General features: G+C 39.5%; 4 protein-coding genes and 1 pseudogene across 7 annotated transcripts; 2 read left to right on the top strand and 3 right to left on the bottom strand.

The window, feature by feature from the left end:
* Positions 1-5,018: 5,018 nt before the first annotated feature.
* LOC148046027 (uncharacterized) lies at positions 5,019-9,894 on the bottom strand (annotated as a pseudogene).
* Positions 9,895-41,859: 31,965 nt separating this feature from the next.
* On the top strand, positions 41,860-45,193 carry LOC106542522 (vomeronasal type-2 receptor 26-like). The gene is made up of 4 exons (XM_087714449.1): positions 41,860-42,171; positions 43,568-44,425; positions 44,709-44,936; positions 45,113-45,193. The coding sequence occupies exons 1-4, from the start codon at positions 41,860-41,862 to the stop codon at positions 45,191-45,193; spliced, it is 1,479 nt and encodes a 492-aa protein (XP_087570575.1).
* A 439-nt stretch (positions 45,194-45,632) lies between these two features.
* Positions 45,633-47,973, top strand: LOC148046026 (vomeronasal type-2 receptor 26-like). The gene is made up of 2 exons (XM_087714448.1): positions 45,633-45,696; positions 47,072-47,973. The coding sequence occupies exon 2, from the start codon at positions 47,074-47,076 to the stop codon at positions 47,971-47,973; it is 900 nt and encodes a 299-aa protein (XP_087570574.1). The 5' UTR covers positions 45,633-45,696; positions 47,072-47,073.
* A 14,772-nt stretch (positions 47,974-62,745) lies between these two features.
* Positions 62,746-94,748, bottom strand: LOC106542526 (RNA binding protein fox-1 homolog 1-like). Of its 2 annotated transcripts, none has more exons than XM_087713693.1 (12): positions 94,628-94,748; positions 83,233-83,448; positions 73,301-73,444; positions 72,815-72,868; positions 71,645-71,737; positions 71,298-71,358; positions 69,512-69,565; positions 68,451-68,586; positions 67,082-67,121; positions 65,072-65,148; positions 64,734-64,806; positions 62,746-63,334 (listed from the first exon to the last, which is right to left on the bottom strand). In XM_087713693.1, exons 1-12 carry the CDS (start codon positions 94,712-94,714, stop codon positions 63,290-63,292), a joined length of 1,080 nt encoding a protein of 359 aa, XP_087569819.1. In that variant the 5' UTR covers positions 94,715-94,748; the 3' UTR covers positions 62,746-63,289. The 2 variants fall into 2 exon arrangements, with proteins under 2 accessions (XP_087569819.1, XP_013913782.2); XM_014058307.2 differs by lacking the exon at positions 94,628-94,748 and adding an exon at positions 84,491-84,621.
* A 4,452-nt stretch (positions 94,749-99,200) lies between these two features.
* Positions 99,201-122,626, bottom strand: ASPDH (aspartate dehydrogenase domain containing). Of its 3 annotated transcripts, XR_015696458.1 has the most exons (8): positions 122,544-122,626; positions 121,020-121,164; positions 119,532-119,616; positions 118,073-118,222; positions 117,412-117,638; positions 116,020-116,159; positions 112,981-113,096; positions 99,201-100,529 (listed from the first exon to the last, which is right to left on the bottom strand). XR_015696458.1 is itself a non-coding variant. In XM_087713692.1 (7 exons), exons 1-7 carry the CDS (start codon positions 122,596-122,598, stop codon positions 100,498-100,500), a joined length of 834 nt encoding a protein of 277 aa, XP_087569818.1. In that variant the 5' UTR covers positions 122,599-122,603; the 3' UTR covers positions 99,201-100,497. The 3 variants fall into 3 exon arrangements, 2 of the variants coding, with proteins under 2 accessions (XP_087569818.1, XP_087569817.1); XM_087713692.1 differs by lacking the exon at positions 112,981-113,096 and having other exon boundaries at positions 122,544-122,603; XM_087713691.1 differs by lacking the exon at positions 99,201-100,529 and having other exon boundaries at positions 112,011-113,096.
* Between the last annotated feature and the right edge of the window lie 21,553 nt (positions 122,627-144,179).

The raw sequence follows: 144,179 nt of genomic DNA, 5'->3' as shown, positions 1-144,179 counted from the left end.
GGGCGGGGACCTATTGGAAGTCAGCCTTTCCAACTCCCTGTGCAAAATAAACCTTTAAATCGAGCACGATTTCGTCGACACAACCTCGCCATTTTCTTAGGAAAGAAATGTCCTAGCTTTATGACATTATGCAAGGTCGGAGAGTTGCTACCCCTGGCTTTCAGGTTAAGCGAGTTATGGAAAATGTTGCCAAACTGGTACTAGATGTAATTGAAGTACTGGGGCCCGTTAAAAAAGAAATAGACCGGACCAGATGTATTTTAAAAAGCTTTTCCTTTAAAAGGTCCTGAAATGGAGTCGCCCGGATAAGTTAATCAATCTTTGAGCTCTTACTTTGCTGAAAGGACTTCCATCACATTGCTCAATCCAGGCGCCCATATCTTGGGCTCTGCTACCCTCTTGTGGTCTGTTTTCACTCGGCATCATTCCCCCATCCCCAAATCATTCTTTCATTTTTTTTAAAATGTCCATGTTCTTCCCACCGCCTCACCCCACACAAGTAGTTTGAAAGACTTTAATACTCTCAAGAATTGCCATTTTTAAAAGCAATATTAATTCGAACAATTTTAATTTGAACATTTGTGTTTTTCCCATAACACATGGAACCAGGTCACTTCATCTGCATCCAGTTAGTTATTGGAAAGTTGAAATCATGTATAAAGCAGTGTCATGATGCAAGTTCAGGATTACACACCTGGTGCATGATTCAGGTAACCAATTAGCATTTATCTTGTATTCTGACATAATGAGACATGTTTTGTCACTTGTCCTTAGTAAATAATGATATCTAGTAGCCACATTTGAAGACATCTTAATTTTGTTTGTCTTGGTATGTTATGTGAATTGTACCTATTTGTTATTCTGCATTTAATGAATTATGCAAAAATACAGTAACTCATTTAAGTGTGTTGTGCATATTGGAAAATTAGTATGGGTAATTTACAGTTTAGTTTGCAACCATTACACTTCCAATTAATCTTTATATCCTTAGCAGAGCAATCACACAAACACACACACACACCTAAATTCAGCTAACAGAAATATATCTTGATGTTTATATAAATGAAAATATAAATATAAAAATATAAATGACAGTCAAAATGTTACATTATCTAGTTTATCATCCAAAGGGACAGAACTTTACAGAGTCACTGGAAATGATGTCTTCAACTTATGGCCATTCTTTTAAAGCTCATTCAAGGTTATGACATGATGAAAAAAGTGATATAAGTGATATATGACTGGTTTGCACACACCTGTAATATTCACACAATTAAAATTTGAAAACTGGCACATTTTTTAATGATTTTTGCAGTGTTCCAGAGTCACACGGCTAACAAGAAAAATCAAGGGAGAAATTAGATTCACTTAACAACTAATGCTAAAAGGTAATAAAATCAGGTGTAACCCACTTAATGATTACACTGCATGGCTGTACTCTGGCTATAAAAGAAAAGTCATAAAATGAGACAAACTCGTTTAACAAATGTTTACCTTAGCAACTCAATTGTGGTTGAAACTTGAGGACTACCTGTATGTTAAGCCACAGAAATGATTTTACTTATTACTATTGTAATCAAAGTCAATATAATAAAATTATATTAAAATGATTTTACTTAGAGCTGGAGATCACTCCCTTGATCCAGAAAGAGATTCTTGCATGCAAGTACCTTTCTAATTATAAAACAGAATGTGAATCCAAAACATCTGAGGAGCACATATAGAAAAGCTCTTACTTAAAACATAAAGGATTGACATAATTTTATCAAGCTTTTTTTATTTTTTTGTTATGAACAAAGTGTTGTCCAGTGTTTATTCCTTTCACATCTTCCCATATATATAATCCATTTTACATCATAATTCTGTTCCAATTTCAGCTTTATTATTCTCTGGGGGGTATTCTTTCTTATTTGTGGGTTGTTTTTGTTGTTTTGGTGCCACTGTAAATCCCAGTGAAATCATCTAGCTGTTTTTTTTTTAATTTTGAATCGCCTTTTCTTCCATGATCTCCTCTTGTTCTTCGTTTGAGCCTTCTTTTACCCTCTGCTCTCCTATTTGCAACCTTGTGCCTTCGTCTACATGCTCCATCTGCGTTTCTGATTCTTTCTTACTATTTACAGTTTCATACAATTTTTTTAGCAACTCAAATAATTCTTCATACATCCAGAGTTCCATAGTCTCAATTTAACTACTTTAAAAATTTAACAATTTTTGAAGTTTTCAGATTATATTACACAGTTAAAAATTTAAAGTCCATATTTTCTTTTTCCTTTTAGTTTCCAAATTCCAAAGTCCAATTTTAATTTTAATCCGGTCTAGTATTTTCTTCTGTGGCCATAGACAGTCGAACCAATCACTGTTGTGAAAACAAGCACTCCTTAAAAGTTCTCACTACTCCACAGTATCTTTTCTGTCACCAAGGTTCAAGGTTCAAGGTTCATTTTATTTATATGCCACCCTATTCCCGGAGGGACTCAGGGTGGCGCACAAACCCAAGGGAGGGGAAGGGAAACACAAAGAACTACAACAAAAAAGTACAAGGGAATTTAAAACAACCAACAGCCACACGATTCGAGAGGGGAAGGAAACTCATCGACCCCAGGCCTGCCAACACAGCCAGGTTTTAACGGCTTTTCGGAAGGCCTGGAGAGAGGTGAGGGTTCGAATCTCTGCAGGGAGCTCGTTCCAAAGGTCCGGAGCCGCCACAGAGAAGGCCCTCCCCCGGGTAGTAGCCAGACGACATTGGCCAGTAGACAGAACCCGGAGGAGGCCTAATCTGTGTGATCTAATGGGTCTTTGGGAGGTAATTGGCAGCAGGCGGTCTCTCAAGTACCCAGGTCCAATACCATGAAGGGCTTTATAAGTGACGACTAGCACCTTGAAGCGTATCCGGAGACCAATCGGTAACCAGTGCAGCTCGCGGAGGATAGGTGTAACGTGGGTGTACCGAGGTGCACCCACAATCCCTCGCGCAGCTGCATTCTGGACGAGCTGAAGTCTCCGAATGCTCTTCAAGGGCTGCCCCATGTAGAGCGCATTGCAGTAGTAAGATCAAATTCTCCAGCTGACCTTTCCCTTTCGCCCATCTCTTAAGTATTGTAGTATTGTAATATTCTGTTCTTGCCAGCAGATGCCTCTCTCTGCAATACACTCCGACCCGCTAGTTATTATCAACAACTGTCAAAAACCACTTATAATCCACAAAAAAGGAAAAGTAGTCCAGGTCCTTTATGTTTATTGTTTTTAATATCCTCAAATCCGAATATAAAAATACAAATCTTCTGAGGCTTTCATGCTTTAACATCCGCTTTATCTTTTCCCTCCGTAAAATTTCCCAAATTGCCAATAAGCCGCTAATTCAGCTCCAGGAACCTTTTTAAATCCAAATTTAAAGTTTCTTGTCAGCTGTGAGTTAGCCAATCACTCACCCAGTTCTAACACTCCGTTCCAACACCACTCCTGCTCACAAATGCTGGACCGGTGCCACAGCTTTAGAACGGTCATTGAATATGGCCGTCACCCCTGCTGTCAGTTCGGAGACCTTTTCTCCGACCTGCCAAGGAACTTGCCGGTTGCTCTTGATCGTCCGAGACACTTCTCCTTCTTCACCATCCCTCTAAGATGGTTCCGGTCCGAAGACCCCCTGATAGCGGTTTGTCTGGCTGCTTTTCACTGTGCTCATCGGAGCCTGCTATTTTCCAGCAAGTCTCACAGTGATACTTTCGGTTTCTCCAGGATTGACATAATTTGTGAACCAAAAGTTTCTCTTCATTATTAAAGCATTCTCCTGAAATTTCACATTTAGATTAGGCTTCTCTCAGCTCCAGCAAATTAGTTTTGCTTCAAGCTATGTCTATATTCGTGGCCTAGCAGCTTACATACTAAAACAGCTAAATGTCTTGTACAAAATTATCCCTCAGAGGATCAAGAATGAAGAGCCAATTTTTGTCTTTATGTAATTCAGATTTAAATCATTACCATATTTGTCTGGAAATATGATACATGCAAATGTATTGGTTTTGTTGACTTTTTGTTGGTGGGGAGTTTTTTTGTTTGTGTGATAAATAAGCAAACCCTGCACCTGCGGGAATATGCTAGGAAAAAGGTTTTTGTGATAATATAATACTTTGTAAGATTTTACAGGGAAGGAAGGAGGGAGGGAAGCAAGGAGGGAAGGAAGGAGAGAAGGAGAGAAGCAAGGAGGGAAGGAAGGAAGGAGAGAAGGAGAGAAGAAAGGAGGGAATGTAGGAGAGAAGGAAGGGGGGAAGGAAGGGGGAAAGGAAGGAGAGAAGAAAGGGAAGGAGGAGGGAAGGAGAGAAGGAGAGAAGAAAGGGGGAGGGAAGGTGGAAGGAAGAAGGGAAGGAAGGAGGGAAGGAAGGAGAGTAGGAGAGAAGGAAGGAAGGAAGGAGGGAAGGAAGGAAGAAGAAGTAGGATTGTTGTAAGATAAGATGGATTTATGGGATGGTAAGAAAGCAATTTCAAGTATATTGTCAACAGTAGGGGAAAAATGTTATAAATACATATTATTAACAACAGTTATGAGATCATACAATTGTGAATGTATATATGAAATTAATAAAAAATTTAAAAATTAAAAAAAAAGATTTTACATCATACATTCTTATAACTTAAAGAAAAGGATCAAAAATTTCTTCTATTGGGCAACCATGACAAGCTTTAAATTCAATATGTCAAGCAGCTTTTTAAAAAGAATTACTATGATCCTCTAGGGCAGCACCATAATGAAAGCCACAAAATAGCTGTCTTTCCTGACTCAGGCAATCAGGTAACTCTCAACTGAGCTGGGGCATCCATTTATTAAAAAATATATATTCATTTACAGATGTAAACATGAATGGTGAAGGGTAAACAGGGTTGCATGAAGTGGCTTCCAAGTTTGTAGAGCCCAAAGTTATGCTACAAGATACCTTGGAGATGAGAAATGCTACAACCCAAGTTTGCAAATTTGCCTCACAAAGCAAGATAAGTTTGGGCTGATTCAAGTCATTCAATGTCATTCAGTAGCTGTAATTTAAAGACCTGTTGGTGTACCTTAAACTGTTGATGTGCATCGGTGCTATGTGGCCGCCGTTCACACTGCGATTCACAGATGTGCAGATGGAGTCTCTCTTCATGCCGCCAGGAAACTTGAAGCTGTCGCTGTGCTTTTCCTACAGCAGGTGTGTCAAATTCAAGAACCGCGGTCCAAGCCCGGCCCGCAAGGTGCTTAAATCTGGAAACAGTAAAGGACCGACCCGCGGTGCCTCTAGCAGCCAAAACGGTGCAGAGGGGTGCGTGTTCCCCCTGTAGTTTGTTTTGTCTGGCAGCATGCCACAGGAGGCATCTATCCCATCTCCCTCCTCATCCTGGCAGCCCTTGGAGAACTACAATGCTGATCCGGCCAAACTGAAGAGCTGGAGATTGAGGGGACACTTCTTGGCCAGTGGCAGCTGGTAATTGTTCTGACAGAGAACAATTGTCTGACAGAGTGGCCAAATTCTCTGGTTCAAACCCTGGGAGATTGGGCTGGCTTCGAAGCTCACCAGTAAGTGGCAGCTCTTGCATGGGGAAGTAAAAGACATCCATACACAATAGCGTTGTCTCCTCTGTGGAACAGCAGCCACAGCTGTGAAAAAGAAATAGAATCGATGAGATTCAGGTGAGAAGTAACAGCTACCTACATAAGCTGCAACACAGAGTAACCAACACAGAAAAACATGGTTGCAGTTGCAGGATGCCCATACAGAACGTTTTCTTCCCATAGGCTATAAGGAGCCAATATGGAGTGAAGTTTCGGCATGGCAAACAACATTTTCTAGGCAGCCCTGAGTATCTCTGATAACATACTACCATAAGATGTGGATAGCAAAAAGAAGAAAAGGATGATTCAATTAAGCCACTAAATTATATTCCAAGACTGATGTTTTTCACATTTTTAATATTCTTAACTTAATTCATATTTTCCCCTTTATTTCCAATCTCAGATTCCACAATTCCATTCTGTGTTATACCAAAATTCATTTTACATTTAATAACATATTAATCTATTAATGGATGAATAGATTATTCTTTTTACTCTTTATCAAGAAGTAAGCAACCCTAAATGTACTGTGGCCTACTTCTAAATAAATATGCACAGGATTACAGAGAAAGGAGGTCAGAAGAGTGGGACTCATCTCTGCTTCTGTTGATACTTTGCAAGTTTGGAAGTGTTTGCTTTAGATTTCCAGTGGCTTTGCATGAGGCTCGAATATAGGAACAGCGCCTTCCTTGGGAGGATGATAGCCACTACAGAAAAAACAACCCCCCACATATTAAAGTTTTTACTGGCTCAGAAACCCTAGTATTTGTGCTGTGGATTGCTGGAGGAGAAGGCAGATCTTCTGATAGCTTTAGAATTGGCTAGTTACATTCTATTTTGAGTATTATTTGTCCAGCTTTTTCTATGTACAGACGTGTTAAATAAAGTAATTAATTTTGGCCACATATATTTGATCCTTTCCTTTCCTAATTCTGTTTGGTACCTATACCCCAGAAATCCTGTACTGAAATAATGTCAAGTTAAGATCAAGTTAAACATATGATCTGTTTTGGCAATATTATCTAGTATAACTAGCCAAGATCCTTTTAAGATTTCACTCACACTTTTTCAAATTGATTTACCAGGGTTTTATTGTTGTTGTTTTTTTGGGTGGGGAGGGCAAGAGAAGAGTTCAATTTTAGTGTTATATACAAGTCTGTAGCTTTTCACCCTAAGAATCTGACACGTTGAGAAAGAAAAATCCTCTTGATTTCTGTCAGGAAATCGGATTCTAAATTTTCAGAATTTAACTGAGATTGATGTGCTAATCTTTTCATCTCTGGAAAAATATATTAAACTGAAATCTGGTCATCTTTATAAACCAACTGGTTTCTGGGCTTTCAGCACTAGTGATTTTTTAAAATACCTTTCGAGTCACTTGGACTTCCCTTCCTTAGCCTTACTCTCTGCTATCTTAGCAGGTAGAAACATGCATCTCACCTTTTTTGGGTCTGGGAGCTCAGCAGGAGCAAGTCTGGTTAGTGCTAATGTGACACTAGCTGTCATACCTAAAGATAGGCATAGATAGGCATACCTAAAGCAGGCATAGAAGCAAACACAAAAAGCCAGGGATCTTGTTTTAAAAAAATTCATTTGGAAGATAGATAAGAAAAAGCCAAGTCCTTAATGAAATAAAGAAAAACATGTCACCTAAACAAAACATAACTTGGGGCCTGACAGCATGGGAAGTTTCTGAAATCCTATTAACAGCAACCAGATGTGAAAGACAAGAATTGCTGCCAATCTGGTGAGTCAATAAAGCAAGGACTTTTAGGCCCTGAATCCCACTATCTCTTTGAGTCACCTTTGGAAGCAGACTTGGCAACTTCTGCCCCTCTAGCTAGTGCCTGGCAGATCACAGTTAAGGACATGGGTAAGTGAATGAGAATGTGAGTGTGTGCAAGAAAGAAAGAAGTGAGTTCTAGTTCTGTTTTTGGTGCGAAAGCCGGCTCAGTGATTTGGATCAGTCACTCAGCCCAACCCATCTCACTCTGCTATTGTGAAGAAAATCGGAGCAGGAAGGTATAGGTATGTTTTCTACCTTGAATTATTTATAAAAATAATAAAGGTGGAATAAAAATAATATTTGCTGTCACTTTAAATTCACTTGGCGTGTAGGGCTGTGAATGTGTGAGCAAGAGATCATAAGCACTTAGGATAGGGAATTATGGAACAACACCAGCATTGTAGATTAGGTGGGAGAAATAAAAACAAATCCTACAAAGGACAATAGTAAACCACTTTTAAACCGCTTCCAAGAAAATTACACTGAGGTGCCTACAAAAATCACCAAAGGCTGAAGTTGACTTGAATGAGACTGTTAACTTCTCAACTTTAAAATGCATCTCAAGGTAATCATTTGGGTGTGTGGACATCTTTAGAATGGTCATATCATGCTGTACCTGTTTTCAGAAAGTTGATGAGGTTATAATACTCAGTGAATCTCCCACTCTGTCTTTTCTTCAGGCAGTTAGGGAAAGCCCTGGGGACGGCTACGCCCTCCAGTCTTTTTTTTTTTAAAAAAAAGGTTTGTGAATGAGTTGTTTCTCATATTCATAGTATTTTAAAAATGCATGAAATCAGATGGAACAGATATTCTGGAAGGACTATTCCTCTCCATAGAAAGGATATTGTCTATATCAGTGGTTCCCAAACTTGGCAGCTCTGCTGGCTGGAGAATTCTGGGAGTTGAAGTCCACAAGTCTTAAAATTGCCAAGTTTGGGAACCACTGGTCTATATTGATGTACGTTACTATCCTACTGCAAACTCTACTTTAATTCTGCATGCTCTTTCATGTTTTTCAAGTATTTTAATTGCCTACTGGGTGCCCACTAGATCAAAGCAATTCTTCTCAAAGTGGTTGGAGCAAAAGTAAACATATTTAGAGGCAGGTTCCCAGAGACCCCGTCCACTCACGCCTGTTCACTGCCAATTCTCCAACCATGAAGTTTGCTATGGATTGTCCTTTGGCAATCTCTGAGAGGAGATATTAAGTGATTAACACATTGGAGATAAGAGGCCAAATGCAAGATTATGCATATCTTTTCTCCAAACTCAAGTAAAATAGCCTTAATGGCAGTGTGGCTACATCTGAAGGCCGTCTACTGGGAGACTAGTGGTTTTCTTGTATAGCTGGTGGGCCTGGGTTCTGATCCAGCAGGGCACAGTGTATGTTCTTACGTTCTTTAAAATCACTGATCCTACAAAGCTTGATTTTATGATGGTGAGGTATCATATGATGCTGCAATTTTAACTGACTAATCCTACCAACTTTCAGTTTCATATGGGAATAGGAGTCTGCAAGGGCAAAGAATAAAATCATTTATCACCAATGGAAAGAAATGCCTTGACTGCGTGTTTCAGGTATATCACGAGAGCAACAGTAGAGAAGTGACAAGGCATCTGCAAGAGGTCTATGAACATGTCTATGAAACTAAGACTCACGTGGGGCTGTAAGGAACAAAGTGGTAATGATCAGGGCAGTGGCTGCCCTCATCGTTTCCACTGCCAGGAAAACGTACCAGGTGTGTCACATGGTCACCAGGTGTCAGGGTTCTGGTCCAAGTGTACGATCGCTCTTCTCAGACAAACTTTACGCAGAGGTTCAAGCAGATCAGATTTATTATCAGGCATTCTCAAATCAGTAACTTACAGTCATGAAGAGATTCTTCCGAATTGACCTTAATCTGTGCCATTTATGTAATATGAAAAAAATGGTAGAATTGCTCCTATGGGGAGAAAAGTACGCTGTTCTACATTGGCTAGAATTCATAATGACTGGGCTTTGAACTACACATATGCAGTAAGCTCCCAATGGCCAATAAGAAACACAGGTGTGACCATGTGACATAAAACTACATTTCCCAGAGGCAAAACTGTATTACCTGAGATGCAGTCCCTTAAAGAAACAGTAATTAATTCCTAATCTAACTTAAACAATGCACTCCCCATCCTTATGATCCCGGAATGGCCTTCATGTAGAGTCTCTAGCAGTGATTTCCTTAGCCTTGAGGGTATCACTAGCCGGTTCTCCCACAACAGGCAACCCTTTTGCATAGAAAGCTTGTACTGCCTTGCACGGAATGGCTTAAACTCTACACTTCCTGCCTTTTTCGGCTATTCCCTCCACACCCAATTTAACACTTGCATGATCATTTGATCTTTTCTTGACTGGTTTGCCACTTCCGCAGTTGTAATCAGTTTGGGCAGCATAGTCTCTATCAGCAATACCGATGCTGCTGGAGCTGGATCCTCCACTAGATTTGGTAGCGGACAACGGCTTTAATGCAAATGTTACCCTTCTTGGTTTCATTCTTATTGGTGCCACTTTAAGGTCCAAACTGAAGGATATTGGGGTACACCTTTATTCTCCCAACTTCCCATCAAACACGTCAACAAACTTTTTACTCAATTCTCTGATGGTCTCTCCAAGGATTTTGTGAACCCCAGTAATGCCTAACCCCAAGGCTGCAAACCAATCCAGTCTCAGGAGGTTAGGCAGTGAGCCTTCTACGACAACCAGTTTAAGTGGCCTGGAGAAATCTTTATATTCTACATGGAATGTTCCATTTCCTTTGATAGGGATGTCATTTCCCTGATAATCTCTCAAATGGATACGGCTTTGTGTAAGCTTCCGCTTGGATCTGTGTGGCAACAATCTTTGTAGGATCTGCCAGGATACAATTGTTGCTGACCCAGTATCCACTTCCATCTGGCAGGGTGATCCTGCAATACGGATGGTAATGTAAATTTTACTACTTCCCGGAATCCCGGTTTTTGCTTTTGCCTTTGTTGTGAGCCGCCCAGAGTCCCTTGGGAGTGGGTGGCATACAAATCTTATTAAAGTTGAAAGTTGAAAGGTTTGATTGCTCACCCTCTCTAAACAATGGGTGTCCATATTAATAGTAAAACACTCATCCTCTGGGGTTCTCAGTCTTGGTGGGCCCCACTTTCTCCCAACATTATGACTTGGAGTCTGTTGGGGTGGCAAGCAATGCGGCACAGAAAACTTGTACTAGATGACCCTTCTTCCCACACCATCTGCAAATGATACTTTTATGGCGACACGTAGCTCTCAGATGGTTTCCGCCACAACCTATGCACGAAGGGGACAGCTGCTGATCCTCAGTCACTCTGCAATCCTTGTTGGTTGCCCTCAACCGATGGATGTCAGTATGATTATCTTCCTCATCTTCAGTGTCCCCCTGCAATTCTCCCTAATGGACAGTTGCCCCCCTTCTGGCTGTCTGGGGGTTGCCTGACTTCTGTATCTCTTCAGTCAATCTATTTGATGATTCAGCAGCTTGCGCCTCCTCTACTGCTGTTTGTAGTGTTAATGTCAGTTTTGCCAGTAATCGTCTCTGTAACCAAACATCCCGAACCCCACAGACCAATCTGTCTCAAAGGGCTTCGTCTAAGTTGCTGAATTTACAGTAGATAACTGCCTTCCAGAGGGCCACCATGTAACAATTTATAAACTCACCCTCCACCTGTCCCTATAGTAAAAAAGCATGCGTTCTATCAATGCAAGATGGTCGGGGGGAGCATAATGTTCCTGCAGTTTATCAAATAATATATCCCAAGGAACTGCCAGAAGGGGTTGGGGTGCAATGAGGGCCCTTGCCATCTCAAATACTTCTTTTCCACAAATGCTAAAAAAAAAATGCTTGTCTGTGATATTATCTGTGATATTTGTATAGTCATTAGCTTCTAATATACAGTCAAAAAGGATTAAGTAAGAATCCCACGTCTGTGTTTCAGGATGAAATAGTGCAAACTGTGGTGGGTTAGCCATTATCTTTACCAAAACAAAAGAGCCACTCACGCGTGCCTCTTAATCTCTGTGGCCTCTCAATTAGCAGTTCTCAGTGTTGGCTCCGAGCCCAGGAATCCCTCTTTCGTCGCCAATGCAATGTATTGTGTGGGGAACAGATGAGGAGCCACATTCCAGCAATGCTGTTTATTCAAGATAAGAGCAAACAATAAACCAACTTCCAGTTTCCAGCCGACAGCTCTTTTTAAGGGAAGCTCTCAGCCAATTAACCAATAACTTTAAAATACATCCCACACTTGCATGGCATAGGAAAAGCCTCTGCTTGTGCCTGCATGGACATAACAAGCTGAATTTCAGGAGAGGCTTCTTAGCCTTTAGGCACTCAAATTCTACCAGGTACACATCTTGTTGCACACTCTGCAGAATGGCTCTCTCTACTTGGGTATAGCTGTCTGGGGAGCCCATCTTGTGATGCAGGAAACAGACAATAGCAATAGCAATAGCAGTTAGACTTGTATACCACTTCATAGGGCTTTCAGCCCTCTCTAAGCAGTTTACAGAGTCAGCATATTGCCCCCAACAACAATCCGGGTCCTCATTTTACCCACCTCGGAAGGATGGAAGGTTGAGTCAACTCTGAGCCAGTGAGATTTGAACTGCAGAACTGCAGTCAGCTGAAGTAGCCTGCAGTGCTGCATTTAACCACTGCGCCACCTCGATCACTGCCACCACGATACGAGAGATCTCCATCTGGAGAAGCGTTTGAAGTGACCTAGTTCAAGGGGACAGTAGCAGTTTTCCTGTCTCCTTGACCACTGATGACAAGCATGTGGCCTGGATGGTTGCCTTTTTGCCCTGTCGTACGTCAGTATCATGATCTGGGTCTTGAAGCTCATATTTTTCTGATCCCTGTGACATCAGGGTATCTGTGTGAGTTAGGAACTCTATGGCCCTGCAGAGCTCCAACTGTGGCACAGTGTGACCTTGTTGTGGTGCTAGTGTCGCCTTTCCAATTATGAAACCAACGGGAGTGTCAATCTCCCGGCCATAGATCCTGATGTATCCTATAGCTGCTTTTGCCTTCATTGATGCAACTGAGAAAGACATACAGTTCTTTCTTCAGTGTGGCAATGGGTGAGATGGGAATGTATGTGCACTGCACATGAACAATTTGAAGACAACTCAGGGAGGTTCACCACATCTCCCATTCTTCCTTCTGCTCTGGTGGAAGTGGCTTGTCCCAATCTTTGGTGTTTTGGAGAGCATGCGCAGAAGGAGCCTCCCCTGGATCGTTACAGGTGCAGCAAAACCTAGGGGGTTGAACAGGCTGTTCACCATTGACAGAACTCATCTCTTTGAAAAAGTGGTCTTCTGGACTGGGGCTCTGAAGGTGAAGACGTTCTTCAAGTCCCAACAAAGATCAAGACTGCATTGGATGAAAGGCGTATCTGTGTCAGTCGAGTTCTTGCAGTCCCTTAGCGTGGTCTTCAGAATTAAAGGCTTCTAGCACTTCCTCACTGTTGGATTTATGCAGCTTAAGGTTGGCTGCCTCTAGCATCTGGTGTGTTCTTTTTAATAGATCTATGGCCTCTGCCAGGGTGAGTATGGATTTTGGGCCATCATCAACATAGAAGTCCCATTCCATGAATCATTTTGCATCTGCATTGTATTTGGCTTCATCCACACAAGAATGATGTGTTGCCGGTCATAGTTGTCGATTTCCAGGGAAGAGCCATTTCCAAAGACGTGCACTTGCATTCATTTTGGGCTTCCTGTTCATGATTTGTCTGAGACTGATGAGGTGAGAGAACGCTTGCTCATGGTTGTTTGGCCAGTGCTGCCTGCATATGCGAAAGAGTAGTAGAGCTACCTAACTCCTGGTAGCATCTTGTTGAAGTTCCTTACCATCAGCCTCAGAAATTCTTTGTGCTCTCTCGGCAAGGCCAAGTCTTTGTTCCTAAAATGGAAGTTGAAGTTGTGAAGTGTTCTTGGCATGATTTCAAGTGGGATGCTCTCCCATTGCGGAGAGTGGAAATTGTGAAGACATTCGCCTACATTGGAGCCTGCAACTGATTGACACACACCGAGTCCTGTCTTGAGGGAGAATGGGGAGCCCATTAGGCCTTTGACCACTCCCTGGGAGACGAAAGTTTTGGAGGCATTTGCTCCCAGAAAGAGCATCGATTTCAGCTTTAAGATCTAGAGCAGTAAAATGATTAGCCATGTGCCTCAGGTGAGGTATGATTCTTGCTAACTCTGGTGTCAAAATCTGACTGTGAACATCTGGTAGGGTGTCCCATCCAGCACTGGCAGTAGTAGGAACTGTGCACTCCCATCCAATGATTCTATGCAGAGTCCATGAACTTTCCTCCCCACATGCACTGGGACCCAGTGATATTGTGAATTGTGTATCTGGAAGTCAAAGAGGTTGAAGAATGATGACCTGGCTAACAATTGATTGCTTTGTGAGTCTACATACATTTTCATTGCTTATTCTGGGCATGTAGTTGGGTAGACTTTAGTTAAACAGATCTGGTAGCATGCGCAAGGTAATGGAGAACCACCACATACTTAGGTGTAGCTGATACTTGTGGTAGCTTTTGGGTGTGCTTTGGAGTCATGTAGAGATTTATTATTTGGAAGAGGATCAGAAGTCAGACTTGTGTCATCTCAGAATTTGGATGTAGGGCGCCTGTGGGTCTGTCAGTTGCAGAGGTGACATTGCACCTTAGCTTCACAGGTTTTGGCCATGTATTCCATAGATTCACAACGCTCGTAGCAGGCTTTGTACTCCCTAATCAGAACTTTCCTTTCCTACAGAGACTTCTTTCCAAATTCTCTGCACTTGTTCAAAGCATGTGAGGACTTGTGGAGTGAACAGAATGGGTCTTTATTTGTTTTTGGAGGTTTAAGTGGAACTCTTCTTGACAGTTGCACATCTGAGTTGTGGAGTTAGTGACCAGGGTTTTATATACAGACACAAAGGCTTTTTCCCTTGCATTTTTCACTGGACTCTTGGTTGAACTAGAGTTTTGAATGGTCTTTTTGGCAGTTGGGAACCTTTTTTCTCTAAAGCCTGAGAGTCCTTGCATAGCTTTGTTTGGTAGGCAACAAATTCTGTGAGAGCAGCAAAGGGAGGGTCTCTATCTAGATTGTTCATCCTGTAAACATCAGATAGTTTGAGCCATTCTTCGATTAACTGTCCTGGTAGCTTTTAAATGATAGGGTTCTGCACTCTGTACTGGTTGAGATACGTCAGTCCCTTCAGGGTGGAATCCTGTTGAGCTATCCATAGCTGCTTAAGAAGAGTAGAGAATGACCATAACTGGTCAGGGTCATGTAGACTGATGTCAGGGAAATCATTGACCTGATTCAAGAGTGCGGCCTCCGTCAATGTAGATGTGCCATACCATTAATCGAGTTCTTCCCAAGCTTCTTTAAGAATGCTGACTGAATCACCTAGATAAGAGAAGTAGATTTATGTTATTATTTGTGCAGAATTCAGTCCTAGCCAAGCTATCATATCTCCTCAGAAGGCTATAACTTTTGGCATGGATGGTATGTGAGAAGATATGCTACCATACCAAATATTCTCTGCCTGTCCCTGTCAGAGAACTTCTGTGCCCCGCTAAGTGCCAAGACCACCTTCCTCCACCAAAGTTGCCATTCTGCATTGGCGTTATATGCAGGGGAAGGTAGTAAGGTATACCCCATGGATTTGGTGGGATCAGGACCAGTGGCTTCCCATTGGCTCCGACAGGTACAGCCTGGAAGAGTAGGGGTGGTTGCCGAGGATAGCTGGTATTTTTCTACAGAAAACTTCTCTACAATTTCATTTTGCCATGGCATAGATAAAAGTTGCTGTTAGGCCTGCAGTCATATTCCTTTTAGGATCTTTGGCCTGCCATATTCTCTCTCTTTCTTTACTATACTGTTTCATTAGTGGGGAATTTGGAGGGGGAATAGTAAGGAGTAGAATGTGTGCTGTCAAAATAAAACATTCCTTTCTAGAAGCCCAAGGTCATTCTTTGTCTCCGCACCTCTACATCTGACTGGAAACAGATGGGTGGAAATACCAGCGTGGCAGTGGAAAATTAGACCATGTGATGGACTTGGGGGTGTGGGAGCAAAATCATGAACTTTCAACTGGGTGGGAAACCCCGGAAGTTTTCAGATTCAGGTTTCCACAGATTGTAACATGTCTCTCTTATTAAATTGGAACTTTGATTAAAGCTATGCCTTGGACTCTGATTTAATTCTAGATGATATTTGGAACGCTGACAGTTGCTTTCATTCCTGCTCTGCAGGCTGGTTGAGTTCATTATTCTGGTCATTCATGTTTGACTTGCCTTGAAGACCTGGTGAGAATTATCTGGCCTTTGCATCAAGCTTGAAGGTTGTGGAATTTTGTGTGCCTTCCTGCTGAGAAACATTCGCTTCTGCTGATGGGCTGACTAGATCGCTCTTTGTGTCCTGGTTTATTGGGGTAGATTCTTTAGATTCGAGGAGGGGGTCTTGTGATGTGGGTCTGATGCTGTCAACCTTCTGATTAAATTGTACATCTGGCAGATGTGATTCTCTTCCTTGTCTCCTCTGTAGCAAACACTGGTAATCCACATAGGCTTCGACATGCTTGTCCGGCTTCTCTTCTTCCAACTTTATAGGATCGAAATTGAGGGAGGTGTAGTTAGCTTCCACCTGCAGAGCTTTGGCTCATACTATTTTTTCCATAGCTTCTTGTTTGTGCTGAAGAAAGTCAAGATTGGCCTGAGATTTGGCTAATTCTTCCTTTACTTTGACTTCCCTTGGGGTATTATCTGCTGCGGCAGCTGCCATCTTTTCCTTTAGCAGTTGCTCTTCCTTTGACACCTCTAGATCTACCTTAGCTATCTCAGCTTCGATTTGTGCTTCTGCAGCTTGAGCAGCTAGATATTTTGCTCTAGATGCCCATGATGTCTGACTGTGATGGGAAGATTGCCGTGAGATGCTGGATAAGGCTTTCTTAGAGAAGTGGGAGGAAGCTGTATGTGATCGTTGGAATTGTGCATGCGAACGTTGAGACACTTCAGATGTGGACTTCTCTCCCAATGTATCCTTGGGACTAGATGAGGATGCTTTCTTTGAAGCATGAGAGGAAGCCACATGCGACCACTGAGATGGTGCATGTGAATGATGGTACACTTCAGATTTGGCCTTCTCGTTGAGTGTAGTCTCCCGCTTAAGAATAGCTTGGATAAGGTCTTTGCTACTTCAAAATTGCTTATTACACTCTTTGCTTTTTTACATTTTTTATTGTAAACACTTATACACATTGACAAAAATGTACACAACACTTACAAATAACATTGGAACTTTCCATTCCTTCTTACAGCAGATAATCTATTGGTGCATCTTTACAAACATTTTCCCCCCTCAATCCATCTCTACAGTTTTACATTTATCATCCTATTATTTCTTACTCTTTTGCTTATCAGTCTATGTTTGGTTATTTGTATCAGACAGTCTTTATTGCTCTTCTACTAATGAATAACTTTTTCTACTTCTGTAAATCCTACTTTTCCTACCTTCTTATTATTAATTTCTATTTCTTCTAAAGTACAAACTATAGTTTTCAAATTCTTATTTCCTGTTTCTGTCATCTAGCTATTTATATCATTTTACCCAAATTAAATAGTACTCAGTTTCCTCCTTTCAATGAATTTCCTTGGTCAATTTATCCATCTCTGTGCATTCTAAGATCTTCCGTATTATCTCATTCTCATTTGGTATTGTGTTATTCTTCCATTTCTGTGCATGTGCTATTTTAGTCACTGTGATGATATGTAGAATTAGGTAAAAAGTCTCATTATTGTATTTTGTTAATTATACTCTTTGTTAATGCCCGGAGGTGCAGCATGTCCTTCTGGAGTTTTTTGTCATTTAGTTGTGGCTGGATGTTTTTTGAGGCGGCCTCCATAAACTGTCCATTGCATGAGGAGCTGATCCATGTCATCATCCATTGAACAGAGGTGTTTTGGGGATAATCAATCTTTTGGTTTGTTGCAGAGTTGCTGCAACTTCTTCCAGGAATTCTCATGCCATTCATAGAGCCTTTCCCAATCCTCCAACAGACTCAACTGCTTAGTCTGAGTAGGTTTTCTATGCTGCCTTAAGTCATAGGCTTTCTGAGGTTTCTCTGTCTTTTCTGAGAGTTGGACATCCTATTCTGAGTTTTGGATCACAGATTCCAAGCTTGTATCAAGGTTAGGCAAGGGGTTTGGCAATGCTAACCCATCTGCCATGGCTAGAGAAGATTCCATGACTAGATTAGCACAGGAAATTTCCTGAACGTATTATGAATTTTGAGTTCAATTCACCTTTTGGCCCTTAGGGTGCATTGCAAACTTTGGAAGATGTGAGCACAATTCACTTCTTGGCCACTAGGGTGCATTGCATATGTTTGGCTTGAAATACTGGATTGTAGTTTATAGAGGAGCCACCAGAGGGAGCTGTTTGTGACTAATGTTTAGAGTAACTGGCAGTGGCATTTTTCTTTGATCAGGGTTGCAAGCCGTCCGTCAGATTCTGAATTCCCTTGTATGGGATTTCAACAATTTCAAGACTGTAGATGCTCTGTAAATCTCCAAAGGATTCTGCTTCACCAGTTTATCAAATGAAAATCAAGATAACATTAGGCTGGTGGCTCTGCTTTAGATTGTTAACTCAGATTTGAAGGTGTTGCCTGTAAGGAATTCCGATGCAAAAGCTTCCTGTAGAAGCTTAGGCTATGCTGGAGGAGCTGCTTTTTCATGCAAATTATGTTTCCATGGAAACCTTGCCATGAGGTTTGAGGCTTTTACAGTTAAGCAGTAAGGCTTTCGCTTATTTGGGCAAAAATAGAAAATTGAATCCTTTGCTTTGATTTACTGAAACTGGTTTTTCTTTCTTTGCAAAGCTGATTCCTGTTTCCAAGCCATGTGCCTTCGGGCCTTTCCAACAGCAAATCGGACTGGATTGGTTGGGCATGGGGTGGGGGATGCTTTATCATGCGATTTCTGGGTCCCCTTCCCTGGAGCTCAACTGAATGCAAACAAAGCTTTTCTTGTTTTCGAACAGGGAGAGAGAGGAAGCATGCTTTTATCGCTGAAAGAATCTGTTCTTTGCAAAGAGAGGCTTTACGCTTCTCACACAAACACAGTCTTTCTTTAGCAAGGATAAGTTTAGTTTTCTTCTTACTCAAACGAAGTTTGGTTGTAGAAATAACATTTTTTCACTGTTCTGGTCCAAGCATATGATCGTTCTTCTCAGACAGATAAACTTTACGCAGAGGTTCAAGCAGATCAGATTTACTATCAGGCATTCTCAAATCAGTGACTTACAGTCATGAAATTCTTATGAATTGATCTTAATCTGTCCCATTTGTATAATATCGTGAAAAAAGGGTAGAATTACTCCCATGGTGAGAAAAGCATGTTGTTCTACATTGGCTGGAATTCACAGTGGCCAGGCTTTGAGCTGTACATAGGCAATAAGCTCCCAGTGGCCAATCAGAAACACAGGTGTGACTATGTGACATAAAACTACATTTCCCAGAAGGCAAGACTGTATTACCCGAGAGGCAGTCCCTTAAAGAAACAGTAATTAATTTCTTAACTAATTTAAACTGTACAGTCAGGCTCGCTCTTAAGAGCTGTTATTATAAAATAAAAGAGGGCTGGGAGCACCTGGGGAATCTCCTTCTGTCTTCTGTGGTGCATTGCAGGCGGTATGCCTGAGTACAGTGCTCTGGAGAGCCCATCAACCCGCCCGAGCTCCTTACCTATCCTTTAAAGCCTTCGGCACTTCCACCCACGCACCTGGTGCATACAGTGCCTGCACGAGGTTGCGCCGAGCAGTTGGAGCATCGCGGAGGCTTGTGGAGGCGTCGCTGGAAGGTACGACACATGTGCATGCTGCGCACATGTGTGTGCACACCGTGCACATTTATGTGGAGGACACCAGGCCCCTTTGTAACCGTACCAATGGGATCCAGAACCCACCACTGCCATGGACCAAACCAGCAGTAATGCTGGGAGCAGCCCACCCTGCTTCACATCCTCAGGCAATATCAAAGAGACATTCTAAACTTACCCCTGAGAACCTGGAACACCTCCATCTGCAGAGCTGGCTGGAGAATTCTGGAAGTTGAAGTCCACAAGTCTTAAAGTTGCCAAGTTTGGGAACAACTGCTCTACTGCTTGAGCTCTAACAATGTAGACTACCTTTTTCAGAAGCTGACCTCTGCCGTGCTTTTGAAAAATTAAAAGGAACTTCCTCTTCTAGCAGCCTGTCGTCACATTTTCATTTCCAGCTTTGATCTTCCAGCAGAAGATCTATACTTCGTTTTTCTCTTTGTTCTAAAATATAAATATGGGGGCCAGGGAAAGGAGAGAAGTAGTGTTTTTCTGGAGAGACAGTTTGTGCAGTGGTTTTAAAAATGCTGGAGTAGAACAAGGAGATGCTTATTCCTTCTTTAGGTTCAAAAAACAGGTAAAGTGGGTCAATTTCTTTTAGCCCTGGGAAGACGTTGCGGGCAAACTACTTTTGAATATTGCTAAGAAAACTGGGTGTCTCTTTTTCCTCCTGTAGTATTATGAGACACGTTTCCAACCAGCATTTTGGGCTGCAATAACAGATAAAACTCTTCTAGCTAGTTCAAATCCAGCTATTGATGGCTGTGAATGACTTTATTGATTTTGGAAGAATTGGAACAGCATCAGGCAGTTTCTTTGAGTACATTAACTTGTTTCTCTGCTTTTGTTATTACATTTTGCTGTGGAAATTTTGGTTTGCTTTCTTGGGAATTAATCGTTTTACATTTGTACAATCTTCAGAAAGGAGCTGACTCAAATCTTATTGGAGCAGTCCTTCAACTTGAGAAGGGTTTTAAAAATATATTTAGTCAGATTTAGGTTCTGCCTGGACTCCCCTGAAATCCAGAAGTTTGTTTTTGGCCTTTTGAGATAATAGATGGATTTAGTGCGTAGCTAAGACTGGGGCAAGGGTTTCTCCTTATCTTTGGCTCCAGCAAGCTGAGGGATTTCATCTGTAGATCTTAGTTCTGCCATAATGACCCATAATAAATGCTTAACATGTAAAATTTCATTTTATATCAGAGGAAGTTTTAATTAGTTTTGGATGTCACTGGATGAATTTGCTCAAGACACTTATGTCAGCTGCATTTCTAAAGCAGACTGCAAGACTTTAGATTTAGTCAAGAAGGACCTGACTATAATGCTCTGTCCACACTCTGCTCATGGGTCCTGGATTGGCCACAACCAACTGAATTGCAAATATATGAATAGGACTGAGATACTTGGTAGTATAGTAGTTATTTTGAAAATCAGGAGGAGACTTAAATGTACTGAGATATTAATCAAAGAATCCTTGCCTATAAGATGGACAAGCTTGCTGAAGCAGCCGAAAGAGAGATACAACAGAGTCCCAAAATATAAAGCTACCAGTAGGAAATATTCAAGGAATCCAACCCAAAAGTCAAAAGTGAACTGAAGTTAGTAGATTATATAATGGAAATGGCAAAATTTCCAACAAGGAGTAAGACTTGAAGTGATCCTGATATTGTTTGATTAATTAAATTGATGCCTTCTCGGTGAATTGCATAAATCTGTGCTGCTCAGTTATTTGTAACTGCCATCTTATTTAGAAGTGGGTGCTCAGCCAACATCTGAATATATCTCTCTTATTCACAAAAATTGACTCAGGTGTATGAAAACCCATTGGATCCCCAATTGTAGAGTGTTAATTCACCATGTTCTTCTCTCCAGTTTCAATCTGAGATGAAAATTTGGATTAATATCTTTGTTCTGGGAACAGGTAGAGTTGCAATGATCAGTTTACACATCCCTCCAACCTTGAGGGAAGAAATGTTGCCTTGACAGCTGCACAGCAGGGTATTTTGGACTATTTAAAGCTATCCAGAACCTCTCTGTGATTTTAATGGTCTTCTGTTTGAGTCAACATCAAGACGTGTTTCCTGATGCTCTGCCTGAAAGTCATATGAACCATTGTATCTCTTCACAGAGGCACAAGTTGAGGCTGGGATGATACATCATGAGACAATAATGTGTTTAAGCTGGATATAATAGTTTTTTTAAAAAAAAAATATTCAACAGGACAAAAGATTAGGCTTTATTGGAGGAAAATTCCTGTTTTTTCTCATTATCTTTTCCCCTTCTTGATCACCCACACCCAATATTTGATTTTCTACTCTTTGGAATGCAAATTTAAAAAGTCTTCAAATACTTTTATTAAGTATTAATGGTCAAGCAATAACTATATTTGGGCTTAGCAGTAATTCCTGGGCAAAACCCCAAGCATATGATCAAGCGAACCTGTATAGACAATGCAAGAAATATACAGAAAAGTCCCTGTATAAATTCACCCAAATCTCTAATCCAAATGAGTTAATTGCAGTTTAAAAAACCAGGATGAAAAAATAATGGAGAATATATTGATATTTGCAGAATATGATTAGCATACGTGTGCTAAGTTAATGGTAGTAATAGTATTAATTAAGCAAAAAGCACACATTTTTTCATTTAAATTTCCTGAATTACCATATTTTTGGGAGTATAAGATGCACTTCCCCTCCCAAAAGAGGGTGAAAATCTGGGTGTGTCACAGTGACATGCAGTGAGGTTTATGGCTGGTGAGGCACTGACGTCATCCCAATCTTTTTATTAAAATGCCTTTGTAAAACAGGAGGTTTTAATAAAAGGATCCGCGCCATTTTGTCCCATCCTTGTACGTTTCGAAGGGGTGGCGGGCAAGAGCGTATCGTCGAGGACCATATGCGGTGACCACCAGTGGCCAACAACAACACAAAATGAGATTTGGTGGGGGAGCAAGGAGCCGAGGAGTTCCTTGTGTTTTCCACAAGGAACAACAGTCCCTCCGAGGGGGGGGGAGGAGAGAGAGATGATGATGACAATTAAGTATCAAAAACCTTTGAGTTTGACAATATAATACGTTATCCAAAATTATAAATAATTTTATTTTCAGATGCATTTCTTTGCCACCTCTGTTATTTTCTTTTTAAAAAATGAAACTTGCTTCCAATTTGTGCCTTCTGGCGAACTACAGTTTTCTTGGCAAGAGATCTAGCTTGCCATTGCTTTCTTCATAGGTCCGAGAAAGTTTGTTTGTTTGTTTGTTTGTTTGTTTGTTTCTTTCTTTCTTTCTTTCTTTCTTTCTTTCTTTCTTTCTTTCTTTCTTTCTTTCTTTCTTTTCTCTTCTTTTCTTTCCCCCAATTTGTTTCCCTCTTTTTTCTCTCTCATTCTCTCCCTTCAGCTCTCTTTCATTTCTCTCTCCCTCTCCCCCTTCTGTCTCTAATTTGTTTCCCTCTCTTTTCCCTCTCTCCCATTCTCTCCTTCCAGCTCTCTTTCATTTCTCTCTATCTCTCTCTCTTTCTTCCCTTTTCTCTTTCATCTCTTTCTTGCACGTGCAAGCAAAATACCCCAGGATCACGGTGATGGGGACAGCAACTCCCTCTGCTATGCTGCGGAGAAGAGCCACACTGTGCAGGAGACTCCTCAACGCTAGACTCAGGTCAACACGAGCCACGGTCTCACTCCCATCCTTCCTGAGCCAACATGAAGGGCACCGCTGCTCATGCTACACTCACACACACACCAAACAAAAAAATAAAATAAAAAATGGCAGAAATCGAGAAAGAAGTGAGACCTCCAGAAAATAAAAGAAGCAGGAAGCTACCTCATCCTGTAAAAAGGAAATCAATGAAGAGATGAAAGTACATCTCTGTGTTCCCCCTTTATTGTCACTGTATTGCAAGTGAGAAGGGAATAAAAAGGGAAGAGGGATAGCTGTGATGCTGTTGAGTCACAGGAAAAACAAGCGCCCTCTACTATGAGGTAAGAGAACTGCATGCCTCACCTACCTCGGGACTTTTTAGGCTTTTAAACCTCGCTTAACTCTGCTTGAATGATCATAAAATGCCTGAAAAGTCAGACTAGATGAGGCATGCAGTTCTCCTGCCTCATAGTAGAGGGGGCTTTTTTAAACAGTTAGGCAGTCATTCACGGTGAAGCAGCAGCTAGCTAGCCTCACCTCAGCAATCACCTTTTCCCTTTTACATTTTTTTCTTTTCATGATGAGAGCAGTGAGGCTCTGCCTCACTTGCCTCACCTGACTGCACTTCACTGGTGCGACATATACTTCGAATGTAGGCCTGCCACCCATTCTTAGGGTGACCAGACGTCCCACATTTGGCGGGACAGGCACGACTTTTCATCATTTTTCCCGCGTCCCGCCCGCTTCTCAAAAAACCCCGCTTTATTTTGGCGCTTTCTGGCTCCCCCGCCCATCATCAGCTGCTGCTAGCTTGCTCGTTCCGTTCCCCCATCTATTCTATCTACATTAAAAATCTAAGCCAGCCCAGCCTGCCGCTCACTGATTGGCCTGGACTCCAGCCAATCAGTGAGGTGGCTGGGATGGAAAACGCGGCGTGCTTAAAGTTTTCCATCCCAGCCAGCTCACTGATTGGCTGGAGTCCGCTTAGCATGCCGCATGAGTCCATTTCATTTCGCCTTCGCGGCCGTTTGCTTTGTTTTGCTGCTTCACTGGTGAGTAAACCAGGAATTAGTAACCTGCGTGGGGTTAGTGAAACAGCTGCCGCCGCTCTCCTCCCCTTCCCTGTGTGTGAGAAAGGCGCCCACTCACCAAGCGCCGCCGCGCTGGTTCCTTCGCGCCCCTCCCACCCCTTTGCCTCCTCAGAAGAACGGCAGTAGACCTCCATAAAAGAGCGGCGGAGCGAACGAGCGGCTACGGCCGTCGTTTTAAATGAGGCTCCGCTCGCTGTTCATCCCGCTCCGAGCTGGGAAAGGGGTGCTTTGGCAGGGCTTCCGCAGCGCCCCGAAGGACCATCGCGCGAGGTCGTCGTCGTCATCGGCTGCTGCTGCTGCTGCTGCTGCTGCTGAGGGCCTTTAGTAACCTGCGCAGGGTTAGTGAAACAGCCACCGCCACCCTCCTTCCCTTCCCTGTGTGCGAGAAAGGCACCCGCTCGCCAGCCCGTGCCAGCCCGCTCACCCTTGGGCTCCAGGGGCAGCACCTTCCCAGCTCTGCCGCTGCCACGCTGCTTCCTTCGCGCCCTGTGGAGTTTTCCCTGTGTCTCCCAGGTCGCGCCTGTCCTGTGTGCGAGAAACTCCGCAAGGCGCGAAGGAAGGCGCTGGGGAGGTGCTGCCCCGGGATCCCAAGGGTGGGCGGGCGGACTGGCGAGCAGGCATCTTTCCCTGTGTCCCCCAGGTGTGGTTGGGAGGGAAAAGCGCTTGGCGCGAAGAAGGACTTTCTTCCAACCAGCGGAACCCCCAATCGCCGCTGATGAGGTGGGCAGTGCAGGGATGACCACCGATTGCAGCCCGGCTGCGCTGGCGGGGACGGGCGGGGTGGGATGGGACTCCCCACTCACCAAGATTGTAGGACTCCAAGTCCCATGCCCTCCGCCCGTCCCCGCCAGCGCAGCCCCTGCCACATCAGCCGGAATCTAATTCAAGAGATCTTAATCTTGACAGCGTTGTTGGGATATGCGGGTGAAATTACTTTAATCAGTGGGGTAAAGTTCTTTCTTTCGCTCGCCCGAGCTCTGATGAAAGGGAAAGAGAGGACTTTCCTTACGCCTGCATCAGAGCTGGGGGGGAGAGAAAGGACTTTACCCCATTGATTAAAGTAATTTCACCCGCAGATCCCAACAACACTGTCAAGATTGAGATCTCTTGAATTAGATTCCGCTGATGAGGCGGGTGGCACGGATTGTAGCAGGGATGACCTCCGATTGCAGCCCGGCTGCCCTGGTGGGGACGGGCGGGGTGGGATGGGACTCCCGACTCGCCAAGATTGTAGGACTCCAAGTCCCGTCCCCCCCTCCCCCCCCGGTCAAAGGTGTCCCTCTTTACCAATCTGAAAATCTGGTCACCTTACCCATTCCACACATCACATTTTTGGGTGGTTCCAGACAGGGGGGATCTTCACTTCCACTCGGATTTTGATAATGAGCAACATGTCCTTTTATCCATTTAAAACAAATCCTATCACCCTAAGTGCATTTAACTAGAGTGGGGTGGGGAATGATTTTCATGGGGAAGGAAGAGGGACTTGACACTGAAGGCTCCATTCCCGAGACATATCCATTTTCCTACCTGTAGCCATTGTCATTGAAAGCCTGGATTTCTTGCAGCAACGCCCTTTAGAGACACAGCACTTCAGTCCACCTGGACCTGCCATCTCGTAAACATGCTGCTGGGCTTCCTGGCAAGCCCCTGTGCCTTTGCTGCCTCAGTTGGAGCCTGATTCCTGAAGCAGCCCGGAGAAGTGCATTGAAAGCCTGTCTTTCTTGCAGCACAGCCCGATAGAGACACAGCACTTTAGTTCTGGACCGGTCATCTCATAAACACACTGCTGGACTTCCTGGCAAGCCTCTGTGCTTTTGCTGCCTTAGTCGGAGCCTGATTCTCCAGCCAGATGAATACCAATGGATGCTGGTAGATGGAGGCTGAATTTTCTCCCCTGTTTTCCTTCCCTCAAATTAAGGTGTGTCTTATACTCGGGTGCATCCAAAAAATATGGTAATACTCTGATATTTTTCCCAGCCAGCATAGAAACTTAGTGCTCCATGGATAAAATAGGGCTCCTATCTTAAACTTGTAAATTCTACTTGTATATCAGGGGTGTCAAACTCAATTTCATTGAGGATCGCATCAGAGTTGTGTTGGACCGTAGGGGAGAGGCATGGCCAGGGGGGCATGGCCAGCTCGATGTCACTCATGTCAGGGATGCCTATGGTGGCCCAAGTGCTCTGCCAGAAGAAATGGGCTCTTGAGCTCTGTTTTCGGCTGCAACAGCCTCTTGCAACTCTCTGCCAGTGAAAGCGGAGCTCTGGAAAAGGTCCGTTTTTGCTGGAAGAGGCACCATTGGCTGGTCCTTTGCTTTTTCCAGGGTGGCACTTCAGGCCAGATCTAAGCACCCTGTGGGCTGGATCTGGCCCCTGAGACTTGACTTTGACTGTTATAAATCAACAGAGGAAGGAGTGATAAGATAGAAAGATTTGAGTGTTGTAATCCATCATTTTATCCTAGAGAATGTCAACTACATCCCAAAGTCCACTCTAATTCCTTTAGTGTAGGTTTTAAACATCTAGCTTTCTTGTCCTAATAGCAGAGGGAATTTTGATTGAAACATATAACAAATACTATAGCAAACATGTTCTCTTTATTTGATGTACTTGATGAGCTACAAAGCTTATAATTATCTCCCCTGTAATTATTTCACTCAAGCTGCAGTATTTGTCTTCTGTTAAGTCATCTGGGGAAAAACAAACAGTAACCTCAAAAATGAAAATGCAGTTATAAAAAACAATGCAAACAATCTGTTTATTGTCCCAAACATGATTAAGAAAGAGTAAGCTAAGAATCTTACCAGTCTGACATCTAAATTACAAGGTTAATGGATAAAAAGAGGTTCATGCCTCATATAGTTTACTTTAGCGGAGAGCTCAGATGATTATCACTCATGGTTGATCCAGCTAGTACGATATATATATTCTTGGCATATAATCCCAAAGTTATTTTTATTCCTCCCGAGAAATTCTGACCACACTATGGTGAAGCCACATAATAGGACTTGGAAAGACTAGAAGCATTTGGAGCTTCAAACCAACCTCCCCTCTCCAATTTATATAGGATGGCTTTCTCCTGAATGGAAAGAATTTTGGGTGAAGAAACATGCTCAGATATTAAATAGTCCCCTGTTTCTTTTCTTCACATACATTTTATAGCACATTTTTTCCTAAGAGCATCTTGGAGAATCTTACTTAACAACAGCATTGGAGATAGCATGCATTTTTTGATGATGGTAGTGAATTAAAATTCAGATTTGATGTTGTAAAATTGGTTGGAGTCCCCCCCCCACAAATAATTCCCTCATGAATTCCCTCAATAACTGGAAAGGTGTACTTGGAGGCTCCTATTTACAAGGGAACTTCCACCAATGAAGAGTAAATAACTTGGTGTTCAATCTGACCTAAGCATAGTGCATAAAATTATCTGCTACAATGTCCTACCTTCAATGAATAATTCAGCTTCAATCACAACAACACATGAGCTCATAAAAGATACAAACTTATGGTAAACTATTTACGAGTTATATTAAGGAGATAAGATATTGTGCGTTTGTATGTGTTTGTGTGTGTGAATGATATAATGTATAATAGTTGTGTAAATACGGATATAATATATAATTAGATAATACATAGAATAGTGATGTATAGAATTGGATAAGAAGAATCATGAATCATTATGTAATTATGAGTGTTGCCAATATTGGAATACTATAAAGATTGAAAATGTGATGTAAATGATAAAATATGTTCAATGAAAACATCATTTTAAAAAAGAAATAGTTTTCCCTGTATCCTTCAGCTCATTATTATTTTTTCTTATTTTTTGCTGAACATATACTTGTTTCTTAGTTTGTTTGGGTATTTTGTTTCCAATTCTTTCCTGGTCTCTTGTAATACAATTTTGTATTTGTTAATAAATTCTTTGGCTTTTTGCACAGTATTTAATCTGAATCTCTTTTGTGGAAGGTGATTTAACTTTTCCCATTTTTTGTTTAATATTTCAATCAGGGAAAAAAATTCTTTTTCAAAAGATTTAATCAGAATTTCTTTCAAAATACATCTATATTATCAATCTTCAGTTTGGATTTGAAATGACATTGAAGAGTTTATTCTCTTTTACTTTCCTCATAAAATACACCCAGACATCTCTTGGAACTTTTCTTATTATAGCGTAATGAGACTTGATTCTATATATATTGTCAAACTCTGTTTGAAAATCTACTTGCCAATTAAGGAAATCTGGCAGGGCTTGGCTAATCTTTTCCTGAATGCTTTCATCTATATCCTCTGGGATAGTTCTAAGTTTTAAACAATCTAAATCTCTTTTGTTGGAAAGTAAAGTCTATGCCTTTTAACTTTTTCCACTTGTTTTCATTTTAATATTTCAGTCAGGAAAGAGTAATCTTTTCTTTTATATAGAATTCCAAATAAGAATTTCTTTCAAAATGATTACATCTATATTGTTGATCTGCAGACCTTCAGAAAACAGAAGTCAATCTTCGGCTGTGGATAATAATAATCTAAAAGTGGTTAGGAATATAGTTTGTCCCTAAAGGCTGTATCTTAGACTTGAGCATATTGTATTTTCTCAGCTCCCAGGCATTCCATTCACTTGCTACTAAAAGTCCTCAACAATTTGTATGTGAGAAGTATCTGGCAGGGAACTGGAAGAATCTTCAGCTCTCCACCATTGTTCTCCATTGGAACTAAGGGCTGAGGTGTCATCTGTTTAGGAGAGACTCAGGTCAGCTCCAAAATATGAACAATATTTCAATAGGCAAAGTATTTATTATGACTACTCAGATTTCACATCAATGTTCTATCAGAAGATCAGGAATATGGGAGTTGCTTCTGGTGAGGAATAGAATCCTGATGTTCTCCAAAACCTTTCAAAGTTTAGAGGGTTGCCACAGTTTTGGAAAGCAGAGCTACAAGGTGATTTCTGACTTTTATCTTCCTGGATCAAAAGTGATTTTTTTAAATGAAAGTGCTTTGAAAGAGTTCATTACCATTGGGAAAATATGTAGCTGAAAGAGTTGAAACTTATATTATGTTCTAATGTAGAAAGTTAGCATCTACCACTCTCCTAGAAGAATGAAATGTTTTGAGAAACATTAAAAAGGCAGAATATTATATTTCCCTCAATGAGAAATAGAGAAACATGCTCTTGGAAAGCAGCACCCAACTTTATTAATAGCCTCAGCAGATGTCAGCACTTAAGCAAAAAAGAGAGAGATAGCTCTATTCATAAGCAAATGCCCACACCCAAGATCTAACAAAGGTAGCCCTCATCTACAATAGGAATCCCCCAAAGTCCCTTCACTGCATTAGCCCCAAACCTCAACCAAACCTAGCTCAGACAAACTCCTAGGATTTGTACATGACACCATGGAAGTCTGACAACAGCCAATAGAACACATGTTCTTGCACAGGAACGGGAAACTCAAGTTCAAAGCCCAAGAGAAAGTATAAAAACCCCTCACTCTCAACTCCATGTGATCGGCTGCCCTAAACCCATGTGTTTCTGCTTCATCATTAAACCATCTTTCTAATCAGCCTACATGTTTCCAGTGTTTTCTCCCAGTTTGGAACTGAACCAGATGGATATTTCTTACCATACTAGCTTTAAAGACATTCGTTTATAAAATAATGTATCATTGGTATAGTGTCATCAGAGAAATTACCTAGACTGTACAAAAGTATTTTGAACCTTTGCTGGAAATGGAAACAATATGAAGGTCATTTGATCATGTTTGATGGGCATGTAAAAAAAAATTAAAACATTTTGTATACAAGTACAAGCATTAATTCAGAAGATTTTAAAAGTTAAAGTAAAACTAAAAGCCAATACCTTTCCTTTGGGACTATTGGACAAGATGTTATAAAAAGTCATGGAACTTTGTTTCTATATGACAATTGCAGTGAAATTATAATCTCAAAAGTGGAAAGGCTAGACACTACCAACAAAAAGTTCAAGGTTGATGATGGCAGTAATAGAATTTGAAGAAATTCAAATTCAGAGAATTTTTTCCTCTTATTAGTGTATGACATACAATATCAGAGAAATCTTCACATGCTAAATACAAAGCAGTCCTGACAGCCTGAATTGCTAGATCATTCTGTTCAGCACTTGGTGCATCACAGATGTGAGAAAAAATATCCCAGATATAATTTAGTCATACCAAAAAAATGGTCAAGGAGGCTATGCCAACAGAAAGCAGCTATTTATTACACCTGCACAGGTGGATTCACAAGCAAATGAGAATCCTACAGGTGCATAGGCACACCTTAAATACACAAAATGACGTATCATATGCACCATATCTTGGATACAAAAATACAGTTGCGTGCATAAAATACAATGTGAAAAGTACATGGAAATTCCCCAAATGTTCAGATAGCATACATGTTCAGAAGCCCCAAAGGACCTCACTTTCCCAGAACTTTAACTCCCTGTTATAAATCCCCCCCGATCAGGCTATTTCTGATATAGCTATAACTTTCTGATTATACTCCAACCTGTGATTTTCCAGAAAAGCTTACTTGCTGGTCAGACATTCAAGATGGAGTCTATCAGGTTCCTCAAATAACTTCAACTAATTTACCCAAATAATTCAAGGTTCTAGCCTTATTCTCTCACAGATGGTGAACTAGCTTTACACCAGTTAACTAGCAGTGCTTGGCTTGCTGGCTCTCCCGGATTCCTCCACCAGTCTTGCCTCACCTTGTGTCATGATGCCTCATGTCCAGCCAGGTTCAGTGCTGGCTTCCAGTCTCTGCACACATGAATGTAGCTAGGTTTTCCTCCCCACTAAAGTGGGAAACTCATTTATCTACTTGCAATATTGCATGCTTTCGAACTACTGGATGGGAGTTCACTCTATCTCACGGAGCGGAGCTCAAACCACCAGAATGAGGACTATTTCTGGCCAGCAGTTCCAGTGTCATTAAGTCTCTGCATCACCATGTTCTCCTCTCTTTGATTAGAGAAAAACAATATCTACATTTATGATTAACTTGACACCCCCTTATACACTTTTTCATGAAACAGAAAAAATAAAGTTATGATTTGTGGCTTTGATGATTAGAAAAAAAAATTGAATAGAAAATGTGGAATAGAAAATATTTTCTGCTAAAGAAATTGGAAGCTTCTTTCTATTTTTTCTTTTTCTTCCCTCCATCACTTAAATCATATATATACATATACATATACATATACATATACATATACATATACATATACATATACATATACATATACATATACATATACATATACATATACATATACATATACATATACATATACATATACATATACATATACATATACATATACATATACATATACATATACATATTCCAATTTCTTTAGCAGAAAATATTTTCTATTCCACATTTTCTATTCATGTGTGTGTGTGTGTGTGAGAGAGAGAGAGAGGGAGGGAGGGAGGGAGGGAGGGAGGGAGGGAGGAGAGAGAGAGAGAGAGAGAGAGAGAGAGAGAGAGAGAGAGAGAGAGAGAGAGAGAGAGAGAGAGAGAGAGAGAGAGAGAGAGAGAGAGAGTGTGTGTGTTCCAGCATAATTCCGGAACTCTTCGAGCAATTTTAACCAAATTTGGTACACAGTTGACTTACTTTCTGGAAACCAATTCTATGGGGATAAGACACCCCTAACACCCCTCAGAGTGTGTGTTCTGTTATGATACAGCCTGCTGTGCCTTAAAATGAATTCTACTATACTGCTGTAAAATGGATTCTACTGTACAGCGCAGTGGAGTTGCCATGGTAACGGCTTCACAGTACTCCACAAGGGGGCTCCCTCTGATAAGGGGGGAAATCCAACATTAGAAATTATGTTTGGTTCTGACATTTCCCCCCTATAAGTAAATACCCAGGCAATGCCGCGTTATCAGTTAGTTTTATATAAAAATGATCTGGGTGATGAACATATTCAATGGTTCCATAATTTTTAGAATTCAACCAAATGAGGTAAAAGGATTCCAAAAATGTATTCAGCTGAGAAATCTTTGTATCACATATTCACCTGTTTTTGGAATAAACATTCATATGTCATTTTCCAAATCCTGATATGCAGAATGAATCATGTATGGTGAGGAAGAGAACTGGACCTCTTGCCTTCATCAACTTTTGGAATACATCTTATTATCCACAGTTACAGTCTCTAAAATAAAGTTTATGGTATAACCCTTTCTTTATATGGTGTATTCTTATGTGGAATGTTCTTATCAAGATCTTGACATGGAACAGCTGTGGAGTGAATGATTCTGTATCTTCTAAAAAAGTTACTGGCAGATAATGCCGTTCTTGAAATAGCTTTTTTAGCATATATAAATTTTTGGTTTTATGTATAGAGTATAAGAGTTTTAAAACATAGTGAAATAAACAGGGCTGGCATTATGCCCAGAAAGGATGAAAGAAGGGTTGAAGCAGGGACGTCATACAGTTATGTCAAGATGGAAGGTAAATCTCAAGAGTTCCATTCTCAAGCAGAATTTGGCTGTGGAAAGACAATTCCTAGCCAGATAGACTTTCAAGTCTTTTATTGAAGACATCCTAAAGAACCATTAAATGCACTCCAGAATGTGATTCTATGAATTGGACATTTTTGAACAATTAAGCAATGGTTATATTAAGTCCATGGAGATACTGAAATTTCTGCTTTTGAAACATATGAGACTAATTGTATTCCTTTTTAATTTGGCATTTGTCTTTTCAATTAAATGTGCATGCATAAAATACAGTTGAAAAACTTTCAAGCATCATGTGGTGATCTTGGATCAACCACTGTAACCTGGATATGTTGGACAATAAGCATGATGAACCATGAGTGCTACCTTATATTGATTAAAGGAGCACATACAAAATATTTGACAGTCACATGTAAAAGAGTTTCCCATACATTTATGTGTGTATGTCAGGAGTGGGTTCCTGCCGGTTCTAACCGGTTCTGTAGAAGAGGTTCATCAAATCTTTGTACCGGTTAGAAGAGGTTCCACCGGTAGATCCGGAAATAAGTTCCAGAACGCCTGCCCCGGCCCTATCGCTAGCTCGCCCCACCTGTTCTGTCACAGCTCGCTCGCTCCCTTGCCCTTCTGTATTAAACTAGCCCAGCCCACCTCTCACTGAGCGGGTCAACTCTAGTGAGCGGACTAGAGTTGACCCGCCCACCTTTAACACTCATTTAAAAGTGCAGCACCAACGGCCAACATTCCTCTTTTGAAAAGAGTCTTTCTCGTTCTCGAGCAGCTGCCGCATCGGATTTGCTGATCAGGTCCTCCCTTCGCTTCACCTTCCAGTAGCTTGCTGCTTCCCTCAGTTAAGCAACTAAGTGCAAGGGGGGCAGCGATGGTGGTGGGTGGTTAGCATACACCAGCTCATGGCTTTCACGAAAGCCACCGGCTGGCGTATGCCACGTGGTCAAAAAGGGGTTTCCTGCTACCCCTGCCCCCGCCCAGTCCCCAGCCTTGCCTGACTGGCTAAGCCTGCCAGGCAGCGGGCCTAGCTGACCCGGTTGTCCCTTGTCCCTTCAGACCAGCTTACCTGCTGCCTCTTCGCCTGCCTGCTCCCTGTTGCATTCATCACATCGGAGAACTGCTGATTCTGCCTGCTGGTAAGTGACCCACTTTTTTTTCTTTTATGCTTTTAATGTTTTTTAAATAATATTTTATTTATTGTGTATAGAATTTTTTTTAATCGTTTTATTTAAAAGTATTGAGTATAGATTTTTTTAAAAATGTTTACTTTAATTTATTGTGGAATACTTTTAACTGGTTTTATTTTAAATTATTGTGTGTAGAATATTTTAAAATGGTTTTATTTTAAATTATTGTGTGTGGAATACTTTAAAATGGTTTTATTTTAAATTATTGTGTGTGGAATAATTTAAAATGGTTTTATTTTAAATTATTGTTTGTGGAATACTTTAAAATGATTTCATTTTAAATTATTGTGTGTGGAATACTTTAAAATGGTTTTATTTTAAATTATTTTTGGTAGAATCTTTTTAAAAATTGTTTTAGATTATTTTTTAAAAATATTCTATCAATAATAAATTAAAATAAACCATTTAAAAATATTGTATACTTAATACTTTTAAATAAAATGATTTAAAATATTCTATCCACAATACATTTAAAAGTATTATGGATAGAATATTTTTAAATGGTTTATTTTAATTATTTTGTATTGAATATTTTTAAATGGTTTTATTTTAATTTATTGTGTATAGAATATTTTTAAATGGTTTTTAAGAATTTTTATTATTATTTATAAAATATCTTTTAAAAAATAGTTTTAGGGAATTTTTATTTATTTATTGTTTATAGAATATGTTTATTACAAGAAATGTTATTCATTTTTGCAAATGTTTTATTTGTGATGCAATATGTTGCTTTTAAGTGTACAGGTTGGTGCATGGTTTATGTGTCTCAAAGTTAAGGTGACCAGATTTTCAGATTGGTAAAGAGGGACACCATTGACCGGGGGGGGGGGGAACGACTTGATTAAAAAATTTATATTTTGTCAAAAGCTCACAAAAGGCGATTAATGACCCCAGGACACTGAAACCATCATAAATACGAATCTGTTGCCAAACAAAATTTTGATCACGTGACCATGAGGATGCTGCAATGGTTGCTAAATGTGAAAAATGGTTGCAGCGGTCGCTAAGTGTGAAAAATGGTCATCAGTCACTTTTTTCATGCCATTGTAACTTTGGTCACTAAACGTTTTCCCCTTCCTCGAGACACCTCACTTCTTCTTTCCTTCATTCCTCTTGCTTATCTACCTTCACCTTATCCGTCTTCTGCTCTTTCCCTCTCTTCCTTCCTTTCTCCTTCCATCCTGTCTTCTTTCCTCACTCACTCCCTTCCTCCTTTTCTCTTCCTTCCTCCTTCCATTCTTTCAGCTTCCTTTCTTTTGCCTATCTACCTTTTCTGTCTTTTTGCTCTTTCCATCTCTCTTTTCCCCTTTGCTTCTGTTCCTTCCTCCTTCCATCCTTTCACCTTCCCTCCTTCCTATTTCTTCTTCCTTCCTTCTGCCTATCTACCTTCATCTTTTCTGTCTTTCTGCTCTTTCCCTGTCTTCCCCTTCCCTCACTCCCTTTTTTCTTCTCTAGTTCCATCTTTTCTTCTTTCCCCTCTCCCTCCCTTTTTTTCTTCCTTCCTTCCTCCTTCCTCTTGCCTATCAACTTCATTCTCTTTGTCTTTCTGCTTTTTCCCTCTCTTCCCCTTCTCTTCCTACCTCCTTCCCTCTTTTCTCCCTCCCTTCTTCTTTTTCTTCCTCCCTTCTTCCATCTTCCTCCTTCTCCTTCCTCCTTCTTCCTTCTATTCTTTCTCCTTCCTTCCACCTTTTCTCCTTCCATCTTCTCCCCCCCTCCCTTCTTCTTTTCCTTCCCCCCTCCCTCCTTCCTTCCTCTCCTTCCCACTGTCTCCTTGGGAGGGAACAAAACCCAAGGGCTAACAGGTTTGGGGGTGGGAGGGCAGCAGAGACCAAATAAAGTCAGAAGATCTTATTAAAACTTTCCTATTTGTTGGATTGCATTGCTGCGAACTTATAAACCAAATCAGGGGAACATTTTGCAACCAAGGGTGCTGCAAGGAAAGGGGGGATTGAGGCAGCCCTGCTGTTTCCCCAGTTTTGCAAGGAATGAGAAACAGTGCTTTAATCTGAAGCAAAGGATGACCGCAATTGGAACTGCAGACAGGGAAAGAAAGAAAGAAAGAAAGATCCTTGTAGCACAAAACCCACCTTTGCATGGTTGTGAGAATATAGGTAAAACAAAACAAAAAAGCACAGCGTTCCTCCTCCCTCTGAATGGGACTTAGTGTGATTCTGATTTGAATAGAAGCACACGGAGCCGGGCAAGGAGATAAGCACCTTCATTTGTATTCTCTGCGACCATGATGCTTTGCGAGGAACAATCCCAGGGACTCCCCATGACTTTTTGCAGATTTTTCCTTTTGTGCTTAAAAAAACCAGGACTTTTTAAAAACGCCACAGAATGAGCTCTCAGCCTGACAAAATGCAACCCCTTCCTTCGTCCTCCTCCTCCTCCGTCACTAACAGAAATTGGAGCGAAGAGCCAGTCCTCCATCTCTTCCCTCTTCCTGTGTGTCTGTGTGTCTGTCTCTCTGTCTCTCTCTCTCTCTGTCTCTCCTCCCTCCCTCTGTGTGTGTGTGTGTGTGTGTGTGTGTGTTTCTCACTCTGTCTGTATGTCTCTCTGTCTCTGTCTGTAAGCCACTGTCGTGAGAGTCGTCCTAGATCAGGCTGAGATGCCTGTCCTTCTTCAACACCTCCCGGGGGTGCACATACATCGTAAAATCCATCGGGTCATCCAAAGTAGCGGGGCTCAGCAGGACTTTGGCTGAATGTGTGCAAACGCTCAAGTCCACTGCTCGCTGCTCCTCAGCTAGTTGCTCTCCAGAGATTTTGGTAGGCGGAGGCAGTGCTTGCCTCTCGAGCTTCGGCGAAGGGGATTTTTTCTGCGGGACGGAGCCTGGGCGGCAGGGAATTTCCCCACCAAAGTAGAAGGTGAGGCTTTCAAATTAGTCTGATCCTGCTTGAAAAGGTTGCTGTGGCGCAAAGGGTACCCTGGCTGAGGATTCCCTCTTTCAGTCGATCTCTGGAATTCCCCCCCCCCCTTTTTTTTTCTATAGAAGGAAAAGGTTTTTTGACTGGGCAGCTCGACATGATTAAGGCCATTCTGCTCCTCCTTTGCATTGCCCTCCTCTATCTAAAGGCTGCCTGGTTAAAAAGGAGGAGGAGCCCATCGAGGAAGACAAGGAACATGAGGGGGATCCCTGCCCCTGCGGATGGGCTCCAGACTAGCGGAGCCTCCTCTTCCTGAGCCGAGGTGGCGCAGTGGTTAGGGTGCAGTACTGCAGGCCACTTCAGCTGACTGTTATCTGCAGTTCAGCGGTTCTAATCTCACCGGCTCAAGGTTGACTCAGCCTTCCATCCTTCCGAGGTGGGTGAAATGAGGACCTAGACTGTGGGGGGGCGATATGCTGACTCTGTAAACCGCTTAGAGAGGGCTGAAAGCCCTATGAAGCGGTATATAAGTCTAACTGCTATTGCTACTGCTATTGCTATTCCTCCTTTTTAATCAGGTGATCTTTTTAACCAGGTGATCTTCGGCTGCTGCATAAGCCCATGGGCACACGCTGCCCTCTTCTCTCTGGTTAAAAAGGAGGAGGAGGCTCCGCTGGTCTAGAGCCCATTTGTGGGGGCTGTGCATTCCTCGTCTTCCCGGATGGGCTCCGGACCAGCAGAGTCACCTCCTCCTTTTTAACCAGGCGGCTATCAGAGAGAAGAGGGTAGGCCGTGCCTGTGGGCTTGTGCAGCACCCGAATTCTCGCCTCCTGTTCTTCGGCTGTTGCACAATCCCAAGGGCACACGCTGCCTGATTTGCTGAATCCGGCTCAGCTTCAGAGAAAGAAGGTGTGCGAGAAAGCCCCTCCCATCCCCGCTGCCTGAACATTTGAATGAAAAAGGCTGCAGGCTCCTTTGTCCTCGGCTATGCAATTTTCTTTCGTTCTCTGCTGCCTGAATGAGTGAATGAGGCAGAGGGAGAATGAAAGGAGATTGTGCTCAGAAAAGCAACTCCGGGAAGGTCCTTTGGTGGCGGCAGGCATCCTAGAACCTGCCTGCTAGCAATGGACCTTCCCGAAGTTGCTTTTCTGAGCAACGGGGAGACAGAAGGGACAAAATACCAGCTGGCAGGGATGGGTATACAGGGCTGGGGGCGGGGCAGGCTTACTTCCGGGTCCGGTCACAAAAATCGGGACTTTTTAAGAACGCCCCAGGATATGGGACAAATTGTGCAAAATCGTGACTGTCCCGCCAAAATCGGGACATCTGGTCACCTTACTCAAAGTGGCTGCTTTTCTATGGGCAGGCCAGGTTGGTGCAAGGCAGCTTTGCCAGATTTTGTATGTTTCTGTGTGATACCTGATAGTTTAGGTAATTGTGGTTCCTGGTTCTGTGAGCTTCCTGGCACTCTCCTTTATAACTTCCCACAATGCCTTGATGATTTTTATTCCAGTGGCTTTGTCTTTCCTGTCCTTAGGGTTAGAGAAAAAACTGGTTTCATCTGCAGTCTTTTTGGGGGAAATTGTTATTTTTTGGTGTTTTCCTTGCACTGTCATAGTTTGTGTGTGGGGATGTGTATTGTCCTGCAGTTATCTACACATTAATAATGATCAAGTATAACCTTAACCCTAATAATATTTCCTTATACATTTTAGTGACCTTTCCTTACATAATTGGTGTTTTCTTTTATACTTTTAGATTTCTCATTTCTGTTTCTGTTAGTTAGCAATTGATAAAACAAATATCACGTGAAAAAGTATTTGAAGCCTTCTTGATTTTAATTGTCAATTTATTAATTCCTGCACATTCTAATATTTATTCATTTTCATATCTTTGTTTCCACTGTTGTACAAACACAATTCCAGCAGCTGTTAACATATGTAAAATTAAATATGTATTGTATTCCGTTTGAAATACCTAACCAAATATTACTGGTTTTAAATCCATATAACTTGCTTTACCATTGCTTCTAACTATGACACCACTAACTCTTGAATAGTTACTTGATCTGTCCTAAGTACTGAATCTAATTCATATATTCCTGTTTTTTGAACTGAGGAATAAATTTCAGAAATCTGTATTGCTCTGTGAATCTACCTATGACATTCATTCTTGATCTAACTTCTTAGATGAAAAATTATGTCTTTCCTGTTTGTTGGGGAACATCCTTCCTGAAAAGACTACATTGCTGGGTGAAAACAGAGGTACCTTCTGTTACCTATAGTATAGTCCTCAGCTTACAACCACTATCGAGTCCAATAATGTTTTATTTCTTCTGCAATTCGTATTATTTAACTAGATGAAGAGGCAACAGAGTATGACCACTAGGACAGTCATCTTTCCTATGTAAGTAGCTGTTTTATTGCTTTGTGTGCTTGTTTCATCCTTACTATAGTAGTGCAAGCAATTAAAGTCTTCCTTTCCATATCTCTTTGTGCAGGCCATTCATTGGAGCAAGATGATCAGTGGGTGACTTCAACACACAAAAGGACAGTAATCTTCCTTTTCTATTATTTTGTGTGCTGGTTTCATCCTAATGCAGTGCATGCAATGAAAGAGTTCATTTCTGTGCCTCTTCTTTGTGTAGGCCATTCATTGGAGTCAGTGATATTGAAGACTGGCAAGGACAGTCATCTTCCTTCTGTAAGTAGCTCTTTTATTGTTTTGTGTACTTATTTTAATCTTATTTTAGTAGTAAGTTCACAAAACAATACATTTCCTTTTTTATATCTTTTTGTAGATTATCCATTGGGGCAAAGAATTCAGTGACATCATCTTGGCCACTCCCACCCAGTCATATGACTGCCAAGCCACTCCCACCCAGTCACATGACTGCCAAGCCACTCTCACCCAGTCACATGACTGCCAAGCCACTCCCACCTGGTCACATGGCCAGCAAGCCACTCCCACAAAGCAGGCCACACCTACAGAAGAGGTTCCAAAAAATTTGGAAACCCACCACTGATGTATGTGTGCATGTGTACATATATCTATATAGACTATTCAAAATCAATAACCAATTCATTCATAAGTCACAAGATGTACCAAAATTCAGGACATAATAATTGAGGGGGGGGGGAGTGAGCATTCTACATAGGAAAGTAGCCCAGCAAAGCAGCTCTGTGAATGTGGCCTTGGTCAGCTGAGAGGTTCGGTGGAGAAAAGGAAACAAAAAGAAACCTTAGGTCAGTGTTCTTCCCTTTGTTGGAAAGGAATGATAAAATTTGCAATCTAACATATCTGGAATCACTTCATTTGGCTTATATTTCTTACGTTGCTATCATATGACCTATTCTTGCTCTTTCAGTCCAGCATTCAACATTGTCTCATTGCATTATTCTTTTTGCTTTCTCAAAAAAGTTAAGAAACTCATTTGAGGAAAAAGGTGGTAAACATATTTTCTTTCCACCCCCCAAGACATCTGCTGTTGAAGAGCCCTATTATTATCTTCTCTATAATCTTTCAATAAGGCCTCCATTGACTATTAATCCTCCATGTAGCTTCCAACAGCAAAAAGAGCAGAAAAGTTAGCAGAAACCTCCTGAGGCTGATCTTACATCTTCTCTTCAGTTGTAACTCAGATCCCAGGATTCAGTTAGTACAATACAACATTTAAGTGCCATCATAAAAGGCTAGTCAACCTAGCATGCCCATGTCTCTTGTGTAGGAGACTATTTGTCTTCTGAATGGCAAGGTTTATGGTGCTGATGTTCTTAGTGCTGCCTCATGTGGTGAGACAGGTCAATTTCTGCAGCATCAATGAACTGCTCCACATCCCTCACCAGTATAATCAACCAGGTGACTTAATCATTGGTGGGCTGACCTCTCATCTTCTATCTTCTCTAGATAGTGAAGTCTTCACAGAGCATCTACCCATCTCTCAAATTCTTAATCTCCTGTAAGATATTTTTAAAACATTGCTTGGTATAATTGACTAATTCCCATCCCTGTATATTTGATGTAAAATTCATTGTTTTGAATGCTAATTACTTCTAGATCAAAATGAAAATTCTCTTAGGAAATAAACTGCCAGCTATCCTAGAAACAGGAATAACTGCAGTGTAACTAAAATGATTGGCTGTTGATTTCTTATGTTGTAAAGGTTTAGGAAGCTGGCATATTTTCCAGGAACCCCCTAGGAACTAGATCCAAATGGAATAATTCCATTTGAAATTTGTTGTTTCATTTTAAAATTATTGCTCCTCTCCACATAAATATATAAAGTTGCACATGGGAGATTTTAAAAAAACAATTATTGCTGTTATTGTTGTTGTTGCTATTGTTGTTATTGTTGTTATTATCATTGTTGTTGTTGTTGTTGTTGTTATTAGGCTAAACATTGTGATGGAATAATTAACTATGGAAATTTACATCTTGCATTGAAAACATATTTCAATTAATTTTAGTTTTTTTACACCCACTGCAGTCAAAAGAGAATGCAAATGAATAGCATATCTTGATAGAAGAAAATAGTTCTGCAACAATTCCATTTTGAATGTTTATAAACTTTCTTTGAACCCATGGATTTTCTTCCTCTTCTGTATACTGTCATTTAAAAATAATAAAAAAATGTACTTTAACTACATATAAACAGTTTGCAAATTCAACAGTATAAGTAAACAGTTCACAAATTCAACAAACAAGGAAATTACTAATATTTTTGTAGTATGTATTTGTTAAAATGAAGTATATTCAACATGCAGTATTTCTAATTTCTACTATTTTTCCTGCGATGAAGGGAGGTTGATTACTGTTTTCATTACTAGAAGTTAATGCTGATTGCTACTTCAAAAATCTTTTCTATTAGTCACAGTATGCTAGGCAATCTGTTACTATAATTCCTTGCAGTTTTTAATTTATCAATTTCTAGTGCTCTGGTCTACCTTGGGCATAGACATAAATAAAACGTTTACTGTGTGATTATTGAATTGCCTGGGATGATATAATGAAATCAGAGGATGTACTTCGTGTGTAACAGGTCTCACTACTAAATGAACATGTACAAGTTATCAAAGGATGCTGTATATACTGTTTATATTTATTTAATATAAATAAATTCAGTTTGACCACAACTTTTGACATTTATTCATTTATTTTAAAATGTAAATTCTCTTAAATTTACTGCCTCTATATTGAGTGTTCCCTCTTAGAATATATCATATCAGCCTCCAGGCATTTTAGAATCAGATACCCCCAGTTTAAATAAAGAAATGATAACTGCTTGGATGCGCTATTCTCATTCCAGAGTTGTACCAAAGAATTATCAGCACATTCTGGCCTTGGTGTTTGCTGTCAAGGAGATCAATGGGAACCCCAGTATTTTACCAAATGTCACCTTGGGATTCCAAATCTGTGACAGTTACTTCAATGAAAGGATGACCCACCAGGCTACTCTTGGTCTTCTTTCTATTCGGGATAGATTTGTACCCAACTACAGATGCAACATGCAGAAAAATCTAATGGCAGTCATTGGAGGACTAGATTTTGATACATCCCTGCACATGTCATCAATCTTGATGATCTACAACATGCCCCAAGTATGAAATTAGCTTGGTGATTTATTTCTTCTTTTTAATCAAGTATTGTGTATCATTAAAGGAACTGTTGTGAACTTAGGCAACAGTTACAGACATTACTCCTTTTTTCATTCATGTTGGATCTACAACATTATACTCGGAATCAATGCACTTAAGAAAAAAAATGAGAAAACTTTGTCCCACCCGGTTTCTGCAAAATTAGATATAAGTTAGTTATAAATCATATATCTAATGGTGTGTAATGCAATTATTGTATGTACATCTACTGTAGGCTAATCAGATGAATAACCCACCAACAGTCTACTGGGGGGGGGGGGGATAAAATATTAAAATAAGAAAGTAATAATACTTTTTTCTTCTTCTTAAAAGACAGATCTTAAATTTACACAGTAATAACACAAATACGTAAAACTACCCAAATATATCTAAGAAAGGTATACAAAATGTATATATTTATTTATTCAATTTCTATAGCTGCTTATCTTAACCAAAATATACCATCATAAACAATGCATTGTTGATTTGTAACTCCTGTCTTTAAATTAACATTCACCTCTGCCCCATATATCCACAGCACTGTTGAAGATAAATACCTCTTTAAAAATTCTGAATGTTTATCATCCTGAATAAAATACTTCCACACTGGATTCAAAGGGATGTTATACATTTTAAATATTGCAAGTTTTTCCATTAGGATAATTTTTAATAATTTGGAGTACCAAATGTATAAAGCTGGAATGCTATTTCCTGAGATAGATACTTTTGTTTCTCCAATTTTAAATCTGATGAGGTCTATTTTTTATTTCTATATTTTTATTTCTCCATCCAACAATGATAGAAGAGATAATTCTAATTCTCTTCCAAAAGACTAATTTCCAGACTAATTGTTGGATCCTTGGAATATCCCAGCAAGTATACCCAGTGTTACTACATATATTTCAATAATGTTTAGATACATACCTCAATATTTTCACTAGATAATTTTAAGTATAATATCAGCAACATATTAGTTTTATTGAATTTCTTGTATTCCTTCCAGAGTCAAATCTTAAAGCTTTCTACTTCTATAAATTTTCCAATTTTTAATCACCAATATTTCCCTAAAACGTCTTGCTTCAGAAATGTTTTAATCTTTACTATTGCTTTCCAGAGATCTTTAATGAAACTTTAATGATTTTTCACCTGCTGTTTACATATTTCCTTTGTTCAATGTCAGAAAGTGGGTTATTGCAGTTATATCTTCATATTTCAATTAAGATGGAAATTTTGTGGATTTTAGCCAATTTAGTACATCTCTATATTAGCTATAATTTCTCTATTAATATAACAGTGTGCTAAATAAAGATCCTATTTCATCTATCATAATTGCCAGAAATCATTACTCTTTGCCTCGTAGCTCAGTTATGGTTCTTTCGCTCCAGATGATCAAATTCAAGCACCTTTTTTCTACCGAATGGTTTCAAATGAAGCTCACCAACATACTGGCATTGTTGAATTACTTCTTCATTTTGGATGGAAATGGGTTGGATTTCTTGCAGTGGATAATGAAAGCGGAGAGATATTTTTGCAGAAACTCCAGCTTCTGTTTGCTCAAAGACACATCTGCTATGATTTCTCAGAGAGAATCCCAAAAGTCACATATATAGAGGAATATATCAACATGCAGAAAAAGTGGATTCACATCCATCAAGTTATAATCAAAAGCAAAGCCAATGCTGTTGTTGTCTATGGAGAAATATTCTCCATGTTTTCTTTACAAACATTAATCGGATTAGGTGAAATGGAAAATATGACTCATTCATCCATGGGCAAGGTGTGGATTATGACTGCTCAGCTGGATTTTGCATCCACATCTTATCAAATGAGGGAGGATATTCATGTTTTCCACGGCTCCGTAAGTTTCACAGTTCCTCCGAGTGAAGTTCAAGGGTTCAAATCCTTTCTCCAACAAAGAAATATTTTTCAAGCAAATGAAGACAGTTTTCTGGAGCACTTCTGGACACAAACATTCAGATGTTTATTTCCAGATTCTAATATGGAGAAACGTAACAGTGAATCCTGCAGTGGACAAGAGAAACTGGAGAACCTTCCTTCCTTGGCCTTTGAAATGAGCATGACTGGCCACAGCTATAGTGTCTACAATGCTGTCTATGTTGTGGCACATGCTTTACATGCCTTGTATCAATCCAAGTCCAAACACAGAGCAGTAACGGAAAGAGAGAAACTGAAGTTTCAGGATCTGCATGCTTGGCAGGTGAGTCCTTTTCCTAGAGATTACCAGAGTTGCAAAATAAAGCTCTGGAGAGCAATGTGCACCATCTTCCTTCCACCAAGCAGATTTGCTTACAGTTTCATGTCCCTTCACCAGAACACAAGTATCACAACTGTTACTGGCATTGTCGCATTGAACGTACAATCATCTGTTAGTGACTATGGGTTATGGTAAAAATCCATGAATTTGAGAAAAAGATCCTTCAATCTTTGGATGGAAAAACTAACTAAATTATTTCTTTGTTTCTATGTCTTTTCCAATGTAGCTGCATCTTTTTCTTCAGTGGGTGGCGTTTAACAACAGTGCCGGAAAAACAGTGTTTTTGGGGAAGCACAAAGAGTTAAACACTGGATTTGATATCACCAACTTAGTCACTTTTCCAAATAATTCCTTTCTGAGAGTCAAGATTGGAACAGTTGATGTGATGGCTTCCCCAGGCATGAGAGTTACCATTGATGAGAACAAAGTGGTGTGGCACCACAGCTTTTTCCAGGTAAGATACAGAGTGGATGGAGATTGGACCCAAAACTGAAAGATGAATCGAAGTGCCATTTATTACTCTTTGCAAAGAATTGCAGTAAAGAACAAGTGTAGTATGTGGTAAATAAGTGAGTGCAAAAGTGAATATCTGAGACAACATGTAACTTGAGGGTAATTTCTTATATACAGCTATCTAGCCCCCTAAATGGGGCAATTGCTAAATCCCTGAATTTTGATCAGGTGACTATGAGGATGTTGCAACATTTGTAAGCATATTTATATGTTGTGTCTGTAACTTCAAATGATCACTGAATAAATGATATTGTTGAGGACTATATGTACTGCTGCTGATTGTATTCTGACATTCTTCTCCAAGAAAGTATCTCAATCTAAAACAATTCAGGAACAATGACAGTATTAAAGGAAAAGCGTTTTAAGAAATTTTATGTTCACACTCAGATATTTACTTAGGGTCTTGAAAGAAAACAATTCTTTCAATCTAAATTTCTTCATGTTTCATTAAAGTGTTGATGATCTAATAGCTTTGATATTGGAACATTAGAACCATGAGTATTTATTGTGTGGAATGTGATATCATTTGTGATTTATTTATGATTTACGTCCATGTTTTTCTTCCAATGGACAGGTACCACCTGTTTCTGTGTGTAACCCAAGCTGCCTTCCTGGTTCCAGCAAAAAGAAGAAGGAAGGGGAAAAATTCTGCTGCTATGATTGTTGTCCATGTCCTCCAGGCAAAGTTTCACCTGAGAAGGGTAAGAGACACCACAGAGGCTTGTCTGCAATGCATCCTTAAGCTGCTATCCTCTTATGTATAGGCTGGTTCTTTGGCCAGGATAACAAGTGATGTACTTCCCAGAGAATACTAATTTTAATTGCTGCATTGCTCTGATTGTGAACCTCTCCTGGCCAAGAAAGAAAGTATCAATTACATTCCTTTCTATAGTTGTTCTTTGAACAACATTTGCTGTCCATGGTTAGACATTTTGCATAAACTACCCTCCACTTTATAATATTTGCTGAATCAAGACAATTTTCCATAGCTCACTTGAATTCAGTGCCCAGAATCAGATAACCCAAATGATAAACGAGTCCCTTGGTTCATGGGAAGACTAGTAAGCAATAACAATAGCACTTATATACCACTTCACAGCGCTTTACATCTTATCTAAGTGGTTTACAGAGTTAGAATTTTGCCCCCAACAATCTGGGGCCTCATTTTACTGATCTTGGAAGGATGAAAGACTGAATAAACCTTGAGCCGGTGAGAATTGAACTACTGGCAGTCAGCAGAACTAGCCTATACTAAATGTATAGTACCCATATGTTACACACTGATTATTTTTTGCACTTGACATTTTCTTGTTGGTTGCATCTTCTGATGGAAAGCACGGAAAGGAGGAGGAGGGGGGAGGAGAATGAAAGAAAGAATGAACGAAGGGGAACTACCATTTTATCTTTCATCTAGTTAAAAATGTCAGTCATTACATTCCTCCTTCATAAAATTAAAGCTTTTCACTAATGCAGAAGTTGAGCTGAGCAAATCTTTATTTGGCCTTGGTGTCCTATTTTTTCCCCCTCAACTCAACTCTGGGGAATCAAGCACACCACAGGCAGACAACTATATGGTATAGAAGCAGGAGGAGAAGTGGGAGAGGCTGAAAGATTCACCACTTCATTGGTTCACCAGCTGAATTAAAATCAAAAAAAGAAAAATCCACATCAGCAGAGACCATTTCAGAAGTGACCAGAGAGCTCTTCGTCCAAATACCAAATAGCCATACAGCATTGCAACCAGTGACTAGAAAGAAAACATATCAGAGCTCAAGAGTAGATGGTTTGAAACAAAATGTCCCTTGAAATGAAGCCTAGACTTGCTTTTGCTAGAAGTCATTGCTTTTGATATGCAGCAAGAAAGGGTGTGTGTCTTTGGGGGGTGGGTGTCCTTCCCCAATGGTCCTTTCCCAATGGGTGGAAGGAGGTGTTGGATGGTGTTGCATATTCCTACCTCTGAGCAGTAGTAGCCTAATTTTCTGCTGGAAAACCTGGTTGTGTGGATAATTCCAGAATTATCCATAGATATATTGTAAATCAGCTTAGTCTATTTTGCTTTGTACCTCTTCATTCTAGACATGGATGTATGTACCATGTGTCCAGAAGATCATTATCCAAACAAGAATAAATCTCATTGTATTCCGAAGACAATCAACTACCTCTCATTGAAAGAACCTCTGGGGATAAGCTTAGCTATTTTTGCTGTTTTGTTTTCTCTGCTCACAGTCCAGGTCCTGGTCATCTTCATTAAGCATCAGGACACCCCAATTGTCCATGCCAACAACCGGGATCTCACCTACGGCCTCCTCTTCTCCCTCTTGCTCTGCTTTCTGTGCACCTTCCTTTTCCTCAGCCCACCCAGAAAAGTGACCTGTCTTCTCCGACAAGTGGCTTTTGGATCCATTTTCACCATAACCATTTCTTGCATCTTGGCCAAAACCATCACTGTGGTTCTTGCCTTCATGGCCACCAAACCAGGATCCAGAATGAGGAAATGGATGAGCAAGAGACTGGCCATTTCCATTGTGTTTTATTGTTCTCTATTCCAAATAGGCCTTTGTGCTTTGTGGTTGGGAATCTCCCCACCTTTCCTGAATCAAGATACACATTCCATTTTTGGAGAAATAATACTTGAATGTAATGAAGGATCAGCCACCATGTTTTACTGTGTGTTAGGTTACATGGGCTTTCTAGCTACAATCAGCTTTGTTGTAGCCTTTTTAGCCAGGAAACTGCCCGACACTTTTAATGAGGCCAAATTCATCACCTTCAGCATGTTGGTGTTTTGTAGTGTTTGGGTATCATTCGTTCCTGTCTATTTAAGCACAAAAGGAAAATACACAGTGGCTGTGGAGATCTTCTCCATCTTGGCCTCCAGTGCTGGTTTACTTGGCTCCATCTTTGGCTCCAAGTGTTACATTATATTATTCAGACCTAATCTAAACAATAAGGAGCAACTAATAAAGCGGAAATGCTGATCCCCCCCCCCCAAATGGCCTCCAGGTGCAGACCATGAATTGTGGTTTGTGAATGTGAGCTCTGTCTCATATCCAAAGCAGGATTTTTCACAGGGACTATATTATAGGCTCCACAAATTACTGAGTGTTAGTATTTTCACTGAATTCTGGTGAAGTTTGTGCTGATTTCTTCTGCCAAGATTCGGGGTTGAATTCATTTCAGAAGTTCAGATGTCATTGTATGACTATCCTTGAGAATGCAATATATACTGCATTGATTCTTTTAATTCCCAATACTAAGCTTTTCCCATGAAAATCCTACCTTGTATTGCTTGACCTGTGAAGCTGCTATAGCTGTTGAGTATGTATGGATCTGTAGGTATTATAGCATACTAATCTCACTGCGGTGTACTGTTAGTACACCAATGGCATCCAACAGTGCATCACTTCTGCCTACATTCTGACAGTATAGTTTACCAGCAGAATAGTTAGGAGTGCAGTGTCCTCCATAATCCTTATGCAGTTGGTTTAGCTAGTGACATAAAAGGTGATCTAACAGTGATCAATGAGAACTATAGCTCCACCCTAAATTTTCAGAGAACATTAGGATGGAGCTATAGTATCCAGCAAGAAGAACATGAGAGACTATCATATCCATGCTGTTCAGATCTTTTTAATCCCATTGTATAGCAGAATCTGAGATGGATGTGGCATAACAATAAATGAAACATTTCCAACACTACTACAGCACCCATAGCATAAACTATGCAATCATAGACAATGGCATATCCTTGCCTATCCTGAAATTTCCATTGTCCCACCACAGGATGCTTTTTAGATGAGACATTAGATGTTTCTCTGTTCATGATATTGAGCTGATACACAAAGGAGTCAAAAGCAATAGAGATCTTAGCAGCAAGAGTATTGTGCAAAGTGTGGTTAATGCTTAATACTGCAGATTTTCCTGGGAAATGGTCTGAAATTCCCAGCAGCATTATGCTTAAGAGCTTTCAGGATATTCTGTCCTTGATGTTTGCTGTCAAGCTGTTCTTTGAAAAACTCACAAACTGGCCTATCATCATTCCCGCTTTTTGAAGTGATTTTGCCAGAGATTTATGGCTGTAGCAAATCTAAACCTTATTTGTATTAATGAATGGTGTTTAAAAAAAAGGGAAAGGGGGGGAAGTGGATGCCTACATCTTGAGAAATCTCTTGCAAACATGACTTGTTAGCATGACTGAATTAAATATAATTTTAGTTTTTTTTAAAAAAATGAACTTAACCAAGAGTATTGCACCAAAGCTCCCCGCTCCTTATTGCAGTGATGGTTAACTAAGTGCTGAAAGTGGACCATGCATGCGCATGCCGAGCACCAGAACCTGGAAGAGAGCAACTGGCCCGTGCACATGTGCATCAGGTAACCCAGAAGAGCAGCTAGTGATGGTGCGCGGGCCCACAGAGAGAGCTCTGTGTGCCAATTCTGCCACGCATGCTGTAGGTTCACCATCACGCCCCTATTGCATTGTTACATATATTTATTTTGAAAGAATATAAGAAATAGATGTGACAAATGGAAGAATCAGTTATAAGTAGTGGATTCCAGTCTGAGTGTCTACTGATTATTGCAGGAAGTGAAGACCTAGAACTGGTTTTGCAATCCAGCAGAATGAAAAAGTTCATTATAAATATCCACCATTCTTCAGCTACGAATTTTATGGGGCTGAGAAGAGCAGGCTTTCACTACGTATCAGAGCAAATGCAGAGCAAATAAAATGCACATGGTCTGAATTTATAAATTATTGAGGGAGCATAATAAAATGTTGTTTCATCAGCCATACTGGAGAGTATGTTTGAATGTGTAGGTGATACAGGGCACCAACCTCATTGCCATATATAGTTTTACGCTCCTATGGCACTTGACAATGCCTCATTTTTGCCTACAATTGGCCAGTAGAGCCAACCAGTGGGACAGCTGAGAGTGCAGTCTCCTCCATCATCCTCATGCAGTTGACTGAGTTAATACCAGCCTAATATTAAAGAGAGAGAAAGCAAAGAAGCACAAGCCGAGAGAATCAACACATTTTCCTTTGATCCTTCTTTCTCATTAGCACCTGTCCTTCCACTCTTTTGATTTTAAAATGCATAAGCGATGATGCTTTTTAAATGAGACATAGAATCTGTTTCTGTTCATAATACCGAGCTGATGTTCAAAGGAGTCAAAAGCAAGGGAGTTCTCAGCAAGAAAAACGGTGCAAAGTGTGGTCAATGCCTACTGCAGATTTTCCTGGGAAATGACCTAAAATTTATAGCCTCAATATGCTAAAGACCTTTCAGCATCTTCTAGCATCTTGATATTGCTGTCAAGCTGATTTTTTAAAAGATCTGGCCAAATATCATTTAGGATTCCACATTTAGAAGAGTTATTCTAAACCATTTTACAATTTCCTACCAGAGGTTTGTGGCTGACTGTGCAGTGACGTGTGGCAAATATAGATCATACTTATGTTAATGAAGAGTGTCTTAAAAAGGAAAAAAAATGAAGTTCATGTCTAAAAATCTCATGGAAAAATGAATTTTCAGTGTGTTTGAATAAAATATAATTTATTTTTTAAAAATGAAAGGCACCAGAATTATTGCACAGAAGCTCAAGACCCCAAATTTTATTGTTACATGATTTTGAAAGAATATAAGAAATAGATGGCACAAATATAACAAACAGGTATATGTAGAGAAATACATTTGATAAGCAACAAATATGAATTGTCATATATTTTGCTGTATCACTAGAAGCTCATATATTTCATATCCATTAAATTAAATTCATTGTCCCTGTTTGAAACTAAAACTAAAACCTCAAACCATTCAAAAAATCTATTGATAGCAATAGTTTAAATTATACATTAAAGATTTGAACTCTAAAATTTTTCAGTGTGGTACAATACCATGAATAAGAGAATAGCCCAAGAATGTTTTCCAATTTGTATTAAATACTATATTGGATTTGTGAAATTATTCTAGACACCAGGTATATTCCCACGATTTAGAATATGAATATGAAAGAATAAGTCACTCTTCATAAAAACAAAATCCTAAATATTTTTCAATAAAAATATAGAGTTCTTGCTGCTGTTAAGGTCAACAGAGATAGTCGAGTGTATTTTGAAGGGCACATAGTTTAATGAAATTAGTAAGAATTTTTCAGATTGGAATTAAATTAAAACTTTCAGCATGTATCTCATTCTGTAATGAATACACAGCATATAACAGTGACACAGGTTACATTTCCTTTACAATTATTAGAAAACTCAGCTTTCATTCTGTTAAGGCTATATGGCTTTGAATTGTCCACATATATTTCAAATGTTTTAAACAGATGGGTAGATTTATTACTCCCTCCCCCATACCCAAGCTTTTCAACAAATAAGCTTTTTGCCTAGCCTTGACCCCTTATGATTCCTCAAGACCTTCCTAACTCCATTATTATTTTTGAATAATTTCTTGTTTTCCCTGGTTTTTATACTTATTCAGCAATTTCAGGTTCCATCTCCTACTAACTAGAACAAATGTGCAGGTCTGAAGAAAGGATCATTTGAACTTGTATAATAGGTGCAAACAGAACAAATGACTAAAATAACTATAACTGTAGCAAATAAATGTACTATGTTTTTGTTGTGCCTATTAAGAAAGAATTGTAATTTGGATATCTACAATTATCCCCACCCATAAAAATAGTTACCATGATCTTAACAGAGAGGACAATTGACTATGAAATTCCGCTTTGGGGCATTTGGGTCATCATGTTTTGGAGGAGAAAAGTTCAGACAAAGAGAATTTCTTCGCCCTCCCAATGGAAATGCAAACAAGAATTTTCCTCAATAACTATGATCATAACTTCATTTAGATTTGGAAGTCAGAATGGGAAGAGGATCAAGAAAGAAAAATTACAAACAATGCAGGAAGAAATAAACTGCAGGTATAAAATAATGAATCTCTAGTGTTGAAGAGAATATTGGTCAGTTTCAGCCTAGGAAGTGAGGCAAAACATACCTTTCCATCAAGGAGAAAACAAACCACCCATAGGGTCCACAAAACTTCAGTGATCAAAAGGAAAATCATTATTTTGTACAGTTTCAAATAAGCCAGACTCAAGTCATAAATAATCTTAACGTCTGTAAACTTTTAATAATGTAGGATCAGTCCTTAAACACGAATTCAAAAATGTACAATATCAAAAACCTGATTCTGAGTTGCCTAAGAGCACTGGGAATCCTGGTTTGTTTGAGGAGATTAAATTTCTTACAGGTTTCCTTTGAAATATTAATGGTGTTGAATCTTATGTTTACAATTAGTTTACTTGTTCACAAATGCAATTATTATACTCTTCTTCTGCCATGCCATTCCAACGAAATCAAACTCTCTGAAATAACTGAAATTCTATTTCCTGGAGAATTAGAATAAGCATTACATTACTCTGAGATTGGGGGGGGAGGGGGGAAAGCAAACATTAATGAAATGAAAATCCATTTTATTAAAAATACAAGACACACATTATTTGAAAATATTGAACAATAATTAGCATTGTAAATAAGAAGAGGAACAGTGAGTCACACTCTGGGACTTGCTATGTACACTGAATACACTGTGATGTGTGTATTGTGAATTTCTTACGATTTCCAATCCTTAGATGTTTTTCTCTCAGAAACATAGTGATGTAGAAACACAAAATCTGATGTAGAGAATTATTGAAATAAATAAATAAATATCCACCTTTTCTCTCATACATACCATGGGATTCAATTGTTTGGCAAATAACTATCTGAATTGCTATGTACAGAACCTTTTAAAAATGTTTGCAAATGTTTTATCTACTTATAAATTTCAGAGGGTGATTATAGTCTTTGCCTGTACATAAACAGATCTATGAATGGAAATGTGGATGAGGGAGCTTTGCTTTTCCTAACTTTTTCTGGCTCTTGCATACATATATACACACATATGGTTTGTGTGATTATATTCTTAGGTATTTTATTTTTGTTTGTTTCTAAAAATTGGAAAGAGAAGACTTTGTGACTGATAGAACAGCTAGCCAATTAATGTCCAATTTTAACCAATTGTTGCTGAAAAGTAATTTATCTAATAGTGAAGGCAGTACATGTGCACAGACAACAATAAGAATACCACTACAATATTCATAAATGTTATAATCTGGAGGTGTACTATTTCTCAGATGTTCCTGCCTTACTAAATTGAGGGTGGGGACAGAGAAAACAAAATGGGCACCTCCATTAATACCAGCCTGTATTGACAAATATTATCAATGCACCAAAAGCAGACCCATCTGACTATTTTCTCTCATGTAGATCAGAGTTTTATTGTATGGAAGAATAGTCAGAGAGTAGCTTATTGCACAAATCCCTGTTATTTATTAATTCATGATTGCTAAAGAAAAAAAAGTCTAACATCATCAAATTGAAACAGTGTAAATTGGAGAAGACATGGCAATACTGCAGTACAGATATCTTAAGGGGAAGGAATGAAAGAGGACATGAAGCAGGGAGAAGAATTAAAAAAAATAGGTGAGTATCAGAAAATTAACATTAGCATCCAAATACCTGAAGTATACTATGATCATACAAAAGCTCAACTAGACATAAGATCCACAAGTAGGATTATTATGAATAATTATGTCTTTAGAGCCCTTGGCCATTGGAGCAGTATCACCAAGAGAGGACTGTAGAGTAGCTAACTCAAACACAGAGTAGCTAACCGTTCATATGCTGCAGAAATTGAAATAATGCATATAATGGCCTCTACATCTGTAAAGCCCAGAAACCAAAATGATTTTCATTGCAGTACAGCTAGAGCTCTGGGATGAATAAAACCAAAAAAGTAGATGGATGTAGAAAAATTGAGAAATAGAATGGAATCAACAGAGGAGAGAGACAGAGGACAAAGAGAAGGAGGGTAAAGAGAGGGGAAAACACAGCCTCTATCTATGAAGCCACAAACAAAAACAGGTAAGCATGAAGAGTCAGTGCAAAGGAAAAGAAATATGAGAAATAAGAACAGGAAAGCATGCATGAACAGAGCAGAAGAAAGTGAATAAGCAAGAGTCAGAAATGTCATAGCAAAGGCCAGGAATTGGAAGTAAGCAAAATGGATAAATTAGAAAGTCCACAAGTACGTGTGGAGAAAAAGGAAAGATGAAAGATAAGAAAAGAGAAAGGAAGAGAAGTGGAAAAAAGGAGAAATGGAAGAATGGAAAAGAAAGTGAGTAAAAGCGAAGAGTAGGTATTGGGTTAGAGAAGGAGAAATGGCTTTGGATACATTCAAGAGAAGCAGAAAATAAAAACAAAAGCGTGAACAGAGAGTAAGTTGGTTTTATTGACTAAATTCAGATTCACTATTAAGTTGATGCTTATTCTAATCTCCACACCTAATTAAAATTTAATTCAAATCAATGGCATTGTCACTAGTACTGCCCCCCCCCCCCCCATTGTTGCCTTAATAAGGGAGATAATTTTAAAAATGGTAATAGACTAGGAGAACAAGAAAAAGGAAATAAAGGACAGGAAACCAAAGAGAGGGGAAAAAGAATCCTAAAAGTAGTTCTTATATTGCAGGGAAAAGTTGAGGACAACCCCTGACAAGAATGGAAAATAAGTGGACAGAGTGAAAAGAGAGAGTGCAGATGGTTGGGCAAATAAAGCTAGAGTAAAAAAGGAAAAAGCACAGTATTACACAATATTAAAAAGCATTTCGCAGCTGTTCAATATAAATGTACGAATGCAATTACTGAGAGAAAATGATCAAAAGATTTTTGAAAATATAGATTCCAGACAAAGTTTTATTAAGGAGATGGTTTAAAGCAGATGACTGGAGTATCATGCATAGAAGTCTTGTGGAGGAGGGATCAGTGCAGAGTTAAATTAGTGCGGGGTGCAGGGAGGATGGAGAGAAGGCAGGCAAGAGAAGAAAACACATGGGCTGTATATAGATTCTATATATAGGAATAGTCTAAATGCTAATAATTTTCTGCATATTAACAAAAATACTTAGGTCCTGATTCAGCAATGGTAGCTTGATAATAGCACAAAAGCTGCATAGCAACAAAGCAGAACAGAAATACCCACTTGCAGCTGCTTCTCAATGAAGTGACAAAATTGATTAGAACATTCTTAGAGAAATTGTGACAAGCAAATGGTGGAAAGGCTTTAAAGAGAGAAGAAAGAAGGACATATGGCAAGCAAGACAAGTGTGCAAAAGAAGGACGTATATACATAGTATTGCAGAGATAAAGAGAGCAAGCAATTAAGTTAAAAAGAGATAGGCAAAGACAACAGAAGAGTGAAAAAAAGTGATGGCCTCAGTAAAAACAAAGATAAATACCAGTACCAACTACAAGACCAAATTAAAATATTACAGCAGACAAGTAGAAGAGGAGGGACAAAATTATGTGAATGGAAAAAAAAGATTATGAAAAAGCAGAAAGCAAAATTAGGACAAATGATACTGGGCTACAAAATGTAACACATTTAAAATGAGTTGGGACTACAATTGCTACAGTTGTTCTCAGTTAGCAAAGGGAGGATGGCGTCTAGAAATGTGAGTTGTATTGCAAAGCAGACCCATTGTCTTGTGTTAGCTTCTGGATTGCATCCTTCAAGGGGGAGAGAAACATAAGATACATGTAAGAGTGCACATAGAAATAGAAAACAAGGATGGGGAAGGGGATATTCAGCAAAACTTTGAAGAGTGGGACTTGGAGATCTCCTAATGATTAATCAATATTGGTTTCCTTGAAATTTGTTATTGCTATTTCATAAAGATGATCAATCTTTTGTCTTGTACTGTCCAATCAGGAAATAATGTTCTCCCTTCTCAGTCCTACTATGAAAGTGTAAAGGAGAGAGGGAGAGGGAGGGGAAGAGAGAGAGGGAGGGAAGGAGGGAAGAAGAAAGGAAGGGCAAAAGAAAGAAAAGAAAGAAGAAAGAACAAAACAGACAGAAAGAAAGAAGGAAAGAGAGAGAGAGAGAGAGAAAGAAAAGGAAGGATCCTTCATTGCGTTTTTGGCTATGTATTATATTTCTTGGATTACTGATAAGTCTGGTAGATCCTCAAACCACAAAGAGAAAAAGAAAAACTGAGAACAAATACAACTCAGAGAAAGAGAAGAACAAAAGCATGCAAAAAATGTGAGGCAAGCAGGCTGGCCCAGCACAGCAACTACAGTCCAGACAAGATGGAAATTTCTTTGCTCAATCCACCCTCTCATTTGTGAGGAATGGTGGTCTCTACCTCCTACTAAACATAATGTAAAAGAGAAGCAAGTATGATAATTCACTTTGCTTCGCTGTCTTTCCCACATTCTGCTCTTTCAAGACTTCTCCCCACTGGCTTACTTTGATACGGGAACAGAACCAGAGGCAAGGGACAAGTTCAGCAGAAGAACATGAAGGTAAGATGGTGGATTAATTTTTATTATTATTATTTTTGCTCTTTCTGCTTGATAAAAAATGCTTCCCCCCTCTTTCTTTACATTACATGGATGAGTATATGTTTAGATAATGTAAAAAGGCTGGGTTTTTGGAGAAGACAAAAAGAAGCAGCAAGAAGAAAATTGCAAAAGGATAGCAAACATTCAATGAAACAGACCAGCCAAGAGGCTGGAGGGTGTAAAATAATGATTCAGCCTAAGCAAGAGTGAGAAAAGAAGAAAGATCAGTGCATCAGTTACCACACAACTCTTGGTAACATCTTTTTTTTGCCTCTGTGTATATCAGATCTCCATGACGCTGCCTCCATCTTGTCCCCAGGCTATGAGTGAGACTGGCTTAAACTGCTTTCAGCTGTCCTGGGAGTAGTTCTTTCCCCATTGTTGAGTTGTAATGCTATCCCTCAACCTGTGAAGCAGCAGAAAGCTATCTTGGCATAAAATGAGTTCTTCCCCTTGCCTGTCTCTATTCTGCCTGTTGTCTTTCTTCCTATTCATGCCAACCATCTAGCTTCCCTCCAAAAATAACAACATGACAGATTTCCCACAATTTGAGGCGGCACTTGATGGAGCACCAAAATGGGAGAAACAGAACTTGAATCCCTGTCTCATTCATGGTGATGAACAAGGGGAAGAGATGAAGGCAAAGTTACAGCTTCTGCAAGCATAATTGCTGTAGAGCAGTTCCACTGAGACATGCATAGCAGCACCTAAGGTTCTCCTAAATTTATGTAGTTTAAGATTACATAAACTTATACCATAAACTTAAGGTATAAGTTTAAAATGATTATACCAGAGTATAAGCATTTAGACAGGAAATGTCCTGTTTTGCAATCTCCACTTGTCTTCTATTTTAAACCATGTAAGGATTGCTATTTCTTACATAGACACACTGGACTCCTAGCATTAGATTATAAATACTCAAGTCAATAGCTTGAGTATTTATATAAAAAATAATTTATAATAAGTAACAGCTTGCTAGTTCTGCCTTGTTTTATCAAAAGCTTCAGAAATGGAATACCGGTATTACCAGGGCATATTGGGTATGTTTAGGTGCAAGTAGGGACAGGGCTTAAAAATACTAGAATCTGGCCAACGCATGCAAAATCCCCCCCACCCCCCGAGGGCATACATGGATGCCACCGTCAAAAGACCTTAAATAGATGCAAACAAAACATTAATGAGACTAATATATAAAGAGCATTCTACACTGGGTTTTTGCTAAATATGAGCAACAAAAGAAGCAAAAAGGGAATCAAGAAAAAGGGGAGGAAACAAAGAGAAAAGGCAAGAATGCAGAAGAAAAAAAAGCAAACAAGGAGAGGTTGAACAAGAAAGAAGAGGCAGTGAGAGTTCAGGAAGAAACAGGCTGGACAGCATATAGCAAAGCTAGAAAGAGAGAGAAAACGTGCCACAAGTACATTTTCAGAGTGATTTAAATTTGGTGCAATGCAAAATGACTTCTAGCCTTCATTTTTAGTTACTGATTATTCCTAAGGAGTATAGGAAGAACTTGCTACAAGTCCAGAAGCATTTTGGCAAGAAAAAAAGTTTTCAAAATGAGCTCTAAAATGGATTGGAGAATGTGTAGCCATTTGTTCTTGAATTACAACTCCCAATCCCATTCAACCAGCATCACAAATTATGAATGTTGAGAGCTGCAGGTTTAGGGTCGCAAGATGAACAGGTCTCATTCTTTCATACAGTAGTTAATATAGTTATAATTAAGTATATTGTAACATACCAAATCTAAGAATTCACCCAAAAATGCACGCAGAAATGAAGCTGTAGTGAGAAAAGTCAGCTAGCAAGCAAGAAAGCACATGTGAATGAGAAGAAAAAAGCAAAGAAAAGCAAAGAAGAAGAAAGCAGAGAGCCAAACCAGAAAGAATCTGCAAGCAGTCAAAGAACACACAGAGAGAAGAAAGAGTGCAATTAAACTCCAAGAAGCTGAGGAACAAACCAGAAAGCAACACAGAACCACAGCAGAGTGAGTTTGCCCCAATCTTCGTTATTGTGCAAAACAAATTGTAAGCCAAGTTTTGTTGTCCATGTGTACAACTGAGCCAATTGTAGTTAGTTAAAAAACCATGGCTAAGCAAACCAGGGTTTAATTTGATGGGTTAACACGGGAACTGTATGAGTCCTACGACTGGGGATTATAAGCAATAGATAAAATCTGAGAAGGAAAAAAACCCTGCTGCTACTGATATGATTTTCTTCTTTATCTCTATTGGTGGCAAAACACTAGACCATACTAAAATGGGATGGAAGGAGCCAGTCACATAGATCTTTCCACCCCTTTTTTAAAAACTTTATCTGGGGAGGCTGTGAGCCAAATAGATTAGTAAAAGAAGGAGTTTGAGGAAGAAAACTACCAAACTGCTGTTCCCATTCAGGAGCTGACTTGGTGAAAAATATGTCCTTTTAAAGAAGGGCTTTCATTCTGCAGGGGAAAGAAAATATCCTCCTGAGTTTGCAGCAAAAAAAAGGATGGAAAGGTTAGGCCATTTGCTTTCCTCCTTATAGCCAACCACCTGTGTCTATCCTGTACTATGTGTAATTTAAACCTCAGCTGGAAAAAAAAAAGTGGTAGTAATCTATGTACACAAATAGAAAGCATGAAAGCAAGGAGAGAGACAAAGCTATAAGAAAACAGTAAGAGGCAAAAGAGAAGAAAAAAGTAGAGAAACAAAGCTATCGGGCAAGGCAAAGAACAAAGTGAATGTGGCCTCAGAGTGAGCAAAGCTTAATGGAAAGCAAAGGCATGCAAAGGAGTTCAAACTATAATATTAGAGCAGAACCAGATTGCAAAAGGAAAAAGAAATCTACCATTTGTTCACTTGGACAGCCATGTCACAACAAAAATGTATTTCTAAATGCCTCCCTTTTCCAAATTATCCACTCATTGATGCTCATTTATGCAGAAATAAATGTCAGAGTGTGGTGTTTATGTTCCAGTAATGCCTTTAAAACATCCTAAATCTCATTTGCAAATCTGATCTGCACATATAGCAATGGGAGAGCAGGATCCAACAGACAGGACGGACTACTATGTCCTGTGCTCATTTCAGTGTGCCGATGGGAGGACCCCAGGTACCAAGAATCCCCTCCGAATTCAAAATGAGCCCAGGAGGAGAAAACCTAACGCAAAATATTTCTCATTCCTATGGATGTTTAGTTTTCCTTGCAGGGATTTAATTTTTATTTGAAATGCAGGGAAGTGTCCTGCAGCTGTAGCCTAGTCTGCACTAGGATAGCCGGGTACAAAAGAAAAAAGGGTTCCTGCATCTTTAATAGCTGTACCAGTGAGTTAAACTGCAGTAGATTCTTGTCCCAGTCATTTAACTCAAGATGGAAACTGTCTGGAACCCTGTTTCTTTAATAGGGATGACTATGCCAGAGAATTAGTTTTTTTAGAAACACGGGTTCTAAGAGAAAGATCAGCCTTTCAACAGCATTGAGGTAGAATAAATTCTAGGAAGACAAGAGATCTTAGTTCAGCCTGCAATTGTAGCAAGAAAGAGCCTTCTTAAACAGGATGGGGCAAAATATTAGTTTAGGAAAAGCAGCATGTTAGGAGGAAAAAATAGATCGTGGAATCAGAAACAACAGGACTTCATATCACACTTATAGCATTTCAGATCAAAGTCCCATACATTCCATTGCTTTTAGGGATAGTGAATTGGGTCAAATAGAAAAAAACCCAACTTTGATTCTTTTAATGTGTGTGTGTGTGTGTTTTGTATTTTGCTTATTTGAGTTGTTTGAGGTACACACAGTTGTTGGGAGTTGGCCAGAATATGAATTTGATTAATAATTACATCATTTCCTGTTATATTTATGCTTACTAAGATTTCAGCCAAAATTGCCAACTAATTCATACTAGAAATGTGATTCATCAAGGGACAACTTTCAAAGTCTCGGGGTGCTCAAGGCAATACAGATACAGTAAATTAAAAAAGAAAAATCCAGCATTACATAATGGCTTCATGAGAGAGTATTCTAAAAATGGCAACAGATTCACCCTATTTTATTACAACATTGTATTTCCTGTCTTCAAAGAGCAGTGGAAAAGCTTGTGTTAGCAGCCAAATCTTTTTAAACAGGGGTAGGCACAAAACCTTTAGGAGACACTTTGAAAATTGCATCACTTCTCACAGATTAGATATTTACTTTGTTCTATCACCATTGACTAAATTGTTTGGCAGTATGAAAAAAAATTAACCTTTTCTCTGTTTCATCCACATTTCCCCACATTAATGCCTATTTATAATCTTAGCCTGCCCATTTCAGAAAGCCCCCTGCCACGCTGTCATTCCCTCCTATCTCCCTGGTGGAAATGAAGAGAGCATCATTCTTAATAAGGGAAAGAGCAAGGGTGCAGCAATAGAAAAAAAGATGGAGGAAAAGAAAGAAGAGGAGGCAGAGTAACAGAAGTTAGCCAGAATCAGGATTTTATTACAGTAATGTGGAAACAGAAGAAAGGAGAACAAGCATCTATAGAGAAAAGTTTTTTCCCTGAGATATTGCATTGTGAACTTGAGAGGCACTGCAACAGAAATACAGAAATACAGTGAAGCAAAATTGTCAGAAACAGAAATAAATTCTGCTTTGGGATCAACAGCCTTTAGGAGAAAATGATAATTAAATATATTCCTTTAAAAAAAAGAAATGCATTTGACAAAGTCCTTAGGCTTGTCGTAAAATAACACCCATGCATATGTATATTTCTATATCAGCATATATATCAGTAGATGCAAACTTCCCAATCAGTGACTTTCAAGTTTCCAGTATTTCCAATTTGTTGATCCTTCCTGTATATCCACAAATAAAGTATTTATTTGTATTCCAGCTAAATCATTCACATTTTAATATAAAAATAACAACTCTTCCCCATTCTTTGTTCTTCATTTAGGAGATCAACCCCAATAAAATTAGTAGATTAAAATCAGAATGGTTAAGAGAGAAGTATGAGGCACAGTTCATACCAAGAGTTTAGAAATGTCTTTTTAAGTACACAGATTGCAGTGTAAAAGTTTGTATTGTTATCATTTCCAAAAAATGTTGAAAACTTAAAATGCAGTGGTGGATATACAATGTATAATGCATACACTGTACATATGCATGCTTTCCCATATATTGTACAGATGGGTTGAACTGATGCAACAGGGCCAGCCTAACTTGAAGCCGAAATATGATCCAACTGATCCATGTTGGATATACTGAAACAATGACAAAATGTTTGAATGCAAAGCCATATAGCTGGCCCTGATCCCAGTAAGGAAGTCTGTGACCTTAATATGAATGGAGGATGCATCTTATTGCCAATATTAAAAGATGTTTCTCCAAGCCCAGTCAGTTGAAAATGGGGAGATGGGAGTAGTTTGCTCTTCAACTCAGACAAAAAAAAAAAAAAAAAAAACATTTTGCAAAGAGAGGTATTGAAAAAAGTACTGCCAGTTTGTTTAGTAGTTGCCTCTTGGAAAAGGATATTTTCTCTTGAGGCAAGTAAAGTTGCATCACTCTTGCAAACAGAACTGTTTCTTCTACATCCTGGACATCCCGGGGAGAAAGGACATCTGAAATGTGTTGATGTATTTTCATAATTGAATAAAAATAGCGAACATTTGTAAGCAAAAACTTGATTTTCATTTTTACAGAGAATAAGAACCTTGTTTCAGCTACTGAGCTGATACCCAAAGCAGATTGGAAATACAAGAAAGGACACACACACAAAAAAGAGAGGCGAGTGAGAACTAGCATGAAGGAGAAAAATATAAAAGAGCAGTCAAGGCGCAGGAAAAGAACAGGTAGTGTGGGGAGAAAGCAGAGAATTGCAGAAGAATCTAAGTGACATGGCAGAAGCAGGGACCATATGACCCACCAGATGGGCTTTTCCAGATAATTCCCAGGTGATGGCCAGAGATGTTTGGGAGCTGGAATCCAACAACTTCAAGAGTGCCATATTTTCCATTTTTGCTCCATGTCACCTCTGGAGATCAGCTGGAAAACTAACTTGCCTTCTACCTCAGGAGCTGTGGGAAGTATAACATAAGAGAGTTTGGACTGGCTATTTTCAATCACTTCCAATAACAGTTCCCAGATTTCCTGTGGAAACTGTGTTAGTGTAAACGGTATAAATCTATTGTTTTGATTGTTTGGAAATCAATTATTTTACAGTGTTTGATATTTGAAACTGTAGTGCTCCCATTTGATTTTTTTTTTTTTTTGATTTTATTTAACATTTATAGGCCGCCCTTTTCCCTGAGGGGACTCAGGGCGGCTTACAATAGTAAGCCCATCCCACGGTTCCTTATCTGAGGCCATAACAAGAGCCTCAGTTCAGATTTTAAAAATGCCACCAGATCCAGTACAAAGTCTGGAAGCCTCTCTACTTATGGTTGAGAGAATTTTTTGATAGCGTTCAAGAAATAAAATGGAGTTCCCAAATCCCAAATGTGCCTTACCAAAGTCTAACTGAAATAGGATACCTGTGGAGCTCAAGACCCATAACTTAGCTACGATTGTGTGTCTGCTGTTTCATCTGCATTTTGATTTGGTGTGCTGCGCACCTGCTAGTCTCTACCCAACCAGAAGACACAGAAGAAGCCCGAATTATGAATAATGTTAAAAATTCTTATGGGTTCAGGGAAAATTCCTGAGGAGTCTCTAGTATTGCTGGGTGGGAGATATCCATACCAATGGTCTAATTCTCTCCTTCATGCACAGACTCATACACACCCACACACAGAGAGACAAGGTTCTCAACACAGGGATCCCATCATCTGTACTATTGACTGACGGACATCTGCTGGTTGTTCAGCCCCAGTGCTTGGTCCTTCAGTACGGAGTGAAGCGATTGCATCCTCCTCGGTATAAACTGGCCTGCCATAAAGAGAGAAAATGAGCAGGAGAAGTGAAAGCTGCTTTGAAATACGACACAAAGACCACAAAGAAATGGAAGCCATGGAATGCTTCAACGTATTTTCCAAAGAAATACTTTTCCGCCTGTAACTCAATTTTCCTGCTCCCTGTTAATACCCACTTTTAATGTCCTTCATCAATGTAACACATAATTTCAGACCCAATTTAACATTGTTATCACAGGATTATCAAGGATTAAAGTTGCACTGATGCATTTCCCTATAAGGGAGATGGGAGCTTTGGTTCTAAAAGAATTGAAAAGTATTTTTCCACTAAAGATAATTCAACAGAGAAATCAAGAACCAAAATTTGAATCCTATTACCTGCACAATTTAGCCTAGCATGCACTTGATGAAACAGAAACATTCTCAATGAGTAAGTGAACTATGTAACAAAAATAAATTTTTTATATATATATATAAAATGAGTAAGTGAACACTGCCATCTGCTGGCCATTTTGCAGTAATACAATCATGTCTCATTTGATAAGTGGAGGTTCCTATTATCAGAATTTTCATTGCTAAGCAAGGTGGTTGTTTATGAGTTTCACCTGATTTGAACTTTTTTGGGATGATTAGTAAGCGAGTCACTGCAGTTGGTAAGTGAACTGCGTAACTGTTAAGCAAATACAGTTTTCCCATCTAGTTTACTTGCCAGAAAGTTGCAAATGATGACCACATAACTCCAGCATGTTGAAATCATTGTAAATACATGCAGTTACCAAACTCCTGAACTTTGATATGGGGTGGTGCGATGGCAATTAAGTGCAACAACTGATCATAAATATTTTTTTCAGAACCACTATAATTTCAAATGGTCTCTAAATGAATGGTTGTAAACCAAGAACCATCTATATTAAGATTTTAAAATTTCAAAAATGACCCCAATTCTCACACCCCAAACACACTAAGAGTTGTGGCTTTCAAAAGCCTGAGGGAGATGGATAAAGAATCTTTCATCAATTATATTTCATGGGAAAAAACTATATAACTATAGTTTTACTCTTTTCACATGAATCTGTATTCTTCAGATCAATGAATTCTAATTAACAATGATTGCAAGACTGTGCCTTTAACTAAACAACCCTTTACTGTTAGTTGTCCTTCTCATTTGCCATTTAAGATCTGGCTATGCCAAACATAGTTGATTTAGGAAGCACAGCTCCCTCTCTCAATGTGCAAATGTTTGCTTCTCCAACCAAGGAGGCATGCTGTTCATCTACTTGGCATTTCTATCACTAGGGTCTAAGCAGTACAGATGTTCTTGGCTTAGAGTAGATGATTGGACAGCATGATAATTGATCCTGCCCAGCTATCTTTTCAAGAAGTAGCATACTTGGCCCATTCATTAAGTGACTCACCATGGCACCAACTCCATAGGCAGGGGTTACTGTGTGGTGGTAAGGCTCAGCAGTAGTGTAAACCCGTCCATACCTGCATCAGAGAAAATATCAGTAGTCAAAACCCTAGGCACATGGACCAGATATTGCTTCCTCACTGGGATAATCAACTTCTTTTCCTAGGAAAAGAAGAACATTAAAACGAGGGGAAAGATTTTATTCATCAATTAGCAACCTGGTAATTTTGTGGAAAGGACAGTGTTGATAATTCCTGTACCCTTTAAAAATCCTTTACCCTGCAATATGTTTTTCCCCCCTAAATAAATACACAGTTAATGTTAATCCAAGCCTCTACATACCCATCACTGTACGCTGCTGCTGCTGTGGCTGCTGCAGCTGCTGGTGCCTGAGCCACTCTGTATGCTGCAGGATAACCCTAAAATTCAAACAGCAGCTAAAATAAATATTATTTCAACAGTCTATAAAACATCCTGCTACCCCCAACTCCCAGCACCCATCACACTTCCATTTTTGGGAGGAAAGCGGGACCATCCTGCTACCCACAACTCCCAGCACCCATCACACTTCCATTTTTGGGAGGAAAGCGGGACTTTATCCACATCTCTTTTCCTGCTCAATTTAAGAGAAACTTGAGCTGTCATTCTGCCTAGCTGATTCCGCCTGGAAGAGCTATTTTTCTTTCCACAAAGTTTTTTCCATTTTTACTTATATTTTCAGTTGTATAGTTCCAATAGCCTGTTGTATATATAGTTCCAATAGCCTGTTGTATATTTCCAACTTATCACCCTCTAATGGTATTTGGGTACTCGGCAACTGGCCTGCATTTACGGCCATTTGCAGTGTTCCAGTCATGTGACTGCAATTTATGACTGTTTTTGGTGGAAACTGTGTTTACTTCTAGTGTCTGGCAAAAAAAATTCTCCAACTATAACCATAGTAGGGAATTGATTTGCTTAACAACTGTGGCATTCACTTAACAGCAGTATTCGCATACGACCACAGTGATTCACTTAAAGATAATAAAATCAGTCGTAAAAAAGGTTTTAAAGACATGTTGACCTGCTTAACAAATAGCATGACTTACAGCTATAATTCCAGGCTCAATTGTGATCTTAAATCAGGGACTACCAGTACCTGTAGTTTGGCCTAAACACCTATCTAGAATTGGTTTATTCAACAGATTAATTAAAATGTGACTGGGTTTCTTATGATGCAGCAGGAATATGTGTAATGTTTCAAAACAGAAAGTTCTATTCTCAAAACAAGGGTTCCAAGCACAAAACAAAACCCAGTGTTTCAAGAGTTCTGTTCAATTTTAGATCAAATTTGAAATAAAAACTAGCTGTGTTGAAGAGATTTGCTTGAGCATTCCAACAATTCTGAATACCTCATCCGGAAAATTGTTCTGTGGTTTGGGACTGGATTGTTTTGGGGAAAAATAATTCCAGTAGAGGGATAGGGATCATTCATGTTGTTGTTGCTATTGGTTTAGATAAGATTGAATAATGTGGTAGTGAAGCAGACATAGCAAATTGTTGTTCTAAAAAATAAAGAAGCAATGTGGCTAGACGGATAAGCTACCTGTGCTTTGCATTGCCTATTTTGCAATAGACAACGCAAAGCTACGGGCATCACATACATATTGCTGCTAAGATTGTATAAATGTGAAGACTGTGACTGGAATGTTGGCTTGGTTGGTTTCTTAAAGTCTGGTATGAACATTCTTGCCATTGTAGCTTCTTAATATTTAGCTTCAAAGTGCATTTAAAAGGTGAAAGCTTTAGTTGGTTTGAAGTTAGTTGAGCTTTGGTATATATGTTCATTTCATATTGATTCCTGACTTTTATTTTACAACATTGAGTAGAAAAAAGAACCACTAGCAGGGAAAAGAGCACTGAAGAGCACTAAAGTGATTAGCTGCTTTCTTAGTCTTGCAATCTGTTGGATGAATAACCCAGAGAGTGTCCTCTGTTTACAGTATCCTCTGTCTCTTCCCTCTGATGAGAAGAAAGAGAACTTGGACATTTTATGAATGCACTTAGTAGGTTGCATGACTCCTTCCAAAGTCTACTCAATATCATGAGTGCAAGAAACATAATAGGCCGTGCCTTATCTAAGATGGACAACTTCATTTTAACTTTTTCATTGAAGCATAAATTAGAAAGTGAAGAATATGCATGATAGTGGCATATGCATTTTGGTCTCAGTGCCCCAAAGATCAGGAGTCTCATCCCTGCATAAGGTTCATGAGTCCTATTACTCCTTTTCTGCTTTGGGATTGTTGGCGCTGGGCACCCATGCAGGACCCTTGGATCATTATTTCCAGAAATACCCATAGAAAGACTTACGTAGAGGTCAGAACTGTATAGACCATCTGGATACAGCACGCTAGGTGAAAAAAGAAATATCAGTATGCAGCAGAAAATACTTCCCTCTTCAGTTACACCCCTTTCAAATACAAATTACTCGTCTTAAAAACAAGCTTTTAATTATGTTATATAACATACGAGGAGCAAAACATGACCTTGCACATGTGCACAGTGCCCTTCCCTGACCACTTAATAACCAGAAAGAATAAATGTGTATCAGACATGAAAAACTACAGCAAGTTTTCATAGCAGTTGAATCCAGTTTTGAGGTCTCAAGAATAGCTGAATCAGGTATCACATTTTGCAGCCAAATAGTTATTGAAAAAAATGAAGAAAGCAAGAATATATGATGTCTTATCTATTTACTGCACCTCAGTAAATGAGACATAGAGTAGAATTGTAGCACTGGAAAGGATCTTGGAAATTTTCTAGTCCAGCTCAGAGAAGTTATTTCTGAAGACTTCATTTATTTCCACAGTGACTTGAGTTTACTAGAGAACAAAATTTCCCCAATCTCAACCTCCACCATAGATGATGGGACTATAATTCCCAGACATTGCTTAGTCAGCAGACCTAACAATGGCGGAAAGGTGGTGGCAAAAAGGTGGGTTTAAAAAAAAAAAAAACATCTGAGCCAATGGTCACCACTTCATTTTGGAACTTCTGGGAATTTATTATTACAACTTTGTAGCTAGATTACTAGTATTTCTTTTCCTTCCACTTCGGCATTTCTTTTAGTCTAAATATCACCTTTCCAATCTCTCAGTCCAAAATTTGCCATTCTATATTTTAAATATTTCTTCGCAAATATTACTCCAAAGTTTCTTTCCTTCCTCATCTAAATTGTTTATTTGCTTGCTTGCTTTCTACCTACCCACCCACCCATCCAGGTTTGTGCCCAATTTAAAAATGATTTATAAGATCTTCAAGTAACATTTATTTATTTGCCATTCAGTAAAGCAAGCACATCTTTCAAGCTTCTGTATGAGACTGGAAAAAGATGCAGCTGCTTTGAAGGTCGTTTTAATGGCTCTGAGAGAGGAGCTGAAGCAGCATGGAAGGGAACTCAAATCCAAAATAAAAACATTATTTCACTTTAATTGATTTTGCTTGAACTATACTTTTATGATGTCTTATTGTAACCTCTTCAACTTTGATTTTTCCAGATGAGATGTTTTGTTTTGTCCAATGTTCTGGATGTACAGGGTTTCTGGTTTATTTATTTATTTGATTTTTATTTATTTGTCAAATTTACTTATAGAGTGAATGGGCGACGGGAAGATGCTTTAAGTAGGCATTATTATAGCTTCCTATAAGCCACCATGAGTTCCTCTCTGCTAATGCTCACCTGCCATAGGCTGGAACTGGAGTGGGAGCAGGTGCTGCTCGAATGGGATTATAGATAGTGGCTCGGCCACGCCCTCGCAGAGTCCCACGGTAGGCCAAAGCAGCGGGTGCCATCATAGGGTAAGGGATGCTTGCCACTGAGTTGTAGAAGCAATAAAGACAGAAACAGTGAGAGAAGATGCACATTCCATTACATGAGAGAGGAAGAGAAGTAGAGCTAAGCAGGACAAAGAAAGTGATAGTTTTCTGCTCCAAAAATTTACCAATGGAAGGGGGAGAGCAGCTTACAAAGGATGATCCTAAGAAAGCAACTAAAATTAAGTGTGTTTAATGTTTCAACTTGGGGTAAAAATGCTAGGCTTAATAATTCCAAAAATTTGAGAGGGATAGTCTCCACTTATAACACACTGGGAGGATACGTCAACATCTGATTCGAAACAACAGATTGCTGACAGTATGTTTTCTGTCAACATTTCATTTTTTGTTTTGTAAAATGGGATAATGAAGAAAATGTTTAGAATTTGATCAAATTATGGAAGTTTTTTTCTTTTTTTAAAAAATAAACTCTTTTAAAAAAATATGGCTAACATTGTTACGTAACTTTTCTCTTAGCCTTAAAGTATTTGTGTGGATGTACGTACATACGTACATACGTACATACATACATACATACATACAGACAGACAAGTTTGAAATATATATACATGCAGCTCTTGATTTATCACCATTCATTTAGCCACCGTTCAAAGTTATGCCGGTGCTGAAAAAAATAACTTATGACTGTTTCAGCGTCCTTGTGATCACATGATTGTGACGCATGGGCTTGCTAACTGGCATGTATTTACTATGGTTGCTATGTCCCAGGATCATTTTCAACCTTCCCAGCCAGCTTCAAACAAGCAAAGTCAGTGGGGGAAGGCAGATTTGCAGAGAGCTATCCATATGCATGTATTCACACAACATATATCCCTAACTGGTATGCATTCAAGTCTGTATGTATGTGTATGTGCATTAATTTTATGCCAATGTTGTTTCTTACAATTTGACACATAACACACTAACCTGTATACAGATCAGGAGCATAGACAGCACCAACTACAGGATTGATCTTCCATCCTGTAAGGACATCCAAGCAAAGAGAAGATCAGATGAACAAAATGCCTCCTATCTTATTTCTTCTTGCCTTGCCAACCATCCTACACATCTGGCCAATCTCCCAATTCACCAGAACTTACACAACCTTGACTGGACATGCCAAGCTATTTGCACATGTTTTAGAAAGATAGGGACAGCTAGATGAAGTAATTCTGTCTCAGTAGTTGGGGTACTCCAACCCTGAAAACTATTGCAAATCCATGCCAGCAACAGAATGCAAGGGCAGAAATGATGCCTTTGTGGGTCTTAAAATATTTCTACTCCATTACAAATTGACCTGTTTATTTACTCACTTATTCTGCTAACTTTATATACAATTTCCTGATGGTATATAGTCTTTACAGTTGAAAGTGTTGTAGAGTCATAGAGGAGCTCAGGATCTAAATCACCCTTTTTTAGTCTGGGCATCTTCCAGATACATAGATTTCATCTCCTGGATAGCATTGTCATTATAGGAATTCTGGATCTACAAGCCCAATATTTGGTTGATGTCAAAGGTAGAGAAGACATATCAATATCCTGGCATAAATTATCGCCAATATCAGAGTTTCTAATTATCAGGAAAAGTTGGGGTAGGAGAAAACAGGATAGTGCTAGCTTTTCAATAGATGAAGGTCCATCTCAGACCTTGAGTGTGACATCAAATGTATTTTATCCCCTCGAACTTTGCAGCAGGTTCCAGACAATTGAAGCCTAAGGCTTTCATGCGGAACCATTCCTACTGTCTGCATGGAAGCTTTTTTATACTTTGCCAAGGCTCTCCTGAAGAACTGGCCAATGGCCAACTCAGTCTGGCAGCACTACTGTAACAAAACTAACTGGAAGAGATAAGCTGGGTTTCTCCAACTCTTAACCTGATTACTGAAGTAGATCATTTTCTGGGATTTACACATTATTCTTGAACAATGAGATTTTTTGAAGCATCTGGACCCAGCAAAGAATGGTTAAAAAACCAAACTGGCTGCATTTGCATAACACATTAAGCCACAAAAAAACTAATCAAGCTGAACAGGTCTACTATACCAGCCCAGTAAAATATGTTGTCTATATTTAGCCATAATGCATAGGAACAAATAAAAAAGACACAGAGCACTGTGTCAGTCAGAACTGGCAGCTTTTTTGTGATTAGAGATATGTATATCATCATCATCATCCTTCCTATGCTCAGAGAATCATGGTTAATGACATCATTGGTTTGGACAGGGCCAAAATTTTCAGTACATTTTTGCAAGGTTTTTGGGCAGTAATGGTGAATGGGTGTGTTAAGACTGGCAAATGATTAAGGCATGCTTTTGGTGCCTTAACTTCCTCAAAATCAGAATTTATGATTTTGGAGGGAGTGGGGGACCTGAATGGTTTTTGAAGTTAAGCTTCTAAAGTTTATGACATCAATTAATTCCTTAAAACCCCTAAATATCCCAAATGAAAAAAAAGGCAGAAAAGCCATACCCATTCCAAAGTTGAGAGCTTTAGAGTTTAAATTGAAATTAGAGTCTGGGGGAAGACGCACTCAAATCGCAGAGTGCCTTGCCTTAGCCCCAAGCACTTACTTGTCCTGCTAGGGGTGCCACCCAAAGATGTCATGAAGTCAAAAAAGTGAAAGAGTTGCCTTGAACAAGCTGTCATACTCTAGTGTGAGAACTCTGGACTATTCGTTTTAAAGATGGCATTTGGAAACAAACATATTGCATACCATTCACTAGAGGTGCCACTGGGGGTTTCTTGGTGACTAAACGGGCAGTGGCATTGTTGACCTGCAGGGGAGAAACAAGCAGGAAGTCAGATCACATGTGCAAGATGTAGTTAGTTCTGAAAAGAAAGGCAGGCTAGTATTATAATTTGTCTTATGAATTCACTTTGGGTGAATTCACAAATAAGTCTCTTCAGTGTTCCTTGAATACAGCATATCCTGCTTTCCTGACTGTTAAGTGTAATATTAAGTTTTTGAAGGGGATTTCTTCAGCAAAGTAGTAAATACTATGTTGAACAAAAATGGGTATGCTGATACATGCTTATATGATACATAGATTAAACTCTCACCTCAATTTTCCTCCCTTCAACAATACTGCTGTTTAGCTTTTCTCGTGCCCGGTCAGCATCTTGGCTGTTTTCAAAGGTGACAAACCCAAAACCCTAAGAGAACAGAAGATTTGTGTCACAGCATTGGAAAGATTGACTTACATTGTAAAAGCAATCAGAAGGCTGTGCAATATTCATATTAAATTATAAAAGTTTCCATGTGACCCTGGAAAAAGATGTGGCTGTTTTAAAAAATTGCAGACATATCTCTCCTTTGAACATACTGTGTCCATGTGGTGGAGGAATAAGTGAAATGTTTTCACTTATTCAATTCAAACATTATTCTGTAATGCACTCTCTACACAGGTTCTCACCAGAAATTATAATTTCCATTCTTTACTAAATATTCTGATTTGTTTTATCTTAAATTGTTATTATCAGATTGATCTGATTTTATATCTTTTGACCACAGCCAAACATTGTTTTATAGTTTTCACAGTACATCATATTTACTCTAACCCTTTAAAAATATTTTAGAATAATTACGTTTTCCTTTTTATCCTAGTTGTGATTTTTGTGTCTTATCTGTTAATCTATGATCAAATAAATATTGATTGATTGATTGGCAATATCTCTCTTGAAATATCATTTTGTTTCAAATCTAAGCATTTCAACCCTAGTAATTCTCTCTATTAATCTGGAGGCCAGTCCTGAGATTTTATTGAATTCAGGATTCATGGAGCATGTATTGATTATATTCTACAAATTTTTCCACCATATTTTTGTTTTGCCATCTCTATATGATCAAACCATCATAACAAAAAGATTCATATAGGAAGATATTATATCTGATATTCAGATATTTTTAAAGAATTTTTGCCATTTACAAAATCTGCATTTCATCTTGTCTCCAAATTAAGGTGGATGAAATGTGTCAAGGCAATTTTATCCATCCATCCATCCATCCATCCAATTTATTTGCTTCCCCATTTGTTCAGGGCAACTCTGAATAACTAGCAAAAGTTCTGGCTGTATTAGTAGGATTCCTAAAACTAATGCAACCTTGCGAAGAGGTTGCATTGCTTGCCAAGCTTGACTGACTCTCCCATCAATAAATCCTGAACTTCTTTTCTGCTGATAGGACATAGACAATCCATAGCCCTGCATTGGAAACCCTTCTCCATGCAATACCTTTGAACCACGCTCATTAAAGATGATTTCCACATCGAGGATTTTTCCAAATTGCTAGAAAATAGGAAGAAAATCAATCATTGTCAGAAGCAATCATTGTGCAGCCCTGTTCTTATCAAGAGACTAAATCACAGCCATGTATAGGGTCCAAATTATGTATCAGTGTTTGTTAAAAAAATATATGCTTATTTATTTGGTTTGTTATTCCACCCCAGAACCAATGTTCTTTAGTTAAGAGTGACTAATTCACAACCATATATTGAGGCCCAAATTATTTGTCAATATTTGTTGAAAATATATGCTTGTTTTTTACTCTATCCCAAAACCATATATATTCTTTAGATGGGTTGGTGCTTTCTGATTTAAAGATCTGATCTTTTTTTTTTTTTCATTTTTTACTGAAGAAACCAACATAAGTGAACAAATTAAGGAACCTAGCACTGACGTCAGGTGAATCTCTTTAGGGATGGAGGAGAACTGACTTACTCCAAACATTTGCCGCAGGTCAGGGTCACGGAAGCGGAAGGGAATGTTGGACACATGTAAGCGCTTTGGCTGAGCTTTATTCTCCTCACTTTCTGCATCCTCTGTCTCAGGAGATAGCTCAGGTGCAGGGACTTCTTCAGCTTGCTATGGAAAGGGGCAGGAGGGGAAGAAAGCAGGATCATACACATCATTGGGTCAATTCTCACCATATTCACCAAGAAAGGGATCTTCCAAATATTGTAATTCAGCCATGGGTGAGAAAAGTTGGCTGAACTTGTCTAAGAAGAGGATGAATTCAATTAAAGTTTGAGGCAGTCACAAGGGAAGATGCTGAACTTTGTAATGTGACGACTGCAGTCTATGGAAAGAAACATAGTTGTCATGAGGCAAAAGGAAGACATACAGCAGTATCTCCATGATAAATGTATTGGCATTTATTTATTTATGCCACGCATCTCACTTTGATTATATAGGAGAAACCATAAAGATTAACTTACATATGATGGCAGTAGCCCCTTTCCTCCTCTATAAAACTTGGTAATAATCATCCTACACCATCCTCATATTGAATCTTGAAAACTGTTTTTAAGTTAAGGACTTTTTGAACTAGAATTGTCTTCCTCATATGGAATGACCATTCCAGGGTTTTAGAAAAGGATCCTTGACATTTTTCCCAGTCACACGTCTGAGTATTCAGGATCTAATATTCCAATTCTCTTGAAGGTACCAATTGGACAGAAGATTGCTTTGAGCAAAGTCAAATCTATGAGCCCTTCTGTCAATGCAATGAGGCATTCTTCAGTGGACTTAGCTAAGACAAAAAAGTGCTTAATCCTTTCTATGTTTCCTAGACTACTGATCACATTTGGCTTATGATGTAACAGAAGAAAAATCAGAACAGACTCCTAATTCCTTTTTCGTGTTGTCTCTATTGTTTCCTATTATCTCCATTAATTTTCAAATGGCACAGCATTCATTAAGAAGCTGCAGATAAATGTAAATAATTACATACATATAACTGTAAAAAATAATTCCTAGAATGACATCAGTTAAGAATCCAAGTGGAAGGCTCTAGATTTGACCATTCTCTCAAGTAATTAAACAATGAAATAGGCCATCTGAGACAACATTTCGAGCCCAATAATTTATCAGATGAGCCAATATCCATGCTGGTGCATGGATATCTTCAAACATGAGGGAGTATTTTATCAAGCTTTCAGTTCCTGCAGGTGTAAGTGATGCTAGCCAGGTAAAGGGATATCCTTCCCATAATTATTAATACCTGAATTTGTTTTTGCTAGTTGGGAAGAACTGTATTAAAGGAACAAAGAATTACAACACTCCCATCACTTTCGGTTCTTAGGCCTATTTTTGCCCTTTAAAAACCATCCATAAAGTTGCTAACTTCATGAATGGGGTCATACTAAGAGTTTCCTCATCTATTTATATGACTGCATATTAGTTTTACCTAACAATAATGTCTTTTGAGATCTGAGAAATCCAGAGTTGTTCCTTGTGTGCTGCAAATCCCAATTTCAATATAAAAGCCATTATTTCCCTTTAAAGGGAATGGTGCTTACTTCCTTCCAACCTTTGCCACCCACGGATCCAAAAAAAGAATTCACCAAGAACATATTTCAATGCACCAGCAAACATTCTGTCTTGGGTTAGCGAACAGGACGGACACATGGCAGCACACAGAAAACTGTTAGTTGAGAGAAGCATGACTGACTGAGAGGATGTAATTCATGAGAATGTTGTGGAGAAGATCAGAGAGCCCAGTGGCAGAGAACCACCCCAAACCCACATCTCTTTCTTCTCCATGCAGATGGCCCTTCTTATTCCACAATGCAACTTCCACGATGCAGCATTCTGAGAGCAGACCAAATGTGCACAGCCTATGTGTTGCAATGTCCGAAGTGCTGAAGGATTGGGGGAAGAAGAGAAGAGCCAGAAGAGCAATTAATCTGGCCAGGGGTGGGGAGGAAGTTGAACTTGTCTTCAAAACTCCTGCCGTAAATTAGCCAGGAGAGGGCATGGCCTATAAAGGGCATGCATGATCATCTATGGATGCACCTACCAGAAAAATAACAGGCATGTACAAAAAAGATTTGTGGGGTACATACAACTTCAAACACAGATCTAAATAAACACAATTGGTTGGATTCACATCATGCTAAAGGAATAAACTATTTTTCAAATGTCCTGATGGCTACCATTAAAGGAGCAAACAAGTTCCCCTTTGAGCAAAACATAATGCACAAACCAGACTAGTTTATTTAAAGCAGTAGTCATATGATCAGCTAGCAATGGCTACAGCAAGACAGATTAATTGCAAAACAAGGCTAACTGTTTATGAATGGAGAGATACTGTGCATGGTATGTATATGATAGAAAGTGCATTGAGAGTTCAAAGCAGGAGGATATCTGAATGCTTACCTACATGCTTGCAATGCCATCTACCAGTTTGTAGTGAATTAAATTAGCCCCTAGTGTGAAGTACTTTAATTCTTTTGAACAGCCAAATACACTGAGAGAGCTGTGTTTGGCGTACCCTTCCATAGAAGAACACTAGCATGTAGCAAAAGGTAGGATTAACATTTTCCATAATATCTAAGTGTAGGAACTATTTTATAAGAAGCTGAGTGCTTAGTTATATGAGCCCTTCCTGCCATCTAAAATGATACAAGCCAGAAATAGGTTTGCTGCTCTATCATCTGCTGTCTATACAAACCAAGTCTATTTTAAGTCAAACTATCTGGAACATACATTATTCAGCTGAACTAATTTAATATGTGTTATGCATTTTTAATTTGCATTTGATTATGCCCTTAGGCTGGAAAAATATAGCATCTCCCTTCCCGACATTTTCTAAATTTTCAAATTCTGAAGGCTGCAATTTATTTTTCCAAAAACAGAAGGGCTCAATATGAATCGGAACCTGTGTTTTATTCAGTACCAAACTATGAATTGCACAGCACACAAAAGTAATGTTTTCCACCTTTTAAAGATGAAAAGCTGCTGTGGGAGGTAGTAGCTTTGAGCTGAAGCATAGCAATGAAGTCAGTCTTCTCCAACCTTTTTCCCCCTGAATTTCCATTCAGAAACATGGCTCTTGAACTACTTTTCCTTGCCCAGAGACTGGGTGAACTCAGTTTCCCTTATGAACTGGGAGGGAATCAGGCTCATATCAATATTCCTTTTCTATAGTTCTCCCTTTTATTTTTGAGCCCTAACCAGAGTGATAGCCAATGTACAAAACCCTCTGTGAACATGCTTACAGACTTGGGAACAGGACAGTGATTCTGCTCGTCTTAGCACACAACCCCTGTAGTGTTACTATTAAAGCACACGGACACACAATTCTAGCCACTCCCATATGCAGACAACCCCTCCAAGCAGTAGCTATCCCACTCAGCCCACCAAATCTTCCCCTGTGCCCTCATTCCTTTATTCATCCCAAGGGCAATATACCACACTAGTTCCCATCATCAAACCATCTCCAGGTAGCCAGAAGGATCCCCCAAAGCTACAAAGTCCTGCTTATAAAGACAAGTTCAACAAGGATTAAATTCTTTCCAATGGGGCCCAACATTTGTTGGGAGGATAAAATGCAGAGGGAGTGGTGGGATGGGGGAGGGGATTTCAAGTGTCAGGCTGAGAAGACAGGCAGGTGCAGTTGCGCAGTGAGTAGGTTAACTATTCATGTATTAATGAGACTAGAGCCAAAGAAATGTGATGGAGTCCAAGATGCCTGGAAGAAAACCTGAGCTCGGCAGGAGGTCCGCACACGTTGCCATTAGCACCTCGGAAAAGGCCCTAGTCCAGGAAAGACACAAGGAGTCATTGCAAGGACAGCGTTGCTACAAGCTAGGAGCAGCTCTCGTGTTCCATGAGGAAAAAAGAAAACACACAGGTGAGTTACAACAACACCCTCTATTTGGTCCACCAAGAAAAGTGCACAAAGGATGTATCAGTAACTTAAAGCATATGATGTCCTAAAAACAAAAAATAAAAAAGACTGTAAAACTCATATATAGGGGGGAAAACAGACAGGACTGCTGCTAGTCCAGCTAACACATTCAACATACATTAAGCATTCTAGACATAATTGACATTCAAAATAGTTGGGGGGAAATGGACAAAGAGTCATATTTATCTATAATAAGTACACCTTTAACAGAAGGGATAGTCAACCGTGGGTTTTTAAATGCTGCTGTGTTAAATTTCCAAGCACATCACCCAAAACACAGCATGATTCAGCAGTATCTAGGGTGAGGCTGGGGGTTACTCAGAGTCTAATCCCAGGAACATAATCTTGTAGAAGCTAGGAGGTGAAAGTAAAAAGGGGAGTTGCAAGCATATGGCCCAGCAGGATCAAAGCTCATTCTCCCTTGAGGTATTTTGGCATTTACTCAGTGAAAGAAAAACAAAAATCAGAAATTGTCTGGATGTACAAGAGCCAGGTGCTGAATTGGCAAGCAGGGTTGCCAATTTTGAAAAAGTCCCTGCAGTTATCTTTAAAAATAATGTGAATTATAGGAATTAGCTTGTGATTATATGGCTATGAAAAAAATTGTCCTGCTGATTTCTAGAACTTATGTATTACTATTAGAAGCACAAGAAAAGGAGAAGTGATTTGAACCCCCCCCCCCTCTCATTTCTTTTCCTCTGGGCAGTTGGCAACCCAATTAGTTTGGATGTTAAGCTATAAGGGCAGAAAGTAAATTATGTGAAAGAGGCTTGCATAGCAAAGAAGCTTTGGGCCTGCCCCCTAAGGCAACTTGCTTCTGGACCAGTCAAGATTTTTAACGTCTGAGCAAAATGGTTCTCTCTACCTAGTTGTCAGGATGCAAAACACCTAAAATTTGAAAAGTGATTTGGCATTTGGGACTGAATCTTTCTCCCTGGCCACGAAATAATGGCAAAAATAGAAACAAATGCCAGCTTAATTTCCATCCTGTTGTAAAACACCACAAATATGCTTGAGTCAACTCTACATTTTGCAAAATGGTAATTAATTTATTAAATGTATTCATTTACTAAATGTTTATGCTGTCCATCTATCTAAAAGAGGTATTATCTTAGCCTTGCTTCAGGAGATAGATGCTGGGATATTTTTGAAAAAGCTCCATTATGTTTATTTATTTATTAGTATTTTGTCACCTGGGAGAGGAAAACAAGTGTTGTTTGGACTTCTCGTCTTGGGCATGAAACAGTCTCTGGCCATCTCTGCTTACAATTCATCAGAGGACGTGGTGTCCTTGAAATGAGGCTGTTGGCTATGTGCCACTTGTCCATGCGGAGATAAACAGCTGTTGGTGAAGATGGTGAAAGATTTGGGGCAGGGGGAGGAGGTGAAAGAGATAGAGCAGGGAATCTGATACGGGTGCAGCTGTTGGCCGGAGAAAGGCGTTATTACCCAATATGGTCACCACCAAAGCCACTGCCTCAATAGCTGGATTAGAGAGGAGGGAGGAGGATTCTGTGCCTTGTAAGATGGAAAACTAAGGAGAGATTTCAGGATGCACCCAAATAAGAAATTTTTGGATCCTTTGGACTAAGAATTTCAAGTTTCCTACTCTACTCTAAGCTACTTTCCTATCCCAAGATACTTGCAGGTTAGCATCCAAGGCTTCGGATTTGAAACCTTTCCATTCTGCCCATTTGGAAGACAATTGCCTGATCTTTATACTTCATACTGTTCATTTTTTTTCCAGGCCAAAGATAGTATTTGGCCTTAACAGTCAATAATCCCTCCCCACCTCAAGTAACAAGACCAAGAGTTTACTATATTTCTTTTCTAATATTTAATTAAATAAGCAATCAATATACTTACTCTCAAGTTATTATTCCCTGATTTTGCCACTTTCAGTTTGAATGTATTTGGTAAGGCCACACACAAGAATTTCTAGCACTGTACATAGCCCTCAATTTTATTCGTCTGATACATGTGTTATATGCATTGCCAATACTATCTCTCAGGATAGTATTGGTATTAAAGAAAAACCTGAAATTGACCAAATATCAAATTGTCAATCGGTGGACATTTTTATGGTCACAAACAATAAATAAGGCTACATCAGACAATCAGGAAAGGATACCCGTTTTCAAAGCTCTGTTTAAATTAATATAATTACCCTTAGTACTTTATAAAGAAAGATACATTTGTATAGGTATGCTTGTATGTTTTGTATGTTCTCTGTGTTATTAGTCATCACAAATTATCCACAAATAGATTACGTATTAAGTACCATAAAGTTTTGGCAAACAGGCTTTGACTCTGTTTAAAAAGCCACTATTTAAACCAATATTTAACTTCACTGCTCACTGTTGGCCCAAATAGTTTTCAACAACTATGTGACTTACTGTAATGACAGGGATTTGGGTTTCCATATGTCTCTAATGTTTTGGTTTGTGAAAGGCCATACGACCAAGCCTTGCTGGGGGGAAACCATTCAGTAGACGTAGTGCTCACAAAACTCAAGATGTAGCCCCCAGTCAAAACACTAGACGATTTCTAAGTAGTTGGGTTGCCAACTGGCCGATAGTTTGAGGGAGGAGGGAGGGAATCTGTTACTCTTCAGATAGACTATAATATCCACGCTGCTAAAATATCTGGAAAGTACTAGGTTGCCTCACTGAGCTTGTCTCTCTAGCAGAAGTTTGGAATATATCTTGATTGGTTTGTCTTGTCTATTAATTACAACAAATTATCTAATTGCCCTTAAGGGATCACCTATGGTTGCAAAATTTTCAGTACTGTATTCAATATATTTTAAAAAGACGTGGGATTCAGCACTGAAAATTGCCAGCAACCAAGTGGTAGGTATGTCATAGAAATGTGAGAGAGTGCAGCAAAACCTGCAGGCTAGGTTTTATCATGCATCAACATCAAAGCATAATGCTTCTCTAGAGAACAAAAGAGTATTGCAGCTTATTTACAGAGAACAAATATATTCTGAAAACTGCTGGAAGTAATGCCTCTACTAACACAGTCAAAAAGCAAACAGACTCAACTCATGGTGACTGTGGAACTTCCTGCTGGGATTTAACTACTTGAGCCATTCCAGAGGGGGAAAACAGAATATTGATACAGATAGCAAAATGTCTCAGGCAAATTCTGTAGCTGTCAGCAAAGTTGATGGGAAAAAAAAACACTGTCAAGATAGTCAGGATTAAGCAGACATACATTGTGAGCATTCACACTGCAGCTCCCCATATACCAAATTTGATACTTTTTCTCTTCTTTCTAGAACTCTGGTATGCACAAAGTATGAGAGCAATGAATCAATGTTCAGGAGCCAAGGTGGCGCAGTGGTTAAATGCAGCACTGCAGGCTACTGCTAGATCAGCAGTTCAGCGGTTCAAATCTCACCGGCTCAGGGTTGACTCAGCCTTCCATCCTTCCGAGGTGGGTAAAATGAGGACCCAGATTGTTGGGGGCAATATGCTGACTCCCTGTAAACCGCTTAGAGAGGGCTGAAAGCCCTATGAAGCTGTATATAAGTCTACTGCTATTGCTGTTTGAGTACAGAGAAACATCCAAACATTCTACGATATAAGGTTGGAAGACACTGGTGCACTATGGAATTCCGGACTCTCTTCAACCATGGCTTAGGAGGAATGGAAGTGATAAGCGATCTAAAGTATTTAGGTTCCTATGACCATAATTCCAAAAATAATAGAAGCATTAGAAAGGAAATGGTATAGGGTGGGATGGTGGGCTGTAGATAGAAAGTAGTTGACAAAATCAAGGATGTATTAGCCTTCATCTGCTCTATTATTTTAAACAATATCTCCTTCTCAGTCCCAAAGAAATCAACTTTACTTCAGCCCTTAAGCTAGCAATCCCTTCCAGTTTCTTTTTGGGAATATTAAAGGGGGGTACTAAACTGTGTTAAAACAAAACAGCCCTCACGGCAAAAATAAATTTGTTTTTGTCAACTACTAAGTAGATTGCCATTTGTTAACTACAAAGCAGCCCTGAATGAGAAGAAAATATGAGTGAAGCCCTTGCATGTTGAGAGTAGGGAGTAGAGAAACAGTAAATACAGTCAGGTTCACAGTTTAAAAAAATAGAACAGAAAGGTCCAGAAGCGGATTTTGGAGGGAAGGGACTAGCTTTTATTAGAATAGGAAAAAGAACTAAGAATTGACTGGAAGCCTCTTTTAGACTTTTGGTGTAAAAATAGGGGGGGGGGGTGAATTTGTGGCTCATGGTTTTGATGATTAGACAGAATATTTTATAGAAAGAATATTGTGATATAACTTCAAAGGTTAAAATATAATTGTACTTCTAATTATGGTGAAAAATATTAGAAGCCACTTCTATTTTTCAACCTTTTTCTTTTCTTCAACTTTTTGCTTTTTCTTGGCCTTTTCCTTTTTCCTTTACATCATATTAGCTTGTATGTGTTTTTTAAAAGTGTCAATACAAATCATACACAAGAAATATGAAAAGAAAAAAGTGAAGGTTTGAGCTACATTAGGGACTGATGATCTAAGAACTCAGTAAATTTGTTCCATATATTGTATTATGTCTTGTGACTTTGCTTCTTAAACTTCACAAGCATGCACGGAGAGTGAATTACTAGATATTCTACAGAAAGTAAATAACCATTTACATCCAGATGCTCAATAAGAGAAATTTTGAAAATCCTGATACATGATAAATTCAAGGCCCTGAATAATTTATCCTGTTTTAGATTAGGTTTAGATGTATTGGGATTAGGATAAGAGAAGATAAAGTTTGCTTGAATGGAAGGGGAACAGAGGAAGCTGATGGACAGCCAGGGCCCAAGGAAAATGCTCAAGCTAGCAAATGGGTGTGGCAATGCAGGTATTAGGGAACAGAGATCCAGATTTTTGCCTAGTCTCAACTAGGATAGTATAGTGGATTACTTTGGGGAAGTGTGTGTGTGTGTGCGTGTGTGTGTATCTGTGTGCGCATGCGTATGTCCTCTCTCTCACACACCCCAGGATTGTTGTGGTGTGAAAAGTAGGAGGGAATATTATGCATGCCACCTTGAGCTCCTGAATGAAAGGATGGGCACAAAACTAATAAATCAATCCTTGGGAAAAGAGCAATTCCCTGGAATTGGCAAATATGAAGGAAAGGAAAAGGAAATGTGCATGATCCCAGAGGAGTTGGTGATAGAATTGACCAAAACGTACCTAAATCTAAAGGACAGCCTGACCACTACTATTAACTAATTACTGAAATAAGACTTAGCAACATTTACATGCATCAAAAGCTCACAGATACGTAATAGTTATTCCACATTTCTACAAAATGAAAAGTGTAAGAAAAGTGTTTTCTGGCTCTAAAGATGTATCTTTTGACACTTCTGTTCATCTCCAGTCGTCCCCCCACCCCTAGAAATGAGGGTAGTTGCTTGGGATTGAGTTTTTGTCATGGTCAGCAGTGGCTCTTTTCCAATGCTTCAGGCACTTTCATTCAGACTTGGAAATACAAATAGCTGGGGCGTCTAAGGAAGCCCCAAGCATTCCAGGAAGCAAAGTCTTGTATGCCAAATCTTGGGTATGGGCAAACTCTAATCCACTCTTTAAATGACCCTTACCTTTCAGAAAACCCAGCCATCAAACATGCCACTGTGAATGATGCTATCCCTTTCACGAAGCAGCAGAGAATTTTGATAGCTGGATAGTTAACAAATAGATAACAGGAAAATACAACACATCAGGGTTCAAATACAAAGATGCAGGAAGAGGGTGTGATGGAAATGAGCTAACACCCTTTATAGCTTGTCTTGTTTTCTCTGCCAGAGAGAATATCAGAACCTGTTCTTGAGGAATACCTAAGAAATTATCCGTTATTATGCAGGCTAAGTCCTATTGCCGACTTCCACAATTACCCCAAATTACCCCTGCCTTGGCATTTCCCTCATGTGGACTAGATAACCACTTACGGCAGGAGGTGGAGGCAATGGTAGAGGATCCGATGCAGTTGTGCCCTGCTCAGGGAAGATGCGCAGGCTATGATCCAGGGCAGTTGGAGATGGGTACTCAGATGGGGTGGTGTGAAGATGGTATTGTGGGGGGAGTCGGGCCTGGGGTGGTGGATACTGGGCTGGAAACGTCTGAGTCATGGCATCAGTAGGTGGTACTGTAGCATCTGGACTACCCTGCAGGAAGTAAAAGTCAGAAGAAAATAAAGGTGACTGCTGCCCAACCTGTGAATCAAGAGACGCAAAGAAATAATTTTCTGAAGCAGATTCTTGAGAATAAAATATAAAATCCCCCACATCCACTAAACATCAACTACATTAACAGAGAACCCTAAAAAAAACCTCTTCTTTCAAATATACATTTTTTGTCTCTCCAGGGTTTCAAGTTTTTTCTAAGGAATATTATGACAAAGGATCTTCCCTCTATTTTCAAGGATCCTGGAAACTTTAATTTTTGTGTACATATTTTGTGTGTGAAGCTGAATTTCCTGATATGCATTGGAAAAGGCAACCAGTTGGGAAACCCTATTGTTAGCCCTTCAAGAGAAGGCAAGCTGAGAAAGACACCAATACTATTATTATAGGATATAATAGCAGAATCTTGAAACCGTGACTGATATAAAAGAGAATTAAGGCAGAGTTGACTTTCTTTCTTACCCCTCTTCCTTCCCACTGCTCAATAGTTGTTTACCTAAAAATCTTGAATTCCTTCAAAATCAACTCTGTCCTCTCCTACTTTATTTTTTAGATTTGTAAGCAAAACAATAATTGGAGAGCTGAAGAGATAAGGGTAACATTAGCCATGCATCAAATTTAACAGTGAAGTACAGTATAGAATTCCAAGATCTGAATGTATGTATAACCAGAGAATATATCCAAACAATTCACACAAACTACTGTACATGCACATTCAAATCCTGATATGACTATAAGTGGCAAGTGAAATAAAATGCTCTTACCCTCAGTAATGAAAAAAGCCCTAAATGCATTCTAATTCTCACGATATAACAAGCATCTGGTTGTATAACTAGGACGCCTGTGAAATAGAGTAGAAAAATCCCTACCTAATGCACAAGATTCCCCTCTTCCCTTAGTTTTGCAACCCCTGCGATAAATTGCTTTCCCTTCTATTCCCTCCCTCACGAGAAGACCCAAAGGTCCCAGCTTCCAAAACCTAGGCAGAGGGAAAATTCGGAAAAGTTTTTAGTATTTCACCCACCTACACCAACAGGCCCCATCCCTTGCCACCTCTGCTGCGAATCACTGCTAGGCGCGGAAGGATGCTTGGGGAGGAACACCCACCCATGCAGACGTCCCTTCCTCGGCCCATGCCCCACGACTATAAAGGCATTCCTTGTGTCTTCCCCGCAGCCAATGAGCATGAACCTCAGCACACACAGCTTCTCGGATTGGCTGCTCTCTTATCAGCTCTCCCGCCCACGCTTTCTCTGCTCTTCTTTGGAGCTGCTGTTCCGACTCCTTTGTCTTTCAGCTGTTTGAAAAAAAGCGGTGGGTGGGAGGGGGAATGGAAAGATATTTTTTTTTAACCACTCAGATCAGATTAAGGCGGCCGCCGACAGCTGCGTATTTTTTCTTGGAATTTGCAATTTGTCCTGCGCTTGTTTAGCACCTGTCCCACCTGTCCAAAGGCAGGCGTGGGGATTAATCGGAGCTGGAGTTGGAAAAATGTAAAACTGAGAGATTCTTAGGAGGTGAATTGGTGTCTCAAACAAAAGCAGGCCAAATTGTTTTGCCCAAGGCATCTTTTTAAGACTAGAGAAGTTAATCCAGTGGCTGCTGGATTTTTTGTTCAGCAGTTCCCACCATAACTGGACCTGACAGTTAGTCATAAGTCATAAAACGGGTCACCCTGTGACCATATCCAATTTTAGGATCGTTTTGGTGGTGCTGTTAAGTAAACACTGTGGTTTTTAAGCAAATCCATTGTTCGCTATAGGGTGGCTGCAAATAATCATAAATGATGAGCACCACCAAAAAAAAAATGTCATGTGATTGAAGGATGATAATGTCAGAACTTTGAAACTGGGTCATAAGTAGTTTTTCAGGAATCCATCATAACTTTGAATGATTGTTAATCATCTGGCCATAAGTTGAGAACTACCTGTACAGGGAACTAGCATTTATACTTATTGCATAGTTACATGAATTATTTTAAGTAGGGCTGCACACTGTATAGCACTTTGACTATTAAAATTCCATTTTTTTTCAGTATTATATGGTCATCTCATATAGCATCCAGGATTTTATGTGTTGATGCTGAGGTATATCTTGTTCAGTGCTCCAACAATTTCAAGAGCTCATATTGGAATTAATACATGTGGCCACATACAGCCTGAATTTCAGGCTGTGGCAACCAAGTAGATTTTACAAAGATGTATGCTTGAAGAAGACTGGTAAGAATAAAAGTAATTAATTAAAAATTCCTGTACCATATTGAAGTTGATTTTTCAGTCTACTTACATATTTTTTTTGTCAAAAATAGAAACAGATTGGATAGATAGATACAAGAAGAATATGAAGAAATTAAAAGTCTAGTTGTTTTCTGTGTCCTGGGTTGACATAATTGAATGCTAAGAAGAAATGTGTTCCTATAAGAAAAATTAGATGGCAGGAATAAAGTTTTTTTTACAAGGGGTTAAATTTAAACATATCATGGTTAAATGACTAAGTTGATTTATGGTATTATTTTTTTATTTACAAGTATAACCTCCACTTCCTAATTTACTTAGGTGAATTGTGAGAATAGGATTTATGGGTAATGGTCTTTGTCTCCTTACCCCTTCAAAGTATTATTCTATTTGTGAAATCTCACTTGTTCCCTGAAGAACTACACTGTGCATCGATGTGTACAAACACATATGGTTGCACATACGAGTTTACAAAAGTAAGACCAATCAGATTTTATTAAACAGATGCAGAAAGAGTTATTATGTGAGTTCAGTCACTCTGTTCAGCAAAACATAACTGATGTCTTAGCAACTTGTGTGAATATTTAATTATTTAGTCATTTAATGAATATACCGCTGTAAACTGCACAGATTACACACAGTATACAACAATAAAACAGTAGATAAAACTTAGACTAATGGAACAGTAGCTCAGATGATACTCATTCATCATCCTCCCCCAAAAACCTCTACAAATAAGTTCCATTTTCACTAGTTTCATAGGTAATTAGGTATGTATTAACTTGGCCTCCAGAATCAAAGACAGAGACCTCCAAGTGGAAACTTGTAATGGGGTCATATAATTTACTGTGATGCGTGAATCCAGATATTAAGATTTATAAGTAAAGATTTATAACTTAGCACTATGTATGACACTGCAAATTAGCCAACTGTCACTTAAGTGAAATAATAGGTAAACTTTTATTTAAATATTGTATGAGCTCAATCATTAATTGATATTGCCTGAAAGAAAATTCATTGTTATTTTGGTACTAATAACATATAAATAAGTATCATTGTTAATTTTTTGAACATAGTAATTTCATAAAGGTAAAGGTCGCAAATATGTGCTAGTTATTCCTAACTCTAGGGGGCAGTGTTCATCTCCGTTTCAAAGCCAAAGAGCCAGCGCTGTCCGTCTCCATGGTTATATGGCCAGCATGACTAAATGCCAAAGGTGCACAGAACGCTATTACCTTCCCACCTAAGGTGGTCCCTATTTTTCTATTTGCATTATTTCCATGCTTTCAAACTGCTAGTTTGACAGAAGCTGGGACAAGTAATGGGAGATCACTCCGTTACCCGGTGCTAGTGATTCGAACCGCCGAACTGTTGACCGTTCTGATCGACAAGCTCACTGTCTTAGCCACTGAGCCGCCACATCACTTCTAGTAATTTCATAGGATCAAACAATTATTCTACAGAATAGTCCAGTGTTATATCCAGGCTTTATTCTACAGTATTCAAAGTGGACCAAAACAAAAAGAAATGGGCATATAAATATGCACATACAAAATGGGGAGGCTTTGGATGCAGAGTTGATTCAGCCATCTTGTTTTGATTCCCTGATCCTGCCCTGATTTTATCTTATTTTTTTAGAAAAATACTTGCAACTGAAACAAGATAAGCTGAAAGTTGTTTTAGAATAGTAAACCAGTATGTTTCTAGTAAATGCCTTCTTATCAGGCCCACTTCATAATATCTCGTTTCAGAAGTACCCACTTTCCAACTCCACATCAGTCTTCATCTATTTCTGTAACTGCAGAAGCACAGGAGTTGACTTTGTTTCCAGATTTGTTTGTCCTTTGACCTACATTAGCCAGAATTTACTTTCTCTCCCAGTTTTCTATCCCACAAGGAAAAAAAACTAAATTAAAAACTCTTCTCCCCTCAGAAAAAAAAGAAGAAAGAAAGCATAATATGAAAACATCAATTTGCAAGCCCAAGTTTGTAAATTTTCTACCCTAGGCAAATACTTTACAATTTAATTAACTTAACATCATACTAAGGAGAATAGGAATGTAGCCAGTGCATACAAGTGTTTTATAAAGTACATAATTTGTGAAAAGGGATGTCCACAGTGGTAGGTGGGTAAGCAAAATCAAGATGGGTGCATCACTAAAAGAGGTGGGGCTTCCTTTGAATAGTTCCAACTGCCATCTTGTCTTTTCTTAACCCTCACTGAAGATGTCCCTGCTTGAGAAAGAAATGGCTTCATTTTTATTCTCTTTTAATCTGTAATAATAATTTTTAGTCTTTAGAAAGTAATAAGTACTATAAACACAAAAAATCTGACATAAAATTCAAACTGGCCAAGGGATGTACAAAGACTTTGTGAAAGCAACTGATTAATATTCAATATAATCAATATTCTTAATTTACAAGTGATGCACACTTGAAACTGAAAGTAAGGTTCAACACAAGATAAACCATAGTATTGCTTTGCTTTTTTTAAAAAGCTGCAATCTCATTTGCTCCAGGGAAATTTTTAAATATTAGCAACACATTGCAAATGTCCAGAGAATACTCACTAAATCCTAGTCTTACTGTGGTAAAAAATGGAAAACCAAGATAAGCACTTTTAATTTGAATTTCTCCAGTGTCTGAATGAGCATATGGAAACTCAGTCCATAAACTCTAGAAACAGCTGTGTTGAGTGAGCTACTTGAGTGTTTTACTCTGTCAGTGTGACAACTGTTTCAAGCACTGAACACACGGTACACATCCCAACCTGTCTGCATGCTATTATCCCTCAAAACTGTATTCCCTAGTTGCTTTCACGATGGGATTTTTATGTAATTAAGCCTTCTACATATTGTGCAGCATTAGAAGCGGATCACTGCTAGGGGAAGATTCTTCTACTTAAATTGGCAGAGAAAATAATGACTTCAAGATTTGAGAGAATTCTTTGTTTTATAAGCTGGTTTTATAAGGTCTAGTTGTGAAATACAGAGTGGACAAAATGTCAAGTGGGGTCATAGACATCTCTGCTTTCTTTTAAAAAATGGTGATTAAAGAGGACTTGATTTCTTAAAAGAGAAAAAAATCTTATCTGCTCCGGAATAAACAAAAGATGGTTTGAAATCATAATGACTGACAGTCTATTGAACTCCCAAAGGTGCTTTTTCAGGAGTCATCTTTTTTCTTTGAAGACATTTCGCTTCTCATCCAAGAAGCTTCTTCAGCTCTGACAGGATAGTGGGGAATGGAAGTATTTATAAATGCAAGGAATATAAATCCTTCTATCCCCCACTATCCTGTCAAAGCTGAAGAAGCTTCTTGGATGAAAAGCGAAATTTCAGAGAAAAAAACAAGAATGTCCAGTTGCCTTCTGAAAAAGCACCTTTGGGACAGCCATGACCTGGATCACTGAGAATCTCTACAGACTTTTAGTCTATTGGATTAAAGGCAAATGCTTAGCAGCTGAAGTTGCCAACTGTTGTCAAAACAAGTGTTTCCTTCTTTGTCAGAGTTACAAACTGCACCATATTATAAACAAAGCAGATAGCATGTCATACTGATTGCTGTGGACTTATTTGAGCAGGAATTCTATTTTAGAAGACTACTGCCCACCTACCAAGTATCTGCCCCTCAAAAATAGTTTCACTGTATAAATCCACCTTCATTTTGGAGTTAGCAATTTGATCTGCTTAAATGTGTATGTGTTTATGTATAATCAAGAAACTCTCACACAAACAGCAGCTGAAGAGAAGCTTAGTCTAATAGGAGGGGTACTTTATGACATCTGTTTTCTAAAATGGTCTTTCTCCATCCCATGGGGAAACAAAGGGAGAATATAGATATGGATGACATTTGCCAGCCATCACTTGTTCAGAGATTGATGTACTTTCTCTTACCCCATCAAAAAAAAGTATCTGTCTTGCAAACAGTATCACCAAGTAGTTTGAAAACCAGTCCCCCAACACTCTTTCTTATCATAGTTGGCTCTACTTTCAGCACTTATAAATAGCTCTATTTGACTACAGCACTTTCTTGTCACTCATTGCTCAAAAGGGCAGGGGGGTTGGGAAGGCAAACGTATTTGTAAATAGAACCTATATCAAGGAATCTTCCGGAGGTTTGGGGGAAGGATTGATGAGGGGCCTTTGGCAGGAAACTGTAGTAAGAGTTGTTAAGTGGACTTCTCTTGAAATCTTTTGTGGAATACCAGTCATAAATAGTATGCAATCGTATTTCACAAAGCTCTAATGACTGGAATAATAGTGTAACATAAAAATGATTCTTGCACCATTATGGACTGGAAAAATACTGTTTTGATACCTTTTCCCTGCATAGCAGGATGCTTTATATGGGACTAATTTAGTTAATTTTTTCCCCTTAGGAAGAGATTTTCCTATAACTTGCAAAAGTTAAAAAGAAATAAGTTTATTGTTAATGCTTAGAGTGTTTGCTTTGTTTTGAACACTAAGAGTCAAGCTTTCAGGCACACAATTGATAAATCTGTGACTTTTCATATATGATTTTGATATGGTTGCCAATTCTAAGCAACTGGCCAGTTATTGGCAAGAATCTATTCAAGATGAAGATCTTTTCAAGAAGCTTTATGTTTCCTTTGATTGAGACATTAGCACAAGAAGATGTAGCTGACTGTAGCTGCAAGCTGACTGTGATAATGAAGTCCAATACATTTGGAGGGCACCAAACAGGGGAAGCATGTTTTAGGCCATGATCAGCATCTACTATATATCCATTGCATATTTTCCATTGTTTCAAGGACAAACACTATTTGCAATCTCTTAAACTACCTTTGCCTCTATCTTTCTTTTGAGAGGTTTTGGAAATAAACTTATAACTTTTTAAAAATTTTAACCAGGATGGTGGCAGCAACAGGTCCATCTTGACAGCAAAGTCTATGTCAAATTTCAAGTGGATTTGCTTTTTGATTTATTGCACATCCTGCTTTTTTCATTAATAGAATGCTCAAGGAGGCTAACAACATTGTGGGGTATTTTGTTGTTGTTATAAAAATAACTCCAGGAATCACAACAAATATTCAACAACAAAATATAAAAGCAAGACGATTAATGCATATTAAAATATGTGAATATTATATAAATTATCCTAAAAATCATTCTATTCAAGCTTAGGTTGGATCTTAAATTGCTGTCCTCAAGGAAGGCAAAAATGTGTTTTTCTCTCATCCTTGACTCAGGAGAAAAGTATATCAACATAAATTGAAATTGAGTCCCCCCCCCAAAAAAAAACTTTCTTGCATCCCAACAAAAAGAAGGGATGGTTTTGTTGCCCTTTCACAGAGTCCCCTTGCACCCAGTGTCACCCACAGGTTGAAAAATCAACCACCAAACACACTTGGGGGTTCAACCATTCCTTTTTATTATTTGGCTTTATTTTTAATTATTTATAGTGTGCTGCTTCTCCCAGGAGATTGATAGTCTTCTCAGAAAAACAGAAAATCAATACACCCACGTCAAACAGCCCATCGCTTCCAAGGTTTGTCTGAGTAATTGGAAGAATTGATTTAAAATACAAAAATGTGAAGCTCAACCCAGAAAACTCTCGATGCAATTGTGCCTCTGGATTTTTCTTTCTCCTTCAGGAAACCAATTTCCCTCTCAAAATGTTTTGGTCAAGGAAAGAGCCTTTTCCATTCCACATTTGTGTGCGTATGCATAGACTTCTTTCTTATATGACCTCTCAGCTTATACATACACATATCTCAAATAGATGGAGTCCTTTCAAGCCTATTAATCTCCTGGCAATTTAATATTCCTTTGTTAAAAAAAAAGGACATATTCGATCTTCTTGTACAGAAAGTAAAATCGCAAAGGCCAGCAGTATCCAGCAATCAAATGAGGAGAGAAAGTTTCTAGAACAGATTCCATTCTGGGACCATCATATCCCAGCTTATCCCCAAAACGTAATAAATTGTCTGTACATGAAGCTTTGTATTGGGAGAGAAAGGAACACAATTTGAAACTAAAGGTAGGTCTAGATCAAGGGTAAGATGAAGATAATCTCATGAGGCCACATCCTTCAAAAATGGGTAGACATTTTTATGGCATTAGCAAGAAAGTCTAGAGGAGAAGGCATTCCATAGTTTAGAAGCCATGTGAAAGAAGGCTGTTCTTCATGATTGCTAAGATTCAGAAGCACAGAGCATCTCTGCAATGGATTCTTCTGCAGATCTTAATGTTCAAGTAAGGTTATAAAAGGATAGACAGTTGTTCAAACAATCAGGCCCTAACCTTTGAGGGCTGAAAGATTATCTTGAATTGTGCCTGGAATTAAATATGGACATTATATGACTCAGGTTTAATTGCACTGATTAGTAACCAATGTCCTCATTTCAGCTTCTTCATATTGCATCATTTGAGATTTCTGGACAATTTTCAAGTATGGCTCCATATATAGCACATTGCATTAATTAAATTATGGTACTTCTAAGGTGTGGAGAACTGCCAAATTCAATTAACTCAGGAATGGTCATAGCTAGCTCATTAGATGTAATTGTAAGAACACAGTCTTGCCCAGGAGTGAGCCTACATTTTCAAATGAATAAGCTGGGCTACTTATTGCTAATGCTAAATGTAATAATTAGCAATGTCTCAGCAGAGGGAGTGTCTTTTAGGATAGCATTACAAGATAGACCTCTACCATTTTAAAAAATTGCAGAACAATGGCACAAAGAAGTGTCTTCCAACAGAGAGGAAAATTTAGGAGTTTAAGAGAATAATGGGTAATACCTGTCTTATTCTGTCTAAAGTAGGGCAGGTCATTTCAGAAATATTCTGCTTTGTCAGATGTTTTCATTAATTTAATACTATTAATAATACTGTGATGAAAGAAGCAGAAATAAAATATCTGTGGTGCTTCTCTTTTGAATAAAAGAACAAAGTTGATAGTTCACAATCATTTAAAGTAGGAATAAGCAAGTTGATGCTTAAAAATATCTGGACTATAATATCCACAGTGTCTTGCCATTTGACAAGCTGGTTGATGCCAATTGGATACTGAAGAGCATAAGATTATCTATTTCTGCATTGCACAATTGTTCAGGCACAATTGAACTATACAATGCAATCCTCTCAACACAAGCAACAAATCATTTATAGATTTCAATTATATTATTAGATTCAAATTTCTGCCTGAGGTCACAAAACATTTTATTATCTCTGGGGTCTACCTTGGTTTGTTATGGGCATGGTTTGTTCTGCTTTGGTTATTATGCTGCTTATGGTTTTTTTTGTTGCATTTTAACCAGTGGCTTTGCAATGTTTTAGATTCCTCTTATTCTGTGAGACACAATTGTTTCCCCTGTGATAAACATGATAAAGGTAGAACAAAATGCATAGACCCCCCCCCCCCTTAAAATTAAGGCTGCCTTAATGCATAATTAAACCTGGATGGTCAAATACACATTTTTTGACAAAAAATTGTCAGAATTGTAAATTATTTCAAAAGCATCTCACTCAATATGCTCTTGGTTATCATCTTTTGGTATATACTTGGCTCACAAAAACGAATCCACAGGATCTGAGTTTAGATAATATAGTCCACATTAACAAAATACAATTGCTGTGTTTACAAGGCATATTGCATCCAAAAACATAAATCATATTATGAGTTTTATGTGATGGCTTGGTTCATATAACACCATGACAATGGCTAGTTCCTTAAACATTTTTAATGCCTTCAAATCAGTGTTGACTCATGGCAACTTTCTGGACTAGTCTCTGCTGCTTTCTTGGTAAGATTTCAGAATTGGCCTCCTTCCTAGAAACAGAATGACTGATCCAAGCTCACCAGCTGGTTTTGTGTCTAACTGGTTTCCCAGTTTCTAGCTTGGTGGCTTAACCACTATACCAAACTGGCTCTCCTAAAACATGTTGGATCCAATCCAATTTTAGCCTAGCCTAGTCCAGATTATTGCATAACCCAAGCTAGAAAATGAATAAATGGAGGAAAATACTTAGGCAATCTGAAAGCTAATTATGTCAATTCAATCATTGTGCAAGTATTTAATGTTGATCCAAAAGTAAACAAGACTGCTTGGATGCCTATATTTCTCAGGATGCCATCAAAGGAGCACATTTTCCAGCTTCATCATTTTACACTTGCAAGGAATTTTAGAATACTTTACTTATACTGTAAATAGGTATAGGGCACCAACATTCATTTTGCTAACCCATGTTATTCATGCATTCTACCATTTTTTCTTCTACATTGAGCATAATTTAAACTTGTAACATAACTGAAGACAGCTTGTGCTCTTATTAATTATAAAATGCTTATAATATCAAGAATGGCCCTCCATGTATTGAAGCATAGGGTGGTATTTGTTTATATTTTATTTCAAAACCACTAACAGTTTTGGGTGATTAAAAAATTACAAATGATGTGGCATCACTGAAAAATTAGAAGAAAGCCAACTCCTAAATAGAGTAGAATCTGAGAGATATAACCTTTTCCTCTCATCAAATATATTATGCTGTCCACCAAAGTCAATTTTCCTTTTTAAACTTTAAGACTGGCAGAGAGCAAAAAAATGTACAACAGAGGTTCCATCCATTATATTCTTAAGGTCTTTCAGTGGACATGTTCCATCTGGTATACAAACTAAAGGAAATCCATAGGACAAAGGACAGAATGGATCAATCTCCTTGTTCCTGAAGAAGCTGTAAATATCCCTTTCCATACAAGGAGAAGACTTTCCCTGTCTGAGCAATTCTGTAAAAATAACTCAGGAATGGAGAGATTTATCAATGGGGGAAGCTTTATCAGCTGTCCCAAGACCACCAAGACAGGCACAGCTGGGCTTTGTCAATGACACTGAAATATTTCTTCTATCTCACACAAACAGACACAAACACATGTATAAATGTATACATAATTACAAATGATCATACCTGAACAAGCCCAGAGTAGCATTGGGGTGCCGGAGGATAGACAGGCAGGCTGTAGGGGTGCAGAACCACAGCTGGAGGGGACAACATGGCACATAATAAAGGAAGGGCCCTACTTCTAAGTCCCAAAAGGAGTCAAAAGTGCCTCTGTTCAAGCAGCTTTGGCACCAGCTGAGGGAGTGTTGAGTGACAGATGGGACAGTGCCATTGAAGGACGCCAACAGCTGTCAAAAACAAGTGTCTGTTGCAAACAGGCTGGGTAAAAGCATCTGCACCATGATAGAATCTCAGCAAGGATAAATAATGTTATGATTCAGCCAAAGTCAGAACATTGAAATTCTACCATTTTTAGCAGAAACCCTGTATACTGGAAACTGGGGGACCTGCACCATAAACCTGTGCAGATTTACTCAGGTGCAAAAGCCATTGAATTCAAAAGATCAGAGTCCAAAATAAATGTCTCTAAGACTGCAGCTTAAGATGTTCCTAATTTTACTTAGACCATCCTAGTAGTATCATATACTATTATGTTGAATTGTATGCTTAATATGCATGCATTTGAAAAGAAATGTTAGGTTTATATATTAATTCTACAAAAATACGTATATATGATTTCTTGCCCATTTAGTTTAATTGGAAAACTGTATTTTAAAAGATTTGATTAACCCACTAGGATAACTGAATTTCAATTTACACATGGATTATACTTCCCAACTTAAAAAGAGGTCAAATGTATTTCCCATATAAAGCATCCTGCCTAATGTGTATGGTTTCTGAATGTGCCTAACTTATTGCCTGCTTTTTAAATTATTTAAAGCCCATTCCTTAATAAATATACATCTTTCCACACTTTAAGATTCAGTGATGAAAATTGTTCTTTCTTACTGCTGGCATTCAGATTTTCGGTTCAGCATTGAAATTATTGTTTGGGTACTATTTGTCTCATTGATTTTTTTTTCTGGCTCTCATATTGCAAACCTCCTCGTTGAAAAGAAGCTGAGCCATTTTGTTTTTGTGGTTTTTTACAAAATGGCTAACACTACCACAGAAAATTTTTGTCCTCCATTATTTTTTTTTAATGAAGGGGCTGTCTAACCTTTTCTATTTTCTATGCTTGGTATATTTGATTTAGTTGAAAGATATAAATAAAGGCTTCCTTCTCCCTCCTCAAGTGTAATATAAGCACTACACATCTCAAAGAAAAAGCAAACAAGAAAAAGAAATATAAAATTAAAAAATTTAGATACAAATCTAAGAAATAAATAAATGGGGAGTGAAGCTTTACATTTTGCATTACCTTTTTTTAAAAATTAGGAGATGAATGTAGAAACAAGGAAAAATGGCTCCATGCTAGAGGTGCAGATTCCTTATATGGTCAAAACTGTTTTGAAGCAAATATGTGAACATTCAATTCATCCATCTAAAGAAGAATTTTAGAGAAGTAAAAAGAAAAAAAAATGTGACCTTTGGATTAAATTTAATAAAAGTGCCTATGTATGATAAACTTTACCTGGTTCAGTAATTGTTAACAGCAACAGCAAGAGAAGCCTTTGTTCTGAAGGTCAAATACCTTGAGCATAAGTAAGACCCACATTATAGGCAGAACTGGGAGAGTGGCTGAGACCTAGCCATTGGGTTGGGAGCTGCTTCTCTGCTCCCCCCCTTTTTTCTTTAGTGGTTTTCTTATTTTCCTTATGAATGGTTGTTTAATGATCAATCAAAGGTACAATGGACTTTCCTAGAGACATTTATGACCCAGATTCGAAGTTTTGATGGCTGTATCCTAAAGTCTTGTAACTGCACTTTGGGTGTTCAGTAATCAGTCTGCATTCATAGCCATTTGCAACACTCCATGGTTACACAACTGTTTTACGATGGTTCACCCCAAATTGGCATTTAAGTCCAGTTTTCAGCAAAACTGGCCTACTGCGAACCATTCATTTGCCACAAAAAAAGTCATAAAATCAGGTTGATTATGTGGGTGACCCAATTTATAACTGTCATGAGTTATGGCTGTTATAGAAAGGCTCTATTATGATCATAAAATTAAGCCAAAGGCTCTGTGAATTTAAGTTGCAAATCATGTAAAATTAGGGATATCCCAGAAAAATTGCAATGGCCGATACCTAATTATAAACTAGCAAGCTAACAGGGTTATCATTAGCCAATCAAAAAGATCAGAATACAAATTTTAATATACCACAAGTGCATGTGAATTAGAATTAGCAAATACAACACTCACCATTATACTTTTTTCTGTTATTAGATTATATCTTTAAGAGTTTTTATTTTACTAGGGTCCTTGTACGGTGAGTCGCAGCAGGATCTAAAGATTTCATTTTATAAGGCTGGCAATCACCTTGTGGCACTAGGAAAATATAAAGCTTTAGAAATCAAATCATTGGCCAAAGAATTGTCAGCAATACTTAGGTAAGGAGAGCTCAAGCGATTGAGGGCCTAAGGCTTTCTGAAATTTCACAGCAGCACAGGAGGGCTCCTTAATTTAAGACCACATAATCTAGAGGATAAACCCAGATCTTCATACCTAGCATGGGTCCCAATGCTGAATTAGCTATGGTCTCATAGCTAAGCAATTAGGAATACATTATTTAGAGCAAGAAGAATGGTATTTTTCAAAGAAGATTGGGAATATATTGAGAATCGATAAGGAAACTGGCACGATTATCTTATAGCTGCACTGGATGTGGGAATCACCCTGGCATTATTAGGATTTAGCATTTGAGTATAGCATTTGAATATAAAATTATGAAAATAATTTTCATAATCTCTCCCACTCCATTTCTGTGCCACTGTCTCATTCTTTTTCCTAATTTCATGGGAGGGGACAGATTTCGTGGGTTCCATGTTTTGAAAAAACAGGCTGAGAAATACTGTTTCTTGTAAGTAATCTAATTGCTAATACTGACAAAAATAATCAAAAATAGTTCAAAAGTTTATTCCTTTAAGCAAAAGGTGCTGTAACTTCACAAAACAAAGCAAAAAATTCAGCAGCTTTAATACAAAAAGTGTATATCCACATGCTACCTGCTTATCCTGCCCCACTAGGGTTCCCTGGTTAATTTATTTCCCTTTCTTAAAAGCTGAGCAAGTACTTTTGTTCTCAGAAGTCACTGCCAACTTGTAAGCCAGGCTTTATTTGAATTGAATTGAATTTATTATATTTCTATGCCGCCCTTTTCTCCGAGGGGACTCAGGGCAGCTCACAACTCAAGTCGGGGGGGGGGGATACAAATAGGGCAAAAAAGACATGGACCGACAATACCACAATTTAAAAGCAACTCAACAGACACACCATTCGAGTGGGGACAGGAACTCATCAGCCCTAGGTCTGTTGGAACAGCCAGGTCTTGAGGGCTTTGCGGAAAGCCTGGAGGGTGGTGAGGGTCCAAATTTCCATGGGGAGCTCGTTCCAGAGGGCCAGAGCAGCCACAGAGAAGGCCCTCCTCCAGGTGGTTGCCAATCAGCATTGGCCAGTGGATGGAATTCGGAGGAGGCCTAATCTGTGGGATCTAATCGGTCTATTGGAGGTAATTGGCAGCAGGCGGTCTCTCAAGTACCCAGGTCCAATACCATGAAGGGCTTTGTAAGTGACGACTAGCTTTACCCTGTAAAGTGGCTCTTGTCATTTAGTAGTTCAAACCCTCAGGATGGAAAATATGACAGACTGGCTCTGTGCAACTCCTGGAGAAAATCAGAAAAATAATCTTCCCTTAAGAAAAAAAATCATTTTTTTCTGATTTTTTTCTTTCAGCCTTTGAAGAGATTTGTACAAATATTTATTCAATGTTCTTGCTGAAAGTTGAAAGCCACATCTTGTCAACATATTTATTACTTCACCTATTTCTTCAGTTTGATTACAGAACAGTAGCAACAAATGAATTCTTGGCAGCTTTATCCCAAACCATCTTTTTTTGGAGGGGGGGAGGGGGATATGTGACAGTTAGTTTGAGACCTATAAGGATACATGAGGAACTGTCTTGTCCCAAATACATCAACCTGTCCCACCCGGTCAAGCAGGGAGGATACATTTCCCATCAAACAGTTTTGACTGGTGTGCTCTAGGAGGCCCTTCTCAGCTGCTTCCCCAACCTGTGGAACATCTTATCCTCAGAGATGAGGTCCCTCCCCATTCTTCTAGTTTCCCAAGTGTTAGGACCTGGCTTTGTCAATTAGCATTGGGGGTCGGGGCAATTCTCAAAGTACGGTACAGCCCTGGTGGTGGAGGCTTGAGGACACTCCTGCTGTCTTGTTAACCTCCTAGCCTTTTGAATGTTATACACTGATTTTTATTTTTACTAGGAATTTTAACTTGTTTTTAATTCTTTTTAATTTAGGTTTTTATTCATGTATTTATATGGTTTCTTATGCTGGGTAAATCACCTAGCATTATTTAGGGAAGATCAGTGGTATATAAATTTAATAAATAAATAATTTCTGAATATTAAGGATGTCCAGAAATTATTAATAAATCTTTTCCAAATATGAAGCACTGCAGTGTGATTTTTTTTTAAAAAAGAGAAAATTGTGATTGACAGTTTATTCAGCAGCAGTTCTTGATGGTCATATGGGACATTTATGCAAATACATACTTCATTCATTTGTGAAATGGTGAATGAGGAAAACGTTTCCCATCCTTTTGCCCCAACTTTCAAATCAACCCAGTTGCCCTCAATTATTTTGATATGTCTGAAACAAAGCATTTTACTGAACTTTTTGCTCACTTGGCTCACTTAATTGTTAACATTCTGTAGAAAGTGACAACAGTGGCCTTCTAGTGATTAGTGCAACTTTCTACATAAATGGGATATAATCTTCTCCTCCATCCCCAAATCACATTCTACCAGAAGAAAAAAAACAAAAACCCCTGAAACACACATTTATTTGTATTGCACCATTTTGTTTCTACCCTTTTAGGGTTGTTGTTGGCTTTTTTGTTTTGGTAAAACCATAAAACTTGGAAAGCATATATCTATTCTACTTCACAAAATAGGCAATGCAGCCTAGAAAAGGATAAAAACACATAAAACTGGATAATGAACTGAGTAGTGCATTAGTCTGCCATGTCCTGACCACTGTTTTATCCCATTTTAGTATTTGAACTTTTCACTATATACTCTTTGTTCTCTGGCCAAGTACGATTTTGTCCCCTTTAGAAATAAAAGAAATAAAGAAAAAGAAGCAAATATTTTCGCTTGTTGGGCGAGAATCATCACTTCTTTATCCACTGTGCCAGATTGTTGTCCTTTACTCATTATGTGGCATCCAAAAATTCAATAGGCACAAGTACTCCTAGTACCTTCCTCACAGCGTTGAACTACAATTCCCAGCAGCACCATCCAATGAAGGATGCTGGAAACAGACGCTCAGGAAGGCCACTATTTTAAGACATCAATTTTGTTGAAAATCTTCCTATTGAATTTCTGTTAGCCAGAAATTAAAAGGCACAGAAGTACCTTAGAGGCTACAATATAGTAACAGAAGTATTACTCTCTTCTCCTAAATCATGATTCTAGCAAAATATTATTCTTCACCATTTCCATTATTTCCTTTATTTCACATAATATCAGAAGAAGCCAAGCTTTTAAAAAGCAAGCAGAAACAGAGGGAAGTCAGGATCATTTCTTAGAGAAGGTAAGATGGATTCTATCATCGGCACCCAGAGTTGCAGTATAAAAAGGAACGGAGTGCTCCCTTCTTCCCCCCATCACATGCAGCAGGTGGTGCAAGGGAGTGCAGCAGGGAGAAAAAAGATCTTTAGACCAGGCAGTTTTTTATGGGAGGTCTGGGATCACCTCACAGTGTTCAGCCAAGGCCTGGCTTCGCCTGCCTCACGGGGCACAACCAACAGCAACTCACAAGGGAAAGCACCTCCTGAAGAAATACCCTGTGGGGACAAAAAAAAGAACATAATATCAGGGATCCAGCAGGGTCTCCTGTGAGTGAGCCTCTAACCATCATTCTCACCATCCCAGCACTATTCTCCAAGGTGTTTAGCTTTCTCCAAGCTTCATCCTAAAAATGCATTGTGGAATGCTGTTCAAAAGTAGGCAGAGATGTGGCTACTTAGAGCAGTCAATCAGTCAGTTTTTCTCCTTTTAGCAACTTTAACTTTTATATTCAGTTGGGTTTTCATTACATAGTATTTGGTATTGCTTATGTATCATATGTTATACTTTAGACAAATCACTTTGAATTCATAATATGGAAGTAAAACAAGAAGAAGGAGGCAATCACATCATTGACTACCACCCCATTGGTACCTGAGGTCAGCTCCACCACCAGTTGGTGCTGGTGCCGTCAGTTTGGAGTCAAGATTGCTGAGACACAGCAATCCAGTGGTGACACCTCACAGGAAGAGACAGAAAACCCAGCCCTGTCAGGGACAACTGCTCGATGGGTCTATGAGATAAAGGGAGAAAGGAGCTTGGCAGAGCAAGCAGATTAAGCTGGCAAGAAGGTGAAAAAAAACAATTCTGAAATGGCCAGGCGAACAGGATGGTCTCACATCATAGTAAGCAGCTCCCAGCTTAGTCAATCTATCAGTGAAGAAGCGCCAAAGACAGCCACAGAGAAAAGATTAGCAAGCATGCCTCAAAATGCTACAGCACAATGTCATTTTTAAATTATAAGATGCCTTAAGCAATGAGGCATGAAGGTGAGGGAGGAATCAGTAAAGATAGTTAGGAAGAGAAGGAGAACACAAAAGTAGAGAATGACAGAAGCTTGTTCTTAAGAAAAAAAAATAGAATGATTAATTTAGAGCTAGAAAAAGTAAAGGGATAGGAACTCCTTATCTTTGTTTATCCCACCAAATGGCTTCAAACCCCACACTCTGAAGAGCTGCCATGATGACATTGAGATCATAGTTCCCTGTCCCCAGAAAGCTACGGTGTGGATTCCACCTGGCATCAGGAGCCAGCCTGTGGGGGTGGGGGGAGAGGAAAGATATCACCAAACAAGGTTTGGAAAAAGAGGAAGGGCCTCCCCTAAGTATCAGGGGCACATTTGAAATACTTAAGAGTATGATACAGACACTCTCACAAATGGTTGCACTGTAATCATGGCTGATCCAATTGCTAAAAAGTTATTTAGGAAGTATCTTTCTTTATACCCCATGGAAGCTACCAGTATGATCCCTATTACAATCCTTAAATTACTTCAGCCTTTTTTGTTTTCTGAAGAGGCAGGCTTTTCTATAAAAAAAGTACTAAATTGCAATGACCTGTCATCTTTATTTTATCAGATGCATACATGAGACTCTAAGAGCCATTTTGGAAACACAATTGATGCTGGAGCTGATACATCACAGCATATTACTTGGAATAGTAGGGAATGTTCCTGAGTTGCCATGAACAACACACTGGAGACCTCAAAAATAAGATAAAGGACAGGCCACTATGCTTCACTTCCATCTTCTTTTCTTGCCTGCCTGAGCAGTCAGACTGTAGCCTCCTTGAGGGGAAAGACTTATTTCCCCTGAAGTTATAATGTGCCATGCCCATTGGCAGTATTGTGCTATTATTTTTCTTATCTCCAGCTTGTCCAAAATAAGATGTGTGGGTTTTTAAAGCATGCATTTCATGTATTAACTTTTTGTTTATTTCAAGCTGGCAAAATCTTATACTCCAGGGAGCTACTCCTGGAAATATATTGAGAATAAAGGATGTACACTTCTTTATATACAGCTGGTGCCTTGGCTTTTCCAGAGACTTATGATACTCTAGGGAAGCCTCAGAGACTCCTACTTGCCCCAGAATAAGATTGTATAAATGAACAATAAATCAACCAACCCAGACTGCACCAGATTCAGTATTTAAGAGGCCTACTTGTAGCTTACACCTGCTTCCACTGAAATATTGCTGAATCTAAGATATTATCTTAATTGTACTAAACAATGTGTCATAATTACCAATAGTTTTAAATGAATACACAAAAAATCCCCAGCCACACATGCTGGAATAGTCTATTTTATTTAACCAGGGTAAAATCTTCCTTATCCATCAGACCTGCTTTGCCCTGAGCACAATTAGTCAATTTCCAGAGAAACAAAAGAAGGCAGTGTCCCTTTCAGGCGCTTGCAAATGCAAACAAAAGCAAAAAGAGATGGAGCCATTTTTAGTATTTTTAAATAGCTTTTTCTTTTTCTTTTTTAAAAAAAGAGGGAAGCCACTTTATATTACTGAAGGAGATTTGACAAGCTCAATATCCATCCACTACTATCAGGAGACCTGCAGAGTTTGCATTAAATAAGCAAGGAGACCTGGAAGGGCATAAGGAGAGTTGGCTCCAGCAATAGGAGTACTTTATGGGGGTTCCCTAAGATAAAGCTTATGTATAATTCATTTCAAGCACAATTCCACATGGAACTTGGGAGTCTATAGCTCTCATGATTCTCAAATGGAAAAAGTCCATGAAATAGTTTCACTCCACCTCTCTTGTCAGTTAAGATTGTTTCACAGAAACTAAAACCAATAATCACCATCCTTCTTCCTAAGGAAAAGATGGAATCCTGAGACTGAATATAGACAAAATATTTAAATTAAATTAAATCATTATTTCAAACTCCATCCTTCTCCACTTTCCTAAAATGATTCTGGGATATACAGAAGCTATTTTAAACACTTCTCACTGAACAGAGCTCCAATCAATTCAAGGTGCTAGTTGTCACCTACAAAGCCCTTCATGGTATTGGATCTGGGTACTTGAGAGACCGCCTACTGCCAATTACCTCTACTAGGCCAATAAGATCCCATAGATTAGGCCTCCTCCGAATTCCATCAGCCGGTCAATGTCGACTGGCAACTACCCGGAGGAGAGCCTTCTCGGTGGCTGCTCCGACCCTATGGAACGAACTCCCTGTGGAGATTCGTACCCTCACCACCCTTCAAACCTTCCGCGTAGCCCTTAAAACCTGGCTGTCCTGACAGGCCTGAGGCTAAAGACTTCAACCCCACCCGAATAGTATGACTGTTGTGCTTTTTAACGATGTATTGTCTTCATGTGTATAACTTGTTTTGTCCTTCCCTCCCCCTGAATTGTGAGCCGCCCTGAGTCCCCTCAGGGAAAAGGGCGGCATACAAATAAAGTTAAATCCAAATCCAAATCCAAATCCAATCGTATTTCTGAATAAATGTTCAACTAGTAGACTTACATCAGACATTCCTGGGGGAAGGATATTGCAAAATCTCCATTCCCACCCCACTCTGGGGCCAGCCAGAGGTGGTATTAGCCAGTTATCTGAACTACTCAAAATTTCCACTACCAGTTCTCCGGAACCTGTCAGAACCTGTTGAATTTCATCCTGGCGCAAAGCATGCTATATTGTCATAAAGGTTGGTTGTTGATGTTGTTTTAGTGTTCTGAATCAAGTTATCAAGTTCCACCTCAGTCCAATCAATTATATTGCTGTATAGCGAATAACAGGAACTTGCCCAGATATTATTTTAATAATGTTTCCATCATTTAGCTTTGATTTTAATATTTTACAAACTCATGCAATATATTTGGTTGAAGTACTTTCTTTGATTTGATTCTGTAATAAAAGAATAAATTCTTCCAAAATTATGAAATATTTATATCTTTTTGGTGCTCTCATTTTTATCAAATCTTCATTATTAAGCTACCGGTATATTCCCTTATCTTCAACAATTTTGCCTGCCTTTATAGCTATAGTTGCACACTTGTTGATACTAAATCACATTCCAGTATCTTTATTGAACCCTTCTATGCTTTTTAATAAGGAATCTAGTTCAACCTTTGGTTTTCCAAATAAATTTAAAGCATCCAAATACAGTAAATGCAAACTGCTTACTCATTCTTTGGCCAAGTCATAAACCACAGTTTGTTTTGTTCCAAATTGTCAGTGGGGCCATTGATAGTACAAAGAGTAAAGATGATAATGAATCAACTTGAAAAATTCCATGTTTCATTTCAACCTCTCCTAACTCTTCCATATTAGCCACCAGCTTTGTTTGTCAAAGCATCATTGAGGTTTTCATAAATTGCCAAATTTTTCTGCTGATTCAAAAAAAAATCAAATAATCAAATATCTTTTTGTATTCTAACCAGAGCAGGGTCAGACAAAGGCCTGGATGTGGCCAGGGCACTGTTTAAATGCCCAGGTCTGATCCAGGCCATAAACAATCTCCTCCCCCCCCCTTGAATTCCTTAAAACTAATCTATCAATCATAACTATTTTTATGTCTCCTGGTAGAGTATTAAATGACTGAGGAGGTGATGATTACAACAGAACTATTTATTAACCAGAACACAATCAGTAACAGAACAATAAACAACTCCTGTGTGACAGCTATTTATATGGTAGCTGTCAGACGGGGAGCCAATAGGAAGGTTGTGCTTGTCCCACCAGCCAGCAGGCACATCTCAGCCAATCAAGATCTTTTCTGTATTTCTTGACAGCCGCCTGTTGTATCTCCGAGGACACAACACTCCTTTCCCCCAGACTGCACATACGTAATCTTGCAGATAGGCAGGTCTCTGGCGTATGGGCTGAGATTGTCTTAATATGGGTGTGTCCAGTGACGGAGGAGGAGTGTGATCTCTATTAGGAGAGTGGATAGGAAGAGCTACATTGACAGGAGGCCTGTCCCCCAATGCTAAGCCTGTGTCAACAGGTGAGTCATCCGCCGAGATCGCAATGGGAACCGCTCTCTCGGCTTCAACAATTAATGGTACATCTTGCCAGCAGGTGGCATCAGGGTTGTCGACGGAGGCCAATCTGGTCTGCAGGCTTGGGGCCTCCTCCGTGTTGTGGCAGTACAGCTGGTTCACATGGCACCACCAATGTCTCCCATCAGTGAGTTGGACTCTGTAGGAACAGGGCCCGGTTATCTGGGTAATCCAGCCTGGTAACCATTTGGTTCTCCCGCAAAATTCTGAGCAAATACCCCTCCCCCACAGCAAACGCTCTGGGTAGGTCTAATGTAAAGGAGATATAAGGGGAGTAAGAGGGGTGGAGCCTATCTAGTGTGGTACGTAGCTGGCGGCCCATGAGAATTTCAGCAGGACTTTTACCAGAAGTAGGGCAAGGTGTGATATGTTGGGTCATAAGGTACGTTGCAATCCTGATGGACCAGAGTATTGTTCCCATTCAGCTTATTGCCTCCTTAGCCGAGTGCACAGCATGTTCAGCTAACCCATTCCCTGCCAGGTGATATGGTGCTACCAAAGCATGCCAGATACCCAATCCAGCTAAATACATTTGGAAATTAACTGAAGTGAATTGTGATCCATTATCAGACACTAAAGTGTCTGGTAGACCATGTGTTGTAAAAAGCCTGTCTATCACTGCAATGGTTGCTTCGGATGTGGTGCAGCGCATGGGAAAGAGTACCACCCATTTTGACAGGGCATCCACTATGACAAAAATTGTTTAGCCAGCAATTGGACCCATGAAATCAATATGAAGTTGACTCCATGGTGCAATGGGCATGTCCCATTCCCTGGCAGGAACGGTGCCAGGTTCCAGGCGGACTTGCTGGCAAGAGGGGCAATGTTGCACACAGCTCGTGATGTCGCTGTCCATAGAGGGCCACCAGATATAGCTGCGGCCTAGAGACTTCATCCACACTATACCTGGATGACCCTCATGGAGATGGAGTAATATGTGCTGTCACAACACTGTCAGAAGCACGAGGCAAGAGCCCCATAACAAACACCCTTGCATTACCAACAACTCCTCCCTACATCGGTAGTATGGAAGGAACTGAAGGTCTCTTTAATATGGTGGCCATCCTCTGCATACCAAATCAAATACTCGGAGAGGACGGTGTCCCTCAATGAATATTGAGCAATATCGGTAGCTGATAGGGGCATGTTAAGAACTTCAACTAAAAAGATAGTATTTGAGGGGCCGGGCCTGTTACTAAAACGAGTAATGGGCAGCGCCTCAGAGCATCACATGCCCCATATGTTTTCCTGGTCTATGAATTTTTTGATAAGAATAAACAGCCAGAAATTTGCCGACGTGAAATGCATGGGGAGATGACCAGTGGCGTGGCCCGATCCCCTGCTAAGATTCCCAGAAGCGGTTTATGGTCAGTCACTAAATGTAATGGACGGCCATAAAGGTAATGGTGGAAATGTTTTACTCCCTCAATGGCTGCTAGGGCCTCTTTATCAAGCTGACTATAATTATATTCAGCCTTTGATAAAGTGCGGGAGTAAATGGCTATAGGAGCATCTGTACCGTCAGGATAGATAGGGCCTCTTTATCAAGCTGACTATAATTATATTCAGCCTTTGATAAAGTGCGGGAGTAAATGGCTATAGAAGCGTCCGTACCGTCAGGATAGACATGGCTTAAAACAGCCCCAACTTCAAAAGGGGAGGCATAACAAGCAAGAATCAGGGGGAAATGTTCATTATATTGTACTAGCATAGGGGCCAAAGTTAACAGCTTTTTGACAGCCGCGAACGCATGCACTTCGCGGCTAGTCCAGACCCACTCAGCGGAGCTGTCCAGCAATTTAGTTCTGTTGGATTGCACAGGAGCTGAGATAATAGCCTCCACTTTAGCTGGAGTAGGGTGAATCCCATGCTGGTCTATCAAATACCCAAGGAACTCCACCGAGGCACCCCTAGCTTGCACTTGGAATGTTTCAGCCTGAGTCTCGCTCATGGAAACGGCTGAAAACCAGCAGCTTTTCGGTGACACCTGAGTGACCATCCGCAGCAATCAGGACATCGTCGAAATAAGGAATGACCCTGGTAGTGCTATGGAGCACTCACTCCATTAGGCTTTGAAACAAACCTGGGGACATGCTAACCCCATACTGAAGCCAGCGACATTTAAAAGTACCGCGGTGAGTTACGATTGTCTGCGCAGCCGCAGCTTCCTCATCTATTGGCAATTGCTGGTAGGCTTGTGCCAAATCCAGTTTGGCGAACACCTTACCTTGGCCCAGTGAATGTAATATTTGCTGAACCACTGGAACAGGGTATGGATGTTCCTGCAATGCCTTATTTAAAGTTGATTTATAGTCCGTGCAGATTCTTATCATGCCTTTGGCTTTTAGGGGAATTATAATAGGGGTTTCCCACTTTGCGTGGTCTGCAGGTTCTAAAAACCCCTGCACTAATAATTTGTCTATTTCTGCATCCACTTTCTCCTTTAATGTTAATGGAACTCTATATGCTTTAAGGTGAATGGGTGCCATCTGTGGATCAAGGTTGAGGGAAATAGGAGTGCCCTTATATTTCCTGAGGGAGGAATCAAAAACATCGGCAAACTCCTGAGTCAAAGAGTCAAATTCGTTCCCCAGTAGGGTCGAATGAATGCCAGAAATGGAAAACCCTAATGTTTGGAACCAATCAAGACCAAGTAACGAAGCCAAAGGCTTTGCTACTATAACAAGGGACAGGTGCCCTTGGAAATGGCCATACTACACAAGGAACTGGCCACAGCCTACGATGGGAATAGAGTTGCCCTGGTAGTCCCTCAAATGGCATTGGGTAGACAACAATTGATGGCGCTGTAGACTTTGCAAAAAGTGGTGCAAGTGTCCCAGGATATTATAGATTTAGCCGATCCAGTATCAAGTTCCATGGTACAGGGTTTGCCCTCTGAAGAAAGCTTGAGGTGAATCTTAACGCGACCACCCAACACCGAAGAGGCAGAGTCAATAGCCCATTTAGAGCGGTCGTCGTCATGGTTCCCAATAGCAAAACAGTTCTGATGCCTGACACCAGTTTTGACATTACCATGGCGGTTAGAAACAACAGAACCCTGGTTATCAGGGGGCCCAGCATGGCATACACTCACTATATGGCCGTTTCTCCCACAATGGCAGCAAATGGCAGATTTAAATCTACAGTTAGACCTAAGGTGTTTACCACCGCAGCTTAAACACCCTTTCCAGTCCTTTTTATTGCCAACTCCCCTCTAATCAAATAGCTTGAGGCGGCTGATGTCGAGATCCACCTCAGAATCAACATCTTCAGTTTCATCCTGGTGGTGGATGGAGGAAGCCATTGAGGGAAGATTAGCAGCCATTTGATAATGATGATGTATTTCAGATGTAGATTTCAAATGATGATGTATTTGATAATGATGTATTTCAGATGTAGATTTTTTTTGACCATCTCTGTTGCTCGCGCTTCATTCATGGCAATTTTTAACGTGAGCTCAGACCTAGATAGAAGCCTTCACTGCAGGAGCATATCTCTGAAGCCGTAAATGAATTGTTCTAGCAGTGCCTCATCCAGGTCCCCAAATTCACAATGGATGGCAGCAGCCCTCAGTGAGGCAATGTATCTCCCTCAGCTTGGGTACATTTGCTGAACAATTGCCTGAGAACAAAATGAGATGGCGTTGGGGCGTAGTATTTCTTGACAGCCATTGGTTGTATCTCCAAGGACAGAACACTATTATTATTAATAGGAATATGCTCAACTTTCACCACACACACACACACACACACACACTCGGGGAGTGGGGTTTAATTTTATCGATAATATAATTCCAAAGAAGGGGAACTATGAGAATTTTGTCATTCTTCTAGATCTTTATTGGACAGGTAGAAACCAATGAAAATAGATGGTTTTGTAAATGCAGTACACAAGTCCTAAAGTGTGTAGGCTTTAAAGGTGGCAACCAGCATGTTGAATTGTATCTTGAAGTTAACTTTTAACCAATGTAGATCCTGGAGATATTTATATGGGAACATCGATTTAGCTTCATTCAGCTGCAACATTTTGGACATTTGAAACATCTGATTAATCTTCAAAGGCAACTCATATAGAGTTTGTTACAATAGTCCAAAAGTGTAGGAGATGTTCTAGATGTATAGCAACCCACCATTGTAACTTTTTAAATGGTATATTACATTGTTGAATTTCTGTCTATAAATGACAGGCTCTGGTAAGAAAAAAAAGGCAATAGCTCTTAATCTACGTATAAGCAGCGTGCTATGAGTACAGATATGTTCAAGGACACATTTCTCGAGGTCTGCATAGCTTCTAGCTCAACCTGATCTTATCATTTAATCTTTTAATTTAAAAAAGAAAAACAAATAAATAGAAAAGGGAAATGCTTTTAAATGCCAGGTTTTACAATCACCTTTATTTACAAGAATGCCCCCGGCATAGGCAAACATTCTCATAAAATAAAAAATGTGGATATAATTTCAGTCCAGCACTTTGCTTGGAAATGTGTCTACTTACTATGGAGGCAGAGAACATCCAGCTAAACAAGATAAAGTTTCTACAAATACTACTAATAGCTTTTATGCCATTGTGGCAGCCATTTTATGAATAAATGAGCTTCCATCAGCCATTTTGTCTGTATTTATGACATGCTGACAAAATTCTAACTACACCTATCTATCCAAAAGAGTTGCTACCTTTGTCTTAATTTCATACAATGCTGTAAAATGCTGAAAAGGCATTCATTCTTTAAAAGTTTCGTTAAATAGATAAAAAATCTCCTCTGAAGCTAAAATGCTGAAAAGGCACTCATTCTTTATAAAAGTTTCCACAAATTCTGTACATAAATATCCCTTTTGAAACTGAGAGAGATCTGGATATGGCCAGTGCATTTTTGGCAACACCGTAGTAGTATTTTATTCCCACTGCTTTCTAGGGTGCTTTTCAGCATCTCAGTCCAGCCTAAAATTTCTGAGCTTAGTCAAGGTCAGCTGAGCAGTAGCACCTGCTTAAATTTTCACATTTTGAATTTTGGAATTTGCAACCACAGCATAGATGAAGGATGCTAAATTGGTGGGACCTGCTTTGAAACATGAAGTAATGTTGCAATAGATAGACAGACAGACAGACAGACACATACATATACACACTCTCTCAAGGATATTGGGTAGCACGGAACAATCTTTTCAGACATCCTCTAGCTATTTTTCTCCTTTGATGTTTGAAATAAGTGGGATGTCTCATAACTTAATAGACAGCAAAGTGTTTTAATTTCTTCATCAAGCAGTGTTATTCTGAGTCCTATAATAACATTAAATGACCATTATCACTATGTAATAGCTAATTTAGGAGATCTAAAGCTCTCCAAATTTTACCTATTAGGACCTTCAGGTTGACTTAATAAAGTTGCTGCCCTAAAGACTGTGAAATTGCTTAAGTTGGGTACTAATTATGTCCTGTATATTTCAAGTCACACCTAGGATTGATGGAACAAAGAAGCTCATAATGGCAGATTTCCTTATAAAAATTATTCAGCTGAATGACAGCTTCAAGTTAAATACTAATTATGTTAAATTAAAAAAATAGAATCAAATGGAATTTAATAATTAATGACTTTATTCCATTTAAATGGATAAATTAAGAAAAGAATATAAAGGAGTCTTCCTGTGTAAGCATATAAATACTTGGGAAAATAGATTTTAAAAAAGCAGTTTTCCGCCATTATTGTTTTTATAAATGACTTAAGATGGTGAACATGCCTAGTAATCTCCTATTGTCCTCCTGTAAAGTGTGTTGGGCTGAGAGAAAGGGACTGGTACAAAGTCACTCAGCCAGCTTTCAGGCCTAAACCTGGTTTTTGTAGCCTTAGCCAATAAGTAATTTTTGTTGTTTGTGCTTCTCTTAACTAGCATCATGCATTCACTATGAGACTGGCTGACCTTCTCGTGTTGCAGTTAAGTATCACCAAGTGTCATTCCCCACCTCTCTAACCAGGATGTCCTTTCTTAAATCTGAGAGCTGCATTTGGGCCTATCATTGGTATGCATCTTGCAGTAGTGAATAGGATCAGGATAAGAATTACATTTGAATTAACTCTCTATACTAATGAATAAGGAGAGTGGTGCCTCATGTGATTACGATGCTGGGTTGAAAATTTGCAACTCACATTTGAAACCCAAGTGCTATTGTGTGACTGGATAAACTCCCGTCATTTGCTCCAGCTCCTACCCACCTAGCAGTTCAAAAGCGTAAAAACATGAGTATAAATAGGTACCATTAAAGCTCATTAAAGGGACATGAAAAGAGCTTCCTGCTGGGTGTCTCCTCAGGCAACAGCGAGTTACTGGGTGATCTTTTCACCCTGGAAGTATAGTAATGAATAAAATTTTATTATAAACTAAACTCAAATATAATAGATTAGATTATCTGTTACTCGTGAGTTTTATATTTCTTCCACCTATTATATTAAATATGACAATTTGGTAACAACTTTGGGAGGCATTCATAGCTTTGTAAGGCCACATGGGGGCCCTTGGATTTCAGGACTTGTAGTTCTGCTCTGTTCTAAAATGCTCAGAATTTCAGGAGAAGCTCCCTTGAGACATCCCTCTGATAAGAATAATGCAACCTGCTCTCAAATAACATATTGTCAGATCTTTAAGCATCCAGCTAAAAGCAAAAATGATATTCCTAAGCACAATTGTCACCGTGCCTCTTTAACAAGATTTATTGCAAAGAATGAGATAGGATTGCAAGAATTCCAGCAACTGAACTTTGTCTCATTTGAATCAGTTTATCCCCATGTCACATTTATTATTTTTTGTAAATCACTCAAGGCAGCTGGCACACACAATACTACTTTCTCCTCCTATTATCCCTGCAACAACAAACCTGTGAGGTGGATTGGGCTGAGAGAAAGTGACTAACCCCAAGTCACTGTCATGCATAAAACCTCTCTCGAACTCAGTGTCTTCCGGTTTCTTGCCTAGTGGTTTACCCACTCAACCAAACTGGCTTTATTTTTGTAGACAATGTAAGGAACCCAGAAGGATGATAGAATCAAAAGCACTGTCAGCTTGGAAAGCAAAAGCCATATTTAGGATAGTATTCTCTAGTGAACTTATCCAAGTTCACTAGAGATATTGGACTACAGCCCCCAACAATGCACCCAATCAGCTACTATGCTGAGCAGGAATGATAAGAGATGTACTCCTAACACATCTGGAAGATGCCATATTGGGAAATACTGATTTTGAGGAAATAGACAAAAGCTTATGAGTTATTTTATTAGCTTCTCAGAGGTGGTATTCACTGGTCTGCTCTGCTTCGGGTGAACCGGTAGCCACGGCTGTGAGAGACTCTGCCCACCTGCCCCAACATAATGCACAACCTTCTATACATGTGCAGAAGGTGGCGTGTGCACTCACATTTGCAAACCGGTAGGGAAGGTAAATAAATCCCACCATCGCAACTTCCCTCATTTTCAGCACTGCTTCAGTTCTGTGGACCTCTACTCTCAAAATTCTCAGCAATCATTCTGCTGGTTAAAGGGGTCTGCACACTTGCAAGGTGTTCAGACTGGAGAAAGTTGATTTATTTGACTGACAAACTGAAACCATCCAAGATGTATGAGTAGGTTTCTTCTGCTTCCTTTAATGAGATGCTGCTACCTTTCTTGGTCTTCCCATTCCATTGTAATTACTTCCAGATATCTTCTGTAAATCCTCTTAGGAAGAAATCTCATAAACTCAGCATAGGTAGACTCGGCCTCCATGCCCTTGGCATGCTATAGGAAGAAAAAGGTTACTGGTTTTACGGGATTTCCCAAACCTGATTCTTAGCCAAATCCCTTATAATTGTCTAAAGCAAAAGTTTGGTTCAGTATCTAAACAAATCAATTTCCTCAGCCAGTTCCTCTTTTCTAAAAATATTTAAATTGGGCCCTTTTCAAAAACAAAACTGAACTTTTGAGAAATTGAGTAAAAAGTTATATGGCAAGTGTAAAGTCCTTGACTTGCAACAGGCCAAAAGTCCTTAACCTATGACTAGCCAAAAGTTCTCGACCTATGACCTGTCAGCCCAGTAACAAAAGGACAGCTCTCATTAGCTGAGACACGGCTGGCTGAAGCAGGACTTTTACTGCATACCTATTGGTTGTTCTGCTTGGCAGCTCGAGTACAAATAGCTGTCAAGCAGAGTGTGGTGCTGAAGTTGTTCTACAGGTGTTGTGTTGCTGTTGAATCAATAAAGTATTGTTTTAAGGTTACCTCAGAGTGTCTCTTCCATTAGTTGACCAGAATTCAACAGCAAAAAGGGAAGAATTTTTTGGTTTCTGATTTTAAAAAGAACTTCACAGAAGCTAACACATTCTTTAACTTCACTGATCAAGTTATCCTAAGGAATAGTGAAAACTAAAACATTTAGGTAGAAATATTCTTTAAGATTAATTTTTATTTTAACAATGTGGGAAGTTAAGTCTATTATCTCTGGTGATTATTGCTTCTCTACAATTGTTTCAATCCTTGTATATTTTATGCAAATGGCTCCTTTTCACATTAGAGTTGCTTCTATATTAAGAATAAGCAATTTGTGAACTACTTATAACCTTACCTTTTCTTGCTTATTTTCCTAAAATGCTGTATGTGATTTAAACCGCTTTGTGTCTTTAATCCCCTTTGCCATTGTCTCTATTTTTTTAAAGTAAAGTTTGATTCTATTTATCTCTTTTAAAACTGATTCCTCTCTCCATGTAGCAGGTTGCAAAGGAAGCCTTAGTTCTTAGCTACAATTCTCAGTTTTATAGAGAGTGACATTTCTACTAGGTGCACCTAACTATTTCACCTACTGAGATTTGGGGAAGAATATCATGGCTTTGGGGGCGGGGAGTTTAAAGCTCCCATCCTTTTGTCACAGAGGTTAAATCTTGCTGCTTGATTTTGTCCCAAATATTTGAGGAAAGATGACTGAATTCAGGGGGACCTTTCCCCAAGTAGGGTTGCAACACTTACTTTTCAGTTTTTATTATTTTATTTTAAGATTAATATCCCGTCTCAAAGTGGATTACATGAGAATCTCCCTTTATTTATCCCCACCGCAATGACCTTGAAGTAGATGAATTGAATCCAATGATGTTCCATTCATAATATCTGAAATCCCCAGTTTAAAGCTAATAATTTAACCAAGATATATATATAGATATACAAAAAAAAGTGCCAAGCTTTGAACTATCATGTCAACGGTGGATAATCCTGAATAGGATTCATACCTCACATGGAATCTGCCAGGACTCTGTGTATAAATGGGGCATAGTATCCTCCCCTTAGTGTATATGTACGTTCCCAATTCATACTGTAGTTCATATTGTGTCTGGCTGTAAACTAAGGGTATGAACCAGTCCAGTATTTAATTTAAAAAATATATAAATGCTGTGCTTCAATGGTTAAATGTTGTAGATGTTAATATTTGAACATAGATCTTTTTAACATTTATATTTTATGGTGTTTTATTAATCTAGGTGAAATGTTAATAAATATTGCTAGTTCATGTATGATATGCCATATGCTAAATAAATTTAACCACTATACCACACTTTCTCTCCGTCTATGTTTTCTTAAACTGACTCCTGATCACTATTAAGTAAGGTTCAAAGATCATGCAAAGTAAGAAACAAATAATATACAACTTAAATAAAGGCATAACCAAGAGATGTGGCATTCTACTCATTAGAGTAATATTCATAATAGGAACAATTTTCTAATTGCTTCCTTATAGCAATTATTTTATTATATAATTATATAATTCCTCCAGTGGTGCAAATAGGATTACTGTATGCCTTGGTGCCCAAGTCAAAAGCCCAGGAATCACATCGCTCTTTCCAGAAAGAGAAAGAAAGAAAGAAAGAAAGAAAGAAAGAAAGAAAGAAAGAAAGAAAGAAAGAAAGAAAGAAAGAAAGAAAGAAAACCAAAACAATTTAGATATGGTATAATAACTTAAGTTGTCATGGGAATGCCAAGACTTACTTTCTACATTATTCTTTCACCTTAATTTTTAAAAGCATTTAAAACTATCCTTAATGGTGATCAGGAATTAGTTAAAATCAGGGACCAGCCAATAGTGTTCCAATAACCCCTTTATAATTTTTTTCTAAAAATACAAGGATGTTTATTTCTTGGTAAAATAAATAGTTCCGTAAAAGGAGACACCTATTTTATTCAAGATCTCAAGTGATCTATTCCAACTGCATCAGTGACTACATTGCTGTAACAAAATTAGTTTAGAGTACCTAGCAAGGTAGTCTGATATAAACATAGATAGGGATGTTGTATCCTTAAGGATTTGTGTAGAAAAGCATATTTAGCTGATGATATACAGTAGTTTGTAATTGCAAATCTAATGTTGAAATTGCCACATCTGCACATCTATCAAAGTTACACGTTCAGGGTAATATTCAACTGGACTTCCCCAACTTGTTGCCTTTTAGAAACACTGGACTTAGATTCACCCAATTCCGTCTGAAGTGAGATGAGTGATGCTAGGTTAGATTTAGGAAATGACTATCCAGCACAGTTGGCATGAAAGATTGGGGAAAGCTAAGTTCCAACCAAGAATTACAGATACTGTTTTAATCAAAATCAGAACCGGAACAAACTGACCTACAATCTAGATGATGGATTCATAGATTCTGGATAAGGGAAGGTTTTAATCCTTACCCAATAGGCTGCTCCAGAAAGTAGCAAAGGTGGCTGACCCCGTGACAGCCCCACAAGCAGCTGGGTTCTTGCGACTGGTGCTGACTGAGAAGCCCCCTGGGCCTGTTGCTTCAATCATCACCACATGATAGTTGGGAAGGCTGCAAGATAAAATTGTGTTCAATTAGACCAGAAATTTAGAAGAAAAATGACACAAAGCCATGAGTTTGCTGGCACATGCTTCATACCAGTGGGTCTTCAATTTGACAACAAAGATGTGTGGATGTCAACTTCCAGAATTCAGTAGCCCAGGGGATCACCAAACTTTCAGACCTCAGGGACCACTAATTTCATAATTTTAAATTCCGCGGACCACTATTATGAATTTTTTAAAATAATAAATAGTATTTAGTTCAATATAAAAATGCAAATAATTTTTCTACGGACCACCAACATTTTCTCGTGGACTACCAGTTGGTGACTGCTGCACTAGCCAACATAGTGCCTGGGGAATTTTGGAAATTAAGGTCCACTCATCTTAAAATTGCCAAGATTGAGAGACACTACATCTTTTACATCTTTGGGTGGGAGAGACCTACCACATTGGAGATCATGTCTTGAGCACTTTCAGAAAATGGATACCATGATATTTGTGTCCAGTTACAAAATATCAATTTATCAAAAATATAACACCAATTGTAGTCCTCAGAATATTAGCAGTTAGCAATAGCAGTTAGAATTATATACCGCTTCATAGGGCTTTCAGCCCTCTCTAAGCGGTTTACAGAGTCAGCATATTGCCCCCAACAACAATCTGGGTCCTCATTTTACCCACCTCGGAAGGATGGAAGGCTGAGTCAACCTTGAGCCTGGTGAGATTTGAACTGCCGAACTGCAGATAACAGTCAGCTGAAGTAGCCTGCAGTACTGCACTCTACCCACTGCGCCACCTCGGCTCTAGGGAATATTCCCTAGATATATGAGTTTTCTTTAAAAAGAAATAATAATACCAGGAGTGTCTACAGTGTATGGTTAAAAAAAGGACAAGGTCGTTATTTCTACATGGTGAGCAAAGCTACTCCTTTTTATGACTATCATGGAAATCATCTTGACTTTTCTGACACATAGGGCTGCCAGTTCTGCTTGGTATTTTCCCAAACAAATCTCTGGGCTTTTCCCCCCATTCATTTCTTTTTTTCTGAGAATGCCTGCAGGCCCTATTTGGGAAACAGGAGAAGTTTTGTAAATAAAGATAAGGCATGTAGGCTTTTCATTTAAATTTTAAAAGGCTGAAATAAACTTTTTTTATAACAAAAGAAACCCAAATAAAAACCAGGGGTGCAAGATGTGCATTAGAGACTAAGAGAGGGATTCATGGGTACCAAGCTGCTTACCCTTTAGCTCAAGACTTACTTGGGATCTGCTACAAGGCAACCTTTCACACCATCAAAGCCCAGACTTGGAGCAGCAATGCAAGCTGCTGCCATTGTGTTGACATTGTTGGGGGCCAGAGGACATAGACTCCGCACAGGGCCATTGTACAGCACCTTTCTTTCCTCATGGGCTCCCTTTGCAAGCTCCCCAAGAGACCCACCCAACCGGAAGCTGTCTGGGTGTTTAGTCATGGTGACTGTTAATGCCTAGAAAAGACAAAATGGAATCTGGGAGAAATCACAAATCCTTAAATATCCCTTTCTTTAGCCTTTTAATAGTAGAACCCTAATGCAAAGATTTCCACTTCTGAATAAGAATGTGCCTTACATTAAATCAGAGTATTAATTCCCCCCCGCCATAATTTCTTGGCTGAAAGTTTTCCAGTATTTCAAACTGGAGTTTTCCACATCTGGATTTGATGATGTCAGTAATTTTTCAAATATTTATGTCCAAATTTTCTTTTATCAACATTTTCTCTTAGGCTAAGGTTTTCTATCTGGACTAGAGTACAACTCCAAGATTTCAGTTGCAATAACTGCAGTTTCTTTCCAGATTGGCAATTCTGGAGTATGCAGCCCCACTTTTTATAGATATCAGTAGCTTAAGGAAGGCTACCTTACTCCATTTCTATAGGCATTACCTGGAGCATCCCTGCATCATCCAACTTTTGAATGTCTTGACCACCCCATAGAGCCCCACTGGGGATGTAGAGAGTATGACCCGTCCTTTTCGCCACTTCACGTAATCTAAGCTCAGTGTTCACATCTGCTAGGGCTGTTGGTGACCCGACCTAGAGGACATGGAGACATTTGCACTGTTGATGGTGCAGAGTCTGGGAAAGGAGTGCTTCAGGACAATATTTTTACTAGCTTTCTCCAATTATTATTGAGTACAGAATAATTTAATTTAGTAATACAAAGGAGAAGGATACAGAGACCGAGTACAAATAGCATACTAAGTGATAATGTGATTTATTTCATTTAGACTAGCCTTTCACATGCTGACATTCTAAATATGCAGATTTTAAGTTCAAGATTTCTCATTAATGGCCATCCTTACAAGGAATTCTGGGAGTCAGACTATGTATCTAGAAAACGCCATGTTTGGAAATGTTAATTTAGATTTACCACATTTTGTAATCCAAATTAATATCCACCCTTACTGAGACTCCAAGGGTTGTCTCAAACATTTGTCAAAATTTAATGGCATAATTTTCTACCATAGAAAACATTACCATAAGTCTTTAAAAATAAACTTAACATAAAATAAGAACAGATAAAACATCAAACTTTCTCCCAAAACACCAGAACAAATAGCAAATCCTGTCCCTGCCTATGTACATGACATAGCCATGCACAATTTGCATTATTGTTTCACTCTCTATGATCATTGATCCCTTCCAAAACATTGAATGGTCTCTGATCACCCAAAGATTCCCTATTCCTGCTAGAAGCCATGTTTTAGAGTGTTTTGCATATCACATTTGGAGCAAGATGCTCCATTGGTTGAGGCAGGGTGAAGATAGGCTAAAGTGTGAACATAGTCTTTTCACTGCTAGCTAAATATTCATTTAATAAATTGATTCCTTCAAAATGCCTTAGAGGAATATACACTGAAGTGAAGAATGTCTCCAGCAAGTTTTAGCTTTGACTAGTCAGAAAGAAATTTGACACCATTCAATATCATTGTTTTTAAGTAAACCCTTAAACTGGTCTCTCCAGATGTGATGCAATTGCAAATATCCAAATCAGCACCTTCTGTGCTAGTTTCAAATTATAGGGGCTATAAACCCAACACATAGGGAAGAGTGTTGGCTAGGCTGGCTGGAATTCCAAGACCAATATATCTGGAGTGCATTCATTGGTGGAAGATATTCTAATCTAAAGGATTAAAAAGGCAGACAGGCAAGGAATCCTGGTCGAAGGCTAGAGATAATATTTCATCAGATATGTTTACAGCAATAGTATAGATGGATACATTTTTTCATTCAATCAAACAAAAAGATGCATTTCGCCTGTCCACTTTTAAATATATTTGGAAAAAATAAAAAAATATGCTGATGCTGCCTGCCTCTATCTGTAGGCAGCTGTAGTCCTTACCATAAAATCTGCAGCTTTAAGGAAGAAGTCCCCATAATCCTGGACAATGCAGGGATGTGCCACTTCAACAATGACATCTGGATGGCTTTGGAAATAAGCAACAAACATAACAACTAAAGGCTAGCTTGATTAAACCAGTGCAGTACCTAGATAACAATCCATTTCTCCTTCATTTTAAGCACTGAAAAGTATTTTTAATGGACCAACCCTTGCACTAAATCTCAAAAAATAATGGAATTCTTCCATAAGATCCCATGAGATTCTTACATGCCTTGAAGTTCAGCCTTTCTCATCTTGATTGACCCACAGGTATTCAGTTACAACTCCCCATTATTCCCCATCCAGTAGGGTAGTGGTGATGATAACGGAAGTCTAGACATCTTGAGGGCATCACATTTAGTCAGAGAAGATCGGTTTAATCACAGAATCTTCCTCACCCTGGGGAATGCTGAATTATTTTGATCAACAGTAGCACTCCAGGGCTGTTGTCAAGTATCCTCCCTGGCCCTGCGTAGAAATGCTAATGTTGGAATGTGGGATTTTTTACTGAATACATCTTTATTAGATTTGTATTTCATCTTTCAAGGCAACTAAGAAAAGTGGGGAAAAAAGCAAAATATAACAATCAAATCCTAAAGGTAGGTGGGTCAAACATCAACCCAGTCAGTCAGAACAAATAAATGTGAGGCAATTCTGCCTAGGTTTGCAGTAGCTCTAACAGTCAATTTACAAAACCAAGTATCTGTTTGAATAAAAATACCTTTGAATGCCAGTAGAAGGTCATCAACTTCCCCTGGCAAGAATGCCAATAAAGAACATGTCTTCTCAATGAGAAAAACGTAATGATTTTGAGAATAAAACCTGGCAACATTGTAAATCGTCCATTGAAGTCATGTTTAATAAAAAAAATCAGTTTTTATAGAGATAATCCATACAGTGTATAGTTTGGTATCTGATGATTATAATTCATTAAATAATATGGCACCTTTTCTCCATTCATAGAATTGCCTCCTCAATTTTTTTCAATAACAAAAATCCTGTGAGATAGGCTGAGAGATGAAGATGTTTCCCAAATCACTCAATGACATGAGAGATGACTTGAATTTGGCCCTAACATCTTAATAACAGCATTTTACTGGCTGCTAAACAGGTGGGAAGCATTCCGACTAACTACATTAATTTTTTGTACTGAATTTGATTTTTGTACTGCAGTAGCCCAAGCAGAGTACTCAAAGGTTGAATGTGGCTCTCAACTCAATATAAGTAGTCCTTAACTTACAAACTTTGCATATTGAAAATCAGCTGGGAAGATTGAAAATGGTGATCACATGATCCGAAATTTTTGCAACCATTATTAATGTAAGCCACTTTCCAAGCACCCCGATTGCAATCATTTGACCATAGGGATGTTGCAATGATCTGAAGTATGTTGACAGATCATAAATAATTTTTTTTCTGTCTTCACTGTGAAAGGGCTTGTCTGCTCACCATTGTGAAAAATCTGTCAACTTCTCCAACCTCAGCCCCACTGGTACAGTGCCCTCCATCTTACTGGCATCCCGATTCCAAACAAAAGCCAATTCCAAACCATGTTGGAAGCCTTCATCCTGAATTCGTTCTGTCAGATACTGGCCTGAAGATTGAAAATGAAATAGTAATTATCACCACTGTGGACTTAACTCTCTCATGCACCTGTTATGCTCCAGATATGGGAGAAAAATACACTCATAAAATTCTGGCATATTGGGGAGTGACTCTGTGTTAATAATTTCCTTTGTTTAGATTAGAATCTCCAATGATTTGGGGGGCTCTTATGCGCTGGTTAAGTTCATGCATGTCAGGTTAAGATATAACTTGCCTAATCATGATTTATGGAGCAAACTATAATATGCCCAAACATAAATCATGGTTTATATAGCACTAAGCCAAAACCAAGCAAATCACATTATAGCTTAGTACAATGGATGTGTTTTATGAGCTTCAGGAAAGATTTGTTTGACCACCATTGGAAACAGAATGCTGAGCAATACATTAATCTTTTTTCTGATCCAGCAAAATAAACCTTATGTACTTAGGGGAAAAAGCACATGTACAAGAAGATAGAGGCTTGTTTTATTAGCCCAAAGCAAAAATCAATGAAAAAAATCAGAAGCGGGTGGGAGGAGGGGTTAGTAGATCCTGACAGTTACAGTAAACTAATCAAAACTGAAAGAACAGTTTGGCATTTGCTCCAGGTCAAAATCAAGACCTAAGAAAAAGCCTGGGTTTGAAAAATATGAGAATATGAGTCTTTGGAGAAAACCATTTGACCGCCTCTAGTGCAGGAGTGGGAAATTTTGTAGTAGCTAAAAGCTGAGCTGTTTTTATATAGGGCAGGTGATGTGATAACACAGGGTGGGGCCAATGTTTGCAGAGATTTAAGGCACATATTATACCCCTTAATCTCCCTCAGACCACTGCAAGTTTTTAAGGGTTAGCATAGATATATTAAGGCTCTGCAAAGTCCTCAGGAAGTTGTCCCCCCACCCTCTTTTCTTCCCTGAAGAACCAAAGCATTTGGCCAATTATAGCAGTGCTCTGGGGAATGGCAGATAGCGACACTTGCTGCCAGTAGGTTATCAAGCTGTGAGAAATGTGACACATCCTAAGGGAGTCTTGTCTTCCCCTATCATCCACCCAATGTCTCCTCTGCCCCTATTAAGGGCAGTTGCCTGCTGCCTTTCCTGGAAAGATGGTACGTACAGGATTGGCAGAAATTGGCCAACCAGGCTCCATTCAAAATGCTTGTAAAAATCAAGGTATCTTTCCCAAATCCCAATTCAAATGTTTTAGAAAACACATTGATTTGTTAAAATCAGTTTTGAAGTAAAAAGACACCCATGTTTTCACAAATATTGGGCAATCTTTCTGTAAGTAGGTGCTCATAAAAAAAACTACACGTTGCTTGTCTACTAGGAGACTCAGTGAATGGAGAGACTGATAAGACAAATATGGTTAAGAAATGCTACTTACCTAGATGTCCATAGCCCACAATTCCAACCCGCCTCTTCCTTTTGTCTCCAAACATTGGGCCTGCTGTGAGACAAATAGTCACAGAAAGTGTTATAGTTTGCCTGACAAAGATAGAGCAGAGACTGAGATATTGCACTGGATCCCATATTTAGGCCCCAGGGTATTTCATGTTTATCTAGCCTTTTCTTGTGAAGCTCAGGCTACCTGTGTTCCTGCATACAATTGTTTTCCCTTGTAAAGTAGCTTATAAGTCAAGGGAATGCCACAAATCTATCCAGGGATTTTCATGGCTGAATGGGGATTTGAACCTAGATATCTTTCTAGTTCAAGGCTCTGACTTTAATATGCAAGCTTGGCTATCTAGTAAAACCATCTTCTCTGTACTTGGGAAAGAGGAAAAGATATTGCAGTTAACGTGTACAATGTGTGTTGATGTTGATGTTGATGTTTATTGGACTTGTATGCTGCCCACTACCGAAGGACTCCGTGCAGCTTACAATAAACAAGGGAAAGGGATAAATAAACAAAACAACACTTTAAAAATACACGACATTCACAGTTACCGTGGGGCTGGATATTTCGAAAGCCCCCTGGCCTGCTGGAGCAGCCAGGACTTAACGGCTTTGTGGAAGGCCGGGAGGGTAGTAAGGGTCCAGATCTCCATGGGGAGGTCGTTCCAAAGGGCTGGAGCTGCAACAGAGAAGGCTCTCCTCCGAGGAGTCGCCAGCCGACATTGGCTGGCAGATGGAATCCGGAGAAGACCTAACCTGTGAGATGTAATCGGTCTATGGGAGGTAATCGGCAGGAGGCGGTCTCTCAGGTACCCAGGTCCGATGCCATGTAGGGCTTTATAGGTAACGACCAGCACCTTGAAGCAGGTCCGGAGACTAATGGGTAGCCAGTGCAGCTCGCGGAGGATAGGTGTGACGTGGGTGTACCTGGGTGCACCCACAATCGCTCTCGTGGCTGCGTTCTGGACTAGCTGAAGTCTTCAAACACTCTTCAAGGGCAGCCCCATGTAGAGCGCATTACATTAATCCAGTCTTGAGGTCACAAGGGCATGAGTGACTGTCTGAAGGGCCTCCCGATCCAGGTAGGGTCGCAATTGGTGCACCAGGCGAACCTGGGCAAAGGTCCCCCTGGTCACAGCCGACAAATGGTGTTCTAAAGTCAGCTGGGGATCCAGGAGGACTCCCAAATTGCGAACCCTCTCTGAGGGGTGTATAATTTCACCCCCCAGCCTGAGAGATGGAATACTTGGCCAATCTTTGGGAGGGAACATCAGTAGCCACTCGGTCTTGTCTGGATTGAGTGCCAACTTGTTTACTCCCATCCAGACCCTAACAGCCTGGCACATCACTTCTACTGCTTCGCTGAGTTGGCACGGGGCGGACAGGTACAACTGCATATCGTCCGCATATTGGTGGTACTTAATCCCGTGCCGGCGTATGATCTCACCCAGCGGCTTCATGTAGATGTTAAATAGGAGGGGGACAGGACTGAACCCTGTGGCACCCCGTAATTGAGGGGCCTTGGGGTCGACCTCTGCCCTCCGACCAACACTGACTGCGACCTGTCCGAGAGGTAGGAGGAGAACCACCGAAGGATGGTGCCTACCACTCCCACCTCTCGCAACCGTCGCAGAAGGATACCATGGTTGATGGTATCGAAGGCCGCTGAGAGGTCAAGGAGCACAAGGATAGAGGGGTGACCCCTATCCCTGGCTCGCCAGAGGCCTGAAACCCGACTGAAAGGAATCCAGATAATCGGTTTCATCCAAGGACCGTCGGAGTTGAGAGGCCACCACTTCCTCAACAACCTTCCCAACAAAGGGCAGGTTGGAGACTGGACGATAGTTGCTCAAAATGGCTGGGTCCAGAGATGGTTTCTTCAGGAGGGGTCTCACCACCGCATCCTTTAGGAGGAGCGGGAAAATTCCCTCCCGGAGAGAGATGTTAACTATCGTCCGGATCCAGCCGTGTGTCACCTCCCTGCTGGTCGAGACCAGCCAGGAGGGGCACGGGTCCAGTATACAAATGGAGGCACTCACCACTCCCATGGCCTTGTCCACTTCCTCAGGAGAAACAAGTTGAAACTCAATCCATAAAATATGCTCAAGACCTTCCCCCGGTACCTCGGCTGGTACCGTGCAATTGGAGTCCAGCTCTGTCCGAATCCGAGCGACTTTATCCATTAAATACTGAACAAATTCCTCAGCTCTACCTTGTAAAGGGTCATCTGCATCCCTCCCTTTCAAGAGGGAGTGGGTTATTCTAAACAAGGTGGCTGGGCGCGATTCAGAGGATGCAATCAGGATGGCAAAATGCGAACATTTCGCCGCCCGTATTGCCACGAGATAGGCTCTGATAAAGGCTCTCATCAGTGCTCAGTCTGACTCAGATTTACTGGCCCTCCAGCGGCGCTCTAGGCATCTCTTTTGGCGCTTCATCTCCCAGAGTTCCTCGGTGAACCAAGGGGCCCTCCTGGATCTGCTGCCTCGGAGAGGTCACAAAGGCGCAATCCGGTTTAGAGCCCCCGCTGCCGCTGTATTCCAGTCAGCGACTAAGGACTCCACCGGATTGTGGATGAGAGTGTCAGGTATTAAACAAGTATTTGCAATTCTATAACTGTGAAATGAGGCAAAGATCTTAACATGCACATAACATGGAAAGCTCTTGTCTCATAATTAGGAGGTTGTAAGTTCAATCCTAGGTAAAGGCAGATGTAGGGACTCCTGCTTGGGCAGGGGGTTGGACTAGATGATCTGCAAGGCCCCTTCCAACTCTGTTAATGGCTGAGGATGATGGAAACAATAGTGCAATGTATCTTAAGTGGCACTGGTGTGAGAAAGCTGCACTCAGAAATAAAGAGAGGCTGTACACATTTGCCACTTCAAAAATATTTCTTATTAGTTTAGCTACTCAGTCATTCATGGCTGCTTGTGCAAATGGATTCACTGTGAAGCAACAGAGATGAGTCAGAATTTCTAATCTTATTGCTCATTCAGACATGCAAGTCATCACTTGATGTTGCCATTAATAAATGATGGATAAGAAAGTTCTGGGAAAATATCTCAGTTTCCCGTTCTCTACTCATCCTCTGAGTCTCCAATTTCCATCTTCATTCATATATACGCACGCTGGCACCAGGTGCTGCTTCTATATGCTCTAATCAAATCTATTATTCCTTCTAAATCCATGCTCAGACTGCATGAAAGGAAAGCTTGGGAAAGCCCCAAGGTCTGAAGAAACTGAAAAAAATATCTTTGGGACTAGAAGCTGGAAGAATACCCCAAACAATTTAATGTAGTCTGAACATGTTGGTCTGTAAGAAATGATGTCTGTTCAAATGGAACAGAATGGAATGAAGTGGCCTAAAAACTGAAAGGGAACATTTCATCCTGCAATACATTATTTTGACTCTTACTCATAGATTTTCTTTGTTAAATACTCCATCTTAATAGAGCTTTTATTCCTCTTCCTGCTTAATAGCCCCAGCTTATATGTTGAGGTGACTCACCTGGTTTAAGCGTTGTCCAGATAGCTACAGGATAATGGCGGAGGGGGGAGAGAGGAGTGCTTCTGAGTTCCTTTGGCTAATTATTTCTGGAAGGACATTAATTATTAACCCAGGTTGGCCTGTAACCCTTGTGGAAATGGTTGCTTGCAGAGTTTCTCAGAAATAAAGCTACCTCTTTGGCTGACTTGGAAATATGGACACAATATCACACATTCATTCCAACAACTCTAACTGTAACTATCCACATCACATGTTCCTCCTGAGCATCGAAGTCTTAACTCCTATTAACTAAGGTTTTATAATGGACGTAATTCGCACACTTGATTGAAAATCAGGTTTTAATTTGTAATGTGCCCACTGCATAGAAATATCAATGTGCTTCTAGGTATTTCCCTCGGTATCTGTCAGATCTCCTGACCCATCTAATTTTGTACATCGTGAAAACATTCTTTTAATTAAAATGGGGCACTCTTCAACATCATCTTTAATTCTAAGAATGCCTCTGAGCCTCAGGTTGATCCCATAAGCTTTCTTAGAAAATAAAAATGATAGGCAACTTACAGCTCAGTGCTTTGGATATGATCTAGCTATACAGAAAAAGAATGAAGATAGAGGGTTAGCAGGTAATATTTTGATAAATTGGTGTTTTATAACTGGTTATCCAAAAGTCATAGATATCTGCAGAGTGTGGTCAGGAGGCTACAACTGATAGATCATGTCATGATATCACAACACAACCTCTCTGTCTTACATGGTTGTGCCCAATGTCAGGACATAAGTGTGGTTAGTGATTAACAAGCTAGAAAGTGGGAGACCATGAGTTCAAGTCCTTAACACTTAACAATCAAAGTTAGCTGGGTGACTTTGGGTCAGCCATTCTCTCTTATCCCAACAGGGTTGTTATTGTGGGGAAAATAGGAGGAGGAGAGTGTATTAGATATGCTTGTAACCTTGAGTTATTTGCAAAAATAATAAGGCAAAATACAAATTAACAAAAAAATAAATAATGAATGAGTGAGTGTGCATTATATGACAATCATATCATCATCATCATCATCATCATCATCATCATCATCATCATCATCATCATCATCATCATCTCCAGATGCCTGTGTCCATGAATGCCCTTTTTTAATGAATGGAAAAACACCATAGTCCACAACCTATATTTAAAATTCCAAAAGTATCCACTGGTCCCCAAATAATCAACTATGCATGTGAAAAAATTATGAATCTACCTAAAATGTGTTTACTCAGGGATAAATTCTATTAAGCTTAGTAGAACCTATTTCTTAGTAAGCATGTTTACAGTTGCAGCCTCAATTTCTCAGGTCAATGAAACTGTGGTATGACAGAATCAGTTTCAAAAAAGGCAATAATTTACTTGTGACTGTTCATACCTGTTCACCTTGTTCAGATTTTTTCTATTAATGCTATAAAATTCTATTATTTTCTTAGAGCTTTTCAACCTTTGAGGGCCAGTAGGCACATCTGACATTTTGAAAACATGTTGTAGGCACTCAATGAAAATGGCTGTCCTACGGAGGGCTTGCCCCTTCCATAAATGGTGGCCAGATGTATGGAGGGGCAATTGCAAAGCTTCCAGAGGTTAAACTGGTAGGACTGCTACTAGCCAACCTCTTTAGCAAGCTTTTCGTTCCCTTCCCACCATTACCAAAGTCCAGTTATGTGGCATGTGGCCACTTTTATTGAGCATTTGTGGGTAGCCTCTCATCATTTTTATAACATCTTTGGGATGTGTGATGAAGATTCAAAGATCTAAGGGAAAATATTGTACTGGATGCTGGTACTTTTAAAAATTTTCCATAGTGTAGCTTCCTTCCTATGTTCCAGTTTTCAGAATTGTAGAAGTTAGAATGGAATGAGTGGATTAAGATGAAATCAAGGATACGTTTATGAGGACATTGGCACTATGCATATCAGGTTGAGGATCTTAGGGTTAGAAAGGGGTATTAAAGTGTAATTAACTAGCTGGATCTAACATCATTTGTTCTGAATTCAGTATCACCACTACTACCACCACCATTATCACTACCAATTTATATTTTCTTATCCTTCCAATAGTATGAAATATATCTGCAAATTCTGTAACAAATATTTTGTTTCTGATTTATGTAATTATTCTTGGAGTTAGAATCTTCTTTTTAGCATAACATTCTGCAGTCACTTGGTAAGCAACTATCCTAATAAGTCATGTTGTCACTTTTAATTCCAGTTTATTATAGCTCCTCTCTATTTTTAAATAGATTTTGGCATGTTTTCATTTCATCTAACCTTTTTCTCTCTGCAATGGCAAGCTTGAGTAATTCTTACTTCTTCCCAATCTCCCTCTTCTTTAATAAAAGCTGAATTTGCACAATTGTACTGGTGAACTCATAAACAAGCAATAAATTGAATGCACCATTCCAAAAAATTATGCTTCCCAATAGGAGCAGAACTTGAGAGGTGATTGGGAAGTGGATGGCTTAAGCTTCTGTCTGAAGGAATATCAGGAAAATAAATAAAAAGTTATGCTAAATGTAGGGAATGATACTGGTTGGGTGAAGGATGAACCAAAGGCTAAGCCAAAAGAAAAACTCAAAAAAGCAGCAAACATTTTTCTTTTACCTCAATGGATATTCTGCATAATTTGAGAACTACAGTATATCTGCATTTACTGGCTTTTGAAACATAAACAGCATCCACTTTTTTCCTTTTCCTTTTCTAATAAAAATCAGCTTCAAAGGAATCTCCCTAGAGATCACATTGGGGAAAAGAAGGATCGAATTTCCCCTTCACTTGTTCACACAGCCTGCCTACTGACAGCACTATTTGTAAAACTAAAACCCACATTTTATATGCCAAGATGACAACTTGCAACTTTATTTTCCTATCATTTGAAAGCATGTTGCTGGATCCAACTTGCTGTATTTTTCTATCCCCTTATTTTGATTAAGATTTTTTTTTCTTAAATGTGTGTTGTATGATTTGATAGTATTGCATGCCTCAGAGCTTTCCCCTTTTCCTTCACCCCTACTCTATATTTACTCATGGTGGTTGAGAATGTATTTTGTTTCGATGTGCTAATGGTTGTGTTTTCAAACTTGTTTTCTTTTTTTATAGGACGTTATGGTGGATGGTAGCACTGATGCTTTCTCAAATGCATCTATTATTCTGAAGAGTCTGGGGCAGTCAACATTTCTTTGACTGAAGATGCCACAAAGGAGTTCCCTCACTATGTCTTCCTTTGGGATTTAATTGAAATGTTGGAAACTGACTGCTGGAGAAAGACTGCACAAAGACAGGGTATTCATTTACACACAGACTCTTTGCCATCTTATTAAACAAGAGAAAGAAACGCCCGTGAGAATTCCATATATATTTGACCTAGATTAGTAAAACACAATAAAATATGAATGTTAAAAAGATCTTTGTTCAAATATCAATATCTAGTCCATCTAATTATTGAAGTGCAGCATTGTTTATATAAAAAACAATCAGATACTGGACTGATATACACCTACAGCCGGTCACAATGTTATCTGTAGGGGAGAAAAATGTCAGAATAATCTTTATGTCCTGCAATAGGATTTAGCATCATTCAGAAAATTTATGGTAGTTGGGGAGGAGAAATTAGATGTTTTGTTTTGTTTTGTCTGCTGATGACTGCCTCAACTAGTCCCTAAGGTTTTCTTGAGAAGGGATTTTTTAAAATGGTTTGCCATTATCTCCTTCCTAGAGCTGACAGAATGACTGGCCCATGGTCACCCAGATGACTTTATGCCTAAGCCTCATAGCCTCCCATTTTCTCACCTGATGCCTTTACCACTGTACCAAACTGCCCCGCTCTCTACACAATGCATGCATATAAATGGTTGCACAAAGCCTCATGCAGAGCATAGTGACCATTTCATGCTTCAGAACAGTTGGAATTCATTTTTCAGCTGTTGATGACAACTTGTGGGGCAATTAGACTTTATTTTATTTTATTTTTTTAAGCAGAGAGAGGCTTCAGCACTGTAAGGGGATCCAGCATATGGTAGGTAGAGAAGAGCATCTGTCAATATATTATGAGGGAAGAAGGGGTAGCAATTCTCAGCATGATAACTGGGGTGCTACCAGCATGTCCCCACTTTCATAATACCCCATCTGCACAGTAGAAGCAAAATCCATGTAGCCAATAATCTTAACGCTTTGTCAGCTTGCTTTGGAACAGCAATTTAATAGAAATTTCTGTTCAGCGGTGGCTTTTCCTTCTTTAGAAATAGTTAGCGGAGGTTGGCTGGTTAACTCTCAGAGATGGAGCCTATGATCCCTTCACTGAGCAGAAATATCCACAAGGGCCCATCCACATCTCCTTTCAACTGCGGCTGGAAGGGGTCCCATATCAAAGCTGTTTCACTGCCTTGTTATTGAGGCAGATTAGAGTTTGACTGTCAAAGCAGAGCAAATTATATTATTGAATTTTTCTGCTATTCATCAATTGGAGGAAAACACATTAAAGGAGCTCTTTGAATGAGCCCTGGGAGATCTTAAAGCATCTTCTATTTTAAACATTTCTGGTTGTTTGAAAAATAAATATAGTCTCTTTGCTTAAAAAAACAACAACTTTCTCTTCTGTTGATTCTAAATGATGAACTTTTTGAGTTGTTCATTTCCTTATCTGTCTCCTCCATTATTTGCCTGCTGGCATTGTGTAGGAGTTTACCCTGTCCTTTCCTCCACCCCATGGCCACAACTGCATCCATGTGCTTTTCAATTCTACTATGAGCATGAGTAGAGGGACCTGTCCTGAACAATCAGGTGCTGCTGGGAAATCCAGCCTCTTTTGTCATCTAGCAGCACTTCCAAAGACACCAATTGTCTCTTTCTGGCTTCATGAAACTACCAACTTAAAGAGGCAGAAAACAACAAACTGATGGAAATTCAGAAAAAGATGCTGTGCTTAGCAGAGCTATTGCTTTGCTTTTAATATTAGAATTGGAACTTGAAGGGACAGCAAAAATGGCAAACCTGACTTCTTGTTCAGAAACAAAACTTTACTCCCTTCCTTCCCTGTTACATATATTTACTATAGGGAACCAGAATAGATTTACCGTAAATGCAAAGCTGTAATATACAAGTGTATATTACTAAACTTCATATATCAGAACAACCAGAAATTATATCCTGCAGATGTAATCCATTTTTTAATTTTACCTACTGCATTCAATATGCAGCACAATCTCACATGGGTGTCTTTAATCTCTTTCCCCACTGTACTTAATAACAGCAACTTTTCTCCTCCCCCCAAAAATTCCTCATGATATCACCTTCCTCTCATCCCCAGCCCACATCTAAAGCAGCTTAAAGTCTTCCTTAGCTGTTCCACGTATTCCTGGTTAGTTGTGTTTTCATCTTTGAACAGCCCATATGCCCGTAGTAGTTTTGCCAGAAATGCAATGAGATTCACTTCACTAACTATTCAATTGATGTCATGGAAAAGCTAAGTTCTAGCTGGGATCCACTGGCCATCTGGAGCCAGTGTAGGAATGCCTCTTCCCCTGAGAGAACTGGTCATTGCCCAAATTGTACTTTGGGACAGTCAGGATATTTCAAAGCAAGCCATCCCCTCCTCCATTTTTCAGGTCAATCTGATTCTGAACAGCAGATGGTAGCAGCACTGGTTGCACAGTGAAATAGAAAGGGATGTTTCATCTTTAAGCTATCTATCTTGTTCTGGGAAAGTATGATGAATATTTTGAAGCTAAGAAGAAATCTGTCCCAGGGTTTGTTTTCATGAAAGTTCTAAAAGCCTGGTGAAATCTCCTCTCAGGACTACATCATCAACATTAGATTGGAAGTAGGAGACATAAAGATTCTGATGTAGAAAAGCTAATGAAGTATTTATAAAATAATTCAATGAACTGCTATGGATTGTACGCAAGCCATATTTACAAAGAAAGCAAGCTTTCATTTCTAATTCCTTTTTCTCCTACCCATGGCCTGCAACAGGCTGGAAACCATACTATCTAGCAAAGAAGGGATGGCTTCCATCTGTCCCTTATTTTGGTAATGGACTATTCTGGTTTGCAGCTGTTTCCCTCTGCCCTTGAGAAAAATCTGCCTTCCACCTGAGTCACATAAGGTGCCTGCTGCATGTGAAAGATTTAATTTTGTAAGGAATGATGCAGATACTGTAATCAAAGTCTATGTCCAGAATCAAGAGACATTAAGAGAATTGTTAAAGGCTTCAGCCACTAAACAAGCCAGCGATGGCAGGTTTTGCCCTAAGATCAAACAAATTCTGTGCCAATATGTATACCAAAGGACTGCAGATGTACTTTATATGAGAAATTATCTGCTCAGAGCTCATTCAGGATTGCTGCATGCCAGTAATGTAAAACCAGATGCTGTTGTACAGCTGCCTATCAAACTCAGTACTATATTGAGAGAAGTTGCAAGTATGCAGATACCAATGAGTTCCTATTCTAGGAAGATTTGTACATTGTGATAATACTACTAAATTGAAGGACGTTTTCCCCCCAAAGCAGTGTGGCCAGACAGTGTGTTTTAAAACTAATATAATAACTATGGCAATTTCAGAATGTGCCTACAAAATCTTCTAGTCCTTGATTTATCTTCACCACCTCTCACATGTATGCAGCAAGATTTTCATGATACTTTATAGCCAATAATCTACACTGAGGCAGAACAAATTTGCTTAGGTCAAACACTCTCTCTTAGCCCTAAAAAGTATGGAGTGGCCAATCACTTGCAAAAATGTTGCCAATAAAAGGGAAGTAGATATACTGTCTTGAATTATTCACACAGAGAGAGAGAAAAAAATGATATGCACTCAATGGTCAAAGAAAACAATCTTATAGGCCTATTGTATCTAAGCACAATGTGTCGTGTAGAACACTAAACAATACCTTATATAGAAAAAAGAGATCTTAAAGATTTTTTTTCAATAAAGATAAGCCTTAAAAGGAAGCTGGGCCCTGTGCAGACCATAAGCCCAGAAGATTACTCCAACAACTTCCAAAATAAAATCATGTTAAAAGGGATGGTATAATGTGGATTGTTTATAGCAATCACTGAACCAATTGGCTAGTGCATACCAATGGTAAAATACACAAGAAAAATGTGTCACAATGCAAAGTTCAGGTTGTGCAGATCTGAAACACTGTTGCTGAACAAAATCCCATCCTTCTTCTTTTTATAAATGATATTCTTCTACAACTACTGCTTGATAGTATCAGTGGATTTGGGCAATTAATAATGTTTTCCTCCCTCATCATTTAGTAGATTTTTCTTCAAAAGAGCATGTTTGGTGATTTCTCTCGAGTATATTCCTACAACATAAAAATGGCATTTTGATTATGGGGGGCTCTTGGTTTATAAACTTACTGACAATTTACATAGCCAGAGACTGTCTAAAATACTTGTAAAAGTCACAAGTCTAAAACTGAACAAAAACACAAGCCGCCTCTATTTGACAGGGCTCACCTGTTTGGGCCATTACATAAATTAATATGGAGTAGGCCTAGATAGAGAATAGAAACAATTTCTCAATTTCTCCTAGAATAAATAATTGAGCTAAGAAGATTTTGGAGCATGGTGCAGTATCTCAGAAGATTTGTCTCAACATTCCCAGAGATCCCACACTCTTTCACTGAACTATTCAGAAAAGTTACGTACTATCAGCAATTGTGCATAATTGAGAAAAGTGTTATAACCCAGCAACAACCTGTGTTGCATTCTAATTGGTTGGTCAAGGCACAGCATCTGATTGGCTGGCCTCGTGACAGTTGGGCTTGACAGTTGCTTCTGGCTAGTATAAATACCCTGACAGTTGCAGGGAATCTTTGAATCGTTTGTCATCTGGTACTAATAAAGATCTGTCTTGCATACATGGCTCCTGCGTGTCAATCCCTCACAACAACAACCCACACTCACAACACACATGTTTTACAATAAAAAGGTTTTAAAAAGTGTGAGTATCTTTTAATTAAAGTCCCAAAATGGACATTCTCTATTATTTTCCAAAATATTGTGAGTGTTGACATTAGAAGCTACAATAAATAGAACATTGTGTTAAGATCATATTGAAGCCACCTCATGGATTCAGAAATGCAATTATGTCCAACTTGAGAAAGAACATCTTATTACAATGTGGGGCTGGAAAAAAAGTGAAGAATTTAATTTTAGTTTCAAAGTAGAATATTTTGGAGAGAATTAAGACCAAAATAAATTATAATCTGATTCCCAGAACTGTTCACACTATAAATTTATGTTTTAGAGGTGATGAACAAATGAGGTGCTTTCAGGTAAAATTTCTAAAAATGGAAATGATCAACGAAACTATATTGTAGAATATGCTATTTTCAGACTTCACAAGCAGTAATGTTGCAAAAAAGTAGACAGCAAAAAATACTAAGCCCCTAAATTCTTAAATAGGGTGCAGCTCCAGGTTAGGAGCCATGAGAAGTGATGGCAGGAAGAAAAAGAAAAACTCAAGAGATTGTGTGGCTCCTGGAATGCATTTTATTATTATTTTAAAATAATTTATTAAAAATTATAATTGCAATAGTTAAAAATTAAAACAAAAGAGTAGAAGAAAAGAATAAAGAATAAAAATGCAAAAGAAAAGAAGGAAGGAAAGAAAGAAAGAAAAAAAGGAAGAAAGAAAGAGAAAGAAAAATATAAAGAAATGTCTTCCAACTTTTGTTATAATAAAGTGTAATCAGTTTTTAGGAACTTTTCATGTATTATTTATAATCAATTATCCTTTCATCCCATATCTTATCTCTTATCTACAAACAAACAAATCCATAAAACATTGTCATTTTAGTATTATAGCAGTGCCACCAAAAGTCTGTTAAGAGTTGCCAGAAATAATAACATATCATTTTTAGCCTTGATAAAATAAACCAACTTTATATTCCTCCCTTTTACCTCTATCTTAATATTTAGTCCACCGAAGAAAATTTACAGAGCAGAACTTGATTTCTTTTCAATCCCTCCCCCACCCTTTTCTCATAAGATTCAGCCAAGCCCTAAAAAAAAAAATCTTTTGTAAATCCAATATAAAAGAATTATCCAGGTCATTCTCTTGGTTTATTATTTGTAACTCTTTGTTGATTTTCAAAGCATCAACTGATTCCTCTTGCATGAAAAATGAAAAATATTTTCTCCACATCATTCTTGTAGTCTTCCACTCATAAATCCACTTTCGATGCAATTTCTGTCCTGTCTGGTAAAACTTGTTTATTTTCTGCCATTTCTTCCAAAACATATTTTGGACACTATCACTATTGATACTGATATTAACTTCTCATTCCAAAACCAGGGACATAAACATGCCACATTAATATTCCATATGCTGTTTTCTGCGTGAGGATTTTTCAGTCCCCCTCTTTTGGTTACGTTCTTCCTAGAGCAGCGGTCACCAACTGGTGGTCTGTGAACCACTGATGGTCTGTGAGAAATTTTGATGGTTCGCAGAAAAATTATTTACATTTTTTATATTGCACTAAATCAGGGATCCTCTAATTACAGCCTCTGGGATATGTGAAATGAACGTTTGTGTTGCTGCAGAGAGTCTCGCCCTTTGGAGCCTTTTTGTGTGGGTTGCAAGGAGGCACTTGTGCTCTGCTTTCCAACTTGTGCTCTGCTTCAGTCTCCTGGTGTGGGGCTTTGGGCGAAGGCTGGAGAGAAGCACCACTGGTGGCGAAGAGCCAGATGGTCTCATTCCAGTGGGACTGCATCATGGCCTGGAACTGACTGACATCTCAGCCCAGTGAGCCTCCAGGCACCAGTACTTGGCCGTGCACTCCCACAGGTGTTCCATCTCCTTGGAAAGCTCACAGGTCCTCCCTCTACTTGGAAAGCTTGTAGTCCTCAGTGAGAACTACAGTCCTTCTGCTGAGCCTTGGTCAGATCCAATTTGAACTGAGTCAGCTATTTTGCCAACCCTTTCTTGTGGTGCTGCCTGCTCTGCTCCAACAACTGCTTCCTATTGGGGCCCTAAGGCAGGCAGGCAAGGAATGGCTGGGAGGGGAGGGATGAGTAGACGCCTGTGAGGCGCCCCTCGATGTGAGTGACATCAAGTTGGCCATGCCCATCCAGTCACATGACCATCTAGCCACACCCACCCAGCCAGTCATTAGGCAGATCATTTAGTTGTCCACGGGATTTAAAATTATGAATTTAGTAGTCCCTGAGGTACAAAAGGTTGGGGACCCCTATCCTACAGCATGTTTCTTAATTTTTTTAACTTCAGGACTCTTTCCCTTTAAAAATTATGGAGGACTCCAAAAAGGCATTTGTTTCCAGGCATTATGTATATCAATATTTACTATATTAAAAGTTAAAATGGATGTATTCACTGCTATTATGACTTTTCATGATTGTTTGATGAAATTTTAATATTGTATTATTTTTTAGGCTAGGTTGGAAAATAATTTTAATTTTGGTGACTCCTGAGAGTATCTTGGTGTGCGGAGAAATTCCTGGGGCTTCAGGACCATATTTATGAAACACTGCCCTAGAATCACCCTTCCAAACATGGGAACCCTTTAGGAAAGCACTCTCTGAAGCTCTCTCTAGCCTCAGAAAAAGCCTAATTATAATCATGCTAATGTTTCATTTTATGAAATGCTAAAAATACAACTGAGAGGCCTTTCTAGATTCTCAGCATTGGCTGGCATACTGTAAACTCACAAAACAGATATGATGCTTTAGATTAGCATGTAGACTTCATGTTCTCAGATTAACACTAGATACAACATGTCTTGATATGCATAGAAATGATTCTGCACACAAAGTAACCTGGTATCTTCAAGATGTTTTTGAGGCACACTCCTTTGACATTTCCTGTGACAGAAGCTCAAAATTCAAAATATTGAGAAGTTGATACTGTAGATCCATGATGCCGAATCTATGGCACACATGCCAGAGGTGGCACGCAGCACCCTCTATGCGAGCTGTCACCCCAGTTCAGTTCCACTGTGCATCTGCACATGACTCCTGCCAGCCAGCTGGTCTTCAGGTTTCTGCCCCGCATGGGAGGAAGTGTGATAGGCCACGTGTGCATGTGGGGAGGGGGCAGGATGCATGTGCAGTGTTATGTCCTCGACTTGCGATCGGTCTTGGGTCCTTGACTTACGAGCCACAAGTCCTCGACATACAAATTACAGCCCGGCAACCAAAGGCTCGCGCCTATTGGCTAAGGCATGCCTGGCTGGAAGCGGGCTTTTCACCTTGTTACTATTGGCTGCCCTGCTTGATAGTTCCCATATAAATAGCTGTCAAGCAGAGCAAGGTGCTGAACTTGTACATAGTTGCGTTTGCTGTTTGTTCTGCTAATAAACCGCTGTTCTAAGTTACCTCAGCTGCCTGCTCCTCATCTGTCCTCACAGTTTCTAATGCATCCACATGCACATTGCATTTTGAGGGTTTGCGCACATGTGTGCCGCTTTGGAAAAGATTAGCATCACTGCTGTAAATTGTTACCTCCCCCACCCCAATTAGGCAATACAAAATGACAGAGTTGGAAGGGATCTTGGAGGTCTTCTAGTCCAATCTCTTGCTTAGGCAGGAAACCTTATACCATTTCAGACAAACGGCATTCAAACCTCTTCTTAAAAACTGTTGTAGCACCCACAACTTCTTGAGACAGGTATTCACACCTAGGAACACTGCTTCTGTTTGCACAGGTTGCTTAACTAGATCAAAATATAGCACTTGTAGTTTGAAGCTTTCATCAGCTTTAACAGGCATTAACGGGTTTTATGGTTTTTAAACCAGCGTGCAGATCCATCTCTTGTGACTAGTTTTTGTAAGTTTTAAAGACAAGAGTCTGAGGTAAAATCAACTGAACTTTATTGTAGGAACTAACAGTCAACAGCAAAACACGAACAGAGAACGGAGCCCGGCCCAAGGAGTGCAACACGTGTTGCATGACTGGCGCAGGATAGGGGTGTGCTTGTAGGGCCTTGTTGACGGTTGCCTTATAGTCTGCGCAGATCCTCAGGGATCCGTCAGACTTCAAAGGCAACACTATGGGGGTCTCCCATGGGGAGTGATCCACGGGCTCCAATAAGCCCTGTGAGATTAATTTATTGAGCTTTGCATCAACACGAGCCCGAAGGGCAAAAGGAATCTGTCGTGCCTTAAGGCGAATGGGCGCTACCATAGGGTCCAGATTAAGGGAGATGGGGTTGCCTTTGTAGCAGCCCAGGGTATCTGAGAAGACATAATTGAATTCAGATAGGATAGAGTCTAGGGAGGTGGTGAGGTGTAATGAATTAATGCCGGCAATGCTAAGGCCAAAAGCCATGAACCAATCAAGCCCCAAAAGGGAAGCCAGGGGGCTGCAGACTACGACAAGGGGCAAGGAACCCTTAAACCGCCCATATTGGATAGGGAATTTCCCACAATCCAGGATGGGGATAGGGTTGCCCTGGTAGTCCCTCAGGAGGCAGTTAGCAGGGGACAGCTGGCTCAGCGTGAGATGCGGCAGCAAGGCATGAAGAGTGTCCCAGGACATGATCGTGCAGGCCGAACCTGTGTCCAGTTCCATCTGGCAGGGGTGGCTGATGAGTAAGACACAGAGGTGCATCTTACCCCGGCCCCCAAAAGAGGAGGCAGCGGAGTCAGGCAGCCAGACGGGCATTGGAGCCTCAAGATTGGAGATGGTGTAGCACCCCAGGCGGGTGGCAGAAGACCCAGGAGGCGGATGTCGGTAGGCAGCTGGTGGAGCAGAAGAAGATGACGGAGCCCTTGGGCTGTGAGAGTCTCCAGGAGCTGAGCGGCAAACGGCTGCGATGTGGCCCTTCTTCCCGCACTTGCGGTAGAGGGCATTTCGGAAACGGCAAGAGGCCCTGGAATGACAGCCGCCACAGCTGAGGCAAACACCACCATCCCGACTGGACAGAGACCTGAGGTGGTCGACGGAGGAGTTGAGATCGGCGCGGAGCTCGTCGGCCATCATCTGACAATGGACAGATGAGTGAGGCAGCGCAGGCATCGGGGAAACAGGGAACCGACAGACATCAGGGGTGGACTGGCCGGCCATCTCATATGCACGGGCTTCGTCCACCGTGATTTTCATGGAGAGTTCAGCGCGGGCCAAGAGGCGGCAATGGAGGTTGATATCGAGCAGTCCATAAATGAACTGCTCCAAGAGGGCATCTTCCAAGTCAACAAACTCGCAATGTATTGCGGCAGCCCTCAGCACAGCCATGTACTGGCTGATAGATTGTCCCTCTAGTTGGATGCAGCACCTGAAGTACTGCCAGCAAGCATATTTGGTTGGCGTCAGCTCGTAGTGCAGCTTGAGCCTGGCCATGAGAAGGTCAAGAGGCATCGTATGCACCGGGGTCGGTGCTGAAGGAGCCCTGGCAATGGCAAACATTTCAGGCCCACAATAATGGAGGAAAGTGCCCCATTTCCTCCCCTCAGGCAATTCAGACAGGTCATGAGCCTGAAAAAAAACCTCGAAACGCTCGAGGAAAGCGTCCCAGGATTCAGCCTCAGGGCGGAAAGCGGCAAAAACAGAAGAAGGAGCCAAGGCTGGGACATGAACGGGGTCCGTGTCGCTCATCCTTGTCGCCAGTTTTAAAGACGAGAGTCTGAGGTAAAATCAACTGAACTTTATTGTAGAAACTAACAGTCAACAGCAAAACACGAACAGAGAACGGAGCCCGCCTGACAGCTATTTATACTTGACAGCTGTCAGGTGGGTAGCCAATCAGTGGCGTGTATTTCTCCCGCTGGCCGGTTGGCGCGGCAGAGCCAATCAGAAGCCTGAGGCTCTGGCCATGGCTGCCGGCTGCGTCGGGAGGACGCAACAGTAAGTGAATTCAGAAGCAAGTTAAAAGTAATTGAATTAAGCATGTTATTCAAAGCGACCATTGAAAGACAACCAAATATAGTCATGTAACTTCCAGGCAGTATCTATCTGTCTGTCCACCAAAAAAAACCTAGCACAGTCTAGTCTACAGACATCCTGTCCTGTCTCTCTGTCATGTTCCCTTGGTAAATCTGTCTGTCTAGGCGGCAGAGTGTGACAAGCAGTTCTTGGTTCTCTGTTCTGTTCCTCCCTCCCTTAGCAACCTCTCCCTTCCTCCTGCTTGCCTGCTTTTTCATTGAGGTTGCCATACCAGCCTGTTGCCATGGTCACACTGGCAGGCCATGAAAAGCCTTACTTTGCAGCAAAGAAGCAGAGAGGTGGAGGGAGATACTCTTAATAGAGAGATGCTACAAGCTCTCAGAATTGCAGACTTGAGCCAGCTAACCATTCATATATGTCCCTCCCATCAAGATACGTTGCATCTATTATGCTTGGCATCCAACTAACCATTCATATATGTCCCTCCCATCAAGATACATTGCATCTATTAGTGCTTGGCATCCAACTCCTCAGGTTTATGGGAAATAAATTCTTCATAGGCTTCTCTGGAAGAAAGGGATATTCAGCTGCTGGGACAGAGGTGGGTTGCTCCCTGTTTGGCCCGGTTCGGCCAAACCGGTAGTGGTGATTTGGCCTGGATCGCACACCTGGCAGAGATCCAGGCTGGCCATGCCACTGAACCGGTTCCCTGGTCTCTTCTGCCATCTCCAGCATGTTTCTGCACATGCAAAGCGTGCACGAAGTGAACTGGTACCAACCGGTTACATGACCAACCGGTACAGGAACCCACCCCTGTGCTGGGACTTGGAACAAGATCAGGCATTTTTTTTAACCTGTTTTCCTTCAATTTAACAGAAATAGAATTTGAGAACTTATTTCTTTCAGAGAAATTCTCATGAGTGAAATGGGGTATCCACAAAGAGGCATAAAAAAATCAAGAAGAGTTGTGAAGCCCTAATCTGTTTTGAATACATCTGATTCACTTCAAGGAGGCAGTTTTGATTGTCACTACTTTTACTTTTTGGACATGCACTCCACAGATGACCCTATTGGTTTTTTTTTTCCTTTTTAATTTCCATTTCAATGTAATGGTGGAAATAAACTATGTGAAGGGTCTTTTCTTCTCATTCATCTGTGTCTCGATACAACAGAAGGGTTACTTTGAAAATTGTATAGGATAGGATTAAATCTGTAAAGTGGAAGACATTGAAAGTTCATGTTCAAAAATGGGCCAGAATCAGTATATTAAAAAAAAAAACACTTGAAAGAATATTTTCCTAGTGCATCACTGTGGGAGAAATAGTTGGATGGTGATTCAAACAGTTGAAGATGACTCCGTTCTAAGATCTCCTCCTTTCTTCCTAATTCCATCATTCAGAGTGAACTTCTCAAAGTACATTTACTTATAAATACACACACACTTTTTCTTCTCCTCAATTATATAGGCCCCTTCTTTCCAGAATTAAAACCTTATATAAAGCATCATGAGGGAACTCTACTTTTTAAGCTTTTTCATAGGCAGTTTCTTTTTAATGTCCTGATTTTGAGAAATTCTTAGAGAAGTCTCTTGAGGAATTCTGGAAAAGTGATAAGCCCTATCTTGGTTTTCACAAAGTTTTTGAATTTTACACAAGTAAACATATGTAAACAGTTGTGCTATTATGTAGTTTTAGATGTTTGGCTTCATATTTTCATGAAGTTCTTTCCTCCCTTTACATGAGAAATATCAACCATGCTCTATTTACAGCCCCCAAATCATCCAGCTGAATTGGGTCTTGGATATCTGCCCCAAAGTCTTGCCTGACAGCACCACTTTCTGTATAACAAGATGGTGCCTGAGGCAGGCTCTCTCCCATTGTCTCCTCATGGAGAAGCATGGCTGGATTAAACATTAAGAAGTAATAGAGCATAGATCTAAAAGTCTCCAGGCAACAAGAGGCTGCTGAGTTAAGTGTGCTTTCTTCTGAGATCAGTCTCTTTTTGCCTGATCATTTAATCTAGGACAAAGTTCATGAAGTCATATCAATATCTGATTTATTTCAATATATAAGGGGCAAATTTCCAATTATAGATACTGGTAGGTGAAAGCATTTAACTGATCTTGCATAGCCTTTGAAGCTAAACACTGTTGGGCCTGGATGTTTGTATAAAAAATGTCACTGAGTAATAAGTCTTTAGATCAGACAGGGAAGCCAAAAAAGCATCCAAGAAAGCTGTAGCGATAAGACACTTGAGTATTGTGAAGACAGCTGCATGCCTGTGTCTCAGTAGTAAATCTTGAGTTAAAGAATTTTTAAAGTACATTGGGATTAAGTTTATTTCTTCATTTGATTGATATAATAATTGCCTCTATCCCTTAAATTATGTTACAAAATATAAAAGTCATAATACTGAAACATGAAAGGCACCAAAAACCCTTAAATGAAGGGGAACAAGGCATCATAGTAACAAAATTAGTGGACCAGAAGAATGCTGTTGATATTATTTACTTGGATGCCTTACAGTAAGGCATTTGATAAAGTAGACCATAACCTATTACTTTATAAAATAGAAAAAAATGTGGGTTAGATAGCATCACCACCAGATGGATTCTTAACTTCTGATTAATCACACTCAACATATAGTCCTCAATGGAACTGCATCTACATGGAGGGAAGTATGCAGTGAGGTAGCCAAGGGCTCTGCTTTAGGCCCAGTATCTTCAACATCTTCATCAATGATTTGGACAAGGGGATAGATGCGGAACTCATAAAATTTGCAGATGACACCAAGCTAACAGGAATAGCCAACACTCCGGAAGATAGACTTAAGATACAGAAGGATATTGACAGACTTGAATATTGGGTACTATCTAACAAAATGAAATCCAATGGTGAAAAAAGTAAGAAAAACAAAACACACAGGTACAGTATATGAGGTACCTTGCTCAATAGTAGTACCTGTGAGAAGGATCTTGGAATCCTAGTGGACAACTATTTAAATATGATTCAGCATTGTGCTGCAGCTGCCAAAAAAGCCAACACAGTTCTAGGCTGCATAAACAGAGGGATACAATCAAGATCACATGAAGTGTTAATACCACTTTATAATGCCCTGATAAAGCCACATGGGGAATACTGCATCCAGTTTTGGTCACCATGAGGTAAAAAAAATGTCAAGACACTAAACAGAGTGCAGAGAAGAGCAACAAAGATGATTAGGGGGCTGAAAGCTAAAACATATAAAGAACAGTTGCTGGAATTGGATATGTCTAGTCTTATGAAAAGAAGCCTAGGGAAGTGATGGGATTCAAAAAATTTTACTACTTGTTCTGTGGGTGTGACTTTATGGATGTGGCAGTGGAAGGATACTGCAAAATCCCCATTCCCTCCCCACTTCCAAATTTTCCACAACCAGTTTTCCAGAACCTGTCAGAACTGGCTGAATACCACTTCTGGACTAGAGGTGAGATGATAGCAATGTTCCACTATCTCAAAGGCTGCGACAAAGAGGAGGAAGGTCTGCTATTCTCCTAAGCATCTGAGGGCAGGACAAGAAGAATTGGGTGGAAACTAATCAAGCAGAGAAGCAACTTAGAACTAAGTAAAAATTTCCTGACAGTCAGAACAATTAACCAGTGGAACAACTTGTCTCCAGAAGTTGTGAATGCTCCAACACTGGAAGTTTTTAAGAAGGTGTTGGATAACCATTTGTCTGAAGTGGTGTAGGGTTTCCTGCCTAAGCAGATGGTTGGACTAGAAGACCTCCAAGGTCCCTTCCAACTCTGTTATTCTATTTTATGATACATTCAAAATACTCCAAATGGAAAACTTCAGAGAAGAAGTGGATCTTTAAGAGATAACTAAATTTCATCAGTAGTAACCCCTAAATATCATGGCAGTCAGGAAAGTGGGTGTTAGGTTAGAGAAGACCCACTTTTGATTAACCACAAATAATTCAATAAACAAGGCTTTCTCTAAGTACTATAACTGATACATATATCTTGAGAAAGGCAATCCTAGTCTGTTTCCAAGCTGTTCAGGTATTTTTATGCCAGCAAAAAGACATCAATCCAAGCTTATTAAGTAAATGCGTGTTTATCTCCCCCCCCCCCATTTCCCCTCCTTGGCTTATTACAGTTAAGTGGAATTTGCCCAGTAACATTGTCTGTTAATGAAAAACCAGTGTGCTGGTATTCATAGTGAAAGTATTTACTCATTGATGTGTGCATGTTAGCA

Source organism: Thamnophis sirtalis, unplaced genomic scaffold (assembly GCF_051295495.1).
Source record: "Thamnophis sirtalis isolate CommonGarterSnake01/CBP01778 unplaced genomic scaffold, rThaSir2_p1.2 scaffold_4, whole genome shotgun sequence".
In the NCBI taxonomy this organism is placed as follows: Eukaryota; Metazoa; Chordata; class Lepidosauria; order Squamata; family Natricidae; genus Thamnophis; species Thamnophis sirtalis.
This window is presented reverse-complemented; position numbering and strand designations above follow the sequence as displayed.

Bases quoted from the DNA above. Each gene is read 5' to 3' on its own strand.
- LOC106542522 (XM_087714449.1), top strand. From the start codon at position 41,860: ATGCGCTATTCTCATTCCAGAGTTGTACCAAAGAATTATCAGCACATT. The intron at 42,172-43,567 runs GTATGAAATTAG...TTTGCCTCGTAG, and splicing joins TGATCTACAACATGCCCCAA to CTCAGTTATGGTTCTTTCGC. The intron at 44,426-44,708 runs GTGAGTCCTTTT...TTTCCAATGTAG, and splicing joins AGGATCTGCATGCTTGGCAG to CTGCATCTTTTTCTTCAGTG.
- LOC148046026 (XM_087714448.1), top strand. From the start codon at position 47,074: ATGGATGTATGTACCATGTGTCCAGAAGATCATTATCCAAACAAGAAT.
- LOC106542526 (XM_087713693.1), bottom strand. From the start codon at position 94,714: ATGTTGTCCCCTCCAGCTGTGGTTCTGCACCCCTACAGCCTGCCTGTC. The intron at 83,449-94,627 runs GTATGATCATTT...TACTTCCTGCAG, and splicing joins GCTACTCTGGGCTTGTTCAG to GGTAGTCCAGATGCTACAGT. The intron at 64,807-65,071 runs GTATGTAGAGGC...TCTCTGATGCAG, and splicing joins GCAGCAGCGTACAGTGATGG to GTATGGACGGGTTTACACTA.
- ASPDH (XM_087713691.1), bottom strand. From the start codon at position 122,598: ATGTTTGGAGACAAAAGGAAGAGGCGGGTTGGAATTGTGGGCTATGGA. The intron at 117,639-118,072 runs GTAATGCCTATA...TGTCTTTTCTAG, and splicing joins ATGATGCAGGGATGCTCCAG to GCATTAACAGTCACCATGAC. The intron at 116,160-117,411 runs GTAAGTCTTGAG...TTTATCTTGCAG, and splicing joins TGCCTTGTAGCAGATCCCAA to CCTTCCCAACTATCATGTGG.